The 144,179-nt window shown below is 28.0% G+C and overlaps 9 protein-coding genes, 1 long non-coding RNA gene and 1 other non-coding gene across 13 annotated transcripts in view; 6 read left to right on the top strand and 5 right to left on the bottom strand.

Moving 5' to 3' along the window:
• The window catches only part of LOC100199463 (E3 ubiquitin-protein ligase MARCHF8), a 35,300-nt gene extending 13,993 nt beyond the window's left edge, over positions 1 to 21,307 (top strand). Inside the window, exons 2-5 of the mRNA XM_065799165.1 lie at positions 10,090 to 10,204; positions 19,540 to 19,625; positions 19,879 to 20,038; positions 20,669 to 21,307. Coding sequence (XP_065655237.1) covers positions 10,090 to 10,204; positions 19,540 to 19,625; positions 19,879 to 20,038; positions 20,669 to 20,962 — 655 coding nt within the window. The 3' untranslated portion in view covers positions 20,963 to 21,307. The remainder of the gene's footprint in view (positions 1 to 10,089; positions 10,205 to 19,539; positions 19,626 to 19,878; positions 20,039 to 20,668) is intronic.
• A 5,949-nt stretch (positions 21,308 to 27,256) lies between these two features.
• Positions 27,257 to 29,756, bottom strand: LOC136081174 (E3 SUMO-protein ligase ZBED1-like). Its single transcript, XM_065798471.1, has 3 exons — positions 29,264 to 29,756; positions 28,347 to 29,093; positions 27,257 to 28,020 (listed from the first exon to the last, which is right to left on the bottom strand). Exons 1-3 carry the CDS (start codon positions 29,754 to 29,756, stop codon positions 27,257 to 27,259), a joined length of 2,004 nt encoding a protein of 667 aa, XP_065654543.1.
• Positions 29,757 to 44,092: 14,336 nt separating this feature from the next.
• Positions 44,093 to 45,989, bottom strand: LOC136081633 (uncharacterized). Its single transcript, XM_065799161.1, has 4 exons — positions 45,714 to 45,989; positions 45,394 to 45,552; positions 44,957 to 45,149; positions 44,093 to 44,516 (listed from the first exon to the last, which is right to left on the bottom strand). The coding sequence occupies exons 1-4, from the start codon at positions 45,987 to 45,989 to the stop codon at positions 44,167 to 44,169; spliced, it is 978 nt and encodes a 325-aa protein (XP_065655233.1). The 3' UTR covers positions 44,093 to 44,166.
• On the bottom strand, positions 45,786 to 47,630 carry LOC136081634 (uncharacterized). 2 transcript variants are annotated; one of them, XM_065799162.1, is made up of 3 exons: positions 47,434 to 47,630; positions 47,126 to 47,338; positions 46,783 to 47,026 (listed from the first exon to the last, which is right to left on the bottom strand). In XM_065799162.1, the coding sequence occupies exons 1-3, from the start codon at positions 47,628 to 47,630 to the stop codon at positions 46,783 to 46,785; spliced, it is 654 nt and encodes a 217-aa protein (XP_065655234.1). The 2 variants fall into 2 exon arrangements, with proteins under 2 accessions (XP_065655235.1, XP_065655234.1); XM_065799163.1 differs by having other exon boundaries at positions 45,786 to 47,338.
• A 22,324-nt stretch (positions 47,631 to 69,954) lies between these two features.
• On the top strand, positions 69,955 to 70,026 carry trnae-cuc (transfer RNA glutamic acid (anticodon CUC)). Its single transcript has one exon. It is a non-coding gene; the product is annotated as a tRNA-Glu (tRNA).
• Positions 70,027 to 77,148: 7,122 nt separating this feature from the next.
• Positions 77,149 to 77,481, top strand: LOC136081173 (uncharacterized). The gene has a single exon (XM_065798470.1). The coding sequence runs from the start codon at positions 77,149 to 77,151 to the stop codon at positions 77,479 to 77,481; it is 333 nt and encodes a 110-aa protein (XP_065654542.1).
• An 8,504-nt stretch (positions 77,482 to 85,985) lies between these two features.
• LOC100203050 (proto-oncogene Wnt-3-like) lies at positions 85,986 to 89,011 on the top strand. The gene is given in 5 exon segments (NM_001287363.1): positions 85,986 to 86,134; positions 87,146 to 87,396; positions 87,612 to 87,889; positions 88,021 to 88,119; positions 88,439 to 89,011. Coding segments are annotated over 5 exon segments (1,092 nt in total). The 5' UTR covers positions 85,986 to 86,057; the 3' UTR covers positions 88,826 to 89,011.
• Positions 89,012 to 94,238: 5,227 nt separating this feature from the next.
• LOC136081172 (histone-lysine N-methyltransferase SETMAR-like) lies at positions 94,239 to 95,267 on the top strand. The gene has a single exon (XM_065798469.1). The coding sequence runs from the start codon at positions 94,239 to 94,241 to the stop codon at positions 95,265 to 95,267; it is 1,029 nt and encodes a 342-aa protein (XP_065654541.1).
• Positions 95,268 to 96,912: 1,645 nt separating this feature from the next.
• On the bottom strand, positions 96,913 to 98,311 carry LOC136081632 (uncharacterized). 2 transcript variants are annotated; one of them, XR_010638965.1, is made up of 3 exons: positions 98,024 to 98,311; positions 97,347 to 97,442; positions 96,913 to 97,215 (listed from the first exon to the last, which is right to left on the bottom strand). It is a non-coding gene; the product is annotated as an uncharacterized LOC136081632 (long non-coding RNA). The 2 variants fall into 2 exon arrangements; XR_010638964.1 differs by lacking the exon at positions 98,024 to 98,311 and having other exon boundaries at positions 97,347 to 98,017.
• Positions 98,312 to 100,961: 2,650 nt separating this feature from the next.
• Positions 100,962 to 127,409, top strand: LOC100209510 (C-1-tetrahydrofolate synthase, cytoplasmic). The gene is made up of 13 exons (XM_065799160.1): positions 100,962 to 101,119; positions 110,183 to 110,264; positions 112,266 to 112,325; positions 112,407 to 112,460; positions 116,298 to 116,434; positions 116,772 to 116,872; positions 116,952 to 117,004; positions 117,341 to 117,424; positions 117,832 to 117,885; positions 117,965 to 118,022; positions 118,127 to 118,219; positions 118,730 to 118,815; positions 127,091 to 127,409. Exons 1-13 carry the CDS (start codon positions 101,085 to 101,087, stop codon positions 127,157 to 127,159), a joined length of 966 nt encoding a protein of 321 aa, XP_065655232.1. The 5' UTR covers positions 100,962 to 101,084; the 3' UTR covers positions 127,160 to 127,409.
• Positions 127,410 to 134,374: 6,965 nt separating this feature from the next.
• LOC100205962 (WD repeat-containing protein 43) overlaps positions 134,375 to 144,179 on the bottom strand; it is a 12,837-nt gene continuing 3,032 nt past the window's right edge. The window contains exons 3-17 of the mRNA XM_065799158.1: positions 143,141 to 143,262; positions 142,873 to 142,993; positions 140,137 to 140,273; positions 139,924 to 140,026; positions 139,195 to 139,259; positions 138,901 to 138,964; positions 138,673 to 138,783; positions 137,417 to 137,647; positions 137,265 to 137,317; positions 136,979 to 137,147; positions 136,702 to 136,733; positions 136,559 to 136,622; positions 135,744 to 135,857; positions 135,021 to 135,090; positions 134,375 to 134,746 (exon numbers count right to left, since the gene is read on the bottom strand). Of these exons, the coding sequence (XP_065655230.1) occupies positions 134,583 to 134,746; positions 135,021 to 135,090; positions 135,744 to 135,857; positions 136,559 to 136,622; positions 136,702 to 136,733; positions 136,979 to 137,147; positions 137,265 to 137,317; positions 137,417 to 137,647; positions 138,673 to 138,783; positions 138,901 to 138,964; positions 139,195 to 139,259; positions 139,924 to 140,026; positions 140,137 to 140,273; positions 142,873 to 142,993; positions 143,141 to 143,262 (1,620 nt within the window). The 3' untranslated portion in view covers positions 134,375 to 134,582. The remainder of the gene's footprint in view (positions 134,747 to 135,020; positions 135,091 to 135,743; positions 135,858 to 136,558; positions 136,623 to 136,701; positions 136,734 to 136,978; positions 137,148 to 137,264; positions 137,318 to 137,416; positions 137,648 to 138,672; positions 138,784 to 138,900; positions 138,965 to 139,194; positions 139,260 to 139,923; positions 140,027 to 140,136; positions 140,274 to 142,872; positions 142,994 to 143,140; positions 143,263 to 144,179) is intronic.

The raw sequence follows: 144,179 nt of genomic DNA, 5'->3' as shown, positions 1-144,179 counted from the left end.
TCCACAACCACCGTATTTGCCCGACTTAGCACCGTGTGACTTCTAGCTGTTCCCAAAGCTCAAGAGACCACTCCGGGGAAATCGTTTTGAGTCCATTGAAGAGATCCAACGTGAATCGGCACGCGCATTAAAGGCTATCCCTACCGAGGACTTTTCGGCATGCTTTGAAGACTGAAAAAAACGTTGGCAAAAGTGCATTGGGGCCGGGGGGGATTATTTTGAGGGGGGCGATACAGATTTGGAAGAATAAATAAAGATTTTTCATTTTATAAAAAAATTCACCTTACTTTTTGATCACAGTAGTATAGTATACATGTCATTGTAGTATATATGTCATTGTAATATACATGTTACTGTAGTATACATGTCAATGTATTATAAATGCCATTGTAGTATACATGTCAGGCCTTGTTTTAAATACAAACTTAGCTCATTAGCTCATCGTGATTTTGACGTCATAAAATTATCTTTATTTTTATTTATTTATCTAAGTACACTAACTTTTTTAATTACCACAATAAAATAAATTACCGCAAAACAAGTTTATTTTACTAATTAAGAAAAACAAATTTAGAAGTGTTATTTTTTAAATGTACGTATTTGTCTATTTTGTTTTAATTTTTTTTTCTTTTTAATATTAAATAATTAAATTTAATATTACATTTTTTATTATCATTAAACAAATTTAGAAGTGTTATTTTCTAAATGTACATATTTGTCTATTTTGTTTTAATTTTTTTTTTTTTTTTAATATTAATTAAATTTAATATTACATTTTTTATTATCATTTAACATAAGTTAATTGCTTTCTTTTCTCAACAGTTGTATAAATGAATTAAATATCTTAATATTTTTTTCATTATTTCTTAAAATTGCAATTTTGCAAGTAATGATTTTTTACTTTTAAAAATTATTAACAAAAAAAAGTATTACTTGTTGCAAAGAATAAAACTCAAGTTAACTTTACCAGCACTTTTTTTTGTGACAAACAAAGATTTAAGTTTCCAATTACTAATTATTAAAAAATATATACCGTTGTGCTTTCACTTGCCTTAAGGCAAAAAAGTTAGATGTATTTTTTATGAGTATTTTTGATGCAGTGTTATAAGTTGTAACACGTTTACAAGGAATTTTTTTTTGTTTTTAAAAAAATAGAAAAGGAGTAAGAAAAATCAAGAAAAAAAAAAACTAATTTTTTTTTATTTAAATAACTTTTTTATTCAAAATTCTTTCTAAATTATAAGAAAATTTCTGTTTTTACTTTTTTGATATCGCACAATCAGTTAATTATATAAAGATGATGTAACTTTCATAAAATATTATTTTTCTAAACTATTACTTTTTAAAAAATAAAACTTATAAATATAAATGAAGACATTGCAAGAGCTATATTGCTTCAAGCGTAAATTCAAACAAAACAAAAAAATAATAATAGAGTTTTTTTAATTATAAAAAAATAAACTCTCTGTGAGATGTCATTTAAAGTTTGTAATAGTTAATGCTTTTTCATTTTTTTGATAAAATCATTACAACAAAACAGACAAACACACAAAAAAATGATAAAAACCACTTATAAAGTTTGAATGATGATTACGTAAAAAGTTTTCATAAAAATTGCATTTGATATTCGCGTTATTTACAAACGTAATAAGTTAAAAAAAAGCGAAGAAAATTTTGATTTTATTGTTTTAACTTTTCCATCAAAAATGTTCAGCAAAAGAAAAAAAAAGATGTACGGCGCTTAAGAAAAGAAATCATAAAAGTTCATCATAAAAATCATTGAAAAAACTTTATAATGTTAATTACTTTTTTCTTGAACAATATCTTTAGACTTGTTTAAATATTAAAAAATGATAAAAAGTTGCTTACATGAAATGGCTTACTGCTTACATTAAATTCTTTTAAATACACAATTAGCATTTATAGTGGGTGTTCCAACTTTGTGTTTAATTTCCATGACCATGATCCTCAAGCTGTTTTTCATAATTTAATTAAGAGTTGCAAAACCTCAAATTCAGAAATAATTGACTTGAGTTTAACTAATAGTTTTTAACTAATAGTTTTTAGATAGACCTGCCCAAATCAAACCCTCAGTCGATGTAGCAGCGCTAATCAAATGTCTACCTATTTGTCAGTTGATGTAGCAGCACTCCTCTCATGTTTTACCTATTTGTCAGTCGATGTTGCAACACTTCTTGCATGTTTTACCTACTTGTCAGTCGATGTATGTAAATAGTAAAAAAGTATATATATTTAAAATATTAAGCATAAAACAACAGCTGCGTACAAACTAAATTTTTTTTCCTTCATAATATTTCTTCATAATTTTCTTCAAAATATAATATAAAGAACCAATACAAATATTACATAAAAACATCAAAGAAGACATTAAAAAGAAGACATGATTACATAACAACATAAATAATTAACAAATATTATTTAAATCTTTTTTTTTTTAATAATTTTTTTAAACAGAATTCTCTAACTGTTCGTAGAAATTTTAATGCCATTGTCATGGTTGAGAAGTATAGGAGCGTGTTTTATTTCCTGGTATATTGAAGTGTAGTTAATTTCAAGTGATTCTCTAACTTTACATTCCTCGTACTCTGATTTTATCACTAGAGTTTTCAGACATGACCAATCAAACATCTGTTACATTCTCTACCATGTTTGATTGCACCAGATGCATCCCATTTACTTTTTAAATAGTTTTTTTGATGTTCAATGCATCTTGTTAAAATTTTCTTTTTCGTTTTGCCAATGTATATACTGTCACAACAGCATGAGAAAATTTTAACGAGGTGCATTGAACATCAAAAAAACTATTTAAAAGGTAGAAATGACTCCTAACAACTATGTGACATACAAAGTAAAGTTTATGTCAAAACCATTAAATTTAATTAAGGAAACTAATTAAATTTGATTTGTTTTAAAAAACTGCAAAAGCATGAATAAAAAAATAGAATGTTGTTAAAAACATACAGATGTATGAATGTTTTCATTTTTTATTTTTTAAATAAAAACATTCTGAATATTTTTATTTTTATACTGTTTACATACATCAACAGGTAAATAGGTAAAAATTTAATATATATATAAACAACATGGGCACACATACTTGTAGGCAGAAAACATCAAAACTTTACGTTTACATTAACTCTAAGAATACATTCATAAGCTCATAATATAAATTCACTTTATAAGTGTTTTTTTGCATTTCTTTTACATCCTTAAAAAAAAAGTTTGTTTTTCTTTTTGAAAAATGATGGAAATAATTAGTTACTTAAAAAATGTAACTAATTACATAAATAATTAGTAATAATTAGTAACATTTTTTGTAAAAGTAGAAATTTCTATTATTTTTATAAACTTTTTATATTTTATGTTCTTCTGCAAATTTTATATTTAAATTCATCTCATAAAATAACAACAACAAATATTCTTATAAGCTTTTTCACTTCTTATTGTTTTTAAAAATCTTTTAAAATTTAATAAATAACAACATCATAATTGAATATTTTTAAGTTGTAGTAATTTAGCATCCGAGCTGCAGTGGTTAGAGACACCTAGTATTGCTAATTGTAACAAGAAGTAATCAACAGAAATGGTAGGAAAGTTAGCAGCAAATAATAAAGACCTAGTTTTGGAAAAATTATAGCATTGCAAAAAAATTAGGTAATTTCAAAAACTTTACACTTGTGTTGGAACAAAATGAGTTCAGTACAGTACAAAAGGAACTAAATGGTTATGCAAAGATTTTTAAACCAGACAATAGACAAATTAAAACAAATGCCTTCATTTTAAAAGTATTTAGTATTTATTAACATTCTTTAATATAAGTCTGAAAAAAAATATTTTGTTCGTCTGATGTTAGATTTTGGTATGGGATATGTTCACTTTGTTCAAGTAAAACTTTATTTAATTAAGTTTTGTGCTGCATTATTTGAAAGGAAAAAGTTTAAAATTCTGCTTTATAAATATTGTGTTGATAATATTTAGAAATAGTAGACTTATTGTTAGGTGGTTTGATATCATAATTTATTTTCTCAGTGTAGTTATCAAGATCTATATCGTAGATAATAGTATTGATAGACAAGTGGTTGTCATTTTTTTAATAAAGCTTCATAGGATACTTTTCTCTTCTCTTTTTTAGATCAAATTAGAAATTGAGGTTATGAAATCAGATGGATTAGGCTAATCCATTAACTTTAATCCAATTTCTACGTCTTTCTACTTTTAAAATCGTCATTTCTACTTTTAAAAATTTTTCTACGTCATTTCTACTTTTAAAAATTGATTTTCCAAAAGAAACTCTATAAACTTTAAATCCACATTAGTTTTTGAGTAACTAGCTACAGAACAACTTGTTTAAGTATTTTAATTCTTGTTAAAAATAAAACAATGAATAAATTACAGAAGATACACATATCGCTGTTTTTACTGGAAGTTTTCCAAATATTTGTTTTTTCTGTCTACAAGTATGCGCGCATATCTTTTTTTTGAAAACAAGAATGTAAGCATTCGCAAGTCATCTCTCTATATATATATATATATATATATATATATATATATATATATATATATATATATATATATATATAAAGTTAATTAAGTTAACAAAAATTTATATATATATATATATATATATATATATATATATATATATATATATATATATATATATATATATATAAAGTAACCTTATATAAAGCATGGAAAAAATTATATAAATGTAATAAAAGTAGTTGAAAAAAATGTTACAGGAATAAAGAAAACATGCCCTCGTAAACGCCAACTAGGAGTGTGTGTATGTATATATATATATATATATACATATATATATATATATACACATATATGTATATGTATGTATATATTATATATATATATTATATATATATCATATATATATATATATATATATATATATATATATATATATATATATATATATATATATATATATATATTTATATAAAGTAACCTTATATAAAGCATGGAAAAAATTATATAAATGTAATAAAAGTAGTTGAAAAAAATGTTACAGGAATAAAGAAAACATGCCCTCGTAAACGCCAACTAGGAGTGTGTGTATGTATATATATATATATATATATATATATATATATATATATATATATATATATATATACATATATATATATATACATATATGTATATGTATGTATATATTATATATATATATATATTATATATATATCATATATATATATATATATATATATATATATATATATATATATATATATATATATATATATATATATATATATAAAAGATGTGACTTAAAGCAGTATGCATACTCTTATGATTTTCTTAAAGAACATTTAAAAAAAAATATTTTTATCATATTTTAGGCTACCTGAATAAGTTAAATATATATTTTTATCATTTTATTTTTTTTGCGTGTTAATGTTGCAATAGTTTAAAAAAAGTTCAATAATTTTCAAAACACTGTAAAAATATACTATAGGCTAGAATTATTTGATGACTGCTGTTTCCCATCAAAAATATATTAAATATGAGTTATATAATATTTTACTTGAAATACTCGCAATTTATTTTCATAAAAAGAACTACATGCAAGCCTTCCCAGGAAACACATGTGGTTTTTCATCTTGTATGACCACATGTGAGTGTTTTAGACAACTTGGTCATGGCTGTTTTTAAATTTTATTATTGCGGCCGTTTGCAAGTTTTTAATAATCATTACAGAAAAAACAAAGGAAATGCTTGCAGTTTTTTTGTCTTGTATGACCACACAAAAGTATTTTATTTTAGACAACTTGGTCACAACTGTTTGCAAATTTTTTAATAACCTTGCGGTTGTTTGCAAGTTTTTAATAATCATTGCGAAAAAAAGTTTCAAAAACACTAAACTAACAAAGTAGGAAATAAAAAGAAATTAATTTAAATAATTTGTGTACTGTTTTTATTTTTGCTTCTTTTGAGTGGTTATTATTTTCAGCAACAAAATTAGATAAGTTAGGCGAAAAAAATTAGATAACAAAATTAGATAAGGCGAAGCAAAAAAAGAAAAGAGTTTTAAGTCTACATTAAAAATAATTATTTTTCTTTATTTTTTATTTAAAGAGGAAAGCGAAAGTATAAATTGCAATGTGTTTTTAAAATATATTTGTATAATTTTAATGTAACAAATATATTTTGTCCCTTTATGAAAATGTCTATGTAATGCGTGAGTATACTTTTATATAAAACGTTTTGTATTATATAAATATTTTTACTTGTTCCTATTTATACATATGTTGAGCTTATTTAAATAAGACGTTGACTCTGTAACTGGAATGTCCGTGGTTCGAAACCCCCATCTTCTTAAATTTTTTTTGTTTTTTTACATACATATACAGTCAAATATTAAAAAGAAATGTTTATCCGCTTAATGATTTGGGATAAAAAACTTAAAGGAAAAGAAAGGTATTATGAAATATTTAAGGCTATTTTTAGACCACTAGGCTTAATTAAAGCTTAAAAACTATGTATATATGTGCATGCACTATACTTAAAAAATACACTGAAAGGTTTAATCGGTACCATTTAGAAACACACAATAAAAAGATTGTTTATATAAAAATAAGAAAAGATAAATGGTTAAAAAGAAAACATATGGCCAGTAGTATTAAAAAAAAAAAATTAGAGAGTTGTAGAAATTAAACCACAGACTTTCTGCGTATGAAGTTTACACCTTATCCAAATATGTTAAACGTGCGTATATTTACGAAGTATTAATTATACATACACATGCTTTAAAAGTATACGCAGATATTTTCTAATTGGGACAATAAATACTTGTTACATTAAAATTATACAAATATATTTTACAAACAGATGGCAATTTATATTTTTGCTTTCCTCTTTAATAACAAAAGAAATAAAATATAGGAAAATCATTCTTTTTAACGTTTAAAACTGTTTTTTTTTTTTTGCTTTGACTTATCAAATTTTGTTGATGAAAATAAAAACCACTCTAAAGAAACTAAAATAAAAACAGTACACATATTATTTAAATTATTGTTATTTTTTTTTTATTTTAATTTCCTATTTTATAAATTTTGCTTTCTTTGTTCTAGAAACTTTTTTTCAGCAACACTTAATATAATAAAACTTCCAAAAGGCTGTTACCAAGTTGTCTAAAATAAAATGCTCTAGCGTGGACATACAAGTCAAATAACCGTGCGTATTTCCTGGGAAGGCTTGACATGAAAACAACAAATTCACAACTCCCATGCGCGATCATTCATAAACTGCATTTAAACAATTGCTGTGACTCTATGATGCATAATGCATACATAGTGTAACTTTTTGGAAATCTTTACTGATGTTTAAAAATATTGATGTGAAAAAAAAGTATATTGATGAAAACAGAATTCGATAAGTCAAAGCAAAAAAAAAACAACAGTTTTAAACATTAAAAAGTATGATTTTCTGAGGAATTAAAATTTATTTTTCTAGTAACTAATATTAGCGTTCCAACTGTGATTACGCTTTAAACTTAATTTATTCTTTGATAACATTACTAATGTATGCCATTTTTTGTTTACAAAATATTTATATAGATTATAATTAAATGATATTAAATTGGAGATTGCCAGTTTCATTTTTATGAAAATAATAGACAAAACATTCACGAGTTTCTGTGCATGCTTTTTTGGAAACATATATGTGTGTGTGTGTGTGTGTGTGTGTATATATATATACATATATATATATATATATATATATATATATATATATATATATATATATATATATATATAATATATATATATATATATATATGTATATATATATATATATATATATCAGCATTTGCTCACTTTTTTTGCTCACTTTATTCCATGAAGGATAAAAAAAAAATGATTTCAACTATAACTTGAGATGATGCTAATCTATTTAATAAAAGGAGTGAGATTATTTCTTAGTGTAAACATAGAAGCAGATTCCTTCTTTACCATTTTGAAATTATCAATTAAGCTCTTGGAATTTAAAAAAATAAGGTTGGCAAAAATTTGCTGACCTAAAGCTGTTTTAGGTCAGCATCTGGTTGGCACAAATTTTAGAATTCTTGGCAGATCAACAAACATGTGAACATTTGGCATTAAATTGACAGAAAAACAAATGCCGAGTTTTTCTATCATTTATTTTGTTCAGAATTTAAAAGTTAATTTTTCCAGTTCTTAATTATTTTATTTAGAATATAAATAAAGTGTTAGTTTTTTTGTTTCTAATTTAATAATTTTATTTAGAACTTAAATAAAGCGTTCGTTTTGTCATTTTTATTTTTATTAGTTAATTTAAAGTTTAAATAAACCATTTGCTTTTTTTTTTTTACTTTAAATGAAAAATTTCAAAAGTTGATTGTTCTTCTAAATTAAAAGTCCTAATTTTTTTTCTTGAAAGTACTCCATAAGCTTCTTTACATTTTTGGTGCTCCTAGATACCAAAAACCAGGAAGAAATAATATTTTTGTGAATCTCAAATCCGGAGACCTTTTTGGGACTGTGCATCCCTGATATTACATATAAAATAATCAAATTAAAACAAGCTTATTTAAAGTTTTTAGAAATGAGGTTTTAGCAAACAAGCAAATTAAATCTCATTTATCTGTATCACCTAATTTAATTTATGGTATATTTAAAGTCTTTTTATTACATGAGTATGTTCTCTAACAAATATTCAACAAGAAATAAAGTACATTAATTTTTATTGATAAACATATATTAAATAAAATAACTCAAACCATTTTTAGAGATGCATATAGACAAAAAAAATAACAGTATCAGTTATAACAAATTCATTACATAACATCTTAAGTCTATGTATGACATTGAAACAACCTTTTGCAAAGTTTGAAATCAAAGCAATTTTTACAGCTAATCCTAAACTCATCAGTTTAGGATTAGCTGTAAAAATTGGATCAGTTCTCTGCTCTTGTAACCAAGAGTAAGTAATGGTTGTAGTTGTTGTGCTCTTGCTTTGTATGCGAGAAGTTTCAAGTTCAATCTCCACCACATCCCTGGTACCACGCTCAACTTGTTTCTTCATGCAGCAGCCTTGTTAGTCAAGGCTCGTGTTTCGGAGTTAAAGATTTAAGAAAGGGTTGTAACCACAACTAAAAGTAACTTCCTCGACTGAAGTGGGGAGGTGAATTGAATTTTTTTTTTTTTAGATTAAAGTTGCAAAAAAATAATAATCTTTTAAGTGTTTATCTTCTTTCATGTAAATTAGGATCAAAATATATAGGTGAAACAAGAAATTTGATAAAACAGCAAAATGAAACACCAACGTTCAGTATTTTCCTTGAGTAGACTTAAGATTGGCTGAACATTGCAAAGCTTGCAAAGATAATATAGATTGGGAAAATGTAATTTCGCTAAAAACAGAAAGCAATTATTATAAAATAGCTATTCAGGATTCTTTAGAAATACACTGAAAATTGGGGTATGAATAAGGATGCTGGTAGGTATGTCAAAACTAGTCAATAGCAAGGTGTGTTTACTCATAGGAAATAAAGCCAACCTAATTTTAAAAAATTGAAAAATTTTTCTTATGCAACAAACTTTAGAAAATAAGCTAAAAATTATTTTATCTTTAGTAGCAGTATAATGATTTCTAATCACTCAGATTAAATAGCTCAACAATTGGATTTAAAAATGGTAAAGTTAGGAGTTAAAAAATTTCTGTTTTATTATTTCAAAAAATTTATTAATAAAACAAATGAATGCATACTTTGTCAACCTTATTATTGTTGTTATTGTTATTATTATTATTATTGTTATAATTATTATTGTTATTATTGTTGTTATAATTATTATTATTATTATTATTATCATTATTATTGTTATTGTTAAAATATTTATGTGTGTATGTTGTTGTGTGCACAAAATTCTTTGTACACTTAGTCTTGCATGAAACATTGCTAAACATATGTTAAAAATGCTTTTGTCAGGGCTTTAATACATTCATCAATTGAAGGTTTGGGCAGGCAGTATCTATGTATGAAGGAAATTTATTATGGCATAAAACCCCTTTTTTATTTTTATTTTTTAGTTGTGAAAGTCAATCGTGCAATAATTACAGTGAATTAAAAACCGAAAATATTAATGATATCAAAAAAGAATACAACAATATCATAGAAAACATACAAAGAAATCATGCATCTGAAGTTAGTGTTTTTTTTTTCATTGTTATATTTTTATCAAATGGAACTTTTTTTATGATAGGATAACATATTTTATTTGAGTTTATTTGTCTACTTACAATAAATTAAAAATAAACTAATTAAGACTTAAATACAACATGTTTCCAAGATGGATTTTATGGGTGTTGTTTAATTCTAACATTTTCCCCTATGATAAATCAAATCTATTTTGTACTTTGTAAAATATTTTTTCTTTTTTTTTTACTTTTGTTAATAACATTATCATTATCTTTGAGCAGGTCAAAAGTATTTTTTTTAAATTAGATAATATGAAAGATATTAAATAATAAAGAAGCTTGTTTATGTGATAAAATTCCTTATACAAGAACAAAATGTTTCTAGTACGCACCTCTAATGTTTGTGTTTCATGTGCACATTTCTAGATACTTGTTGCTAACGATATTTTTTATAGTTTTTATGATTAAATAGATCCATTAAATAAAACAGATTCAGCTAATTATAGACTGATCTCTCTAACATCGTTGACATAAGAGATAATAGAACACATCATAAAAGGTGCTATAATGAATCATCTATATGCAAATAATTTAATACATCCAAGACAACATGGTTTTGTTAACAAAACTTGTGTAACAAACCTCCTAGAAGCAATTGATTTTGCAATTGAATCAGTTGCAAACAAACATCCTGTCAATATAATCTTCCTTGACTTTGAAAAAGCTTTTGACAAAATCCCTCACAAAAGAGTTTTAGATAAAGTATTCAAAAATGGAATTCAAGGCGAAATTCACAAATGGCTAAACTCTTTTCTATCTAACCAAATACAACGTGTCATTCTTGATGAATCGATTTCAGAATGGGCTGACGTTGTGAGCGGATTTCCACAAGGCTCAGTTCTCGGTCCAGTATATTTGTTACCTAAAATGAATGCTGATGACACTAAATTACTTGCAAAAATAAATTTAAAAGATATCAAGAACAGTATAAGTATACTCCAAACTTATCTAGACAATGTTATTAATGGCTAATGCACCTAAATATAGATAAATGTAAAATTAATGTACTTATCTAGACAATGCTATTACATGGCTAATGCACCTAAATATAGATAAATGTAAAGTTATGCATGTTGGTAAAAACAATCTTATGTCAAACTATGTCAATCTACACTCTTACCGATTACAATACTAATATGAGATTTAATCTTGCAAAAACTACCTGCGAACAAGATCTTAGTGTTTTAATATCATATGATCTTAAATCTTCACAAGCATGTAAAGCTGCCTCATCAGCTGGTAAAATAATTAATCAACTAAAACATACTTTTGTCAGTTGTGGTTTTTATCTCTTCAAGAAGTTATATACTTGCTATGTTAATCCACACCTTAAATTTGCAGTGCAAGCATGGAATCCTCATCTCTAAAAAGATAGAAATTAGATCGTAGACATGAGCTTGGCGATATGATTCAGTAATATAAAATATCACATAACATCAATAAATATAAAATGGATCAAACCGCAAATAATTATTCCAGCCCATGCTAATCAAACTCAATCACAACTAAGATGGGAAATATTTAAAAATTATCAGCCTAGACATCACTTTTTTACTAATGGTATTGTCTCTAAATGGAATGACCTCCCCAAGCAGATAGCAAATGCCAAAGATGTAAAATTGTTCATGATATTGCTTGACAATTTGGACAATTAATCAGCAAAACTGCCACAGGGCGTCATGTACTGTTAACATGTTGCGCACAATTTAACCCTTATTTAAATGTGCTGCAGATTTTCATACTACTACTAGTTTTTTCCTTTCCAATTTATTTGCAGTTTAAATTTTAATTTTTTTGATCATTTTAAATAAATTTTGATAAAAGTTTAACTGAAGTAAATTTTAATGTTTTAAAGTTTATAAAAAAAGGTAGGGAAAATGATAAGCATATTGTTCTGATTTATAAACATTTTTAGGAATCACTCCTGATATGATTTCACTACCGTCCATAATTACTTGAATGGTTGTATTTTTTGGTATAAGATATCAAAGTTTTACTTACTATTGGGAGAGAAACTGAAAACATAGTCTACCTGAATTATATATTATCTTCCTATTTATTAGGTTTATAAATAAATTAATATAAAGTCTCATTAGATTAGTTCATAGTTTACTTGCCTTTTAATCAACCTACTTTATGACTTTTCGAAGTCAATTTTATGCCACTAATTAATAAATTTTTTCCACATCTTATGCATCATTAGGCATTAGTTTTTGACATTACTTTTAAGTCCTATCATAAAAATCCAATAGGAGAGAGATCTTGTGATTGGGGAGGCTAAATCTTCTGATCAAATATTTAATAAAAATCAATATTTGATTGTTCTCAAACTCAGTCAAATAACACAAACAATTTTTTGAAAAATATGTTTTTGATTTAAGCTATATGTCATTTTCTTCTGAAAAAATAAATGGCTTCCCCTTAACCTATTTTATTCTGAAGATGTAGCATGATTTTTTAAGCGTACGAGGAAACTACTTTTGTTATTACACCTTTTATTTTTACAAAGTCACCTGTGGCATTCCAACCAAAACAGTCCTACACCTTAACACTACATCTACCATGTTTTACAGTTGATAATACACTATTTTATCATACATTTAACAAGTTTTTTTTCTTGGCAAACAATCTTATCTTCAAGCCAAACATTTAAAACTTCGACATGTCAGTCCACTTTTACAGTCATTGATGGTTCATTTTTTATGTAGTTTTGATCACTTAAACATTTTTATTGTTCTTATGATTTTTATCAAAACAATTTAGTCAAAATACTTTTAAATTGTGTAATAGTGCAAAAATAAACATAAAAAATAAGTAAATAAAAAATAGCATTTTTAAAAAAAGTTAATATCATCTAAATAGCTATGAATGATAGTGTATAAACGTTTATAGGAGTCACCTCTCATATGATTTATTAGCATATATAGGAGTCACCCCTGATGTGATATGGTATATCAAGTCTAAAAAAAATAATAATCTCTCAATGTCTGCTGAGACCCGCTACATATGTTCTATGTAATAAAATAATACTTGATTTAAAAAATATTTTTAGGGGTGCCACAAAACCCTTAAACATTTAGCAAGTCCTTAATATTATCAAAAAAAAGTTTTTCAAAAGAATGTCATGTTGGGTCTCAAATAAAGTGAAATTATATAAATATTTCAAAATTATATAAATATTTCAAATTATATAAATATTTCAATCATTATTTTATAAAAAACATAAAGAAATTATAAAATTAGAAAAATTATAATTAAAAAATCTTGAATTCCTTTTTTTGGTTTTATGTTAAGAAATGTCATTTTCTATTTACTAAAATCTAAAATGATAATTTACTTATAAAATGATTCATATCATTTTATAAACATATTTATAATAAGAAAAACTTTTTTTTTGATAGTATTAGGGACCTGTTTGATGTTTAAAGGTCTTGTGGCACTCCTAATAATATATTTTATATTCAAATAAATCCAGTATTATTTTATTATACAGAACACATTTAGGGGGTGTCAGCAGACATTTTCAAAAAAAGTTGTTTTTACAATACAGATATATAATCACGATTCCGAAAAAATTAGCTAATTTGGACCAAAGGTAATTTTGGGAAATCATTTCAAAGTTTTCGACTTTTTGTCTGTTTTCTCAAAAAAATTATTATCCGGTTTTGTTTTTTTTTGTTTTTTTTTCCAAGATTATTTTTTATTTGAGAGTGTTTACAGAGAGTTCTGATTTTGATTTAATTTAGGTTAGTTTAATGGAAGCTAGAATTTTTATCTGACGCCTTTGTGCCCTGCATATGGTTTATCTAATTTTTAGTATTTATTACTGCAATACAAAAACTTTTTATTTTTCTCATATTGGAAGAAACAACAAACTGTATTTTAAAGAAATGTTTGTCATTTTCAATATATATTTGTAACATAAAAGATGAAAGTATGCAATGGTCGCATTTCTCTTGGTTTCCATTCTGCTCTGGTTTTTAACCAGCATGCAGTTATGCCTCTTCACCCTTCCATAAACTTTTTTTTAAGGCTTCAGATGAAAGTTTTACAGTTCTTTCCACCGATTGTGAGTTGTTCGGCAGATCAATGAGAGAAATTTTTCTAGCAGTTTGAATAGTTTGTTGTAACTTACATGAGATCATAAAAAATGAAGTAGGACGCTCGTATTATAATAAAGCAACATCAACACCAAGCAACATTAACATCAACAAACTCCAAACTTCAACTTTAAAGTTCAAAGGTATAGCTGCCTTTGCTTTGATTTTTGGCTTGAAATTCGGATTGATTTCCTTAAAATAGTTGCTCCAAACTTCAGCTTTAAAGTTCAAAGGTAAAGCTTTGATATTTTATTTGAAATCCCAATTGATTTTATTGAATAGCTTAATTTGAAGAATTTGATCAAGAGCACAGGCTCTTACAACTTTCTTATCGTCTTGCAGCATAGCATCTAGAATTTTTTTTTGAAAAAAGCAGCATAAGTGACCCTGAAGATTTTTAAACACAATTTTTGAATTAATAAAAGGTTATTTATACGTGAAAATTTCAAATATTTGTTTACCAGTAGGGCCTCTATAGTTTTTAGGATCATTTATTTTTCAATATCCAATATAACATGGCAAAGAGGTAACTCACTATGCTGAAGTAAACAACCCACTATATCAATGCTATGTTAAAAAATCTTATCTAATTGGACAACTAAACCATTGTTAACACGAGTATTGGAACTTGTATTATCAATAGCAAATGCTTTTAAGCATTCAATAGTATCATATTCAGTAAGAACATTTAGTGTTGCTGAAGCCATACTTTTACTGTACCATTTTCTACTTCAACATGTGTCAACATTTTTCATGTTTTTCCAGAAAGAAGTCTACTTTAATAAGTAAATTTGATGTGATGTTCATCTTGAGTTGTTCTATACAATACCCATTGCATTTCATCGCATAGAGTAACGAATTTTTGTCATTTTTGTCATCCACACCAATTAATTTTAGCTGTGAAACCTATGGACAATGCTTAGTTTCAATTGAACTAGCCACTTGCTTTTTAACAAAACACCTTATATTCTGTTATTATCAGAGATTTGTTATTCTTAGTTATTACTCCATTTTTGATTAAAGTAGCTGTTGCTATTGCAACTGTAGCAGCACCATCAATCTTAAATCTTATTGCAGCCTTAGCTAAATTAGTAATCATCATTATTATCATCATCATCATTATCATCATCGTCATCATCTTCATGATCATCATCATCATTGTTTTAGCTTCTTTGTTTCTGTGTTAGCACAAATTGGATTTTTCTCATAATGCCGTTTCTCTAACATACACGGTCTTGAACATCTCCTTTCCTTAAATGTAGCTTTTTCAAATCATCTGAAAGACATTCTTTTTCAAGTTTTTCTGCTTCTACCTCTAGTTTTTTATTCTGAAACTTCTAACTCTCTACATGCTGATAATGAGTCATCTGTATCTTAATGCTTTACATTCCCAAAACAATTTTCCCTGACGCACCCAATCAGACATACTCACAACGCCTAATTTTTCTCTTAAATCATCACTGCTTTTATTTTCTTTTAAAGTCACACCACATATCCATCTAATCATCATCTTTTCATTTCTTTCCAAAAGCTGGACATCATTAACCTATATTGCCCATGTTTCACTGCCATACATCATAACACTCTGGACATATGTGCTGTAGAACTTTTCTTTAATTATTAATGAAGCACCTCTTGCCGTTAAAAGTGGAGATAATTCTCGGAACTTGGCCCAAGCAGACCTTACTCTTGCCCTAGATGCTTTTTCTGCTCCAGCTACTAATCCAATTGTATCTCCAAGATAACAAAATTTACTAACACACTCTATCTTTTCTCTATTTTTTATTTCAATCTCTTTTTTAATCTTTAGAGAACATCTCTTCAATATCAACATCTCTTATGAAATCATTGCATAACATCTCTTATAAAATCATTGCATAACATCTCTTATGAAATCATTGCATAACACCTCTTATGAAATCATTGCATAACATCTCTTATGAAATCATTGCATAACATCTCTTATGAAATCATTGCATAACATCTCTTATGAAATCATTGCATACAAACTGTACAAACTATAGAGTTAGCTCTAACTCTCTTCCTACACACTCCACATGGCCACTTCCCAGTATTTTCTGCTTGCTTATTCTTAACTTTACAATGCATAACTTTTGTTACAATGCATAAATTTCTTAAACATTGTTTGACAATACTTGTATTACATTTTAAAAATGAAATTTATAAGATAAACAGAAAGCAACTTTTTACCGTTTGAAAAGTTTTGTTCTCAAACGTAAGGAGAATTTACTTTAAATTTGCCCATTTTTCTTTTATGTTTCCCAAAAAGATTGCAGTTTTTTTTTGCTTTTTTTTTTTTGTGGCAAATAATTTCTATATATAGAATGCATAAATCTCATGCTGAGCTAAGAGCTATCTGATGCATGGCAGTAGCTTAATATATATATATATATATATATATATATATATATATATATATATATATATATATATATATATATATATATATATATATATATATATATATATATATATATATATATATATATATATATATATATATAATACAGTTGTATATTTGGTAAAATGGTATTCTGCATTAATTTTTAGAAGTAGTTTTATAAATAAAAAATTTGTTAATAACAATACAGGTCACTAATAAAAATATTTATTTTAAGTAAAAATTTTAGAAAACATTACTAACCCTAATTTGTTGTATGACATTTTATCTATTTTATTTATTTTATATATTTATTTTATATACTTATTTTATGTATTTATTTTATATATTTATTTTATATATTTATTTTATATATTTATTTTATATATTTATTTTATATATTTATTTTATATATTTATTTTATATATTTATTTTATATATTTATTTTATATATTTATTTTATATATTTAGATATTTTATATATTATACTTCTTTTGAAAAAATAAATATTTTTAACAATACTTAAATAAATTTTAAATTTTAAAAAATAAAAAAAGCTAATTGAAAAAGGGTTTTAAACGAAAAACTCATATTCAAAAGTTTAGCTAGGTTTAATTTTATTACTATTTAATCATGGTGTTCTAGAAATACAGGCCTTGACAGTGAGATAAAATATTTTTTTACTAGAGACTGATTGTGTAAGGCTAGATTTACATTGTAATGAATTATTTTTGGTTTTTCAATGGTTCTACTCAACAGTAATTTAAACACAAATTTTAAGCAGCTGTGTACCATTTTTTACTTAGCAACAAAAAAAAATGGCAGTTTAAGGTTAATCTTTTTAAAGTACAACATGTTTATTTAACAAAAAGTTATCAAATGTCCCCCAAAAATATTTTGTTCCATGGTGTAATAGTGGTTATTCGTCATCAACTACAAAGCTGTCCAGTTATTGATTTCCTAATGATGAATACAAAAAAGAAAATTGGACAAAATTCCAAGAAACAATCTGATTGTAAATAAACTGTTGTGTGCCAACTTGTTGTGTGACCATGATTGAAATCTTTTACATTATATCGTGAAAAAGAACATCCTAAAGAACCACCAACTAAAGAACCACCAACTAAAGAACCACCAACTAAAGAACCACCAACTAAAGAACCACCAACTAAAGAACCACCAACTAAAGAACCACCAACTAAAGAACCACCAACTAAAGAACCACCAACTAAAGAACCACCAACTAAAGAACCACCAACTAAAGAACCACCAACTAAAGAACCACCAACTAAAGAACCACCAACTAAAGAACCACCAACCAAAGAACCACCAACCAAAGAACCACCAACCAAAGAACCACCAACCAAAGAACCACCAACTAAAGAACCACCAACTAAAGAACCACCAACTAAAGAACCACCAACTAAAGAACCACCAACTAAAGAACCACCAACTAAAGAACCACCAACTAAAGAACCACCAACTAAAGAACCACCAATTACCAAGTATTAGAACTTAGACAAGAATTATTATTATAACTTTGAATCCAACTTTAAATGTTGGATCACAAGATAGTATGAAATTTTTTAAAAATTTTTTGATGTGTAATTTTTTGAATGTAAATGTATATTACTGGTTGACAAAGTTTATATCAAATCCACATTAACTTATAATGAAGGTGTATTGTTCAGAAATTCTGTTGATTAACCTGGTGTCCTTGCCAAAACCAAATATACTATAATTAACTATAATGCTAAAATGTTCATTTGGTGAACTTGAGTTTCTAGTAAAAATGATTCCAATTAGTCTTTTAGATTCTAATTTTTTTTTAAACAATGCAAACCTATAATTGAAACAACTAACAATCAACCCAATGCAAAACTGTTATCAATTGTTGCTGATGGAAATAGAGTAAATCAAAAGCTTTTTAAAATGATGAATAAAATTAAAGAAAAACCTTGGTTCAGAGATAATGAGAACACATTTTTGTTGTTTGATTATGTTCATGTCATGAAGCATGTTCGTAATAATTAGTTAACTGAAGAAAATTTTGAATTTTTGAGTTTGATGGTAACAAACTTGTAGCAAAATATAGTAATTTTTATGAGTTGGAATCTGCCAATCTTTTGAAGCTTAGCAATTTAAATGAAGTTTCCATCTCACCAAAACCGAACAACAGAAAGTTGACATTTGTTTACAAGTTTTCTGTGATGAAACAGTAGGCTGCGTGAATAAAAATGAGCAATTGCTTTTACTCAGTAATTGGTCAGTTTAACGTGAATAAAAACTTTAGCTATTTTGCTTAAGTTTTTAATCACGTAAAGCTGAACAATTACTGAGTAAAAGCAATTGCTCATTTTTATTCACCCGGCCTAATTGCTGCACAAAAGAATCATTCATCCATCTTAATTTATAATCTCTAGGCAATTATCATCATTGTGTCATCATTATCATCACTATTATCATCAATATCATATTGATTCTTGATTGGTAATGTCTAGGCAAGAAACCCAGTTTTCAGCTGTTAAACTAGTATATGAGTTGGTTGGAAAAGTCAGAACTGATGTCTAACATCAAAATAATATCAACATTCTACAAGAGTAATATCAAAACAGTTATAAAATCAATAGTGGTCTTTAATAAATTTATTTATTTAATATATTTTTTTACTTTTATCAATAAAAGGCGTAAATATCATCATTGACATTAATATATATCATGCATATATGTAACCAAACATCATTAAACGAATGATATAATAATTGTTACCTTTTCTTTTAGCTCAATAGTAGCTGCATTGTTTTGTTTAAAACAAACTGTGAAACGTCTCAAAGTTCAGATAAAAATATATGTCGCATATGTCACAGGTTAGTCGTTTTAGCATAAATCCTCTGTTACCTTTTGTTTTATATTGTATTAAAGTTGTGTTAAATTTAAATTTATACATAGGAGCATATAGTAGAAAATAAATTAATAGATAGGAGTATATAGTAGAAAATAAATTAATACATGGGAGTATATATTAGAAAATAAATTAATACATAGGAGTATATAGTAGAAAATAAATTTAGATTTAATGAGGATGTAGAACGTTAAAAAAAAGATCATTTTTTTATTTAGCGACGATGATGAGTTGATTGCGCCATGTAATTGCTCTGGATCAGCACGATATGTTCATGCCAAATGTTTAGTCACGTGGTTTAAGAAATCTGTAAAAAATCAATGCGAACTTTGCATGGGTGATGTTAAGATTAGAAAAATAAATCATCGGTTTGTCTTGGTTGGTTGATTTTAAGTTTCTTTTTTTTTCCTGATTTTTAAGGATTCATTATCATTAAGTTTATGATTATATATAAATACGTAAGGTAAATATTTCTTAATGAATTGTTGTAATGTATGTTTTATATTGTTTTATTGTTTATTGTTTAATATTTACACGGGTTTGCTGAAATGCTTTCAAATATTAGTATTTATAGTTACCAATTTCTGTTACAAAGTTTTCCGTTTTAAAGTTAATTGTTAGTTTGTTAGGAAGTTGTTTTCTTCTCAGATTTCAGGAAGTTTTTCGTTAGGAAGTTAATTGTTACATGTATTAAGCCTAAAAATTCACTACATAAATATGTGTTAACAAATTATTTTAACTTTTTCCAAATATTTAAAATAGAAAAATAACTAGATATATATATATATATATACATATATATATATATATATATATATATATATATATATATATATATATATATATATATATATATATATATATATATATATATATATATATATATATATATATTTGTGTGTGTGCGTGTGTGTGTATATGTATGTATATATTGATTTTTACAGTTTTTTTTTTTTTTTTTTTTTTTTTTCCTGCATTCATTTAATTGTTTAATCTTTGTTTTTTAAGTGGAAGAAACCCGAAGATCGACCTGTACCATTAATATGGTTCTCAGTATTTTTTGTTGGTTTATTTCTTAACATTCTTTCAATTTACGTGAACGCTTCCGAACTTTGCAAATCTACCGCATGTCTCATTTTTTATGTTGTTAATGGATTCGGCATTCTCCTTGACGCTGCGTTTTTGTATTTTTGGTTTTTAAAATGTCGTCATTATTGGAAGAAATGGTGTGCTTTAAACCAAGACTGGTATATAGACGATTTAAAAGATGATGTCGATTATGTCAAAGACCATCCAGTGTAATAGATCCGTCCAGTGTAATAGATGTAAAGAGCTTATTTTAGTAAATATTGCCTAATTAAATAAATTTAATATTATATTTTAAATTTTTCTAATTTAATCTTTAGTTCTTTGCGTTTGTATTTTATTAGAGGTTATATTAAAGTTGTTTGTTGCGTTTTACTATTTTCTTTTTAAATTATTTTTCTATAAAGTTTTGTTGTTTATATCTAAATTCTTGTAAAAGCTTTTAAGATTGATAATACCCAGTAGTACACGAGATTTACTTTACAATTTAACTCTATACTTATAGATACATGACATTGTAAAGCTTCTTTTACATTAGTTAAAAAGATTTTTTCATGGTTATCAATATCGTTTTATGGGTTATAGTTTTGGCCCTGTTTTATAACTATGCTACAAAATTGTGAAATTTTACAAATTCAAACCACAGATACTGCTTATAACAGTTTTCTTCGGATATTCTAAAAACACTATGATAAAGCTTTCCCGGTGGTAACAAAAATTACTAAAACATTTATAAACCCTTGGATTACACCAAACATAATAAAATCATCTAAAAAAAAAAAAAAATGATTGTACAGGGTGATTTAATCAAAAGTATAAACTTTAAATTAACATAATTAATTTTTTGATTGCAAATACATTACATGCGATAGTACATTTTAAAGCTCATTAAAAAGGAAATTTAATGTTAATAATTTCAAAAAAATTAAAATAACAGCATAGCCATGAGATACGATATTCAAAAACGCATATTTTTAACAAAAAAATTGGTCGAGTTGAAGAGCGTAAGTCTGGTTCAGAGAGCTTATAGAAGTAAATTTAAGAACAGACCATGTCCAACGGAAACGGCTATCACAAAATTATCTAAAAAATTTGATACAACCGGAACAATACTTGATTTGCCACCAAAACCGAGGAATGAGCGAGACATTCGAATTAATGCCAGAAATAAGCTGAAAGTACTCTTCTTCGAAGATCCTACATTGTCGATCAGAAAAGCCTCAGTTGATGTTGAAATTTCATACAGCCTTTGCCGTGATATTCTTCTCAAAGATTTACAACTCAAACCGTGTAAATACCAGAGTGCTCATCAACTATTGCCACTTGATTATGAAAAAAGGGTCATTTTTGCTCAATGGTGGCTGGACTTGGAAAAGGATGTTCACAAAAGGTTGATCACTACAGATGAAGCCTATTTTTACCTTACTGAGTCGATCAACAAGCAAAATAACAGAATGTGGCTGAATGAGAGACCTGAGGATTGGATAGAGAAACCGTTGCACGATGCGAAAGTTTTGGTTTGGTGTGCCATTTTCTGCCGAAAAATCTACGGACCCTACTTTTTCGAAGGAACGGTAAATCAGCACAATTACCTCGATATGCTTAAAATTTTTTTCTGGCCTAAGCACTATAGAGTTGAGAGTCACAAAAAATACTACTTTCAACAAGGTGGGGCTACTCCGCATACGGCTAATATGGTTCAAGAGTGGTTACAAAGTAAATTTGGGGAGAAATTCATTACCAAACAACAATGGCCTCCACGATCACTAGACCTCAATCCATGTGATTATTTCCTATGGGGTTATCTTAAGTCTAAAGTTTATAAGCCATTACCGAAGACTTTGGATGATTTAAAAGAGAACATCACGAGAGAAATCCAAAAAATAAACACATCGGCTTTGGAATCAACGTTTTTTAAGTTTACAAAAAGATGTCATTTATTAATTGAAAAAAATGGAGGTCATATTCATAAAAAATAAAAAATAAATTTTTATCACTCAATTTCCTTTTAATTTATCTTTAAAATGGTGTATCGGACTTAATAATCCGATTTGATCTACAATTTTTATTCAATTTTAAAGTTTATACTTTTGATTAAATCACCCTGTATGTAGTGTTTCTGAAAAAAAGAACTTATAAAAATGAATTAAGGTATAAAAAATATAAAGGTCATTTTGAATCAATTATAAAACTTTCAAAGAAGTTATATTATTCAAATAAAATAAAAAAATTTAAAGGCGATACTCAAAAGACATGGCAAGTCATCAAATAAGTAATTGGAAAAAAAAACACTTAAGATAAATGGTCTTCTAAAAAAACTAAACTATCATCATTAAGATATTACAAAAGAATCTATAATTGCTTAAACATTTAATAAGGTGTTTGTCAATGCAGGTTTAAATTTAGCCTCAAAATTAAAATACAGTGAGTTTAACAAGGAGAAATACTTGACTCCTAGCAAATCAATAATGGAAAATTCTGAGTTAACTGAAAAAGAATTATTAGATTCTGTGAATTCATTAAAATTAAACAAAGCACAAGGACTTGATAATGTTTGTAGTAATGTTGTAATTAAATGTATTTTCTATTTAAAAAAAGTTCTTTTGCATATATTTAATCTTTCTTTTAAACAAGGAATCTTTCCAAAAAAACTTAAAATTCCAAGGGTAATACTAGTTTTTAAATCTTGAGATGACACTAATATTTCTAACTATAGACCTATTTCCATTCTTCCTTGCTTCTCGAAAATACTAGAACGCATTATGTATAACAAATTATACTCGTTTTTAGAAAAAAATGATATTCTTTATAACAAACAATTTAGCTTCAAAATAGGGCACTCTACTCATCATGCAATTCTTAATCTCATTCAGATTATTTTTCAAGGTTTTGACAAAAACAAGTTCACTTTAGGTGTTTTCAGTGTCGAACGTCTTACTAAGTAAGGAGTTCGACTCTGTTAATCATAGCATTTTAATTGAAAAATTAGAAAAATGCGGAATCAAAAACATAAACATAGCTTGGTTCAAAAGCTACTTATCTAATAGGAAACAATATATTTCATTCGGCAATAAAAAAACTAACAATATGTCAGTTACTTGCAGCGTTCCTCAAGGATCTATATTAAGACCACTTTAATTTTTAATCTATATTAATGATTTAAGCAAAGCTTCTAATATTCTAGATTCTATCTTATTTGCTGATGGCACATTTATTTTATTCTCACAGTGATATAACAACATTATTTAAAACTGTCAACATTGAACTTCTAAAACTAACCAAATGGTTAGTTTATAAAACCGAACTAGCTAAATATGAATAAACTTACAATTAATTTAACTAAAAATAATTATACTATTTTTCATCGCCTTCATAAAAAAGATAAATTTCCTCTTGCACTTCCAAAACCCATTATTGGAGAATACATCGTAAAAAGAGAATGTTCAATGAAATTTCTGGGTGTAATTCTAGATGAAAACAAAAATTGGAAAGACCGCATAAGCATGATTGAAAATAAAATTTCTAAAAAATATCGGATTACTCTATAAAGCAAAACCATACTTAGATCAATCATGTTTGAAATACATATATTACTCATTTATTCATTTTTATCTTAATTATGCAAACATTGTTTGGTGCAGCAGCAATAAAACGAAGACAAAAAAGCTGTTTAGCAAACACAAACATACAATTAGATTATTATCAAAGGCACACCGTCTCTCACATTCTAGACCATTGTTCAACAATCTAGAAATATTAAATTTGTACCAAATAAATATATATCACCTGCTAATTTTTATGTATAAAACTAATAATAATGCAATACCAAATATCTTCAAATCATTACTTAATAAAATTCAACACAAATACATAACTAAATATTAAAGTAACACTTTGTTCAACCCAAAACTATATATGAGTCCACCAAGTTCTCAATAACTATTAGTGGACCAAATGTATGGAATAAGATAATTAGTAATGATATTAAAACACAACTCTTGAACAGGTTAAAAGCTTAAATTGTTACTTTTAAATAATGAACAAACAGAGAATTATTTTTAAATCTATCTATAAAAATATTATATTTGAAAATGCATATTTTATTAGTCTGAAAAGATTTAAAGTCTTTAATTATATACATTATATTCAATTATATTATGAAAAAGTAATTATATAGATTTACAGCATTTATGTGCACGTGTGTGTATGTGTGTGTGCGTGTGTGTGTATGCGTGCATGAGTGTGTGTGTGTGTGTTTGTATATATATACGTATATATATATATATATATATATATATATATATATATATATATATATATATATATATATATATATATATATATATATATATATATATATATATATAATGTGTATGTATATATACATACGCACGCACGTGTGCATGCATGCATGGGCGCTTGAACGTGTGTGTACGCATACATGCGCATGTTTTTTTGTTTTTTTTTTGTTTTTTTTAGATTATTCACCTCCCCAAGGCCCGAGGGGGGCCACTACAGTCGAGGAGGCTACTCATTTTTTTGTGTTTTTTTTTAATTTTTTTTTAGTTGTTATTCGTGGTGCAACCCTCTCTCAACTCTTTAACTCAGAAACACGAACCTTGCCGACCAAGGCCGCTGCGCAGAGAAACTAAGTTGAGCGAGGTACTTCCAGGGACGTGGTGGGAGTCGAAGCCTTGTGCATACATCCCAGCCGGCAAATTTAGTTGTAAATGCGCATTAGAAACTCGTTTAAATACGTATCGATGTGGTATGTATGTATTTTATCGTGTAGTCATTTTATCGTGTATGTATTGTATGTGTATGTTTTATGTATGTATTTGTGTATGTATGTATGTTTTATGTATGTATTTTATCGTGTAGCCATTTTAACGTGTCAAATACGCATTAGATGCGTATAAAGACAGGTATACAATACGACGCCTACTGAGTATCAAACTCGCATTTGAAACTCTTGTAAACACGTATAAAACACGATAACCAGAGAATACTCAATACGGTATTTTCCTGGTATTACATGCGCATTTAAAACTTTCCAGAATACGCATTATTTACTAATATTTGTTAGCCATTTTATCGTGTCAAACGCGCATTAAAAATAGACACCAGATGCGTATAAAGACAGGTATACAATACAACGCCTACTGAGTATCAAACTCGCATTTAACCACGTATAAAACACGATAACCAGAGAATATTCAATACAATTTTATTAACTAATATGAATTCATAACATAATGATAATGACTAGCAGTAAGCAACCTGTAATACGGGTTATGAGTTATTAAATCATTAATAACAAAAAAAACACATTAATAACTTGATATATTATCTAAAAAATTAAATACAAATTTATCTGTAAATATTTTAACTTTGACTCCCTATCAGCAACACATTGATATTTAAGTTCTAAATATAATTTCAATTTTTACTTAGTTCTTGAAGCATTGATATAATTTCTAATTTTAATTTTACTTCTTTTGAATCAGTTCTGATTAAATTAATTTCAGTTCAGTTCTTATGATTTCAATCATTTTAATTCTTATTTCAGTTTCTAAATCAGTTCATATTTTACTTCTATCAAATTTCACAGCAATTAGTAGTCCTAACGACACATTTTTTTGAAAAAATTAAAGTGCAATCTTGAAGTTTATGAATTTGGGTAACTTGTACTTGTTGCATTCATTAAAAAAAAAAAATCTTATGACTCCTTCCGGGGCCTTAAAAAAAAAAAAAAATTACCCCACCCCGGGGTAAGTTGGCGCAAACTATAATAAAGATTACAAACGTATTAGTGAGTAAAAATTTATAAAATTTTTTTAATATTTCTATGAACTAGAAGCAGTTAGTAGTTCGAATATGAAGCCAAAACAACACATCACCTTTGTTCCTGGTAACAAAATCCCATAAAAAAATTTTTTTGTAAAAAATAAATTAAAAAATTTTTTTTTTGTTAAAACAAATTTTTTCAATATTGTTACAAATAATAATTAAAAAAAAAAAATTGATTTTATAAAAATATTTTTGTTTTTCAGCTTCCCCTGTGAAAATTTTACCAATAAACCCCAAAAGCTTTTCAATAAACTGCCCAAAGATCCTGAAAAACGACAACTACTAAAAAAACCTGACTGATAATAGTAAATCAGTTGTGACTGGAATATTTATAGTAGTTTTATTCATAGGACCCAAGATGAAATGATCAATTAGGAAAGTTCCCTAAGATTTCTGATACTTTTTGATAAAAAACTCTGCACATAAACGCAATTCGTCAACTTACCCCTGCTGACAACTAGCCCCGGTCTCCCCTATCATTATTTCAAGAAATAATGTAATACATAAGTTTCAAGAAAGAAATTTAAAAAATTTTTTAACTTAGTAATAAACATCCAAATAACCATACAAATAGTCATAAAATAGTCATTCAATGATTCAATTGAGTTATAATAAGATTTTTTTTTTGAAATTGAAAGAAAATATCTGGTTGAATTATAATTACAAGTTTTTATTCAGTTTCATAAAAACTCTCATCTCTAATGATTTTTTCATTCGATTGCGGCGACCAACAGTTAAAATTCCACAAAGTGAAAAAATCTTTTCTACAAACGCCTGTGATGCTGGGGCGGACAGTAAATCTTCAGCCAAAATTGCAATCTTACTATACTTGCTTTTGTTTTGTTTCCAAAAGAGCAGGCCGTTACTAGGCAGCGCTTTATCACCGCTTATGTCAACCAAATACCTTGACAGCTGACTTGCAACAGTGATATTGTCTTTGTTATAAATCTTTCCTTCTTTTGTAAAGATTTTATTTGACAAGAACTTAAAGCGCTTTATGGCAGCAAATTCACATTCAGATCCATTTGACTCAGCAGCAGCTTGTAATTCTTGTTCTACTCCACAAACTTTTATTATATACATCTTTGCTGCATGGAGCAAGGTGTCCATTTCCGGTGTGAGTATAAAGACAGCAACGGTTGGATCTAACAAACATGCTGCAGACGGAAGAGGATTAAACGTATCTGAGTCCGGCTGCAGAATTGATTGAAACCGTTGACGTAGATCTCCAAGAAGATTCGCTGTCAAAGACTTGTTGGTAAGATATTCTTGTAAATGGTATTCCAAATTGAGTATAGATGGTAGAACCTGGGAAAGAGACTGGGCATCGGTCTGAAGTATATCTGTTTGTACTGCAAATGGTTCCGAAAAGGAAGAAATGTTTTGAAGACGAACCCATTCACTTGCTTTGAATGTGTCGATTCCTAAATTTAAGTAAACTATCTGTAATTAAAGTTTACTAATAACAACTGTTATAACTAATAATTGTCATTGATATACGTCTCTTTTTTCCATGCTGTTGTGATGTGATTTAAAAGGCAGGGTAAAGTCTTTCCGTGTTATTAGTAAACCTAATTTAAAGACTATATGCCCTGTCTTGTTTTTTAATGATAATGACTAATGAACTTACAATTTATTAACATTTTCGTTTTTTTAGTTTAAATAAGGTAAGACACAATTTTGTAGATTTAATAAAATTCCGAAAACAATTTATGTACACTAATAACATAAATAATAAAATAATATGTACCAATTTCTGTAAGAACTTCATTCACCGATGTCTTTATTTTCAACAGCCGGTCAATCATCTCATATGTACTGTTCCTTCTTGAGGTGCAGTCAGTTATCACAGACTTCCCACACTTGTCAATAAGTTTCTCAATTGCCACACTCGATTTCCTAATTCTTGATACAATTTGTCTTGTTTCTAAGATGGTTGCACTATAATGTTCATAAACTGGTTTTATGAGAAGCTGGAGTGTGTGAGCCATACAGGGCATTCGACAATATGGAATATGATCTGATAGGAATAAATCAGTTTGTTCTGACTGAGACTGGATCTCTTCCTCATCAGTTTCATGTTCAGACTCGTCAGATTCAAACTCATAAGATTCAGATTCGTCAGATTTCTTAGCTGCATGCACTTCCTGTAAGAGCCTGATGGCTTTAACCATATTAGACCCGTTGTCTGAAACAATCAACATAACTTGATTTTCTCTAATACCCCACTGGTCAAGACATTTCTTTAAACATTCGGCAAGCATCTCACCCGTGTGGGGATGTTGGAGTTCCATCAAATTTAGGAAAGCATGTCGTGTTTTATTAATGGTGGTGTCATAGAAACAAGCAGATACTCCAAGGAACGATGCTGTGAGACCCTTCTTCGTCCAACCATCAAGACAAATTGTTACTTTGCGTGTATGATTTATCAAGTCTTTCAGTTGTGCAGATTGTCGAAGAAAACGCTCGTTTATCCGCTTGTTCAGTGTTGCAGACCCTGCAATATAAAATTTAAATCAGTTAAAATTTAATGCACATCAGTTTGTGTAGTTAGTTACTATAGTGTTACACTAATGATACGATAATTACAGGTAAACATTTAAAAATTGTTTAGCATTGAATGAATCCAAAACAATAATTTAAAAATTTAGTTGTGTTAATAATTACCTGGCAATTTAAATTTTGGGTCAAGCGTTTTTATCATATTTCGAAACGACGGCTGATCTAGCAATACCATTGGATAGCTGGTATTAACAATCATTTCAATCACGCTATCCTGACGCACTTGATATTCACTTGATTCCGTTGGCCACGCGGTGATTCGGTGTTCAAAGCTCTCTCTTATTGTCTGGGTTTTTGTCTTTCCACTATTTTGGGAAGATGTAGAATTAATTTCATCAATTTTACGTTTCAAAAACATTTTTTCTGCATTTCGTTTTTTCTTTTCATCCGTGTAACATTTGTGTGTCTCTTTATGTATTCTCTGAATGTGCGCTACTAAGTTACTGGAATTTTTTCCGGCAAGAAATGCGCCACACACGCCCTCATTATTTATGTCCTGTACTAGACACTTGGATTTGTCAGTTTTTTGATTGTATACGAAGAATTTCCATACAGGACTGTCACGCTTCCTACCAGCCAACAACCTTGATAAACTCATTATTCTGTTATTGATTGATTTGCAACTCTTAAGAATCTATAGATTTTTATTTTATTTTACAACAAAAGATTGGACGCATTGAATTTATACTTAACGTAATGACGTGACCAGTTTTGTGGTCCATTAATACATTCTATAATCATTTCAAATATCATCGTTATGGTCAAACATGTGCGCCAATTTCAAGCCAAGTATGTAAAATTTGTAAACTAATTGTCAAAAAAAAACTTATTATTGTATCAAAACTTTTTTAATATTCAATAATTTTCGTTCGTTAATAATTCTTAATTCTATTCCTATTTTCGTTTTTTGATGCGTATATTCAATTCTATTTCAGTTTTCGTTCTTCAGATATATCCTAATTTTAAGTTTTTATTCAAATTAACGAAATCAATTATTTTTACTTCAAATTTTACTTCACGTTAATGAAAATATCACTGCAGCAACATCATTGCTTATAGTTAAAGACGAAGACCGCAATTAACATCAGTTGCGTTCTTTTTAAAATCTGTCACAACACAGGTACTAGAAACGGAAAGTCAAGTAAAGCCTGCTAATACCTAAAAAAATAAAACTTAAAAAAAAAATTTAATTACAAAAGTACTATTTGCATTTTATTGTTAGTAGAATTAGGATAATAATAACAGAAAATATATACTCTGTGTCTACAGAATAATTAAAAAAAATTATAAAAAGGCTAGACAACACAATGTAGTAACATTGGGAAATAACACCACAACTTAATAAAATATTTTATTAACTTAAATACTTGGACTGAAAAGATTTTATTTATTACAATATTTGAACAATCGAGGGACAATTATAGTTAAACAATTTAAACAATTATACCATAAAATAGCAAGCAAATCGTAAAATATTTCTTAGAAATGATCTATATTTTTCATTTGACTACTATTTTCAAGTTGCCTATAAGCATTTACATTATAACTTCGTTGAGCCTAATACTATCTATTTCAATTTAACTATTATCATTAAACATATTACCAGTAATGTTATATTGCTGCAACTGAATAAATGAACGTAAAAGAATCTTACAAATTGCGATCTTTTCTAATCAAAGACTTTATTTAAACTTAAGATTTATTGAAATCCATATCTTTCTATATGTTTACATACATTAGTCGTTTATCAAAAATATTAAACAACATTTATTTACATCAATTATTTTTAATTAAAAAAGAATCTAGACTACAATGCACAAAATTATTTTTACCTTAATGCATAAAAATAATAAATGCACAATCTTGTATAAAAAAATGAAGCAATGTCAATCAGTATATTTTACTCTAAATTAATTATTTAAATGACGAATGGGGCAAGATGACGACCTACAGTTATCTCTTAAGCAAAACTAAATATAACAGTTGATTTTAGCTGAAAGGGAAGTAGATTAATTTTACTAGATTTATCAATGGTTTCTTTTTAAATATTATTTTTGTGAAGAAAGCTAAGTATTAAAAAAGTTTTTCCGACATTGAGAAAAAAACTTTTTATCCTCGTTTGACTTGATTTATTACATTGCTACATCACCAGCTAAAGGTAAGTTTTAATTTTTGGGACAGACTAAGATACAGGCGTTTTTTGAAACAGTCGTCATCTTGCCCCATGTTCCCTTATATATCTATTCACATACCTTTAAAAAGTAATATTACACTTTACACAATGAAATATGGAAATACATCATTTTTTTCAACTACTTTCAAAAGAAATTTATTTTTTCTAGTCTGTTATTTTTTCTAAGAAAGAATATTTATAAAGATACAGAGAAATATAAAATATACTGAAATATAGGCAGATTTATGTTTATAAACTTTTGTGTCAACAAATACAGTCAGTTTTCCATGTTAAATACATAAAATATATATCTAATATAACATATATCAAATATCAAATAAATCCCATATAAAATAAAACAAAATAGTAAACTTACTCAAACCAGTATCAGTTATACCGTGTGAAGTAATTAAAAAACACTATAATTCTTTTAATTGCTCTAAAAAATAACTTTCAGCTCTTTCCAATTGCACTAAAAAGAAAAAAAAAACTTACTTAGATAAGTTGCCAAGTTCTTAAGAATCTGAAAACAAATAAGTAAGAAAACAAAGAACAAACAAACATTTATTTGTTAAAACTACTATATTTAAACAAATTAAATTTAAAAGTGTAACACCAATTCTCCTTAAAGGCTAAAAAAAATTTTCAGCTCAAATTTGCTTGCATACCTTGCTTGTAAAACCATGTGAATAAGAAACACATTTAGAAAAGCCAAGAAACTACTTAAAGATGACATATGCAACATTGAAGTTTGAACGTTCACTGGACTAATTATTAGCAGATGTTTTTAAAAAATTCATAAAAATTTACATATATTCGTTCTTTTATATTGCATAAATCCATCATATGATAAATCTGAAATGAAAAAATGTAATGGATAAGTAAATACAAAGAAAACATCATATATGAATCACAAATCAATATATCAGATAGAAATAAGATGTCATGATAAGAGAGTAGTAGTTGTTAAATATTGTTATTTCATGTTAGCTTTTAGAAAACAATTCATGTTAATACGTAATGGTTCTAAAAATTCAAATATATAAAATTCAAAGATATAAACAAAATGTATATATGGCAAAATGATTTTTCTTGAGTGGCTTTTACTGAACGATTAAAAGCAGTGAGTTTCAATAATAAAACCACTTATAATTTTTAACAATAGACACCAACATAAAAGTAAGCCAAATGTAAAAACATTAGTAACATGAATAACAACTTTATGCAAAATCTTGCTCAACACGTTTGCCAAGTCACACACTTTGAAAACATGGTCCATAAATATTATAAGAAGTGTTTATATATGTTATATAAATTTAAATAAATATATTGTGTTTTATAGTTAGTATATATGTTTATATTATGTTGTTTCTATGTCATGGAAACAACATAATATAAACATATATACTGACTACAAAACACAATATATTTATTTAAATTTATATAACATATATAAACACTTCTTATAATATTTATATATACAATAGATTAATTTTACACTATTTTAAAAATGCATTTATAAAACAATTATATAACACATATTACCACATACATATATTTATCAAAAACATTTTAATTTTAAACATAATGTAAACATATATGCAAACTATAAACATATATAACTTGAATTGCGTGAACAAAAAGTTTAAAAATAACATGAAAAAATCTAAAAAGATTCATATATATATATATATATATATATATATATATATATATATATATATATATATATATATATATATATATATATATATATATATATATATATATATATATATTCATATATAAAGACATGTATCTCGTAATAAAATATCAAATTATAATCATATTTAATTTAAATCAAATACTTATTGAATAAAGAACAAAAAATAGATAAAAGAACTGCAATCCTAATAACAAAATATAACGCTTAGCAACAATTAAAATGTCAGTGCTGGCTCAAAACTTTAACTTATTTTTCTAAATTTTCTAAAACAGAACAAAAAAAGGTAATAGCATAACAGAAATGTCAATAAAATAGTAATCAACGGAATAAAATAAGCAAGGTATGAAATGATAGGATTTAACGTATATTTGAATTATATTAATTTAGGACTTCATAAAACTAAATTAATAAATTTAAAAGTAGTAATAAATATTTTTATGATAAAGTTTTAGTAACTCTTTTAGTGCAAAAAAGTACTGTAACTGTACTGGAGATAATTTACTAAATTTCTCAAGAAACCTTTTTAATTTAAATTTTATTTTCGCTATATCAGTTTAAGCATGCGCTTTAAAAGCAAAGAATCTCGTTTTTCCCTTATTTGTTAATATTTGATCAAAATCGGGTTCAATATCATTCCGATTTTGATCAAATATATTAAATACGTATTTTTGATAAATAAGAGGTTTTGAACTCGAATTCGAAACTTAAAACTAAATGCGTATTTTTCTGGTATTAATGGCGGTATGTTATACGTGATCAATACTCCGAGTATTTACAATACTAGATATGCCGACTGGGATGTGTACATAAATGCATTATATATATTATATTAATATAAAATGTATTATGTGTATATGTATGTGTGTATGTGTATGTTTGTATGTATATATGTATATGTGTATATGTATATACATATATATATATATGTGTGTGTGTGTGTGTGTGTGTGTGTGTGTGTGTGTGTGTGTGTGTGTGTGTGTGTATGTGTGTATATGTGTGTATTTGTTTATGTTTATGTTTTTTTATATATATATATATATATATATATATATATATATATATATATATATATATATATATATATATATATATATATATATATATATATATATATATATATATATATATATATATATATATATATGAAGGGTGCAAGGGAAAAACAGGGAGTGTCAGTTTTTAAAAATATTGAGATTTTTTTATTAACATGTTGTGCAAATCATAAACTACCTTCAATGTTAAATTTGAAGCAAATAAATAAAAATTAATGGTCTAATTTAGTGATAAGGAAAGAAAAAGCATAACGTACTTTGAAAACTAAATTTAATTTATCTCAAATTGCGAAAAACTGACAACCCCTATTCTTACCTTGCACCCTTCATATATATATATATATATATATATATATATATATATATATATATATATATATATATATATATATATATATATATATATATATATATATATATATATATATATATATATATATTAATATATATATATATTAATATATTATATATACATATATATAATACATATATATATTAAATATATATATATATATCTATTAATATATATATGTATATATATATATATATATATATATATATACATATATATATATATATATATATATATATATATATATATATATATATATATATATATATATACATATATATATATATACATATTTCTTTTAATAAATAACTTTGAAATTTTAATATGTATATAGCATTGCAATAGCATAAGTTAACCTTCATGTTATTGAGATTAAATTACTTCCTTAACTTTTGTTAAAATAACTTCAAAAGACTCTATTAAACTATTTTGCATTTTATATAAACTTCTTTGAAACATTTTGCCTTTTTATCTCATTTTTAATTTTTTTTTTTTGTTGCAACGTATTTATATAATTGTCTATAAAAAACAAGCGACTTGGTGATAAGGCAAACCTGTCTTCCTCTCGTCCTTGCCATTTATATATATATATATATATATATATATATATATATATATATATATATATATATATATATATATATATATATATATATATATATATATATATATATATATATATATATATATATGTATATATATATATATATATATATATATATATATATATATATATATATATATATATATATATATATATATATATATATATATTATAAAACACGGAACACGTAGACATATTAAAAAATATTTGACAATTTATTTCTCAGTGTCTTCATATATCAAACATTTGTTAATTTACAACTATAATTATACTCGAGGTCAGAAATTTGAGTTGCGTAAGTTATAATGTCAGCAAAATATAACAATACACTTAAATTTTTTATTTATTTATCGAATCTTGCTTGAGACAAATTTGGAGCAGTTTTGAATCAAGTATTTAAATCAAATTAGCAAAAGTTATTCAAGTTTGCTATTTTCTTGATAAACTGTCTTTGTATTTTTGACTGCGTTTATTAATTCAGCGTGGTGCGGTGACCAGACCGTGGAGCAATATTCTAAGATTAGTCATATGTTGGTAGTGAAGACTTTGAAACACTTAAGATTTGATATGATTGGATGGTTGCTACATATCCACATATTCAGAGACTAAGTTTTTTTTTGTATTTGTAGACCAAGATAAGTTATTAAGTTATGAACTATTAATTTATAATTGAAACCTTTATAAAATGAAGCAGATGCTATTCTAAGTGTACAATACTTATTGCCGGCAACGTTTAACTACCATTTTTCTTACCAGAGAAAACTTTTTTTACTGCAACGGTTGTTGCTATGATCAGTCTCCTTAAATTAACTACATAGCTTGATATCATTAACATATAGTATTAAAGATCAATCAAGATTTTGAATAACGCAAATCCTTAACATATAAAAAGAATAACGCTAGATCCTACAAACGAACCTGGAAAACTCCACTAATAACGCCAAAAACCGTTGATATCTCTTAGAAAGAAATGCTGAGATCCATTTAAGAAAGTTTATAAAATACATTGCAAGTTTTCTCAAAGATTTAGAATGAGATACGAGGCAAATGCCGTTCGGTAATCAATATACACCACCGAGGTAATTAAGTGATTGTCTAAAGCTTTATGCCAATCACTTCTAAAGCAAGCGCTCTAACCTAACTTCTAAAGCAAGCGCTTTAATCATTGCGGCCGTTGCGCAATGGTTAGAGCGCTTGCTTTAGAAGCAGAAGATCCAGGTTCGAAACGAACTCTGAATATATTTTCGCGTCACGGTAAGGAAGGAGGCGTGAACTTACTATTTAAATGCACTTCCGCAGTGCTCTGGCAAGACCTTTAGGTCTTCTTGGGGCACCTAAATAACAAAATTTAAAAAAATTTATTGACTCTTTGTCAAGAAAAGAAAATTCGTACACATAGATCTTTTGAATATAAAGCCGTGTTAATTAGGTGTTATCTGATTATCAGCATTTAAATAATCAGCTATTTTTGAACTTAAGTAAAATTACTAGAGATACTGTCTTTGTCTAGTTTAAATCCGAGGTTCTTTTCATAAGAACTGGTCTTAGTGATCAATTATCTTTTCCATAAAAATGTTTTACGAACTAACTTTTTAAACAATGATAAAAATGACTTTATATATATATATATATATATATATATATATATATATATATATATATATATATATATATATATATTTATATATATATATATATATATATATATATATATATATATATATATATATATATATATATATATATTAGGGTTATGACCTTTTTACTTTTTACTTTTTTTTAATAAATCAATGAACTTTTCATAAATCAATGAACTTTTGTTAGAAAACATTGAAAACAGGCTCAATTCCTCAAGGTTGTAAAAAAAGGTCACCCCGCAATTAAAGTTACGAATCGTCATTTATTCTTGTTACTGCTACTACTAATACGTGTGGCTTTGCTGAAAATCATTTAAAAGTTATTTAGATTAGATGTGTTTCGAACTTTAGAACATTTTGGAAAATTCCACAACATTTTAGACGACTTTAGAACATTCTGGAACAATTAAGAACTTCTGGAACAATTAAGAATATTCTAAAACAATTTAGAATATTCTAGAACAATTTACAACATTCTGGAACAATTTAGAATATTCTAGAACAATTTAGACAGTGTATATATAGCCTACAAGCCTAGCGATAGTAGCATTCAGAAGAACAAGGATGTCTGGACCAATAATCTGGTAAAATTTGAAGACTCTCATAAAAAAAGAAGAATAGTCCCTTTGGAAGAATATTCACTGGAAGAAAAGTGCAGAATGCCTCTCCAAAAGCAAATTATCGGACGCTACCATTTCCTTGGACCAAAAATCAAATGAAGAAAGGAGCAAATAGCCGAAATTTCCACAGAAGTCACCAAATTGTGGAAGAATAAACTGAATTATCCTCATGTACTGATCAAGTTATACAAGCAAAGCTCGATAAAATACTGAAATGTTATAATGAATGTGTCGAGCGGGGAAGCTACGAACCCCTTGATGAAATTTTTGATATTAATAAAGTGGATAGAACATGGTCATCTTCAGAGGACAAGCGATTGTACCATCTCCAAGTGGAAAGCAAAGGAACAGTTGGATACTCTACAGGCCAAGCGTCTTGAAAAGAAACGATCCATCCCTCTAAAAGACAAAAACTTTCTGGTAATCGTCCAACTCACTGTCTTACTATCCTGGTTTTAGTGATTCTTACTCAAAGGCTGACGACAGTGAATATAAAAAGAAAAAGAAGATGAAGATGAAGATGAAGAAAAAGAAGAAGAAGAAGAAGAAGAAGAAGAAGAAAAAGAAAAAGAAGAAGAAGAAGAAGAAGAAGAAGAAGAAGAAGAAGAAGAAGAAGAAGAAGAAGAAGAAGAAGAAGAAGAAGAAGAAGAAGAAGAAGAAGAAGAAGAAGAAGAAGAAGAAGAAGAAGAAGAAGACTAGTCCTACACTAAGCAGAAAATATCATAAAAACAAAATTGTTGTCAACTTGGTGACCTACACAAAAGTATCAACAAACAAAGCTGCTAACATATGCAAGCAATTGGCTCGTGAAGGCATTGACATCCCAACTCCATGTCAATCAGCTATTTATAAGTCAACAATCAAAGAGAAAATCAAGCTGAAAAAAGAAATGATTGAAAAGTTGCAAATGGAAAGTTGGTTCTTATACTTTGATGGCAAGCACACCAACGTAATCGATTATCAAGTGGTCATCCTTAAAAATAAAAGAAGAGAAATCAAATTGGATGTCCTGGGCTTGGTAGATGGTAGGGGAAAAACTATTGCTCAAGGAATTTCTAAAGTCCTTGATAAACTTCACCAATGGAATTTTAGCAGACGATTGTTGCAGATGCCACCAGCATTAACACTGGAAAATAGAATGGTGTTGTTGTAATATTGCAAAAAATGTTCCCAGAGAAACACATCAATAAACCTCATTTTATCAGTTGTCAATACCATATATTAGATAAAATCCTCCGTTTGGTGATGGATAAAGATTTGGTGATTGGAAGTAAAACACAATCGCTGAACATTGAATATCCGTTTGTATCTCAACTGTTGTAGGAGTACGTACAACTGAAAACACAGTTTGATAACGGAATAGAAGTAGTTCTCGAAACATCAGGCTGGAGAGATGATATGAAATTTTTATTAAATCTCACTCGAGTATTCCAATTTTTTTTTATGAAAAGGGACATTTTCCATTGATCATTTTAATTCCTTCAACAAGGACAGTTCTGCAGAGAGTCGATTTATATCGTATGGCTGGGTGACCATTGATTTACAGACCAACTGTACAACAAAAATGACTTGAATAACTTGGCTGAAGTACTAAATCCATGCAAAAAGGCTTTAAGCTCTTTGAAAAATCACTGGAAGCGAGAGCCATTTATACTACAGATCCCCAGAAGTAATCAATGCGCAGTGCGTGCAATCAAAGTAATGAAAGAAATGTATTCGTCATGCAAAAATAGAGACAAATTGCACCTTCTATTTCTTCTATGCAACAAGCGAGAGCAAGGTCAACGGTCTGAGTTATTGTTGGATTGAAAATTTATTGCATTACATGACATGACATTCTAAATACATTCGAATACATCGCTCGAGGTACATTTGTTGTACTTAGCGTAGACCAATAGTAGCGTTCTATTTGCTCACGTGACTCTAGATTTAACTATGTATATTCATTAACTTGTTTACTTTTTAACATGTTTTTTGTAATTAAAAAGTAATACATTCCATTTGTTTTTTAATATTGAATTGTTTTTTTTTCCTTTGAATTGAATTGAAATGTTCAGTAAATAAAAATTATTACTCGTAATGAAAAGAACTAAACAGTATTTATAAATGTATCATTTTTTTGAAAAGATAAATAACAAAAATGGAATATTTTATAACAAATATGGAGAATTTTATGGCTTCTGATGCTGATAATCCGATACCAATAGTATTGGAGCCTAACCACCAAATGGAGGAAGAAACTCATGGACATGTAGTAGAGGACCTTACTAATTCATCTTTTTCTTCTACTGTCATTTCTCCTAACAATGAAAAGTAAATATAAAATACTTGTGTTCAATTTGAAAAACAGTGCTCTTAGTTACGGGGGAAGTTTTTTTATTTGTTTTTTTAACAATTTAAACAAAAACTTATATTGATTTTAGTAAACTTTGTTAAATTTCAACATGTAATTAAATTTGCATAAAGAGGTTTTGTACTTTAAACTTTGAATGCAAATTTCTCAATTCCGGGCTGAAGTTATGTCAAAATTGGTTTTTCGATGGCGGGGTGAACTTTTTTCAAAAGATATGCAAATAATAGTTCATTTCGTGCTTTTTAGGTAAAAATTTATCAAACTACACACGGGAGTGTGGGGTTAAAAAAAAGTCATAACCTTATATATATATATATATATATATATATATATATATATATATATATATATATATATATATATATATATATATATCATATATATATATATATATATATATATATCATATATATATATATATATATATATATATATATCATATATATATATATATATATATATATATATATATATATATATATATATATATATATATATATAGATATATATATATACATATATATATATATATCGTATATATATATATATATATACATATATGTATATACATATATATATATATAAACATATATAAATACATGTATATATATACATATATCTATATATATACATATATAAATACATATATATATATATATATATATATATAAATATATATATATATATATATATATATATATATATATATATATATATATATATATATATATATATATATATATATATATATATATATATATATATATATATAGATTATTAGTTGTAGAATAGACATATAAGAGTTTGTGTTACTATATTAGTGGAATTCTGTTTAAATTTTCGAGATTATCTAGTTGCAATAAACTGTTATTTTAAAATACATGTTATTGGACTTCTAGTATTCACGTCTAACTTACGTTACAACAGTATGAATTACTTTCAACCAATTTTATACTTACAACTCATACCATCAAGACATTTTATTACAGTAGAGACACACAAGTACACAGCATTGACTATCTACATCACAAACACATCTACTAGACTCAAAACAGTTCACAACTCTTACTGATCCTCGTTATACTGCAACAAAGGACTGCACTTATCGACACTCATTTTAACAAAAGTGACTTACAATTGTATGCAAGTTGTACTGAGCCCCACTAAGTGCCCTCTGGTCACAGTGTCAATTCAGAAGTCTGTGGCAATCGTCCTGACAGGATACTCTGAGAATAGTCCTTTTGGGATAACACAATGGGATACCTTGACGAGATACCCTGGTGTATACCCAGAGTGGAACTTCTTTTGGGATGCCTGTCTCGGGCGAGAGTTGGAGGTCTTCTTGTGTTCATACTGTACCATAAGGCACGAATCCATACTGTACTCAAGACGCCCATGACACACTTAAATCAATAATGTATGTTTACCACCCTTATAATACAGACCACATGATAACTACTTATAAAACTAATAATTCTGCTCCATCACTGATACTCTCTACACATTACACTTACGTATCTCGACTATTGTTTATTGTTATTGTTTATTTTTACAACATTATACTTATCATTTTTTTAGTAATTTTCTACTTTGAGGCTCTTTGTTTTCCACTGGACATCTGTCCTGTTGTACTTTTATCTCACTCTGCTCAACTCTTTTTAACTTATTATTCATCCCTAAGGCGTTCACTGCTCGGTGCAGCTTCACTAAAATGCTTTGCATTTAAAACAAATATATATATCTTTGCCTAAAATTACATTATGTTTGTTAAGAATTTTGTATTTTTTACCAGGGTTTACCTATAATTCTTTATTGCCCTCTACGATAATGATTTTTTGATTTAATTTGCACTGTCTGGGTCAAATCTTAATAAAAATAAAAAAAAAAGTAAAAAATAAATTACGGCGTTCCGACCTGAAATATTGTAATTCCGGCCGGAACCGGTTGGATCTAAAATTCCGGCCGGAATTCCGGTACATCCCTAAGAAAGACTCAGAAATCTTATCGGCTGGTAGTTTATAAAAATGTTTATATGAGTTATGATCACTTGTATTAATAATATATGGATATTCAACAGAAATATTGCCTAATAAGGAAAAGTAGTTAGAAAAAAAGAAAATCAGGAAAATTATTTTTGCAGGTGGATTCCAGAACATATTAGTGCATTCCAAGATTGTTGACTAAAGTTAAAAAGTGATTATGGTATTTTTTTTATTAGGTGAAACGTAGTTTAGCTTATAAATTTTTTAAACTGATAAATTTTTTTGGCTAATAAATTTTCGTAGTTTATAAATTTTTGATAAATTCGAATCTCTAACATTAATAAGTTTCGTAACGGAATAACACAAATTATTAATAATTAATTTCATCCTTTTAAGATAAACATATAATAAAAAATAAAAAAGATAGATTATAGGGCCGTCAATACCGGTGTCAGCTTGAGTAATAAGTGCTTGGGTAGATTTAATGTCATTTCTGCAGTATATGGTTACACAGCTTCTAATTTGTATTTGATCCTTACAATAAATGGAGTAATTTTTAGGGCAAACCAAGGAATTTGGGAGTTTATTGTTGAAAAATAGTCGATTCAAACAATTGTTTGACTCGTCTATTTGTTAGACTCAATGTTTAGAAAAAAATAAAAGTTTGCTCGCAAGATCTCTCGCTTTAAAAAATTAACAGAAAATTTTTTTGAATTAAGTTGCGTTTGAGTAATTCGTTTTTTTTAATTTAATAAGCTTTGATCTGTTGGCATTTGTAATATTTTATTTGCTTGATACGATTAGACATTGTTTACCAGAAGTGTTAATGCTTGATTTATACGCAACAAACCAGCAAGTTCCAAAAAAAATGAACTCTGTCAGACATAATTTGGGTTCTTTTTTCGATTTCGACAATTTTTTGATTTGAAAGATTTTCGGGCCCTGATTTTTTTTTTCCCATTTTTTCTGAGTTTTTTTGTTTACATTCCTCGCATATCTTTGTATCACTCAGTTACAATTAAATGAAGAATAATGAACACTTTACAAAAAGTTGAATTTCTTAAACTTTTTTGCTGATTTAGGTATAGAAATTTTATCTTCTGTCGTTGAGAAAAATAATAAAAGCTTCTTTGTATCTTCACCTCTGGAGTTGATGGATTTTTTTATCTTCACTTCTTGCGTTTTCAAAATCTAAAGCTTTTGACAGTTTAAATTTAAACATTTTGTATCAATAAGTATTGCTGCAACAATGGTGCGATATTGGGTATCTTGGCAAATATCGGATAAGATTTGTAATATTACGCCAATAATGGTAAACAATACTGACAATATTAGCATACAAATATTGGCAAGTATTAGCATGCGGTATTGCTCCAATATTGTTCTTTCAATATTAGAATGCCAATATTGGGGCTGTATTGGCATGCCGATATTGATATACCAATATTGGCGCATTAGCTTTTCACATAGTTGCTTAACAAAATTTATTAGGAAAAAAAATTTTCTTAACAATTTTTGTTAATTATATAAGCTTTTATTATATAAATAATTATATAAGCTTTTACTGGATTTTTAACTGCGAAAAATTGTTTTATAGAATTTTAAAACAATTAACAAAACAATTAATTAAAACAATTAATTTAAACAATTAATTTAAACAACTAATTAAAAAAAAAATTATATAACCTATTTTTCATTTTTATACTAATCATAACTGAATTCGCAACTAAAAATTATGTACGTGTCTGTTTACAAAAGTATAATGTAAAAATTAACTAAGATTTATAATATTTAAAGTAATACAAGAGTCAAAAATACAAAAAATACAAATTTGCTGTTGTTGTTTAATTATTTTAATTTGAGATTGTTATTTTGTTTAGCAATCTCAAATTAAAATAGTTAAAGAACAATAACAAAAAATTAAACAACAAACGAAATGAAAAAACAAAAATATCAAAACAAAAAAAGTTGACAAAACACTTCAAGTTAGTGCGGTGCTTGTTTTTTTCTGGATTCACGGTGGTTTAGTAATGGACATTTATTAAGCGCATGCGTTATATTCTGGTCAAATGTTGATAAACAATAATGTCCGCAAGTAAACAAAGAATTACTAATAAAGTTGCTAAACTTCAAATTAGATTTATTTGTAGATATTTCTAAATAGTCTATAAGAAATGATATCAAAACAATACTTTAGGTATGGTCTGTGTCATCAAAGGTATCATTTAAATAATTTTACAAAGAGAATAGAAGTGGGACTAAAGTGAAACTAAGCTGTTTTTTAGGCGAAGTTTAACTTGTGCTTACATTGTAGTCTATATTCATAAGTTTTAAATTTTTTAGTGACTACCTTGATTTTTTTTTTTTAATATAAAAGTTCGTGAATTGTTTAAAGCAAAAATCAAAAACCGGTTACTTTTTTTTGTGATAATATAATGCTTTTAAAGATTAGTAAGTTTTCTTTTTATTTGAAAGGTTAAAAATACTGACAGAAATATTATATAGGCTTTAATACTGCCATTTATTTTCTTTAAATCATTTTGCAGTATTTTATCGTATTATTTTTAGTATCTACAATTTTTCTTTTTCTTGGCTGAGCTTTTTTTTGGTATTTTTTTACAGTTGGGTTGTTTTTTATGAAATGCCCATTCATCATGCTTTTTAATCTACGCACTCCTTTCATATGGCAGTAGGTACTCTTCATGCGGTTGATTTCAGCATGAAGACTTTCTCCACCTTGCTCTCCATAAGTACCTAGTCCTACTCCCCATTTTCTAATGAAAGGTAATGCATGGTACTCCAGCAAATGAAGCTTGGGTGTGATTGAAGCATTTGGCCAGTTTTCACGGAAGTACTTCATGAAATCTTTGATTCGATTTTCTGTAACCAATAATATGTATATATATATATATATATATATATATATATATATATATATATATATATATATATATATATATATATATATATATATATATATATATAGTATATATATATATATATATATATATATATATATATATATATATATATATATATATATATATATATATATATATTAGTAAAAAAATACTTATCTAACTTTTTTCTTCAATTTTAAGTTTTACCATTGCTGGATCATCATGAAGAGTCCTACTCTTCCTGATGATCAAGCAATGGTGAAACTTAAAGTTGAAGAAAAAAGATAGATAAGTGTTTCTTACTAATTTATTGTTCTGTTCTTTAAGAACATTAAGCACTCTTTTGGCAGAACACAATAAATAGAAAAAAATAATTTTCTCTATTTATTGTGTTCTGCCAAATTATAACATATGACATACCAAGGTCCTGTTTGTTATCTTCATTGAACTGATTGCAGGAGTTAATAAGCTTGTGACATATTCCAAACTTAGAGAAGAGTACCTTGAAGTTTTTACAAACTTCAATAGTTTCTCTGTGTATATCAGTGTCGTTGAACCCAAGTTCAACCACAAGGTTTGGTATAGAGTTGCAAAGTTCAAGGATACTTTTCTCCTAATTTAATATATAAAATAATTGTGAAATATGTATTATATATAGTAACTGTTGTTAATTATGTATCTAGTTATGTCTAATGATGTTAGTATTAGCCATCTATTCCACTTACACACACACAGAGACACACACACACGCACTCATATATTTATACTGTATTTTACATTTAAATTTACGTAGAGTTTGTTTTTAGTAAAAAGTAGATTTTATAAATGTAGGAAATATATATTAGATATTATTTTACCTTTAACATTTTGTTAACATGATTACCAACAAAACTTTTCCCGTGATATGCTTGTCTTTGTACTCCTAATGAGTTAAGTACCTTATCAAGTTTGTTTACAAGTGGCCCAAATGATTTCTTTATATGGTCTGCTTCAAGCAGTATTTTCAGTTCTGAGATCTATGATTAAATATGTTCTTAAGATAAATTCAAAAAAAACATAACCAATGAAACAAAACTTAGATATTCCAATGTATAAGATTCTCAGCTGTATTATTCCGGGTTTAATTACCAATCTAAATTAAATATTTTTAGTAAATAATAAAAATTAAAGTTGTTACCTGTTCTTTCTTTTTCTTTTCAAAGTGAATCAGATGACGTTCAAATACTAATTTAATTTTTTCTTCATTTTCAGGGTTAAAAATTATTTGCATTTCAAGTGCTTCTGTTATAACACGTGTTTTATCTTCAAGTGCTTGAATACTTATTTGAAGTTGATTTATTTGGCGCTGGTGCTCTATATATGCATTAAATTCCTCACAGTCAAGTGTTTGGTTGGTTACTGCCATTCGACCTGCAATTTTTATGTCAATTGTGTGACAAGAGTCTTCTAACATGTTGAAAAACTTTAAGTATATACCAAGTGAGATATGTAAAGCAGGAACTCCTATCTAATAGTACAAGAAAATTTATATTATTATTTACAATTGCATACACCACCATTTACATTTACCCCACCAATAACTTGTATTGTATTCTATTGAATAAACGATTATGTGAATTTGCGAAGAATTCCTAATAAATAAAATCAAAGTAATGTGAATAATAAATAAAAGCAAGGCACCTGATCAAGTGGCACATTGAACAACCGTTGGTCAATAACATTGTCACATAACTTGGCAAACTTGGGATCTGCACCATGGTTGTTAAATTTTGCTAGAGATAAATCTAGTATCTTTAGTGATCGCATTTCAATGTTATCGTTAATTGGATTTGACATTTCTTGACTTGTTATGTTGCAAAACAGGCATGAGTGTCTACCTAAAGTAATTGAACAAGTTTGTGTTAAGAAAGCAAAATAAATCATGTTGCATGTATTTGGCCCAGATGAGTTTTTTTAAAGAAATCTGTATTAAATATGTACTTACCATTTGCACCAGTTATTCCATAAATTGCACACAAGAATTCATAATCACCGAATACAAATACACGAATCTGCTTTTCTCTAAAATTGAACAGAATTAAATTATTATACATTTTTTTAAAAAGAAACTGTAATCTATCATAATCCTGACAATTGTGATAAGAAACCAAGAGTTGATGATTTTGTTTATGTCAAATATTGTTTGTATGTTTTTGAATTTTAGTGTGCTTGGATAATTGAATTATTTTGTTGTTTGTAATATGTTCTTACTTCCAGATCATTTTTTGCAAAAAATCGATTTCTGATGTAAATCTTGTCAATGAAATTTTCAAATTTGTGGTATAATCTTTTGCCTCAAATATATTAAATATTGTTGTATTTGTTTTGGCATTAGGCTTTTCCAAATTCGCTACTTGATAAAACATTTTGAACGAATCACCTCCATAGTCACCTCCTATTTTTATATGGATTTCGTTGTCTTTAATCTTGTTGTATAATAAGAGGTTGTTGCTAAAATTATAACAAGAAAAATTAATTTTTGTTTTTATAGTATTGCATTTAATTTATTGTAGTATGTTAAAGTATTTTTTTAAAAAGATTTGTTTGTACCTATCTAGTCTATCTAGTACATTTGTTATATGTCCTTGTAGATTTTCAATATATGCACATGGCAATTCCTTGATTTCATAAGAACCTTTTGAATCTTTTTTTTCAACCATAAATGGAGCGTTTTTAACAATAAGATCATCACATGACCATTTCTTAGCCACATTTCTTTGTTTTGCATTAGAAGCACAAATTACATTGTTGTTTTTCAACCACCTAAAATGATAATGTTTTTTTTATTATCAATAACTATTATAAGTATTGAATTTGTCTTTTCAAGATTTCTATATAATAATTGCAATCTTGTGTACCTAGATAATATTTTCATGTTGACATAAGTACTGCTCATGTTTGCTTTTAAACTGATCATTTCTTCAGCAGATATTTTGGCTTTTGAAATATTTGATTTGCTCAGAATATTTTCTTTTTCATTTTCATTAAAAGAATTCAAAAGAGTAGCAGTTTGCTTGATTGTAGAACTAATGCTTTCTCCACATGTTTTGCTCATATTATGTTTTAGATGTAATTGTCGTCTGCGAATTGTGCGTAAACATACATCTGAGCTTTCTTTGTAGGCTCTTGGTGTTGATGTGAAGCATAAGGGCTAAAATGTTGTGTAATTTGTTTAAAATATTCAAAAAATCATACTATAGTTTCCTTTTATAAAATTGAAAGCATTTTTGTTTTGTTATAGTAATTTTACAGTCTCCTTTTTTGTAAAGATAGTCTTACCCTTGGTCCTCCTGTCGGAAATTCAATTACATTTGATTTTGTTTGAGACATTTTTTGTTTTATTACATGCAGAGCAGCATCTTCAATATTTCTTGGTATAACACTTGTTGAATCCAATGCGAATATATCTGAAAAGTTTATTTGTGAAGTTGATGACGATGATATTGATAATGTTGTTGAACTTGATATTGGAGTTGTCTGACAAGTTTTTTGATGTTTCTTTCGTTCTGACAGTTGTTTGACTTTAAACAATCTACCACAACCTTGCTTGCATTCTTCTTGCAAATTTTCTAACATTTCAATGACATTGGTTGATGAAATTAACCCATCACTTGGAATTGAAAAGGAACATTTAAGGCACTTTGTTTTTGTTATTAGTTTGCCAATTATAAGTGGTAATAGTCATGGTGCACAGAATGAATGAAGACAGTTTTTTATAATAATTGGTTTATGCATAATTTCGTTGCAAATAGTGCACACACAAAGATGCACATGAGGGTTTAAAGTGAAGTTAATATCTTGCAGTTTAAGATTAAATTTTGTTTGAGGTAAAAGTTTAGATTGTATGTTATTTATTTTGTGTCTAGTCCAAATATTTTCACTATAACTAATACTTAAAGGTCTTCCACTTATCTTTTTCTTTTTTTTCTTCCTTTATTGGCTTTGAAGCAAACACATTCAGTTACATTGCAATTTTCAGGCCAAGATCGTAATTTTAATTCAGTGTTTGAACCTTTTTCAATATTTCTTAATATTGAAAAGCATCTATAACACATTTTTTGAGGATGCTTATTTGGGTGGTCCTTATCGATTCGGATAAAAAAACAAAATTCTATTCTGACAATATGTTTTGTTAAAAGAACACTATCATTATCTAGCCTTTCTCCACATATTCTGCATAATGTTTTTAGTTTTGTTTCATGTGACATTTTTATGTGTTTTTTTATTGCTAAAATATAAGATTTGATGTACAAAATTTTTAAACTTAAAAAAGTAACCGGACTCTGATTTTTTTTTTATTATAAAGTTAAAACCATCTTTTTTTAAAATATATATATCTTTAAAGCATAAAAATTCTAATAAATGCTTAATTATTAAGTTTTAGTAGTAAGGATGACCATAAAATAATTTTCGACTTTCCTGCGTATTTTATCACATAAAAATTAATAAATTAAGTATTTCAAATGAAATATGTTTTCCTTGGCCACACATTTTATCAGTTTATAGTTTATATCTGATTTATACATCTTCAAAGCAATGATATGACCTTTTTTATTAGGTTACGGTAAAAGACCATTACAAAAAAAAATCAAAATTACTATGTTGTTGTTGTTTTTAAAGTAACGCATGCGCATAATAAATGTCCGCAAGTGCTTAAAATTAAACCACCGTAGATTGTTTAGGTTATTATAATTATCTTAAATTAAAATATTATTGAAAGATTCTGTCAGTATGTAATCTATTAATAATTGATAAAAAAAAAATATTGAAATAAGTAAAACTAAATGCAATATAAAAGTGCTTTTTAAAATTATATACATTTCTACAAAATTTGTGCTTTCCACGTTACTTGTTCGTTAGTCAAACCAAGAAACGTTAGAACTATTTTAACTATTTAGCAATGTATAATTAACGATCATTTTTGCGGGTTATTTAGAAAAAATACGGTTTTCGTTTTTTTTCCAGAAAACTGAACGAAAAATCGGTTAACCGGTTGCGTTTTCCATCGGTCTAGGGTAGAGCGGGGCATATCGGGACAGCGGGGCATAACGGGAAAGTTATGCCTGAAGCCTTATATCTCAGCTAAAAAATTTTTTTTTTTTTAATTTTTTCTGATAAAACAATTTAAATTATTGTAATTCATTTTTGTAAAAAAAATTTACTTTTAGAAATACCAAAATGCATTAAAAGTAGCAAAATGCATTAGTAAGTTTGCGAAAAACAAAATTTGCCTTTTTTCTTAAGCAATACAGCGACAAAAGATATATCTTGAACTATTGCGAATTTGCTTTATTTATAAAAAGTTTATATTTTTCAGACAATATTTTTTATCCTCTTTTAGAATCTGGTTTTAAAAAAATATTTGGAACTGAACTTTTTGAATAGCATTATTTTCAGTAAAATGACTTTTGTGGGGCATATCGGGGCAACAAGTTATTTATACAATAGAGCTTTTTATAAAGTATTCCGTGAAAACGACCCAGTAGAAACAGATTGGTTTAGAATTGGTCAATAGTTAATCGAAAACGGTCGAAAAATAGATAAAACGTTTAGCGACCTATTATTGACTAAAAATTGACGCTTGATTTGAAACGTATATTTCAAACTTTTTTATATATTCGTTTACTAAACGTCGATCTAACGTTTCGTTATATCGACGTTTAGTAAACGTATATATAACGAATATGAATATCGACTTACATTAGTCAATATTGTAAACCTTTAATCGACCTTAATTAAACGTAAACATTTATAGATTTAAAATCTACGCTTTAATTTATACGTTTATTAAACGTCAATCAAACGTTTACATAATTTACTAATATAAATTGTTATTCAAAACGTTTTATCGACGTTTAATAAACGTTTATTATATTACAATATTGCAATATAGCCATAGGTCAGAAGACTTACATAACAGCCACGCGGTTTAAATAGGCATAATTAAAATGAAATAAAAAAAATTATTAAAAAATTACTTTTTAATGGCTAAATAGTTAATTTAAATGCGTTTACCAGATTCACTTCCTTACAACAACTGAAAGCAAAACGACTGATTAAAAAATAATAAACGAGTGTCGGAATCTAAAAAGTTACAAATCTCTTATCGCGACAATCTACCTTCCTAAATGCCAACAACTTAATGGATGTTTTAGAAATTATTGGTTGCAACATTGACACAGTTAAAAAATACGCGTTGCTGGTCTCTCGTTTTGAAAGTCCTGCTGCAAGAACTTTTTTCGTACGTTTTATAAACAGTTTAAATTCATTTTGTAAGCGCTAGTATGGTAGTGTAGCAGTAGGTATTCATCTTTGCATTAATCAAGAGGTTTAATAAATAATTTTTTTTACTTTTTTATTTTAGATACATTTTAGCTTAATTTAGTTACACTTGCTAAAGAAAATTGGTAGAACAGAGCTGGTAAAAGCCACTGCATATAACATGACGCAACTTTCAAAATTCTCCAAGTTTATTTTTGTCAAAAATAAATATTGATGGTACAGAAAATTTTGGAAACTTCCATTCAGAAAATCCTCTATATGTAAAGTTGTTCTGTGTAATTCCAATTTTATTTTATGAATGTACATTTAAATTATTTTAATTAAAATAGTTTTTTGCGGTTACAAACCAGGTTACGAAATCAGACGATCAGGATAAGAATGTAGAAGATGATGTCGCTCAAACAGGTGCATGATAAACAAGTGGTAGACGGTATTCTAGGAAGATTTTTGATAATGCATAAACCAGTGATCCAAAATATTTGTTTATGAGTTTATTAATTTTATAAGTAATCTTAATATTAATGTAAACTTTTATTTTCTGCTGAGATTATATTTAAAAAATATTTGATAGAAATTTTTTAATATAATACTTCCACTGCCAAAAGCTTGATCATATAATTTTTTTTAATTGGCGAAACATAAACAAGTTTCGTGCACAAACATTTTTTCTCTAAATCTCCACTATATGAAAATGTTTTATATAAGTTTATAACTTTATATATAGTTTTATAAAATAAAAGTATAGTATAAGTATACTTATACTATAGTTTATTCTATAGTATAGTATAAAAGTTTATAAACATATTATAATAGTTATAAAAAATATAAAAAATAAGACCAGGTCTTTTATAACTATATCTTATTTATAAATTTCATTACTTTTATAACTATATCCTATTTATAAATTTCACGACCTATATAGCTCTTATTACTTATGTTAAGTTAAAAAGTTATGACGTAATTTTAACTAATATGAGTTTTAAAACTTAAATAAATTAAATTTACGTTAACTAAATCAAAGAAACTAATAGACAAGTTTAATATACGTTTACTTAGACTAAATCTAAACGCTTTATATACGTTAATTAGACTAGATTTAAATGTAAATTAGACAAAATCTAAACGATATATACGTATAATAATCCTATAATAGACGTCTAAAATACGTTTGAATATAGACGTTTTCCGGACGTTTGTTCTAAACGTTAATCTGGATTTCATTCTAAACAGATAATTGACCAAATCTGAACGTTTTGTTGAAACGTTATTTTGACGTTTAATAGACGTTTGTGTGTTTACTGGGGAGGCAAAACAAATCAAAACAAATCAACGATGTTTAAAAATGGCGATATTATCTAGGTTGCAATTTGCTTCTTATGAATGTGTTTTCATATAGCTATGATCATGTAGATGGAATTAGAGTTCCAACAAATATTATATTTTTCTCATTTCTAACTGGAGAAAGGAATATTTCGTGTAACTTAAAAAAAAGATAAGAAAATAAAGATAACTTCAAGATAATAAATCTACTCGATTATCTCAAAAGCATTTCTTACAAGAAATGATCCATAGAACCCCATGTGGTACACAGATAAGGCTTATAAAAATTTTTAGAGCAATATTGCACTCATGAAATAGCTTTTCAGTGTCAGATACATTCAGAAAACAACAAAGTTTCTGACAATGTTTAAGGAAAATATGCAGGCCTCAACTTGAAAATGTCGATGACGATTCGTCTGCATCAACACCATTTTTACCTCCACAAAATGAAGTAGATTCCTCTTTATCAACGTCATTGTCAGCGCCACAAATAAAAGTAGACTTTAAAATAAATATTGCTGAATATGAATTAGTAGATGATGAAGAAAATTATTTAAAAAGCGTTAATAACATATTAAAGGTTGATTTAGAAAGAACTAATGAATTTCTAGGTGTACGTTGCATTTGCTTTATCATACTATAGTAAATGATGAAAATTGTAATCATAATATAATAGTATAATGATTTTGTTTGATGGAAATCCAGTATAATTTATACTTGATTTCCATCAATAAACAAGCTGTTTAAGAATTTTTAGATCCTGGAAAAAATTGAAAAAACATAATTATTTATAACAACCAAAAAACAAAAATAAGTTTATCCACCGGACGACCAAGAGTGTTAAAGCCACTTGATGCATTTGTTTTAATATTGACTTGTTTACACAGGAACTTTGATCTTCGTTATATACTTATTTTTATACAATGTTTCACAAGGAACAGTTTCAAATACTATAAATACATAGATAAATTTTATGTATAAGACTTGGATTCATCTGCATATGGCCTAGTATGGAGCAAGTTAGGAAAACAATTTGGCAATGAATGAAGTAAAAGTTCATAAATGTAAAATGTATCATTGATTGTGTTGAGTTTAAAGCTAATAAACTATCTGAATTATTTATGCACAAAATTATGTATTCAGATTATAAAAGTCGTACAATAGTTAAAGTTTTAGTATGAAATGCACCCGGGGGAGGATTTACGTTTATTACGTTAATCAAGATGAAAGTGTAATGAGTGACTGTGGCTTTACAATAGCAGAATAACCCAGAGCACTTAGTGTTAATATTGTTTTACCATTTTAAAGGGTAGTAAAAAATTTACTACTGAGGAAACAGTTTTAAGTCAACAAATTGCAAATCAAAGAATCCTTGTGGAAAAAATAATACAAAATTTTATAAAATTCAAATATTGTATAGGCCAAATATTATAGTTGGTGCATGGTAAAAATAGTATTTATACTAAATGTATATATGGTGCATTCCATATTTACTGATGTTACGTGTGTAAGTTTCGTACCTAATTTAAATACTTTCCATTTATATTAGATCCTCGTAATAAAAGTCAAAATGTATTTATATATAGAGTGATATTGGTGAATTTATAAAATTTTCAGACTATTCGTATTTATCTTCAAGTAGAAAAATATATGTTTGTTACTGACGTAACGCTGCGATCTGCTATTTTTCTAATATTAACATTTGACTTCAAGTTTCTCTGAAAATTAAAAAAAAAACAACTGAAAAATTACTTTGAATTAAATACTCATTTGTGTAGGTGATTTGTTGTTCATATAAGCTATATAGATTATTGCTCATATAAGCTATATAGATGTCGATTTGAAGCTGTCGCCGCAGTAAAAGAATTATTTTGCAATTATCTCTGCAATCCAAAAGTTCGGCGACACTACTAAAATTCCAGGTGTTAGATCGAAGTCAAGAGGTTTAATGATGCAATTACAAATATTTGATATCATTTTTGCACTTAATATGCTACATCCTCTTTTTTTTTTTTTTTTTAATTATTAAAGTTAATTTATGTCTCCGGGCTGAGGATTTAAACCTATAAAATTCTCTAAAAATGATCAAATCACTAAAACTGAGCATATCTCAATTAAGATCAAATGATAACTAATTTAAAAAAATTTATAATCAGACAGTTGAGTGTTGCACAGAAACTGGAGTGATCATTCCTCAAGTAAAAAAAAAAAAAATTCTTCAAAAATTGATCAAGCATCAGAAAATCAATATTTTTCATTTACGGAAGAAGTAGAAACGAAAGCTACGAATTTTAATGTTGTTTTAGATGACTTGTTAAATGGTTTAAATGATCGTTTCAATCAGAAAACATTAAAACTTATACTTGCTGTTACGAATATATTAAAACATGAGCCATCTCAAGAAGATTTATTGTATTTGAATAATGTATTTGGAATTGATAGTGAGCAAATTCAAGTTGAAATTATGTTACTTAAAAATATACCTAATATACCATCCAAAACCGCTTCTAAAACACTTCATCAATAGATTGATTTTCTAAATTTAAATATTAGAAATTTTCTTCACTTCTATAAAGTCATAGTACTTTTTATCACTATTCCGGTAACAACTTGTTCATGCGAACGTCCATTTTCTAAGCTGACGAAAGTAAAAACAAAACTCCGCAGCACTATGACTCAAGAAAGACTTGACACTTTAATGTTTCTATTCATAGAACAGCAGATAACAACAAATATTAATTATGACGAAGTTATCGAGGAATTTAAAGTGATGATACCAACAAAACGACGTTTAAAATTATAATATATATTAAGTTTTAGAATTATAATATATATTTAGTTTGTAATTATAAAAAATATTAAATTTGTAACAATTTGCAAATAAAAAAATTACAAATTATATTTTAAAATACTAAATACAATTTTATATCGCCAAGTTAATTATTTATCTAATAAAAGGAATATTGTTTTTTATTCCTAATAAAAAAAGTAAAACTGATTTAATCATTATTAGATAATAATGATAAAGCTTATTAAGAATTTTGATTGTCATATTCCTAAATCGAAACCCAATTTTATTTAGGAGGTGATGGGGGTGCAGGAATCTGCTCCCCTGAATATGCCTTTGTCATGCATGACCTGCAAATAAGGTCTGGACACGTCTATGGTATATGTTTATACCAAATAATGCTTGCCAAAAAATTTGCTGAGATTAGAACCTAGAAACAATGAATAATCTAAAACTTGTGTCCTCCAAACGCAAATATGAGGGCAAAAATTAAACAAGTTTTAATCCACAAAATGATAGGGAATAAAATTTACATGGTCATAACAGTCATAACAATTTTTTATTACTTGATGAAGTTTGGTAAAAAACTAAGACTCTCATTGACAAAACTTTTACTAATGTAACACAAAGGAAGGTAATAAGGAAGGAATAAACATAAGAAAAAGGAAGATATATTAAAATAGTATTAAAATTTTATAAAGTTATAAAAATTATGACCTGATGAAGTTTGAGCCTCCCCCCCCCCTCCCTAATTTGAGAGGGTTCACAAATTTTACATGGTGATAATATTTGAATGCTGAGAAACAGTGGCGGATCAAGCATTTTTTAGCTTTCGAGATTTGACTAATTTCCAGATATGGAGCAAACTCCAAACATTTATATGTTTATACTTATGTCAAATAAAGATGCATTGCAAAAATTGGAGTCTGGAACCGAAAAAACCCCAAAATTTTTGCTCATCCCCCCGCCCCAAACGTAGGAGTAACAAGTTGATAAAATATATTTTTTTACTATTCTCAATTAAACTTATATTCGTCGATAAATTTTAAATTTCTTAGTAAAATATTTTAGCGTTCGAAAATTATAACCATATAAAATTCAAATCCCCTTCAATTTGAGGAGGTTACAAATTTTATATAGTGTGTGTGTGCGTAGATAAATAAAGGACTTGGTGTTAAGACAAACGCGTCTTTTTCTTGTCCTTGCCATCATTATATATTTTAATACAGGAAACTTATAAGTGTTATGTTAACGGCTAAATGAAAAATTTATATATATAAACTTGGAATATTTATTGATCTGTCAGAGGCTTTTGATAGAGTGGATTACAAGATGCTTCTATATAAACATAGTTATAAAAAAAAAAAAATTGGTTTAGTTGTTATCTAAACAATTGGAAACAAGCCATATATTACATTAATAATTATACTTTCCTTAAAATCATTACTTGTAGCGTTCCCCCGGGATCCATTTTAGGACATTTGTTTGTTTTTTATCTACTTCAACAACATCATCTAATATACTCAGGGACAATTTTATGGGTGTGTATCAAACCCCCAAAGAAAGCTATTTTCAACTAATATTGATTTTTTAGGGAATATAGTCGGTTAGTCGGCATTGACACATTCCAGGCAAACTTTTAGTTTTAAGCACCGTTTTTTGAAAAAAAAAAAAAAAAAACCGGCAGTTTTTTTTTTTTTTTAATTTTATTATTTTTTTTTATACAACTTCAATATATTTACAAATCGTTACGTTACAATTACATAATATAATATAATGCAACGTAAAAAACGAAATTATATATAACATAATATTACCACGTATCATAATAAAAAGTGGTTTAACAAATATAACTAAGTATAACGTAAACTAATAATGTTTCTTATCATAAAAACATGTTGTTGTAAAGGAAAACTCGTAGAAGTCTGAGAAGACTTATCATCGAGTACCTCTTTAAGTGGTTAAATAAAGTCTATTTTATGTTTATATATAATCAGAAGTGGTTGAACAGTATACAGTCAATGATACACATAAATATTTTAGAATAAATTTTGTTGCTAAGTTTAATACATGTCAATATAATTGTTGATATTAAGTATGAGGTGTTTTAATTTATTTTTCAAATTGGCAGGATTATTTAATATTAAGTTCTATATTTTTTGATATTATTTTGTTATATAGGTAATGACCCAGGTAGGAAATAGAAAACCGTGAGAAATTTGTTGTTCTTTTAGGCAGTATGAAGTTGCCTGTTGCTCTTGTTATATATCTAATAGAGTTAACTTTCTAAAAATTATTTAAAAAATACGATGGGACTAGTCCAAGTTTGTATTATTGTAAGTTTGTGTCATCGGCAAACATAATGACATCAAGTTTATCCGAGACATTTGTAAGGTCGTTAATATATAGAAGAAATAGAAGAGGTCCAAGAAAGGAACCTTGGGGGACACCGCACTCAACTCATAGTAGTTTTGAGTGTTTATAATTATCTGAAAAAACACATTGTTGTCTGTTGCTTAGATAGTTTTTGAACCAGTCAAGGGTTATGTTTTTTATCCCATAGCTTTCCATTTTTTTAAGTAAGATACCATGATCTACAGTATCAAACGCTTTTGAAAGGTCTATAAAGATGCCTAGAACAAACTGTTTTTTATTAAAAGAATCACATATATTGTTAACTAGATCTAGAATTGCGTGTTCAGTTGAATATTGTTTTTGGAAACCGAATTGCTTTTTATTTAGAATTTTATTTTGGATTAAATATTCATACAATCTGTTATAGATTACTCTTTCGAGAAGCTTAGAAAAGGTAGGGAGTACTGAGATAGGTCTATAATTATTAACTAAGTATGTTTCACCTGTTTTAAATATTGGTACTACTTTAGCTACTTTAAGCTTGTGTGGTACAACTCCTGTTTTAATCGAAGACTTAAAAATTTCAAATATGGGTTTATTTATCGTTGTAAAGACATTTGCCACTACTCTACTACAGATATCACCGATACCTGGAGTTTTATTTAATTTTAAGGAATTTAGAGCAACATTAAGTTCTTGGTAGATCTTTGTATTTTATTTCGCTCTGGGTATCACTTAGGTATGATTTGAATGAGATGTTAGGAGACTTAATTTTTGAGGCGAGATTAGGGCCAATGTTAACAAAAAATTCGTTGATTTTTTCAGCAATCGTATTTTTGTCACTGTACTCTATATTATCTATGATTATTTGAGCAAGTAAACTATTTGATTTTACTTATTTGTTCCTAATTATTTCTTTTATAGTATTCCATGTTTTTTTAATGTCACCAGTTGCATTTTTTATTTGGTTTGAATAGTAATTTTTCTTCGAGCTTTTTTTTATTTTTTCAAATAGATTTTTGAATTGTTTGTAAGTATTTAGATTTTTTTCATTTCTATTTTTTAAATATTTGATGTAGAGTTTTTGTTTTTTTTTTGAAGATTTTTTTATACCTCTGGTAATCCATGGACATTGTAAGTATTTTATTTTTAATTCTTGTTCTATAATTGGAAAGTGATTATCATAGTGCTTTAAGAATATTTCTATAAATTCATTATAAGCGGAGTTGGTATACCCAAGGTTACATTCTTGGTAAATCCTATCCCACTTTACTGCCGATAGTGAGTCTTTAAACTGTTAAATAGTTAAATTATTAATTTTTCGTTTATAGACTTTGGTTTTAGAGTTATTTTTTTTTGTATCTTGAAAAAAGAAAAAGTAAATTGGAAAGTGATCGGATATTTCCATTTTAATCACACCTGCTTTTAATGAAGGATCATATAATGAATTGGTCAATATGTTGTCTATTGCAGTGATTGAATTAAATGTTACCCGGGTTGGTTTGTTTATTATAGGAAAGATGTAGTGTTGAAACATATCGTCAAAAAAAGTTTGGTAACGGCATCTTCATCGTACTTTAGACAGTTTATATTTATATCTCCAATACAGAATAATATCTTGTGCTCTTTGTTATTTTTAAGAAATATTTGTTTTAGGTGATTTGAAAAGTTTTTTATATCACCTTCAGGTGGTCTGTAACAGGTGGGCACCAGTATATTTTTTAATATTTTGTTTATTATTTCAATTGTAAAGACCTCACCATCGGCACCATCGGCATCATCACCTCACCATCGGCATCATCCTCACATCGGCAGTTATTAAGGAGATACCCCCTCCTCCCCCGATAATTTTATTATTAGTATATAAATACTATTTTTATGACAGTAAATCAGGAGCTTTAAAAGTTAAGCGATTGGCTGATGACCAACAAACTTTCCTCAAACATAAAATAACGTAAATATATTCTTTTTTACTAAACCATCTAAGTCAGCTACATTGATATTAAAATTTCCAGATATTTTAGTTGACAAAACTAAATTAAAAATTTTCTGTGAAGTAAGAGTAATGCTAGATCAGCTTACTAACTGGAACGAGCTCATTAAGTTGTTAGAAAATAAAATATCTTAAAGCATTGGGATAGTGCATAAAAACTAAATATACTTTAAATAAAGGATTTCTAAAAAGTTTATATTTGTTTTTATTTGCGTTATATTTGTTAATAGCTATATTAGCTACTGCTATTTTGTCTAGGAAAGTACTTACCAATCAAAACAAAAAGTACTTACCAATCAAAACAAAAAGTACTTACCAATCAAACAAAAAGTACTTACCAATCAAAACAAAAAGTACTTACCAATCAAAATTTTAGCCTATGTAAAAAGCAAGCATTCCGTATAATAACAAATGCCAGTTTCTTTTCTAGCACTAAAAAAATAATTAGAGAACTGATAGTTTCTAATATTTAAGAGCAAAATATCTACAGCATCCTTCAGTTTAAACTTAATTATTTTCTAAAAAAATTCTATCCAGAACTATTATATTCAAAAAACTTTTTTGAGACGGTTCTAATTCTCAATATGTAGAAGAAGACCACAACTGCTAAACTCATTTCTCATAAACGACATTAAAACAATAGTCTCAATCCAACATTTAAAATGCGTGGTTAAACAACAGTTGACCTAACCATTACATAATCAATCTCTTATTTTTAGAACTTATAAATAAAATGTAAATAAATATGAAAATATAAAAATATAAAAAAAAAAAATATTTTATAGTTTTTTATTTATTTTTATTTTATTGACTATTTTAATAATACTGAATACAAAATTTAAAAGTTTAGTTTTATAGCTGAAATTAACTGAGCAAGAGGATAACACCATCGTCTTCTGCTTGCTCCAATTAATTTTTAGCCAATTTACTACTACAGTTTACCACTACACTCACTTTCCTACCAAAAAAGGAGTCTTTTCCAATATATAAAGTTTATATAGTTTACAGAAAATAAAAATTACATTTTGCCGCAAAATATACTTTTCATATTATAGAAACTATATATATTTAAACTATATAAAACTTTTCATATAATAGAAGCTATATATCTTATTTTATTAACAATTTTTTTTTTTTTTAACATTTTTGCTTCCGACAAGGCTACAACCAACCACTAATAGAGTTGGAAGTTACTGGCAGAGAAAAAATGAAATTTATAGAGCAAGATAACAATTGACCGACGACTTAAAAGGTTCCAAATTATATAAATCAGGAAAGCAAGATAAAGAAAGCGAATTCCAAAAAACTGATGTTCGAGGAAAAAAACTAGACGAATAAGATTTTTTGGAGCACTTAGGAATAGTCACAGAAAAAGGATGAGACTTAAGTGAATGGGCGAGTAACACGAGAATGAATTTTAGTAGGTGGCACAAGAGACGTTAGCTCTTTAGAGCAGTGCCCATAATAGTATTTGTAGAAAAGAGAAAGAGAAGCAAGATTACGACGATGTGATAATGGTTAAAGGTTGGCTGCAAGTGCAGGTCCAGCTATGTTTACAATCCGTTTTTACATCTTGTCTAAAAGAGAAAAAGCACCATTGGAAGATTGGCCCTAGATATGGCAACCCTATTTCATACAAATACAGATTTGAGATTTATAGAGATAGAGAATAGAATCCGTGAGAAAGTGTCGAGTACGATAAAGAGATGCAACCTCAGCAGATGCTAATTTTGCAATGGATTTGATATATGTTTTCCAAGACAGATTGAAAGTAAGGGTTGATCCTAGAAGATGAAGGGTAGATGACTCATTGAGTATATTACCGTTCATAAATAAGGGAAGATCTAAATTATTGAGGTAACGGTAGGCTGCAAAAATTCCGTTTTATCTGAATTAAGCTTCACCAGCCACAGTCAGCCCCATGCTGCAGTAGAAGTAAGATTCTTTTCAAGCTCAAATTCCCACTTCAAGCAATCAGAGAGTGTTGGCTTCTTATCATGACAAGAATAAATTGTAGTATCATCAGCAAAAAATGCCACCTTAGATGTGAGAATATCTGGAAGATTGTTAATGTAAATTAAAAATAGTATAGGGCCAAGGATAGAACCTTGAGGAACCTCTGAAGTTACAGGATATGAAAAAGAGTGCTGTCCATCGAGAACAACTTTTATATTTAGATTGGAAAAGAAGGATTTAATAAAATTCTTAAAGATAATACCTGGTACTATGTAAGAAGAAAGCTTTGGAGAAGACCAGCATGCCAAAATTTATCGATAACTTTTGAAATGACAAGAGCAATAGCGTTTAACCTCTCCACCTCTATCTATCGTTTAACGTCTCCACCTCTATCACATGGATCAGAAAGTACGTTATTAGATTCGAGATTCGAGATTAAGTGTTTGTTAATTAAAGATTCAAAAACCTTGCTTATGATAGAAAGAAGACTAATGGGACGGTAGTTAGACGAGTCAGATCGCTCTCCGGAGTTTTTGAAAATAGGGATAACAGATGCCGCTTTCCAGCATGCTGGAAAACAAGACTCCAATAAGCACTTGTTAAATAGTTTTGAAAGAGTGACGACAGCTCTGGGTAACTTATTTGCAAGACTATAACAGGTATGTTTACCGGACCACAAGTTGTAGAAGAATCAAAGCAAGAAATCACTTTAGATACATAAGCTGGAGTAATACGAATGTCAAGCAATGGATCAAGCTGTTTGTCGACAATATTAGGTAGAACGCAACTAGTGGAATCAAGAGATGATATTGATGAAAAGCTCTCATCTAAAGTGGGCTTTAGCGTTAGAGAAAACTTTTTTACAATGACTTCTAGCAATAATAAGCAGACTTTTGTTTTCTGGAGAATTGTTTTGCTGATAGATATGGTAGTAATTGCTTCAATTGGAAATTGCAGCAGCACGATGTGAGGTAAACCAAGGAGAAGAGTGAGACTTGACTTGGTTTTGTCGAGAAGGAATAAAAGATTCCATCTTGCCTGTAACCAACAAGTTATATAAGACGCACATTTATCGAGAGGAAGACAAAAGATTTCTACCTAAGGCCGTCACGAAGAAAATCCCAGAAAGAGTCCCAGTCAGCAAAAAGTAGTTTAATCAGCAAGAGGTACAATAATAGGGGATTCTGATAATGAAGAAGAATAAGATAATAAGTTTAAAGAGATCTTGATCAGAAGCACCTTAGGGTGAATGTAGAGAAACTGAGCACTGACTAGGATCAGAAACAAGACATATGTTGAGTAGAGTAGGTAAATGGTTCGGATTGTCTGGAAAATGAGTTGGAAAGTTGTCTATTTGAGTTAGGGATTGAAAAAGGCAAAAGTTGTGGACCTTAACGCCTGCAGAGTCACTGACACTCGAACCAAGCCATTCAGTGTGATGAGCATTAATGTCACCAACAACAACGATATAGGCTGATGGATAAAGTGAGAGGATTTTATCAATTTGTTTTGAAATAACATCAAGTGCAGTCTTGAGATGAAGGAGAGCGATATAGAACAAAGAGAAAGGCAATAGAGTGAAGTGGTGCTAAATGAAAGCACATGAAAGAATAGTCTGTGGATTCAAACCTAGTTTTACGACAAATGGGTGAACACTAAGATTGCAAGATGAGACAGCTGAACTTAAATTAGTCTCACAAAGAGCAAGTAGGTCTGGTCAACTTTGCCAGAGATAAGACTAAACAGAAGAAGACCACGAATATTAGTGAATGATTAGTTTAGAGAACTTGGTGATGACAATGGTTTTTTGTGTTTTATATTTTTTGGTACTTTAATCATTTTAAATTTTTTAAGAACTTGACTCAAAGCATAGATAGTACTTAGTACATTATTTAATAGTCCAAGCAATTGTCTCATTACTATTAATAAACTCTAGACCGTAACAAAGGGCTCCAAATGTGGCCTCGACAATGCAGACCAAAATTACGAACAGTGGTATCATCCATGCGCAACATAGTACTGTTAGTACTCTGATATTTTACAGCTGTTGATGGAATCAGTCTCTCTGAGAGCTATCACAGAGTTCGGGAAACCTGACTACCAGCCGGACTCAGAACCATAAAAATGAGTTTTAGAGCTGTACCCTCATTAGGAGATAATAGAATGAGATACCTAGTCATAAAAACAGAGACACAAGCAAAACCCATGCATTGAGTCAAGAAGATCCAGCATTCAACATCCTAAACTGGAAACAATATATTATAAATATATCTGCATCAACCTAATAGATGAAGAAGGGGTGCAAGGCTGGTCAACAGATAGCAGCTGTTTACCCCTTTATTTGAAAGGTAATTCTCAAAAAGTATGATGACCAGAAAAATAATTTAATGATCACTCTAAAGTATTTGTTTTCTTAACACTTAAATCATTTCAAACAATAAGTCTTTCTTCTAAATAAAAAGCATTAATGATATTTAGAAGAAAGATTTATTTCTTAAAATAATTTGAGTGTTGAGAAAACAATTAATAAAATTTAAATTGGTGTCCTTTTTATTATTTACTCAACTCTTTAATAAAAGGGGGAATGGATAAAAAGATTTTGTTTTCTTATCCTTTAAAAGAGATTTACCCTCTCTCCCCCCCTCCTCTCCTCAGACTAGGCGCACCTCTGCCTGTGGCTATCACAGGGATCTTTGCGCCGTACAAAATAAATAAATATTTTAAATATTGAAAAACTATATATATATATATGATATATATATATATGAAGACTCCACGGAATGAAACGTCGGGATCACATTTATTAATTTTGAGATAATTCGTTATTATATATATATATATATATATATATATATAATATATATATATATATATATATATATATATATATATAATAACGAATTATCTCAAAATGAAAAAATGTGACCCTGACGTTTCATTCCGTGGAGTCTTCATATATATATATATCATCTTCAGTATAAATTCGTATTACAAGTAAATCTAAATCTTTATTATAAAAATAGTAAGATTTTTTACGTGTGGAGACTCGTAGAAGACTAGTAACTAGGTCTTGTCATTTCTTTTAAAATAAAAATATCAAAATATTTAAAAAACCGACTAAAAGCAAATATTGAAAAATATTGAAAAAGGTAATCTATCGAAAAAATGATTTCCTTTAGTTTCCTTTTAAAGGAAAAATAACACAATTCACGAAAAAAATCAAAATTTTCAAAACTTTTTTTTTTGTTTCATAAAAATGGTATTTATATCCCAGTTAGCCTTAACTAAATTTAGGTTTTCTGAATTGTGTCCAAATTAATTTCAACGTTTTCTGAAAGAGTATTGTTTACTGATCACTATGTATATAGTCCACCAAATCAGAAAACTCCTATTAAGTAATTATGGCATTTTAAAGATTTTTTCGCGTCTTTTATTTTGCGCCTTTTTTTGCAAGTGTTTTGCGCCGTTTTTTGGTCCGCCATGTTTTCATTCAAAATTTTATTGTAAAAGTTACAGACAATTTATTGGAAATGAATAATACATATGGTATTGTGTTATATTACATAGTTTAAGAGTTAATCACATTATCGGAATGTTTTAAATCATCAAAATATTTACAAACATAAAATTAAAAGCTATTTCTTCTTGAATTAAATCACTAAAAAATATCAACATTTAGATCAACATGTCCAAGAGAAACAAGATGTTTTCCATTATAAGAACTTAATGCCCTTACTAAAGTATGCCCATAATTAGAATTATTTGCGGACACCTTGTACCGGTTCCACGAGGCAGTTTTGAAGAGGTAGTGAACACTTTCTCTTGATTGCTCCGAATAAACTCCAAGGCCCATTTTTTTTGTTTTACAGAATTCAGACACATGATTTAACAGGATATGAAATTTTGGTGTTAAAGTAATACCATGTTTCAACATCAAATTTTTATAGCAGGCTTTTAAATTTTCGATATTAGTTTGAAAGTTTTCATCAAGTACGGATCCAAAGCAAGACTCAACAAATAAATTTAACAACCTTAAGCATTCTCCAAAAGACTTTAGTTTAATTGGCAGCTTATCATTAAAGACTTCACACTTACCAGAATTTTTCGAGAAGACTTTCCATTAAATTTTCCAGTATACTGACGAGTCTTAATAATTTGCAACTGTTCGTAAATCTTCTTCATTTTCGTTTCCGACCAAATCCGCTCCATGTTATCCGTTTCATGGTTGACAGTTCCCTCCATTATATGAAGCTCCGATAAAACAAGTTTATCTACAAGAAATTCAGAGGGTTTTTTTTTTTTTTTTTTTTTTTTTAAATTTTTATTTTAGGTGCCCCAAGAAGTCCTAACGGTCTTGTCACAGAGCACCGCGGAAGTGCATTTAACCAGGAAGTTCACGCCTCCTTCCTTACCGTGACGCGAAAATTTGTCCAGAGCTCGTTTCGAACCTGGATCTCCTGCTTATTAAGCAAGCGCTCTAACCACTGCGCCACGGCCGCATATGGTTTTCCATGTACTAATACAGGGTTTATACAATTCTTAAAATGTTGTGCACACTTAGGTTTTGAACCAGATTCTTTGAATTTTGTATAGTTGCTTTGACAGCTCTCGAAAGTTCTGTATGGAGCATTTGTCCAAGTTTTTCTTCTATCCCACTTACATACATAACATGGATGAATTGAACTGCTACTTGGAGATATACCTGTCAGAATTTTACTAAGTTTTATGTCGCTCACCCCAATGTGCTCAACTTTTTCTAGATTTAATTTTCAAATAATATTTTTATGTTTAAATATCTTTCTGGGATTTCTGGAGCTACCAGAAGAAGAAATGAAGCATTTACTGACGAATCTTTAAATATTTTTTTTTAGACCATCTTTATATAAAGACCTGCAAGTGTTATCGGTTTTGTCTTAAGGTAATCTATTTCAGCTTTGCCGTAATTTTTAAAAATTTCATTGAGATTAACTATATTTAAACAAAATTTGATAAAACCACTACCCCCGTCAACAGCAATTTTTAGCAACTGATTCTTAGAATCAACGCATTTAAGATCCAGGAGTAGTTTAAAAAAAAGAGTAACATCATTGCAGTACGCTACTGTAATATTTTTATATTCCAAATTTTTATCTTTGTTTTTAAATTAAAATAAAATATTTTCTTCGGTAAATAATGGGAGAAGATAACTGTTCAAATCAGAGACGTAGTCTTTCAGTCCAGGTTCTACAGCGTTTCTTCTTTTTTCAACAACTCTGTAATTATTAATTTTTTTATATAATAAGTTTTACTCCAAATATTGCATCATTTTATTGTGCGGAATTAAATTTGTATTAGTATTGTGATTTTACCATATTTATACTTATCATATTAGGAAGTTCTATCATTTGATGGTTACTTAAGGAAAGAGAATTCTGAATATAAAGAAGATTTTTGTGAGTAAAATTGGTTGTTTTTAGAGTATTCTCAGATCTAATAGATAGTTTAAGTTTACAACCTCCTGTCTTGAACGAAATGGTGTTACCACTTTCACTACATAGCTTTTCTTTAACAACGTGAGAAACCATTTGTTCCTTGACATCTAGATAAGTTACAAAAGTATGGAGACTGTATGAAAAAGGTTTCGACAACTTTACATTGTTAAAAAGGTTATAGGTTCAAAAGCTTACAAATGTTTTTTTAAGTAAAATTATCATTTTTGATTTATTATGCTTGACATTTCTTTCACTTATCTCTCTATTAGTAAAGCAAATTAATACGGTTTTTCTAATAACTTGATATCCGGATGCAGCTGATATGTTATTTCTGAAAAAAAAATTACATTTATGAACTTGTTTTCTATAGAGCATGGTATACAACCTTTCACAGTCAAATAATCAAAGTTATAAAAACGTTTTCTACATGAGCATTGTTGCATTGCATTTATGATGCAATCCTCTTTTAACTTTAGTCAGACAAGAACTACACCGCGGGCTAATAGCTGCCGTTTTAAAACTCTTTATACCAGATTTTTTCTTGGGTATCCTTCCCTGCGTTCTTGCGATTTTACATATTTCACAACCGCAAGTTTTTAGTTTCCTAAAATTATATAAAAAATTATAATTTTATATTTCTTTACAACAGATATACAAATAAAATAACATTTTACCCATTTCGTGTTTTAGCCGGGATAGTCATCTCTGACCAGTCAATGTCAAAATTAATTTTCTGCCCGAGATTAACAACATTTGTTCTTTCAACTATACCTCTACACCTTAAAAAGATAAAGATATGCTAGTACCAAGCAAAATGAGATTTGATTCATTTATCAAATCTTATTTCTTTGAGTTCAACAAGGTATCCAATTTTTCAGTTATGAGAAGGGCTTTACGTTTATGACATATATACTTTTTATATATGTTTATTTAGTTAAAAATCATTAAGTATACCAACTTTTGACACAATCTAGTAGGGTATCGATCATCAGCAATGTTATAATCCGAAAAACAGCTCTAAAATTTAGAAATTATATGGCTTTGGCTGTTTATTTTCATACGACATTTGCGACCACAGAAAAGACAAACTTTTTCTCTGTTCTTTTGATAATCTAAAATAGTCTGAGGATGTGATTTACCGATTCTTAACATTTTTTTAAACAAAATTTTTTTTATGATTGTCTTTTGCAATTAAGTTTGTGGCAGAAAAAAATGGTGGATTAAAGATGGTCGTAAAAGACAAAAAAGGCGCGAAAAATCTTAAGAATGCCATAATTACTTAATAGGAGTTTTCTGGTTTGGTGGACTATATACATAGTGATCAGTAAAATATACTCTTTCAGAAAACGTTGAAATTAATTTGGACACAATTCAGAAAACCTAAATTTAGTTAAGGCTAACCGTGATATGGAACAAAAATTTTTACATGAATATATATCACCAAAGCAAACTGGAAAAAACGTTTAAAATATTTATCTCATAAATATTAAGAATGTTCATGTTAAATAAGAGAGGCTTTGCATGAGTAAAACAATTTTTTAAATTAATAGCACGTGCTATATGCTTCTGCTGACAATGTAGAGTCTTTAACTTACTTTTGTGGGTACTTTCCTCAGGCAACATTGCCATAACTAATATGACAAGGAATCAAAGAATAATATAGTTGAATTAAAGTATGTCTCGTTAAAATGCTATTTGATTTATAAAGAATTCCAAAACTTTTGGAAATTTTATTGCATAAGGTACAAATGTGGTATTACCATGAAAGATTTTCATCTAATATAACACCTAAAAAATGTCTATACATGACTCTTTTTAAATGAATGTATCAATAATAAGTACAAAGATTTTACATGGTAGTATATGTTATTTTGAAGCGGGATGAAAGAGAATCCATTTTATTTTTTTGATGTTCATCGAAAGTTTATTTAATTTGGTCTTTAGTTCAATATTCGAATCATGAATTAATTTGTTGATGTTATCGTTGGATAAAAAAGATTGTATAATCCACAAACATTATTGTCATTAAGTTAACTTATGCAGATCATTAGTATAAATAAGAAATAATTGTGGTCCAAATATGGAACCAAGTATGATATTTCTAAAACATTGATATTTCTAAAACACTGATATTTCTAAAACATTTAAAAAAGAAAATATGTCAATGTTAACATATTGTTTACGATTTTTAAGCATTTTTTTTAATATTGTTAAGACTTTGCCGGTGATACCATAATGTTTCAATTTTTTATGAAATTGTTATGATCGATAATATCTTAAGTTTTAGATAAGTCTATAAAAATGCGTAAAGTAAATTGGGATTTTTCAAAGGAATCAGTAATGCGTGTAGAGTTATTTTTTTAAAGCCGCACTGATTATTATAGAGTATATTAATTACAGAAAGATAATTAAATATTGGGTTGAATAAAATTCTTTCTAAAATTTTTTAAAAATTAGAGAGGACTGAGATTGGACGATAATTACCAACATTTGTTAGTTCATATCCTTCAAATATTGGTGTAACTTTAGTTACCTTCAGTTATTCTGAAAAAAATTCCTTGATTTATTGAACAATTAAAATCTTAAGTATAATATCTTTTATGTGATTGTATAATATAATAACTTTGTTTTTATTTTATATCGTCTGGACCTATCGCTTTGCTAGATTGAGGCATCTTAAAAGCGCTTTCAAATTTTGTAAATGGTAGTTCAAAAGCATTTAAACTGGTTGTTAGTGGAAATACAAAATTATTTATAGTATAAATAATTATGTATTTCCACAAACAACCAGTTTAAATGCTTTTGAAGTAAAATTTGCAGCATTTGAACGTGCCTTTAAAATGCTTAAATCTAATAAAGCAATAGATCTAAACGATATAAATGGAAACATAGTTATTATAGTATATAATTAACCTATAAATAAACATAAGTTATATAAATATATATATATATTATAAAATTAACCTACAAATATACCTATAAATTATGAGGTTTAACGTGTCTGTAACTATTCAATAGAATGAATATATAATTACACTAAAATATTAATATACTTTCATACATATATTTTATACATTATTAATAATATGCATCAATAATCATAATTATTATGGAAACAATAAAACTTTATTTTTAATCATTAAAATTAAATAGTTAAATTTTTATACCTACAAAAAAGTTATTTATATTAATTAAAATTTGCTATCACGTAAGATCCCGTGTGGTCTAGTGGCTAGGATCCGGCGCTCTCACCGCCGTGGCCGGGGTTCGATTCCCCGCACGGGAGTTAATTTTTAGCTCACCTTTTTTGTTGTTGCTGCAGTTACACTTTTTCATTTATTCTTTTATATATTTTCCACGTTTAACTGCCAATCTAAAACTAAGATTAAATTAAATCTTTTAGGATTCAAAAATTGTAACAAAGTAAAGTTTAAACCCCTGATGCGCGGTTTACAAACTTTATAAGGAGCTGTTCATTAATTAAGTTAACAATTTTTTAGCAATTTTTACCTCCCCCTCCCTCTCACTTATCAACAACTTGTCAAACTTAAAGAGATCCCCCTATAGAATTACAACAACATTCGATGACCCTTGCTGAATAAATCAATTTAGATGATTGTGTTAAATACGCTGCATAACAATTTTTAACTTTTTGAAAAAAACAAGAACCAAATTAGGTTATCTTTATTAATTCAGACGTGCTGATTCCAAATATGTAATCAGTTATGCTGTAGCACGTCACCATTTTTTGTAATAACGATTTAAAGATGTAACGTAAGATGCATTTTTCTATACATATGAATAAGTGTATGAACATGTTTATTATCACTTTTAACGCAAATCGTTTACTTGTATTTAATTGTATTTAGCCTGGCGTTTGAATGCTGCATCGGGTTCATCGCGCTGCAAATTCCAGCAGTAATCTGCAAGCATGGCGGGGCTCCACTTTCCTTTGTATCTGCTTTCCATTGTGGCAATACTCTGATGAAAGCGCTCGCCATTTTCATCATATACATCTCCATTGACAGAGAAGAAGGAAAGATGGGAATGAAGAAAGTGGAGCTTCAGCGACATGTTACAACCCAGTTGTTGATAAGATGCAATTAATCTGTCTACCAAATCAGCGTAATTAAGGTGCAATATGTTTTCCAAGAAATCCCTGGCACACCCACTTGAATGCATCCCATGCTGCAAGTTCATATTGATCCATCGTTCCCGAAAACGTTTCATCCAGCATCAGTTTTCGTATTTGGGGCCCCACAAAAATGCCCTCATTAATTTTGGCGTCACTGATTTTAGGAAATTTGGTCTGCAAATACTGAAATGCTGGTTTGTCGTGATCTAACGCCTTTACAAACTGTTTCATGATTCCAAGCTTGATGTGAAGATTGGGCAAGATGATCTTCTCTTTATCCACAAGAGGTTCATGAATGATGTTATGGGAACCAACCTCAAATGTTTCTCGTTGTGGCCAACATTTCCTCGTATAATGTTCTGATTTCATCCTGCTATCCCATTTGCAGAGGAAACACATGTACTTAGTAAAAACAGCCTGCAATCCATTTAGTATAGCAACAACTTTCAAATCTGCTCATATGGACCATCTGTGATCTTTGTATTTAATTCTATCCAGAATAAGTGATATATTCACATAGCTTTCCCTCAGGGTTACCGAATGTGCTATGGGAATAGAAGGCAGCACATTTCCAGTATGCAGTAATACTGCCTTAATACTATAAAGTGATGCGTCAATAAACAAATTCCACATAGATGAATCGTATTGTATTCCTAGATCATCAAACAATCCACTGATGTCATTACAGAAGCAAAGTTCTTCATCCATAGAGAAGTATTGCTGCAGTTCCCGTGATCGCTTTCTAAATGACGACACTCTTGCATCACCAGCTAACAGATGCCACTCCTGGAGACGTAAAGCCAGCAATTCACTCTGTTGCTTTGTTAAATACAAATCTCGAACGAGATCTTTCAGGTCAGATCATGTTATGAAGTGGGGTTTACGCTCTGTATCTTCTGGCAACTCGTAACTATCATCGTCATCAGTATCCTCGTCTGAATCAGAACTGTCCGTGTTTGGGATTTCCGATGGAGGTTCAGGAACAGGGAGTTTAGCCGAATGAGGAACAGGACGAATAGCTGAAGGTAGATCTGGGTACACTATAGCTTTCTTACCCTTAAAATTGCGACCTGATATGTTAACAGAACAAAAATAGCAAGCTGAGCTATGATTTTGGGGTTCACGCCACACCATTGGCACCCCAAATATTGGTCCTCCACCAGTCCTGTTCGCCCACGACGATAGTGAACTAGCGCACCTCACACAGCATGCATGAGGCGCCCAGTTCTTATCCTGGTCGCCGACTTTGCAACCAAAGTATAGTTCATACAGTTTTTTCACATGTGGTGTCAATCTTCGTCTGCATCTCTTTAAAGTCAGTTCGCCTAAAAATGTAGCAAAAGTTGTCGGCTTGATTTTTACAAGTTCTGGGCATTTCTTGTTTCAATATACACTGTATTATATCTATATATTACTTGGCTAACTGTAGTTTATCTAAAATAAAACAGACTTACATTTAGTCTAATACAAGGTTAAACAAATGCAAATAGGTATATGATAAAGAAATGCTAATAAATAAATCATAAACAACTGCTAATAAATATATTAAAAATCACATTGACAACTTTCATAGTGAAAATTGAAAATTTGAAAATGTGAATTTAACCAAAATTGGTTAGTCACACAACAAAACGGACATCATTTTCGTAATCTCCAAATCAAAATACATAAGGTAGTGTCAATGGCATTTCCGGGTTTTTTTTCGTTGTTGTACAGTGTAATTTAACGCAAGTTAAAAAAATTAACGCAGATCAAATTTTCTAACTCATGAGTTTTTTTGGCCATAAGATTAGATCATAAATTTTTTTGGCAATGCTAATTTTGGTTAGCATCAAAAAATAATTTTTGAGCAATAAAGAAATTTCTACACCACTTTCTTATTTCTAATCAATGTTTACTCCTGTGATGACGCCATTTTGTTTTATTTGTCTCAATTATGTTTCTCTTACCTTATACTTTTTGTTTTCGAAATTGTTTTGATCGCCTTGTTGCATTGTCAATAAATTTATTAAATTTCCAAATTTTTATAATCTTATCCTGATGAACTTTATTTGTTAATAATTTAAATTATGGGTTCAAACGACAATCAATCTATCCTCAACGGAGCCTTTATTTTTAAGGACGAGTCAAAAAAATTGGTTATCTGTAAATATTGTTCCAAAGAATTTGCATATCACCGAAGTCTTACAACGCTTCAGTATCATTTGAACAGTAAACACGTGTTCTTCGCAACTACTAGTAAAAATCAAAGCAAGATTGCGAGTTCGTCAAAACAACTTACAATTGTTAAAATCAGTTAAAATATTTCTAAAATATTTGGGTTTCCAAGTTTAAAATATCTGGGTTTTTAGTTGTTTTCACATGGTTTTTCAGAAAGTTTTATGCAAATGATTAATGTTAGAAAATCATATTGGGTGTTTCTAAGTAATGTGTCCTGATGTTGTTTCACATTGGAAGTGTGTTGAGTTTTATGATTCACTCTTTTATAGTTTACATAAAAATGATGCGCCAATGTTAGTGCCTAGAGTTGCCCATGAAATTGATTGTGATTTTTTCTTAAAATAAGATGCAACAGCTTTGTGTAGGTATCAACCTAAATTTAATTATATAAAAAGATAATGTCATAGAAAGTGTTCCTTTATTACTATCATTGTTGTGAATGTATCCTATTATTTCTTTTGTTTTTGTTTTTATGACTTATTTGAATATTTAAATTCAATCAGTATACATAAATAGTTTTTTTGTTTTTTATTGTTGGTTTGTTTATGTACCTTATGTTTTAGTTAATATTTAAAAAGTTTATTACCTATTTTATTTTTGTAAGTGTCTTATAGATGACTAAAGTTATACAATTGGCTAATTTAGGTCAACTATTGTTTGTTCTTTATTTTGTTATTGGCATGATGATTTGTTTTGCTCACTTTGTAGTTGTTTTTTTCTTACTGTCATCAGTTATTCAACTAGGGTTATTGATATAAGATATAGTTAATAGGCACAGTTATTAAAGTCAGTTCTTTATTTACATACATAGAATATTGTTAAAGTATAGACTATTCTGGCATGTTGATACCATAGCTGTTTTAACATTTTTGAAATTTATATGATTTAAAAATTTAAATCCTTCTGGCACACAATTAGAGTTCATTTTTTAAATCAATTTATTGGCATATATTGATCAATGCATTTATTAAGTACTCTTCTGGCACAAAAGCAGGTATTTTTATTATTATATTTTTTTATTCATTACGATTTTATGATACTATTTATATTATACTATATTTCTATTCTAAATAGGCTTGTAATTCCATGTGGAAAAATCAAATTTCTGCCGAAAATGTTGAAGTTTCAACCAAGTTAAATTTTTTCAAAAGGACTGTCAGGTCAAGAATGTCATGTCAGGTTATCCTGCTACTGGTAACAAGTAACCCAGTACAATCTGCTTCATGTCCTGCTGCCTTGTAGGATACACCTTTTTAGGCAAAGGCTAGGAGATGTCAACTCCGAATTAAAACACCTCCTGCCTTGGGGCTCTTGGTTGAGTAAAGGCTAGAAATGGTGTCTCGATAAAAATACTCATCTTGGGCAGATATTAAATGCATCCGGCTACTGTCTTGTAGAAGGCCTTCTAGGCAAAGACTTAAAGGGTAAACAAGTTCTATCTGTTGACCAGCCTCGCACCCCTTCTTCATCTATTAGGCTGACACAGATGTATTTTTAATACATTGTTTCCAGTTTAGGATGTTGATTGTTGGATCTTCTTGACTCAATGTGTGGGTTTTGCTTGTCTCTCTGTTTTTATGACTAGGCAACTCATTCTATTATCTCCTAATGAGAGTACAGCTCTAAAACTCAGTTTTATGGTCGGCTGGTAGTCAGGTTTCCCGAACTCTGTAGTAGCTCTCAGAGAGGCTGATTCCATCAACAGCTGAAAAATATCAAAGTATTAACAGTGCCGTGTTGCGCATGAATGGTGTCCCTGTTTGTACTTTTGGTGTGCATTACAAAGGCCACATTTGGAGCCCTTTGTTACGGCTTAGGGTTTTTTAATAGTAATGAGGCAATTGCTTAGGCTATTAAACAGTGTTCTGAGTACTACCTATGCTTTGAGTCAAGTTCTTCAATCTAATTTTAAAATAAATAAAGTACCAAAAACTATAAAACACAAAAAACCATTGTCATCACCAAGTTCTCTAAACCTATCATTCACTAATATTCGTGGTTTTCAAAGTAACTTTTCGTTTGTTGAGTCTCATCTCTTGCAAAGTTGACCAGACCTACTTGCTCTTTGTGAGACTAATTTAAGTTCAGCTGTCTCATCTTGCAATCTTAGTGTTCACCCATTTGTCGTAAAACTAGGTTTGAATCCATAGACTATTCTTTCATGTGCTTTCATTTAGCACCACTTCACTCTATTGCCTTTCTCTTTGTTTTATATCGCTCTCCTTCATCTCAGGACCGCACTTTTTTTGAAGTTATTTCTGATCAAATTGACCAAGCCCTCTCTCTTTATCCATCAGCTAATATAGTTGTTGTCGGTGACTTTAATGCTCACCACTCTGAATGGCTTGGCTCTAGTGTCAGTGATTCTGCAGACATTAAAGCCCACAACTTTTGCCTTTCTCAATCCCTAACTCAAATAGTCAAATCTCCAACTTGCTTTCCAGACAACCCGAATTATTTATCTTCTCTACTCGACCTATGTCTTGTTTCTGATCCTAGCCAGTACTCAGTTTCTCCACATTCACCCTTAGGTGCTTCAGATCACAGTTTGATCTCTCTTAAACTAACATCTCATTGTTCTTCATCACCTGAATCCCTCTATCATCGTACCTCTTACAACTACCTCAAAGCTGACTGGGACTCTTTCTGTGATTTTCTTCGTGATGGCCCTTGGGTAGAAATCTTTCGTCTTCCTGTCGACAAATGTGCTTCTTACATAACTTCGTGGAGTCAGGTTGGCATGGAATCTTATGTTCCCTCTAGACGAATTCAGGTCAAGCATCACTCTCCTCCATGGTTTTCCTCACATTGTGCTGCTTCGATTGCCAATCGAAACCGTTACTTCTATATCTATCAGCAAAACAATGCTCTAGTAAACAAAAATCTGTTTATTACTGCTAGAAACCATTATTAAAAGGTTTTGTCTAATGCGAAAGCCTGCTATTCTCAGGTCATGAAATCTCATCTCAAAAATTAGGCTCCACGACTTCTGGAGAATCTTTAATACTATTAGAAATAAGGGCAAATCTATAATTCCACCTCTCTTGTATGGTTCAGACTTTGTCACCTCACCTAACAACAAAGCTGAATTGTTTGCTAAAAACTTTTCATCAATACCATCTCTTGATTCCACTAGTTGCGTTCTACCTGATATTGCCAACAAACAGGTTGGTCCATTGCTTGACATTATTATTACTCCAGCTTCTGTATCTAAGGTGATTTTCTGCCTTGACTCTTCTACTGCGGTGGCCCGGACAATATACCTGTTAATGTCTTGCAGAAGTGTTCTCCGGAGCTGTCGTCCATACTCTCAAAATTATTCAACAAGTGCTTATCAGAGTCTTGTTTTCCAGCCTGCTGAAAGGTGGTATCTGTTATCCCTATTTTCAAAAATTCTGGAGAGCGATCTGACTCGTCTAACTACCGTCCCATTATTTTTCTTCCCATCATAAGCAAGATTTTTGAATCTTTAATTAACAAACACTTAATTTCTAATTTTGAATCTGATAACTTACTTCCTGACCATCAATATAGATTTAGATCTTCTCATTTTATAACTGATTTGCTAACAGTAATAACCGATAGGTTTTATCGTGCATTAGATAAAGGTGGTGAGGTTAAGACCATCGCTCTTGACATTTCAAAAGCTTTTGATAAAGTTTGGCATGCTGGTCTTCTTCATAAGCTTTCTTCTTATGGTGTATCTGGCAACATCTTTAAGATTATTGAATCCTTCCTTTCCAATCGTAGAATAAAAGTTGTCCTCAATGTCCCCTTATTCTGTAACTTCAGGGGTTCCTCAAGGTTCTATCCTTGGCCCTATACTATTTTTAATTTACATTAACAATCTTCCAGATATTCTCACATCTAAGGTGGCATTGTTTGCTGATGATACTACCATTTATTCTTGTCGTGATAAGAAACCAACACCCTCTGATTGCTTGGAGGGGGCATTTGAGGCTGAAAAGGATCTCACTTCTGCTATAGCATGGGGTTCACAGTGGCTGGTGTTTAGCCAATCGTTATCGCAATAAGTTAGATCTTCCTTCATCTATGAACGGTGATGTACTCAATGTGTCATCTACTCTTCATTTTCTAGGATTAACTCTTACTTCCGATCTTTCTTGGAAACCATGTATCAAATCAGTTGTAAAATTAGCATCTGCTAAGGTTGCATCACTTTATCCAGCTCACTTTCTTACATCGGATTCTATTTTCTATCTCTATAAATCTCAAATCCGGCTTTGTATGGAACACTATTACCATATCTGGGGTGGATCTTCTAATGATGCCCTTTCTCTTTTAGACAAGGTGCAAAAATGCATTGTAAACATAGTTGGACCTGCTCTTGCAGCTAACCTCCAACCGTCGTACACATCGTCGTAATCTAGCTTCTCTTTTCTACAAATACTATAATGAGCACTGCTCTAAAGAGCTAGCGTCTTTTGTGCCATCTACTAAAATTCATTCTCGTGTTACTCTTCATTCAATTTAGAGGCTTCTTTAGTTGTAACAACAACTAAAGCAGCCTTCTCGACTGTAGTGGTTTGTAGTGACCAACTCCTCGACTGTAGTGGACTGTAGTGACCAACTGTAGTGGTTTTTTCGGCCTTGAGGAGGTAAATTAACACACAAAAAAAGGCTAGACACAAATTAATGAATTCTCTTCTTTTCTTTTTTCTGTGATAACATCAGAATACTATCCTTACTATTTATCTGTGTAGTATCAAGTAACAATTACAGATTTAACGACTGTTAAGTTTAAGGGTTAAAGATAAATAATGTAACGTGAAACATTTTGCTAAAGTGCACGGTTAAATTCTTTAGGAATAGGGGAGAACGGGGTGAGATGGGACATGGGGTGAGATGGGACTTGGCAATATCTCAGTGAAAAATTTAATAAAGCAAAAGTTTTGTATATATGTTATAAGTTTGCAACAGCTTCTTCATATTATTGTGTTTTTTAAGTTTCAGAAGTTGTTTTTTTTTTCGGATTATTTGCGAATATGTAATAATCTAACAATTTTCCTGGATTTTGAAGACATCATTAATATTAAATATTTATGTGTTGTTTGCATATATTTTTATGTTTATGGTTTTTAATTATTCACTATTGTTTTATTTAACTACTGAAGAAATATGATTAGCATATGGCTACGAGAACTATATAAAATAAAGGTTTTCTTACACCTACTAGTATTGGGGTGACTTGGGACAGGAGAAGTGGGGTGAAATGGGACACTGTTCAATTTTATCATTCTTTTAATTTACTGTACTTTAACTTTTATAATCAACATTTTTGTAAAAAAGCGAGTGATTAGAAAATTATGTTTATGATAAGATTTCAATGTTTACTTTATAGTAAAGTGTTTTTTATCATAGAAAATAATAATTATTATATTGGATTTCTTTGTTATTTTGTCCTGAAGACATCTTTCACAGTAAGTATTGTTTTAATGCCAATCATTTTTGTATTTTAAATTCGGTTTAAATAAAGTTCTTCACTATTAGCCTTATTAAATTTAATCACATTATAAGTTTTATAGGGTTTTGATACTATTTTATTTTCATTAAAATAAATTTAAAATTTATAGCCTAATCTGGATTTTAATTAATGCAATTAAAAAGAGCATAATTTTTTTTAATAATGGAGTGAGTAATATGAGTAATAATTTTTCAGATGACAAGAAAGTACAAACGAGTGACAAGTCGGTTAAAGCCTGATGCTCATACAATAAAAGCTGCTGTGATGGCTGTCGAATCTGGCAGTTTATCACTACAAGCAGCTGCACAAGACTATACAATTTCAAAATCAAGTTTACAGCGGAAAATAAAGATTAATAAAGAAACTTCTTACAGTAACTTATACTTTGATGAACAACATAATTATATTTTTAATAAGACACAAGAAGATGAACTTTCAATATATCTTCGTCAAGCATCTATGCATTATGGACTTGATGTTAGAGAAACAAAGCAACTTGCATATCAATATGCAATTAAAAATGACATTAAAATACCAGAAAACTGGAAAAAGAATGAAACAGCTGGAACTGAATGGTTTTATTTATTCTTAAATCGTACAAAATTATCTATTCGTACGCCAGAAGATACCAGCCTCAGTCGAACAACTAGTTTCAATCGCACAAATGTAGATACTTTCTTCAAAAACCTTCAACCACAGAACTCATATTGATTGAGCCGATGGATAAAGCTAAGGAAAGCAATGTTGTGCTTTTGTCATTGTCACCCCATTGCAGCCACAAACTCCAACCACTTGACAAATCAGTATTTGGGCCATTAAAGAAATTTTACAATTCAGCATGTGATTCATGGTTAAAGGCACATCCAAATACTCCTATGACGATATATGACATTTCTGAAAATTTAGGAATAGCTTATACGAGAGCCTTTACTTCCCAAAACATTCAAAATGGTTTTAAAGCAGCTGGCATTTTCCCGTACGATCCATATGTTTTTGGTGATGTCGAATTTTTATGTTCTTATGTATCTGATTGGCCAATTCCAGCAAATGACAATTCCAACAAACAAACAATCCCCACATCACTGTGTATTGTATCTGAAGTTATTAATGAAAAGAAACAGCAAATCAGCACTTCTGCCTACCATTGGACAGCAGAAGATATAAGGCTATTTCCAAAAGCGGGTGAAAGGGTGGCAAAGAGAAAAAGTGCAGAAAGAAAATGTTATAGGTCTCTGGTATTGACTGACACACCAACAAGAAATGAACTAGTTGAAAGCTTATCTGAATGTAAAAGAAAAAAAGAAGATAAAGATAAGAAAAAGAAAAAAAGTTACCCCATCCTCCTCCATGCATCAACGTAATTTTGACTCAATTTAAACATCAAGCAACCTGTTGAACAAAGTTACAAATGCATTTAGAATGGTATTTTATTTTTGTTTAAAATAAATAAATTTTGTGTATTGTTATGTTTTATAAGGAGTAGAATAAACAATAAAATAATGCTTAAAATTATTTGTTTCTATTTTTGTCCCATTTCACCCCAACCATTGTCCCATTTCACCCCAACATGGGGTGACATACGACAAAAATTGTCACTTTAAAAAACCAAGTCCTTGAACTTAATTTGATGGTTAAATAATGGGTTTTGCAATAATTTAACATGAAAATTCATTGGACTATAGTTTTAAACCGATTTGTATGGTTTTTGTGGAAAATTTAAAGCGCAACACGCAAGCAAATTTTTTTGTCCCATCTCACCCCGTTCTCCCCTACAATAAACTTCCTTGTGAGATGACTATTTTATTTAATATCATTAATACGCGTGAATGACCAAAAAAAAAGCTTCTCTTAAAAATATCTTTCTTGTCTTACTATACTATAAAGTTATAAATTGCGACTAGAATATACGTTGTGAGTTAAATATTATTAAAAGTAGTAAATTATCACTATAAAAATGCCGTAAAATATTAACAACTGCATGACAAAGTAAATGCTTTAAGTTCGGTTAGCGAATGTTTTTTTTAATTTGTTCGTCTGGGTTAACAAAAAATGCTTTGATTGTTCAATTTGTCTACTTATTTAACGTGACTTAACTGACCTAATACGTTAATTAAGTATCCGTAAACTAACGCATGCGCAGAATATCATTTTGTCTAATTTAACAATCTACTCATTTAACGCGACACCGGCTAACGAAAAACAATTTTTCGGAAGAACTCAAGCGCCTTTATTTTCTTACTAAGAAAATAAAGGCGCTTGAGTTATTTAAATATAAGTGGGCACAAAAAGAATGGGAAATAAGTACAACCACAAGGCAAAAAACATCCTAGCCACGGGCTTCGAGAGTTGACGACGCACGAGTTTGTAATAAAAATATACTACTATAAGAAAAACCATAATATAGTCAGCTTATACCATAAAATCAGATTGTTTAGGGCTTAGCCACAAACCGATATGCAATGACCGATCTCTATTTTTATTCCGTTTTTATTTAGCTTTAAGTAATCGCTTCTAAAGTCAATTTTACACAGCAAATAAAAATAAACTTGTCTTAATTATTTATAGTATTTTTACTTTAAAAATAAGTTGGAGTATTATATTATTTTTTATTTCGTTTATTATTTTGAGGTGTAGCCTTAGCCACAAAGGCTATACCCTAGATCCGCGCCTATATCTCTCTCTCTCTCTCTCTCTCTCTCTCTATATATATATATATATATATATATATATATATATATATATATATATATATATATATATATATATATTGATTGGTTCAAGACAATATATATATATATATATATATATATATATATATATATATATATATATATATATATATATATATATATATATATATATGATTGGTTCAAGACAATATATATATATATATATATATATATATATATATATATATATATATATATATATATATATATATTCAAGACAATATATATGTATATATATATATATATATATATATATATATATATATATATATATATATATATATATATATATATATATATATATATATATATATATATGTATATATATATATATTGATTGGTTCAAGACAACCAATCAAGTGCTGTGCGACTTTGTCTCGTTTTTTTTACTAAAACTGACTACTAAAAGTTTTTAAGAGCGTGCTGTTTCAGTGTACGATCTTTTTATGGGGAATAAACAGGCATAATGGCAGCCTTTGTAGGGCTGTTTTTAGCCCATTTTTTGTTATTTTGATACTTGTAGATGACTTAACTAGCCAAATTACAAATTTTTTTAAATTGAAATAACAGAACTAAAAAGTAGGTAATACCATAGATTGGTTTTTCTTTGTGTTTATGCAACAATAACGTTGATACAAAAAATGATGGTTCATTATTTGTGTCAGCGTAAAATAACGTAAAACAATTTATGTAAAGTAAATTTAAATTTGTTTTAGTAGGAAATAAATCTATATAATAAAGTATTATTTTCTACTAAAAAAAATATCTTCAAGCCATTAACAAACGATACTAAAAACTGAAAGGCATAAATTGTCTAAGCGGACTTATTTATTGTGAAAATTAGAGTTAATGTTGGAGCTAATTCTGTTGTCCAATTGTTCCAGTACGCAATTCATAAAATGAAATATGTCATAAAATGAATAATATTAATATTTTATTTCATTCAACGAATTAATGAACGAACTCCTTCTAATAGACAAAAATTGAGTTCACATAAAAGAAAGCTGGAGATTGGTAATAACTAAAATTGCCATTAAAATCCTTCTATAATTGTATTTTTCTTTACAGTCTCCTACTAAAAGAAAGATTTCAAAACAATTTCCCAGAGTTTAACATTTTATTTCAAAAATACAGTTAACATCTTATAAGATGTTAACTGTAACATTGTTAAATAACATCTTATAAGATGTTATGCAAACAAGATGACTATAGTTGTCTTGTTTGTTTTTTAAAAATAAGTCATTAAATAAACAAAGTAAAGAATGGAGAAATCAAAAGAAAATGAAAATCCTAAGAATAACTTTGCTGTAAAAATTTAACCTGTAAATGTAACTTTGTAGCAAAAATTTAAAAATAATTTATTCCAAGAAGTTAATAGTTACAAAAAAATATTATCATTATCAACAAAATTATTCTTCATCATTTCATATTTTTTGTTTGTTTATTCAAAATTTTAATGTTTTATTCAATGTTACAAGTCCATATTTTCGTGGAATTGAGTACCATGATTGTAAATCAAAGATTGTATACAGTTTTACATCAAGATTATAAAGATACCTGTTATAATGCCTTTATTATCTTATAAAAATTATAATTAAATTTTAGTTATCGAGTTCTATGAAAATGAATGCCAGTAATGTTTATTATGACTTGGTCTGACTAATTATGGTGCAGAATTTAAATTTAAACATGTTGCTTTGATTTAAAACATTTTTTGTTCACTCATTAAAAAATAAACAAAATCAGGAAAAGAATTATTTGGTAATTTAGAACATGTACGTTTTGTAATAGAGACTTGTAGACTAATAGACCGCAATAGAGGTACATTCTTAACGCAGTTTGGCCTATGAAAAAACTATACTTACATATTGCTCTTCATATTGCGAATTTAACAATTGATCTTGTTGTTAGTGTATTTTTAAGTATTTAAAAATCAATTTCAAACTATAATAGTATAAACGTAAAAATTATATTTCATGTTAATTTTAAAATTTGTAGATCAATTTATGTTTTTGCAAAACACGACTTTGTTAATTATAGAGTAATATAAAATTATTTGTTTTATTTGTACGACTATTTTTTTTTATTACTTGTTCGCGCAGCAACTAATTTTTGTAAAATTTCAGCGAAAGACTATTAAAAATTATCTTTGGTCGAGATTTTAACACATCTTAGGAAGTCGTTAAATTTGAGCAAATAAAGTTAATTAGCATTTATATATATATTGAAATCCTTTATTAAATTTTCTTTCAGAACAATCATAAAAGTTGTCACGAATTTTTTTTTCTGAAGCAACAAACATTTTAAACAACAATATATATATATATATATATATATATATATATATATATATATATATATATATATATATATATATATATATATATATATATATATATATATATATATGTGTGTGTGTGTGTGTGTGTGTGTATGTGTGAGTGTGTGTGTGTGTGTGTGTATGTGGTATGTGTGAGTTCGTGTGCTTGTGTATGTGTGTGTATGTGTGTTTAATCTTATTTGATATCTGTAATTTGCTATGTTCTTATAAGAACATTTACTCTCAACAAGGTTGCAAGTATCAAATGACTAAGTTGAGAAGATTAACATTTATTAGAAAACAAAAAAGAGAGTTGCAGAGCAAGAAAACGATTGACTGTACATGTCGACTGTAAAAATTGACTTTGAATGATAAATAAAACTGCAAATTTGAAGATGTTCACTTAAAAAACCCAGAAACGATTTTAAGTAAGAGGAGCAGGTAAAGGATGCAACTAAATGATGAGTAACGCGAATTAGAGTTCTGGTTGATGGAACAAATATCGATAGGTAATTTGAGCAGCAACCATGTAGTTTTTGTTGCTACTGGTTACCAAACTATGGTAACAACGTAATGTTGCCATTATCCTTTTTTTAATTTTAATTTTAACTATTTTTTAAAATTTTAATCCCTCGCTCTCCATCGGTAAAAAAGAAGACAATGGCAACCCTATATTTAAGTATAATGATGTAAAAGATTATCATATATTAACATATTAAACTAACATATTATTGTTGTTTTAATACTATTTCTCAGATTTTTTAATTTTCATAATGACTTTTTTTTATAGATTTTTATTACTTTTATTTTCATATTATTTTTATGTTTCATTTTTATGTTTTTATTACTAATATATCTATTATCAATCTAAAACAGCGGAACAAACATCTAGATAATTGTTGACCTCATATTCGCCTAAAAAGCATATGTTTATAAAGTAGTTATCTTTGTTTTGCATTTAATAATTTTAATAAATATTCGTAACCAAAACTCTGCTTTTTCAAATTTACAAATTTATGTAAACGTTAAAACAATTGAACGTTGTTTTAATGGAAAAATTAACAACTTTACTATCTTTATAAGTTTGTTTAGTTTCAAATTTTGTATAATGTAGCTTGAGTCTAACAATATTAATAAATCTAAAATAACTTTTTATTGATGCTAGCTTTTATACATCTTTAACAGCTATGGCGCCAATAGAGACAGCGGGTGTTTTATTGAGCTACGCAGTTATTGTTTTTTTTTAAATCACTCTTTATCAAATGTTAACAAATAAAGATCCTGATTGCATCCCAATCAGCTCATTTGGAATATGTTATGACCAACCAAATAGTTGGCAAAGTAGTTGTAAATTATGATGTCATCTTCTTATAGGAAAATGACATCAGTAAATAATCGTCAGAAAAAAACGTCAGAAAATAAGTGACGTGTTATAATTTTGTTTATAATATATATATATATATATATAAAACTCATCGATGACAGTACAATGACCAATAAAATGTTCCTTTGATAGAGTCTCCTAATATAGTTATATATATGTTATCTTGGTAAATTGTACAATTGTTTTATTAAATATTTATCAATTAATGAAAAATTTAAATTTATAGAGGTTATGCAATGTTGATTAAAAAGATGTCGATAACATATTAACGAATAGTATATGAATATATATATATATATATATATATATATATATATATATATATATATATATATATATATATATATATTATGCGCATCAAGTTTTATGTTTACTGACGTTTCCGTGCCTTCTAACTTCTACCTACTCAAAAAGCTTGAACTTTTATATTTTTTAATTAGTATATGCAAATAGACGTCTTAAAGTTAAATCGATACTTCTTTAAAATCTTTACAAACATTATCATGTGAAATATTTGGCTTAATATATCAGAACAGCTATATCAATTTCACTGTAATTTTATCGCACTGTGCATATTATTAGATATTCAATAACCCATTGTGAAAAGGCTTAAACCCGTTTTTACTTTGTTGCTTTAAAAGTTTGATTTAACTAACCGCTAATCATTATAAAATGTTATTAATTTATAAAAATTTATCTCTGCAAAAAAAGATTCAATATTAACACAACTACTACAAATATCTGTCTCAGGATGCTGTCAAAAAGTTAAACAGGTCATTGGAGTTAACTTTTGTCAAAGCGGTATCCCTATTCCAAAAGTTTCAACGTAACCGTGTCAATTCTTTACATAGCAAATAGAAAGGGTCACCGATTAAAGAAAATAACAAAAGGATTCACACGTGCTAATCGTGCGCTTTAAAGATGACTGATTGTTTCTAACTTTATTTGAAATTTCACAAGAAAAGTTTTCACATTATTTTTTAAAAACAATGCAAAAATAAACGCTAAGAATATGCAGTTTTAAAATATGCATTTTTAAAGAAAATGGGCACGACGCGTTATAAAGAAACTCTGTTTTGTTTGTTATTAATTTTTATGGAAACTCAAGCACAACTCTGGATGTAAGTAGTTTGCTGCTTAATAATTTTTACAATCAGTTTTAAAGTAGTTATATCAGTTATTGATTGAAATTGATTTACATCGGAGATGTTTACTTCACACTTGTTTACTTTAATAATGCTTATGGGTTAAATAATTTACGGTTGTTTTATCTGCTCGTGGTTATTTCGTTCATCGAGGTTTTTGATATTAAGATTGATTTTAACATGGTAACTTGAATATTTTTGAAATATACATTTTTTCGGTGAAAGTATCAGTTTAAATAAAAGAGTGAATGGCTCAAAAAAAAATCAACTAATAAGCGAGCAAGTAGTGAAGAGAGTAAGGAGTAAAGTAAGCAAGTAACGAGTTACGGAATTATATAATAATAATAATAAGTATAAATACTTTTCAAACAAAATTTTTTGAAAATAAAAGCACTTCAAACAAACAAAAAAAACTGCAATGTTTTATTTTTTCGGCAAAAAAGTTTATTTAGGGTAAAATTTATTTGGTTTAGACTTGAGTAAAGTTCAGGCTATGGTACGTGTGGGAAAATGTTCAGGTTTTTATTGCTTATAAATTAATGTATGATATTGTATACAGAAATTTTACTTAACTTACGATTGATAATTTAACTTACATTATCAAGTGCATAAAAAATCTATTTTATAAAAAGATTTTATAAAACATAATAAAAACATAAACTAATTAAAAACTAAAACAAGAATCAAATCAAGCAAAAGTATAAAAATTTGTAAATTTGTCTAGACATAACTTGATTGTTTCGAGTATTTTTATTTACATGATATAAAACAAAATGTTTTAAAATTATTGAGAAACTACCACTGGTAAAAACTAATTAAATGGCAATGATGTCTATCTAACCCTAAGCGCCCATCTGACCCTAACAGACAGTTCGAATTAAAATAAAACTAAAGAAAAAAACTATCATAAAGTAAATAATTTTTATTGAAATTCTTGAAATAATACCCATGTTGTTGAAAATTTCACCTAATGTGTTTATACATAAGGGCACTTGGGACACAAACTTCAGCAATTGAATCCAGACCACGTTCATCAATCAATAAAAATTTATGTCGAGCGCTTTATCTTCATCACTACCAAAGAACAGTATGTTTAAATTATACCGATCTAATGTTAAGCGTTGCAGAAGGAATACGACTGGGAATTGACGAATGTCAGGTTCAATTTAAGCAACGTAAGTGGAACTGTACGATAAACGAACATGGAACATCCGTTTTTGGCCCAATTATAACAACAGGTTTTTAATTTTAATTATTATAATAACAGGTCTTCAATTTTATACGACTAGTTATATATATATATATATATATATATATATATATATATATATATATATATATATATATATATATATATATATATATATATATATATATATAAATATATATATATGTTAACTATTTTTGGCTTGTACTGTAGAACATACATATTTAGTTCTCAACTTATTTTTAGCCAGCAGAGAAAGTGCATTTATAAGCGGGATTATATCTGCAGGAGTTGCGTTTTCTGTAACAGAGTCATGTGCAGAAGGAAAATCTGTCCACTGTCGTTGCGATAACAGTGTACGAGGTCAAACGGACGAAGGTTGGCGCTGGGGAGGTTGTAACAGACCAATCACATATGGCATATGGTTTTCGCAGTTATTTATTGATCAAGTAGAAAAAATTGTAAAAAAAAGAAAAGATCCACGGAAAATAATGAATCTTCATAACAACAAGGCTGGACGAGAGGTTTTTAAAATTATTTATTTAGAAAGCATTATTAAAATGAAATTTTATGGTCCTATTTAAGGACCAAAAACTAGAATCAGTTATAGCAATAATAGATATTTAATAAATATTTAACTTGAAATTATATTTAGGTAATAAAAAACCTTTTACAGACCGAGTGTAAATGTCACGGAACATCAGGAAACTGCAACTTAAAAACATGCTGGCGTTCACAGCCCCACTTCAGAGAGGTAATTTTTCTTAAAAAAAAATTATATGCAAAAAATGAAATTTTTTATTCAAAAAAAAATTGCCTGAAACGTTATTCTTTGTTTTATGGAAACCAAATCTTTTAAAAGCCGAATTTTCAGGTTCTTTAAGTCTAAACTAAACTTCTCCAGTTTCAAAAATAACAAAAAAAGATAATTAAAATATTAAAGTTTTTATGAAAGATTTATTCTTATCATAAAAATTATGATAGAGGTAGATCAAATAATTAAATACATTTATATATACTTAAATTCTGTAAGTAGATAATTTTAAGCAATATTAAGCATGTGTTTTATTCAGATTGGAAAATTACTTAAAGAAAAGTACGATTCAGCTCATGAAATGGAGTTTCTATACAAAGTTAAAGCTAACGGTGAAAGAAAAATAAAAGATCTTATTCCAAAATATAAAGAATATCTTCCCCCCTCTTCACTGGACTTTATTTACTATGAGGAATCTCCAAACTACTGCGTAAAAAATGAAACGTTGGGAATAGCAGGAACTCAAGGTCGTTCATGTAACATAACTTCTTCCGGAGTTGACGGTTGCGAACTTATGTGTTGCCAAAGAGGCTATAACGTAAATATTGTACAAAAAACACATTCTTGTGAATGCAAATTTGTATGGTGTTGCAAGGTTTCGTGTAATAGCTGCATTAAAATGACGCCTGAATACACCTGTAAATAGTCTCAAAAAAATAAAATTTTAATTCAAATTGAAAAAAGTAATTTCATGATGTTAACACAATTTTAAAGTGTAAGCTCTTTTTTTTAAGCGTATGTTTATTTATTTCGGTTGTAAAAATAATTTCATAAAAACGTATATTTATTTAAGTATTGTATAAAATGCATGAATACTTCTAAAAAATACATTCAATTTTGTTGCTTGTCCTTTTTTATACCCACTCCAATTAAATTCAAAAAGATTTTGTCAATCCATGATTTTAAGTTTTTCAAATTTTTGTAGTAAAGATTTTCCTGCTAGTGTATATTAATCTTTCGTGCTGTTCTACAAATCTGTATTATTATTCAAATCTTTCCTGTTTTATCGATAGGTTTCAAGAAAACACGTAATACAATTTTAAAAATTTCGTTCCTTTGGTATTGAAATAATACTACAAAAATAACTTTATGATACTGTTGTGATGCCAGTGGTGTTAGCTACTTAGTTACCACTACTTGTAGATTTACTAGTTATATGTATATATATATATATATATATATATATATATATATATATATATACACGTTAATATATGTATACATATCTATATATATATATATATATCTATATATATATATATATATATATATATATATATATATATATATATATATATATATATATATATATATATATATACATATATATACATATATATACATATATATACATATATATATATTTATATATATATATATATATATATATATATATACATATATATATATATATATATACATGTTAATATATGTATATATATCTATATCTATATCTATATATATATATATATATATATATATATATATATATATATATATATATATATATATATATATATATATATATATATATATATATACATATATATATATATTTAATTTTTTGAAAAAACCCTGAAAAGTTCTGTAAGCTTAGTTAATTTTATGACATGATCTAGACTGTAAAACAGCTTATTAGGCCAATTAAAATTTCTGTTTTACAACTTATGACGACGTTAGACCATCTACGAAGTTTCCAGCTTTATGAATTATCAGCAAAAAATAAAAAAGAACTTTGAGCTTAGTGTTTGGATACTACCCAAACTGAAAACTAGTCAGCTTTGTTAGCAGGAAGACACCTATGTGAACTTTTTATCTTTGCATCGCACGTTAGACTGGCTTGAACATGTTATCACCTGAGATGAAAAATGGGTAATCTATGTTAACCACACCAAGTAGCACTACTGGCTAGGGGCGGGAAAACCGCTAAGTTTAACTCTAAAAGTTAACATACACCCTAAATCAGTGTGCATTTATAAATTAAAAAACTATGGTTTGATTGGACGTGCGTGGCATTGTGTCGTAAAACTGCTTTTAGCAAACGTCACAATTACTGGAGCAATATACTGTGTTTATCTCAACAAACTTCAAGCAATCTCTTAAAAAATTCCTTTTGGTACAACAAAGTTTTTTTCTTCATAAAAACGCTATACCAAAACGCATTATGATGGCAATATATTGCAGCTTTGTAGCTAGCGATATTACTACCATACAACGATAACTATATATCGTAGCTTTATAGCCAGCAACTACATAGCTGCTACATAGCTAAAAGGATTTTCTGAAAAAAAAAAAAAATAATAAAACGCATTGTGTCAAGTTGTGTACACACTGTCCGCGACTAAAGCATTATATGTAATAAATTGTTATAAATTTCATTATATGTAATAAATTTCCAAACAAAAAAATATATACATATTTTTTATAACAATATTTACATGTCTCCAATATAAATATGTATACAAAAGCACACAAAAAAGTTATTAAACATATTTACAATACCTAAAGAAAGTTTAAAATGCTATTATGCGCATGCTTGACAATTGGATGAAAAGTCTTCTCTTAGTCTTTTCATCGGGAACCTTTAAAATATACCCAATATGATTTTCGATTAACAATTATATTCAACCAAAAAAAAACTATTATGCTTCTAAATTCTCGATTTAGAGAACCTAAATTATGGAACACACTAATGAACAACGAGTTAAAAACTATTTCTTCTCTTGATCGATTAAAAAATAAACTTTTAAAACTTTTGATAATTGACCTAGAACCTAGATAATTGAACTAGAGTTCTTCTAAAACTTTAAAATAGGAGTAATTGCTTTTTACTTGTTTTTTTTTTACTAGATTCTTTATCATATTTATTTTTGATCTTGATCTGAACCTTTATAAATCTGAAATATAAACAATTGTAACAGTAATATGTTTTATAAAATGTGTGCTAAGAAATGTATAAATAAGTGAGTGATAACTAAAAAAGGAGAATTTTCCTATCGGGCTATAATAAAAACAAATGCTTAGAAAATGAAAATTATACTTATTTTAAATTAAAGGTACATTACTTATCTTTAAGAAAAAATTAATGAACATTCGAATATGGTCCATCATCAGCAGTTCGACGTAGTTTTGTCATGATGTTGGAACAGGAGCATTGTACAGCATTTATATTGATTTGACGAACGCATCTTTTAAATCGGGTAAACAATTGTTTGCAATTCTTAGCTCTACAGTTGTTTTTGTATACTGACGAACTCAAATATCCAAAGAAATATTCAATTAGGCGACACTGAGGCAAGTTTGTCGGATTGCGGTTTTTTGAGACATATTAGATGTTTTCACTTTCCAAGAAGACTTGTGTTTTTTTGGCATAATGCGATAATGCTTTATCCGGCCAAATCAAGTAATTGCCATCTGAATGATATTTTTGAAGAAAGGGAATCAATATTTTCTTTAAACATTGACTTTGGTATACTTCTTGATTAATAGCCAAACCACTTAACTTAAACAATGGCTTGGAAATTCCCCTCTCAGATATGGCAATGTACAGCATCACTTTATGCTTAAACTTGTGTTTATATTTGTATTTTACTTTTGTAGGTGTTTGTAGAACTTTCATCTGCATAACATCAATCATTTCCTGGAACTTGCGTTTTGGAGAGGGGGAAGTAACTTTCGTCATCTAAAACAAAACATTTTCCACAGTAATTTCAGGTCATCCAGCTGCATTGATATTTGTTGCTCAGTGTATACCGGTGGTCTTTTTTTTTTTCGGCAGACTATTCCTTGTTTTTTCAAAGATTTGCAGATATAAGGCTGCGTACACTTAAACTTTTCTGCAGCATCTCGTTGACTTATTGAATCATTGTTGTTGAAAGCACCGTGAAGCAAACGAAGTCCCTTCTTGTTCATTGTTTTAGCTGGTCTTTTGCTACGTTTACGATTGGTTGTTAAGGATGCCAAAAAACGGTAAATAGTTGAAACTGGAACATTTTTGGTTTTAAAATGATTCACAGTAAACTTTTTTCCGAGATTTTCGTGCATTTGATAGAACTGTACAATGCGCTCGCGTAGTACTTCTTGTTTTGACGGCATTTTAAACACAACTAAATTAGCTGATGCAAAAGAAAACATATGATAAGTTTTTAAAAAGAGAGAGAATATAGTTTCACATACTTTTCTTTTTTGATTTAGGCGGTTTGACTTCAGAGGGTTAGAATTATTCTCATTTTTTAGTTACCACCCGTCATATATTTCTTGTATATTATATTCAATTTTTATACTATAATTTTGTGTTTTGTATAATAGAGTTACAAAAAAATTTAATTTATATGAAGTATACATTATAATGTATAAATATTGTTCATAATACTAGCTGCAAACTTCCCTTCTTTTGTTGTTCACGTGTTATCTCCTTTTTATTTATTTGAATTTTGAAATCTTAATGAATAAAAATTAAAGATAATAATAATTATAATAATAATAAAAAAGTCTTTTTACATTTGTATCTATATATCTATCAATAAATATATTTTAATTAAACTTTTAATTAAAAAAATATATTGATAAATGTATATTTTTAATTAAAATAAGTAAATTTTAATTAAAATTTACTTATTTTTCTAATACCTTTTTTTTTTAAAAAAGGTATTAGAAATAAGTATGTGTGTGAGCGCGGGCACTTGTGTGTATTTTGATATTATCCTAATTTGATATGAGTTATAAAACTTTAGACAACAAATTGGACATTATAAACTGTTTAATAATAAAAAGATAGGTTAATTAATTATTTATTTGAGCTTAGCTCCTGGCTGTGGCTTATTTGTTTCATGGCTTGCTACAACATTTTTGCCGGTTAGGGGCCATTCATGAATGATGTCAGTAAACAGGGAGGGGGTACTAAAAAGTTTGATAATAATTGACAATGGGGAGGGGGGCTTTGAAACCAAAATGATGTCAATTCAAACAAGTATAAAAATTTTAAGTTTAAACGAGCAGATTTTAAAGGTATTTACATCTTCAATGTGGTATAGAAATGGTATATTTGCTTTGTGGGGAATTCGATACAAGTTTCCAAAGGATATTAAATATGTCCTTGGGAAACTTATATCGAACGAAGTGTGTTATTATAAATAGAAAAAAGCAACTCAAATTTACTAAAAACAAAATCTACCAACAATTAATATAGAAAATATAACCATCATAAGAGCTCTGAATACAAAGTTTTTAGATGTTCAAATTGACGAACGCATCTCTTGGAAACCCTACATAAACTACATAAACACAAAAATATCAAAAGACATAGGTTTAATCTAGAAGGCAAGACCATTTTTGTCACAAAAGAGTCTAAAACTTGTTTACTTTTTCATTCATACATAGCTATCGTATCTATGCTAATATAGCATGGGGCAGTACCCACGAATCTAAAGTAGAACCACTTTACTTACGTCAAAAACACGGTTCAAGACTAGTGTACAACAAAAACAAATTTACTCACGCTATTTACACCCTTACTAGAGCAAATGAACACACTAAATATATTTCAAATAAATATTTATCAAAATATACATTTCATGTTTAAATATAAACTAAGCCTGGTTCCAGAACATTTAACAGCACACTTTTTAAAAATAATATAAATAAATACAATACAAGAGAACTTTAAGATACCGTTTTAAACAACAAGACTCTCAAAAGTCTCAATTACATATCGTGGTCCCTATTTATTTAACAAAATAATTTCCAGAAACGAATCACTAATAAATTTAAATGACGAACACTCTCTGAAAATAAAGCTAAAATCTACAATATTCAAATTAAACACCTATAAGAAATTTTTTTAAATTCTAACTTTTTTTTTTTTTTTAATTTTATTAGGTAACCAAAAAAGTTCGTGCGGTTTTTGGTAATTGAATTATTTTTAGCATTTTTTACAACACCCACATCGCACAAGGCAAGTAGCTTTGTTGCGTAATAGAACGCGTGTGTCACGCGCAGTTGCTGCATATATAGTGTAGGCTTGTAACGAGCTTACAGGAAAGGTTTTGTGTAAAGAAAGGATGGCAACCCAACCAACGATTATTCGATCTTGCTTACTTTACGAGTTCAAACTTGGAAGGAATGCAACACAAGCGGCCAAAAACATCTGCACAGCATTTGGAGAAGGTACAGTAAGTGAACGCACAGAACAGAAGTGGTTTCAGCGATTCTCTTCGGGAGATGAGTCCATCGAAGACCTGCCTCGTTCTGGACGCCCGTTGTTGGTTGATGAGGATGAACTGAAGGACGCTGTCGAGTCTGACTCCAGCCAAACTTGCCAAGAACTTGCAGTGAGGTTTGCTGTGAGTGTTGAAACCATCCGCCTGCATCTGCATGCGATTGGGAAAGCGTGGAAACTGAGTCGGTGGGTTCCGCACAAATTGTCGATCGACAACAAGAAGCAACGGCTTACGATCTGCACATCACTCTTATCACGCCACAATGTTGAGCCTTTTCTTGATCGTTTATTGACATGCGACAAAAAATGGATTGTGTACAACAATACCAAGCGTTGCTACCATTGGTTGTCCCCCGATGACCCCATCCCAAAGACACCCAAGCCCAATCTCCACGAGCGGAAGGTTTTGCTATGCATTTGGTGGACTACAGCTGGTGTGGTGCATTACGAGCTGCTCCCAACAGGTCAAACCATTACTGGACTGGTCTACTCAGCACAGCTGCAACGAGTTCACAACCTGTTGCTTGTAAAGCAGCCTGCACTGGTGCATAGGAGAGGAGTTCTGCTTCTCCACGACAACGCGAGACCGCACACCGCTCGCGTGACTCAGGACAAGCTCCAAAGCCTTGGTTGGGAGAGTTTGCCTCATCCACCATACTCGCCAGACCTCTCCCCTACTGATTTCCATTTTTTCCTTTCCCTGGGAAATCATTTAAAAGGACAGCAGTTCCGAGACCAGGACGCGGTTGAAATGGAGTTGAAAGCTTTTATAGACTCAAAGGACCGAGAATTTTTTAGAAGTGGAATAAATAAGCTTGTTTTACGTTGGGAAAAGGTTTTAGATGCTAAAGGTGACTATTTTGATGAATAAATGTACTTACTTTTGTCGTTTTGTGTGTTTTTATTATATACGGAAAAACCGCACGAACTTTTTTGGTTACTTGATATTTAGGTGCTCTAAGAAGTCCTTACGGACTTATCACAGACCACCGCGGATGAGCATTTAGTTGGAAATTCACGTCTCCTTCCTAACCGATGTCGCAAAGCTTGCCCAGAGGTGGATTTTGAACCACGGATCCTTTGTTTCTGAGGCAAGTACGCTACCACTGCGTCAAGGCTACTCTTAATATTTAAATATAAAATAATTATAATCAATAAATATTAATAATTTAAATATAAAAATAACAAAAACAAATCCTAATGAAAAAAAAAAAAATGTAATTTAACTTTTAATAGAAATTGATAGAAAAAATAATAATACTAATAATAAGGTATATATGTTACACATACATATAAACCACGTATAAAACTGGTTTTTATATGTATACACGTCTCGAAAAAAAGATACTCGATGACAAGACTGACTTCAGTCTTCTGCGAGCTTCCTATAACCACCAACAAGTAACTCTTTTTATCAATCTTACACAAATTTCGTTTTTATCGTATTAATACACAAACATTTTTTTGAAATGTGGCTAATAAACATATAGTGAAACATCTTATCATACCTCCAAAAAGTAGCCTTTCATTTTTATTTATTATATTTTTTATTTTAATTGGAAAAGTATAGATATATTTCTAGGATTATTTTTCACGTTCACATTATTATATTGTTGTATTTGATATTTATTTTAATCATGTCTTGGAAATGTATGCAACTATATTTATTTCCTACGTATATTTTGAACTTTATGTTTATGATATTTATATTTGTATATCTCACGGCTGTTTCAAACCGAGCTTAATGGCTTCTTGTTATTTTTTGAAAATATTGACTTAAGGGGTTTTACTAAAACTTCTATAACTTTTAAAATATTGAAGATAATTTTGTTTTGTAAAAAGAATAAAAACACTAATTAAATGTTTCATCTTACGACATTTAATGCATTAGTAAAAAAACTTCTTTAAGTTTAAAAAAAACGCGACAAATGATAAAATTAGCTGAATTCAAGTAATTTGATGTTACTTTTTAAAAAAAAAAATCAGAAAAATTTATTTCTGATAGTTATTCTCAAATATACCCATTGTTTTACCATTATAAAAACAAACAAAATCTTACTTAATTGTTTAAGGATAGCTAAAACAGACTTTATTGAGGTCTGAAAGCAAACCGCACTTTTCGCAAAGTTATGAAAAATGTAGTTAAAAGGGGGATTAGCTGTTAAAAGAGTACATTTTTAAATCTAGGAGTTCTTGTTTTAGAAACTTATTTACTAGGCCAATAAATTCATTGCATTGCAAAATAAAGCCAGATTTCAATTTTGGAATATTTAGTCAAAACATTTAAAGCTTAAGCATTTTTTTTTTTTTTTTGTGCATACGGTTCTAATAATATGGTGTTAAGTTGTTAATAAATAAACACTCACCAAGTCTAATAAAATAATTCATAACCAAATTTGAGTTTAAGTTTTTGAATTAACCTCGCTTTTGGTAGTAAAATTATTTTATAGCACTTGAATCTATAGTCTCTTCTCTCAGTAAATAAAGTGTTTGAATATACAAATAGCTAATTGAAATCTTTTGAAAATTTGTTTTTATTCCCATTAAAAACTGTTTTATAATCAGTTGGTTTACTGATAGGTTCTTTAAGTAGTAAACTATCTTTGTACATCCAATTGATATCAGATTCATACTCATGCTAAACCAGAAAAACAATTGCTCCACTCAAAATTTTGATAACGTTTACAAATTCCTAATTGATTGAACTAAATTTTTACACCAACTTGATATGAGAACCAGCGAGGAGGTATGTAGAGCAGAGGTACTGCAAAGGTAGAACTAACTTCTGGTGATAAACATCGAATGGATATGTAATATATCTATAAAAAAATGTTACATATAATGAAGGACAATACATAAATTAAATACACAAACATACAAGATCATACCCAAACAACATACCAGTTGCTCTGATCACAAGTTAATATATAAAAGCTAGATTTTTACATACATTTGATGCAAGACTAGTATTCCATTCTTTAATCTGAGCGAAGGTATTGCATAGGTATAAATAACTTCTGAAGATAGGAACAGAATGGGCACCTACCTAATATATAAAATCAATATATTAAAAAATAATATTTTAAACTAACATTACACAAATATTAGAACAGAATAAAATTATCTTATATATAAATTAAAGATCTCATATAATTTATCTTACTTGTAAATAGTTTTTTTTTGTTGTTGTTGTTTTTAATTTTTTAAATACTTTAACTAAATTTGATGACCACAAACAAGACAAAGACCTTGTCTATAAAGTGAATTTTCGCCACGCTCAGAACTCACAACACACTTTCTCACCTTAGAGGCTTGAAGCTTCCTATCAGCTTTGCTGTGCAATTCAAAGCGTTTTAAAACAAGATGCAGCTTCTGCTTCTGATTTCTTACTGAATGCAACTGTCTTAATTCCTTATTTACGCTATTATGCAAACACTCTTCCTCCTCTTCTCTTAGCAACCCAATAGTTTTATGGAATTTTACAAATAGTGGCACATTAAAAATAAGTTCATGCATTTCAAACCCACAAAATAATTCAGAGGAACCAATGTTGTCGTAGTCTAAATAAGAATCAACCACAACTAAATCCTTATCGCTACTAGCAAAAAATTTGCAAATTTAAATCACCTCTTATTTTAAAGACTGTCATTAAAATGGAAATGACATTGTTACTGATCTTATCTGTCCTAATTAATCGCTTAACAAAAGGAAAGTTACACCTATCTTCCCAACCATTTTTCCATCCAATATGTTGTTTTAGAATTTCCCTCTCAGTTGAATACATTGTTATCAAAATAATATTGACTTATTAATAAATATAATAAAAACAAATAAAATAATATTAATTAACAAATATATGCACTAGATAAAAGTGGATTTAACAACTTATCTGATATTAATTTGATAATCCAAAGAGAAAAATTCCGCGTAACTTTGTTTACTTTTATACTTCAAAAATTGACTCACCGAAACAGTTGTTTGGAGAATATTCGTTAATAAATAGTTTGGGACGTAACGCATAAAGGTTACGTCATCGCAAAAAACGTCAACACAAATGTACGCCAAAAACTTACACGATTAGTTGTAAAACATGATATTTTTGAAAACATATTTCATAACATAGCTCAAGGCACGTAAAATAATTTTTTTATTTTCATTTGCATAAAAGGTTGAAATTTCATTAACTTACGTCATCCATCAAAATAGTTACGTCTTGCATTTAAAAACGATCAATTAAAAAATATAAATGCTTTAAAAACAGTCTTTTTGTAAAAAATTCTCTAGGATGACGCAGGAATCTGATAGAATGGACATTTAGGGTTAAGTGTATTATTTCAAATATCAAGCACAAAGCTATGTTATGAAATCTTAGTTGGCCCAACTAATGTTTTCCGGAAAATATGCGAAAATTAGAAAAGTGGTTCTAAATTATTAAAATTTATTTTGGCAATATTTATTTTTGTACCAATTAATGTAAATATTTATTTAACAAGGAAAGATAGATCTTATAAATTTTTTTAATTGCAAGATGAAAGTATTTATATAAAAAAGTTACTATTAATTAAAAGTTTGTGAATTTTTATACTTTTTATGCGGAAATACTTCTTTTTTTGATAAACTCATGACGTCACGCTCGTTTTTATATTGAGTGAAACAGCCGTGATCTTTACAGCCAATCTGTGGTTTGTTACTTGTAAACACTTTGTAATTGTAAAATAAACATTTATAAAATGCTGTTACTTATTCTAGACCTACCTACATTGCTGTTCGATCAGGAAAACACGCATCCTCAACCGCTTTTGCTCATGGATTTGACTTTAAGCGGCTCTTGGATATGAATGAATTCGACTCAATTACCAGAGTTTGTCAAACTGATATGGTTAAGTTTATCGTTGTGTTTAGTATTGATGGGGGACACGACGAAAATCCCAGATATCAGAAAGTAATTAAAATCGGAATTCACCATTTCTTGAAGAATAACCTCGACGCTCTTTTCATCATGAAAAACGCTCCTGGATGCAGTGCATTCAACCAAGCTGAGCTACGAATGAACCTCTAATTAAAGAATTATCTGGGTTGATTCTTCCCACGAGCATTACGGAACTCATCTTGCTTCTTAAGGTAATTACAAATATTCATTGACAAAAGTTAATTCGCAATATGTTAAATAATTTTTAACCTATAGTAACCAATATATATTTTTAAATCAGGCAGTACAATAGATGAAGATTTAGCAAAAAAGAACTTTGATTTTGCCGGACCGGCTTTAACAGATATTTGGTCTGACCTAAAAATTGACGGTTATTCAACCGTTGCAGAGTATATTAATCCAGAGCAATCAGAGCTGGAGCCAAAGAAACTTTTATTACAAGATCAACTTTGGATTGTCCATCATCTTTGTCCAAACCGATTTTACTTAAATTGTGAAATGCCAAAATCTTTCTTGTTATCGGACTATAAGAAGCTCTTACTTTACTCTGATTAGAGCACGATTTCTTCCACCACCTGTTCCAGTAAGCCAAAAGATAGATGGTCTCAAAGCAGTAGATGTCTCAGATGAAGCAAGAGAGTTGTTTCCATTATCCATGTTTATGCCCATTGCATCAAACATTGAAAGGATTCTTCCTCAACCTGTCAAAAGATTTCTTATTCTTACGTATGATGCATTTTATCCATCAATTTAGTCTAGCTTAGCTGATAGAATATGTAAAAAGTGCAATTTCTACTTTGCCTTTCAAACTATTCACATCGCTGCCAAGGTGTCAGACAGAATTTATGGCAGTTATCGCCCTGCAGAAGAATTCGGAAACTGCTGAATGGTTAAATGAAAATGAAGTTGACGCAACGGATCTGATTATATCTCAAGAGGATGATAACCTTTTAGTTTAGATCAATGGCGTTTACGCATATTTTTAATGTTATTTTAGGGGGAGGGGGATACAAAAACTGACATTATATATAAGAGGGGTCGGCCAAAAAATGATAGAGTTTCACAAAGGGGGGAGGAGAAAAATCGAGAAAAACTTCTGATATCATTTATGGACAGCCCCTTAATTATAAATTAAGCTGGTTAAAGCCTGCGGTTAGCATCTGACAAATCATCTGGACTTTGACGGAATCGAATTGGCGTTTTCCTTGAAAAGAATTTACCATTTTATATATTGTTGCAAACACAAACGATTAAATTTACCAGCAAAGTTTTTTTTTTTTGAAAGGTTAAATTATACACATTGTCTGCATGTCCGGCAGCCGGGTAGTAAAAACGTAAAGCCTACATGCCCGGCAGTTCAATTACGCATGCGCGTATTATCGCTACACTTTTTAAATAAGAAAAATATAAAGTTAATAAAAATACCGGGCATGCAGTTTCTGCATATATAATCCACTCGGCAATTTTAACATAAAAAGATATATTAGTTTATTCTACTGCCAGGTAGATAGAATATTCAAATGCAGTTGCAGATATTTAAATCTGCCCGGCATTTTCAATTATAAAAAGAAGCGCATGCGTACTTGAACTGCCGGGCATGTAGGCTTTACGTTTTTACTACCCGGCTGCCGGGGATGCAGACACGGCGTAAATGTTTGGTGGCGGTAAACATACTTGAATAATACTCAAATAGAGCTTCGAAAAATTTCTGGAAGTAAATAACTTGATAGTATATAACTAATTATAAGCTTTATAGTTATGGCAAATATCCTTGATGGAAAAGAGTTGGCTAGGTTTGCTTTTTAATTTTGAAATTAATATTTATTATGCATTGGTTAATTATTATCCAGCTATCACTTGATGTGATCGTTCAAAGCAATTAGTTTAATAATCGTTATAGTATAACGCTTGTTTAACAGATCACTTTGAATAATCACATGAAGAAGTAACTAAATAATTGATAAATCCTATAATTTTTTAACATTTTAGAATGAACACATAAAACAGGTCTTAAAATATACGGAAAAGAGTTTGTACTTTTTTAGTCTAATCTTTTTAACACTCAAGTTTCTTTCAAAAAAAAAAAAAGAATTGTTTATATAAATTTCTGTAGAATTTGTTCAATTGTAAATAAATTTTTATATTGAAAAAGTACAATAACAACAACGATAATAGTATATTTACCAGAAATTAAAATATAATACAAAGATTTTTTTTTCTAAATAAATAAATATTGTAAACTTTTGTTTGTTTGTCCGTGGTCGCTCTCCGCGATATAGTTTATATTAAAGTGAACCATTCAGAATATTGAGTACCTTATGGTTTTAATCTATTTCAACAAAACCAATGTATATATCTATATTTCTGGTAAATTTATTGTTGTTGTTCACTCTCTTATAGTAGATCTAAATCATGAAGAGCAACTATAGATAAACAAATATTTTTTTTTTAAATTTCTCCACTTCCAAAAAGTCTGCAAGAAACCACTGTTAGAGTTGGAAGTTGCTGGAAGATAAAACATAAAGTTTACAGAGCAAGATAACAATAAACAGACAACTTAAAAGATTACAAATTATATAAATCAGGAAAACAAGATGAAGGGAGTAAATTCCAAAGAACTGATGTTTGAGGAAAAAACTAGAACAGTTGCAGTAGGAACAGTCACAGTAAAAAGATAAGACTAAGTTGAATGACGAGTATCATAAGAATGAATTTTAGTAGATGGCATAAGAGACTCTTTAGAGCAGTACCCATTATAGTATTTATAGAAAAGAGAAAGAGAAGCAACATTATGACGATATAATAATGGTTGAAGGTTGGCTGTAAAAACAGGTATAACTATGTCTACATTGTGTTTTTGCACCTTGTCTAAATTTGCACCTTTTTAGCAAATTAATTTTGTTAAGATTGTTTAAATTATGTTTTTGTATGATTCTAAATCAGTATAATTGTTTTTTTACTATATTTGTCATAAAACAGAGGGGGGAGGTATAGTTACATAGTGAAATAAAATGTTTGAATAGCTTATGAGATAAAGAACTAGAGAGCAGAACAAAAGACTCTAAATTGTATGATTTAGTATAGCATAAAGATAGGAAAGAATTCTGATGCAATATTTGAGGGAAAAAACTAAGTGAATTAAAGTTTTTTGAGCAGGAAGGTCCAGTTGAAGTAAATTTGTGCAACTTTGCTGAATGACAAGTAATGCAACAATGAGTTTTGGTTGATAGATCAAGTAAAGCTTGCTTGAGAAGCAACTATAATAGTACTTGTAGAAAGAAAAAAAAAGATGTAAGACAGCATTAGCACATTGAAGACAGCATTAGCACATTAAGGCAACCTTAGTAGATTGTAACTTTGCAATGGGTCATTTATATGTTTTCAATAAGTCATTAGTGAAGAATAATCCAAGAAAACATTTAGTAGAGGACTCAATAAGAGTGTTTCGGCTTATCAATATAAAAATGATAAGTAAAGTGAATAAAACAATGTTGTGATAGTGATATAGCATTAAAAAACTGATTTCTGATTGGGTTAAAATTCATCAGATACTGAAAGCCCCAAACCTAGGCTTTTAAACCAAAGGTTTTGTGGCAAAGAAGAAAGCTATTTATCAGTTATCACAATATTACTGATATGTATTATATCCTAATATTGTTGATATTCCTATATATTTATCCCAAGGTCAGGTTTAAGGTAATCACAATTACCCTGCTACTGGTGTCATGTAACCCAGTACTACCTGCCCCATTTCCTTCTGCCTTGTAGAGTTTGCTTTTTCAGGCAAAGGCTAGGAGAAATAAACTCTGTTTTAAAATTTCCCAGTTGTGGGGCTCTTGGTTGAATAAAGACTAGAGATGGTGTCTTGATAAAAATACTCATCTTGAGCAGATGCTAACTGCATCCAATTATGATCTTGTAGAAGGCCTCCAAAGCAAAGGCTTAAGGGGTAGGTAGCAAAGTTCTGTTGACCAGCCTCACACCCTTTCTTCATCTATTAGGGCAGGGCTTGAAATAGCCAATGGACATCAGGCATTGTCTGGCACTTGTCTGGTAAAAAATAACATCTATCAGTCATATTGTCCGACCCATTTTGTGTGCATTTATTTTATAATCATTTTAGTTGTTCTGAATTATTAACAATTTCGGTAGTGTATATAAACTTCATTTTTTTGAACTTTTTATTTTTTATACAAAACAGAAAATGAAGTTGTACATACAGCTACATTAGTAAAATACATCTTTTTTTTTTGAGCTAATTCATTTTTTAAAAGATGCCTAAGCATTATATTTTTTTGAATTAAGCAGCCCGGTTTTTACCATTTATATTAAAATGTTGCAATTAATTATTGATTTAAAATTATATTTAATATTTGTCTTATTTTTTGTCCAGTTTATACAAATTTCAAAGGAATATTTTTGCTTTTAAAACCCCTTTTAAATTTATTTTATAAAAACTTTAATGCAATTTAATGCTTACATAAACCAGTACTTTTTATTACTATTACTACTATTAAATTGGACTTATGTTATATAACATTTGCTTTCGCGCAAAAGTTTTTCGCTATTAAAAGTATTTATAAAAGAAATCATAGAAAAAGTTTGAAAATTTTATCAAAAATATATACATATATATATATATATATATATATATATATATATATATATATATATATATATATATATATATATATATATATATATATATATATATATTAATGTAATTATGTATAATATTCTTTAATAATTTAAATAAAATGGGTTTATTGTAAATAATCTTGAGAATTAGTTAGTTACTTTATTTAATAAAGTAGTAAGTAAGCATAATAATTTATGTATTTAATATATTTATAATAGTTTACATAGCATTTCATTTGGAGCTCTATGTTACAAATTTAGGCTAGTTAGCAGGACCAAGACAACTGCATAGCTCATTGCTTAGAATGCCATTTTCATCTTGTACTTCTTCTTTGGACTCACCCTATTACTGTACTATTTACTGCTAATCTAAATTTGACTGGAATTTTATTTTTTGTGATTTTTTTCATGACAGTCTTTGGGCTGATATCTTTTCTCTCTCTGCTGATAATTGTGCCTCCTATGTAACCTTCTGGATTCCGCCAGGTATGGAAGCTTTTATTCTTTCTTGTCAATTTTAAGTCAAGCCTCATTCTACCCCATAGTTTTTACCTTGTGCAGCTGTCCTATCTAATTGTAAGCATTTTTTTCATCTTTTTCAAAAGAACAACTTTTTTGAGAACAAATGCTTTTTTATTATTGCAAGAAATCGATGTAAAAAGGTGCTGTCTGATGCTAAGCTCCATTATTCCCATTAAGTCTCTTATCTTCTCTCAGTTAAGATCTAGAGAATTTTGGAAAATCTTTAACAGTGTCATAACGAAGGTAAGCTGAACTTTCCATGTCTAATTCATGGGTCTTATTACCAATCCTAAGGATAAGGCAGATCTATTTGCAAAGAACTTTTTTTATTTGTAAAGAACTCTTCTTCTAATTCAACTCATGAATCTAATGACCATACTTTTCCTGCCATTCCAGTTAAACTAATTAATTCATTGTAAGACATCCAAATGACTCTACAGCTTCGTTGCTAAAGTCATTCCTCAATTAAACTCTTCTACTGCTTGTGGTTCATACAATATTCCTGTCAGAGTCTTACAAAAGTATTCTCTTCAATTCTCTATTATATAACTTTTTAATAAGTGCTTGATTGAATTTTGTTTTCCTGCTTGCTAGGAAATGGTATTTGTTGTTCCAATTTTTAAAAATTCTAGAGAACATTCAGACTATTCCAACTATTGTCAGATCAGTCTTCCCTGTATTATTAGCAAGGTCTTTGAGTCTTTGATCAACAAATTTCTAACATCCCATATTGGGTCCAATAACTTACTGTTAGATAATCAATACAGTTTTCAATCTTCTCATTCTATGACTGACTTGGTAGCTTCTGTTACTAAAAGATTTTATCATGTAATAGATAGGGGCAGCGAAGCAAAGATGATTGATCTTGACATATCTAAAATATCTAATAAAGTTTGGTATGCTAGTCTTCTCCAATAGTTTGCTTCATATGGTGTATCTGAGAAAATTTTTGAGATTATCAAACTATTTCTTTCTAACCGTTTTATTAAAGTCATCCTCAAAGGCCAATACTCTTTATTTCCAGTAACTTCTGGGGTACCCCAAGGTTCTATTCTTGGTCCTGTTTTATTTCTAATCAACATTAATGATCTTCCTGACAATCATACATCTAAAGTGATTCTATTCGCTTATGACTCATAATTACACTCCTGTCTTGACAAAAAGTCATCTCCTTTTGATTGCTTATAACAGGCAACTGATCTTGAATCTGATCTCACTTCTGTAACAGCTTGGGGCTTTTAGTGGCTTGTGAATTTTAATTCTAACAAAACTCAGTTATTTAATGCAAACAACTATTGCAATACTGTTGACATTTGATTCTGTTGACTTAATGATGGCAATGCTCTCACTAATTCTCTACTTTACGTCTTCTTGGATTATCATTCAGTACTGACCTCTCATGGAAACCATATATACAATTGGTTGCAAAGTAAGCATATGCTAAGGTTGCTTTCTTTACTGTTCTTGCTTTTACCTTGCACTTCAATCCTTAGTAACTCTCTCCTGTTTTCATGTTTTCCTGAGACATACAACCTACAACTTTTTAAGTCTTTTTTTAACCATTTCCTTGCTCTTTAACTATATTCTTTGTTTTTTAGTAACTCCCAAGTTAATAGTGGTTGCTTGCAGTCTTGTTGGAAGTGAATTAGTTTTAAAGAAATTTTTTTATTTTGATGAATGTTGACACTCTTACTGAGTTCTTTACTTTATGTCTTCTCAGATCATCATTCACCACTGATTTCTCATGGAAACCATATATATGCAATCCATTGCAAGTTAAAGCATCTGTTGATGTTGCTTCTCTATGACACTTTCCAATTTTTTACTCCTGATTTATTTATAAATCTCAAATAAAATTTTTGATTAACTGGTTCTTTAACACAAGCATTGGTGCTTTGGAATCCTTCTTGTTTTCCTAGCTCATACATTCTATGGTTTTTTAAGTCTTCTGTCAATTGCTTTCCCTTTTGCTCTCTTATTTTTTTCTGTCTCCCACTTGATTAGTGGTTGCTTGCCACTGTTGAGAGTGAATTAGTTAAAAAAAAGTTACTATCCACTGGTAAACTTCTTTAAATTTACATGTAATTGCTATACATTTAGTTCAATTTTATAAACTTTTAAAGTTAAAAAAAATATTATCTACTATTTTAAACAAAGATTTTAACCAGGCTTTTGCTTTTGACACCATTAAGCCATAATTTAAAGTGTTAAAAACAAACAATTTCCTATATAGCACTAAATTGAGCTTGAACTCATGTTTTTTTTGTGTTGATAAAGGGAACCCTTTAAGTTCATAGTTTTTGATGCAAAGTAATTAATTTATTGTTCAAAAGCATAGTGTATGTAATTAATAAATATCCCATAAACATCAATTTTTCTTCTCCTATAAAGTCTAGATATTGGGCAAGAGGGGTCATTACTTTGCAGTATTTTTGAATTAATTAATTTCTTGTAAATCTTTGCATTTCTCTGAAGTTCATTATGGTGCTTATTTTGTTATGTCTATTAGATTTCAAAACAACATTAATTTGTAATGATCATAGGTACAGTCCTATCTTTTTAGTTTTCAAGAAAATTTGGAACAATGCAAAAAAATTTGGTTTACTTACTGTTAGTAATAACAAAATTGTACACAAACTAAAATGCTTCATTATCTTATATTATTAAAGCACTAATGGCAAATTAAAAAAACAAACCTCAACTTGTTTTAAACGGTTAGCACCTCTAAAACGTTGTGACGGCTAAACAAACAAGCCAGCCCTTTCTTATTCACAACTATTACATATACAAAAATTTTAACAAGTTTATAATCTTATTATATAAATTATCATTGTCATTATCTTCATTATCTCAAAGGCTAAATCAACTTAAATTTGTTAATTACGAGTTGTTTTTTAAAAAAAAAAGAGATAAGGACGCCCTTATGTTTTTTACCATCCTTTTCTTCCTAAATTTTTTGTATGATTGATTATGATATAAAAAAAAAGTTAATGCTGATTTAGAATCATAATCGTATACATAAAAATGTAGATATAGAATTGATGGAAAATACTTTACTTCAAAGTTTATGACTAAAAACATCTTTAAAATTTTAATTTTATGTAGCCTAGTGTAAGCTAATTAACTTCACATTGCATGATAAATCATTTTTATTGGCATTAACATTATTGCTTTAAATTGTTATAATATTGATTCCAAATGAAGATTAAATTTAGAACCTGAGAATGTAGAAAAATAAATGGATAATTTTTATTGCATGGTGGTTATTTATTAAGACAATGTCTTGTGTTATGTTAAATAGTTTAATGTTTTTTACTAAACAGTTGATAAATTCAGGCATTATAAATACTTAATTAAAATAACAATTAATGCATGACAAACTTTATATGAAATAAAAATGAGCCTAAAGCTGCTTCATTATTTTTCAAATAATCTTTCTTGAACAGTTGCTGATGTTCTGAAAAATATGTCCATTACTTTTTTTACAAATCAAACAATAAAAATTATACCAGTGATATTAAAGGATATTTGCATTCATACAAGACACTTAATGAATACTCAAGCTTCTCAACAGCGCTAGAATGTTTATATTTTTTAATGCATAATGTAATAAAAGTATTACAAAAAATGATTTTTTTCCAGACTTGAAGAATCCCAGTCGATTCAGCTTGTTTTAAAAGCTAAGAATCTGTTTGATTGAGAGACTCTGTATAAGAATTATACTTACCATATTTGACTAAAGCAAGTGTCTTTGCGTTCCATTCTGTTTAAACCAATGGTACAGTACAATTTTGCAGGCTTTTAAACTGATTTTTTTCAAGCTACTGTTATAAGTTTTAATTCTCTAAAAATTATTATGAGAATGTTCATAAAGAAAATTTATTTTAGCAAGTTTTTGAAATTTCCAAACGCTACAATTTTTTCAAATGCATTTTTAAAGACAAGCTTAAAGGAATGGTTAAGATATGTAAATTAAAAAACATTTTTATTAAAAATTAACTGTTTATTTAATAGTGAAATTGTTTGTTTTTATCGTAATTGGTATCATTTGTATTTTGATCTAAAAAAAATGTGGTTTTGAAAAGCATTTTAAATTGAAAAGAAAATGTAATTCAAAATGCAACCATAGCATTTTAAAAAACTTTATACTTTGAAACATTTTGAATAGTGTGCGTGTCCAACTCTATTCAAATAAGCTTCTTTTTATTACACAAGGTAAAATTATTTATTACAACACATTGAATAACTACTTTAAATCTTTTTTAAAAGTTTCTTCAAAATAACCACAAGAAATAAAATCTCTTCAAGGTTCGAAATATTTTATTATGGTTTTATAAACTACTAGCTTTACAATTATCTTTTAACTTAAAAGTTTACCATGCAGACTACCCTCAGACAAAAGCAATACATAACTCTTCAATATTAACACTATTGTAACTGCTTTCACTTAAAACAGAATAACACTTTGCTTTTGTGACATGATTTTCAGCACTTTAATCAATGTAAGTTCCAAAACCTGTTAGATTTTATACAGATCTGAAACTTTAATTCACTCACCCAACAAAAAAACTCACAAAAAAAAAGTTTCCCTCAATATTTTTAAGACATTTTTAATTAGCATACATTTGAATACTATTTTACAATAATTAAATGTTTCAGTTGAATGCTATTTTAAATTTTTAAAATTTTACATGGTTTTTACTTAATTTTTACTTGTTTATGAACCAATTTGTTTTTTTTTTGTTTTTATTTATAAAATAATATATTATCATTTTATGTGAATGAATACACTTTAGATTGTTTTTCATTTTATTGCAGCATTAATTCCTCCTGCTTTGTTTTTCCAGAAAAAATATAACAGGCACATGGAATGAACGAGAATGCTATTTTGGCCTCCAAAAAGTTAATTTTTGCTGGCAAATAAAATGAATTTATGTTGTTTCATATCCTATTACACTCATGCATTACATATTTTGTGTTCATAACAAGGCCTGTAATAGATGCTGTCTTTTGTAGATAATGTTTGTACCTTTATTTGTCATTTGGTGGACAGATACTTGACCTATACTTATTTTTTTTTTTAAATACTTTTTGCTCAGACAAATTTAAAAAGTTTTTTAAGCCTTAAAAAAAATTATTAAACCTTTTGATTATATTGGTTTTTCCTTTAAATAAATGAATAAGTTAAATAAATGGGTAAGTTAGATTTTATTAAATCTACTTAATTTTAACTTTTACTGTTTTAGTTGTTAAAATAGTTAATCTTGATGAAAAAAAAAAATTTAATTATTTTTTATTGATTAAACAAAACTTTTAATTGATCATAATGAATACAAAACAAAAAAAATTATTTGAGAATTTAAAAATTATTAAAAAAAAATGTTTTAATGAAAAATTTAAATTTTGAAATTAAGTTTTTTATGTCATCATTTATATTCTTTCTTTTTTTTTTTTTTTTTTTTTCATTGTTTAATTTATTTGTGAAAGTTGATTGCTTTTTGTTCTTCTTCTTTTTTTTCTCTTTGTTTTTTCTTGTCTTTGCACAAATTTTGTTGTGAAACTATTTATTGAAATATATTATTTTGCTATTATATCATATTGTTTATTGATGTGTTGACTTGGTTGAATGATTGTTATTGAATTCAATTGTTGATAAGTTTTAGTTATAAAGTTTGTATAAATTTAAAACATTTCAGGAAAATTCGAAGTAACATCAAGTTAGATGTAGAGAAACTTATTTCTGAAAAAGGCGTTACTCCAGGATTACGTATAGTACAGGTATAGATGAAAAACTATTAATTTAAATATTTAAACAATATATATATATATCAAAAGTATAAAATTTATTATAAAGTTGAAAATAAAGAACACTAACACTATAGCATAACCAGAAGTTATTTGGGAACACCAGTGTTTATATATTATAACATTTTAAAATAAGTTAGTGATTTTTTTATTATGGCAACTAAAAATATATTAACTGAGTTTAATTTTATGGCTTTATGCACAGGGTCATTGTTAAACAAAAAGGCCTAGCGTCATGGTTTATTAACATATGTTTAAACCGTGCTGTAAGTGTATTATTTGAGAAAATAATGATTTAAAAGCATGAAAACCTTAACTAGGCATAACTTACATAGCAAGGTTGTTGAAAATACTTCCTTCATCTTCATTTAGTTCATAATTGGGTTACTTGTAAAACTTATTTATAAAATGACACATTTGGAGTTGATATATTCACACAATGTTAATTTAATACAAAAAATACAAGACATTTTTTTCAAATTACAAATATTTAAAAATCTTACTATACCAAGTATGCATTTTTATGAAATTATGTGCCTATGAAAATAGTCGTTTTGAATATATTATTTCATTTCTTTCATCTATTAATATGTTTTTCTGTGCTGCAGCCATTTTTGTTAAGGTTTATGTTTTGGAGTTAAGTAGTCTCAGAAAGTTGAGGGTTGGCAATCAGAGAGGGTTGGTAACAGCACTTTATAACACTGTTAAAAAAATATCTATAATAAAATTATGGTTAATTTTGTTTATATAGTTGAGAGATTTTTTATCAATTAAAATTTGATGAATTGTATACAAAACTTTCACAAAAGTTTGAATAAACAAGATCTTCAAAAAAAAGTTAAAAACCTACTAAATTAAAAAAAAATTAGGGTAACAGTTTAAACAGAAAAAAAGTCAAGTAAAACTTTATCTGCTACAAGTTAAAAAAATGACAGTACTATAGTTTGGTGGTAACAAAACTTTATATACGCTCACTTAAAATATTAAAGATCACTTGATCAACAATGCTTTTAAAAATGTTTTTTAAAAATGTATGGTATTGTAAAATAATAAAATTGCTAACTATTTGAAAATATTTTCTAAAAACTTGACATGCTTGAAATAATAACTATTGTGATTTCTAACTTTATAATTTTTTAATGTCTACATCTTTATCTTCAAAAAAACAAACAACTCATTTGAGTGAAATCAAACAATTTTCGTACTTTTAATTTATGAACATACTGCTTAAGAGAATAATAGTAGTTAAAGCCTGCTTGTCAATCTAAATCTGTTTTAATCCTTTCTAAATTTTATTTTGAGAAAAATTTACATATTTAAATTATTTTAACATGGTATAACATTGTTTAGAAGTATTGTATAAAAACTTTTTAAAAACAATGGTTTTAGAAAAGGAAAGCCTATTTTAGAAAAGGAAATTTTATTTTAGAAAAGGTAATTTTATTTTAGAAAAGGAAAGCCTATTTTATTTGATTATCTTGGTTTTAGAAAAGGAAAGCATATTTTAGAAAAGGAAAGCCTATTTTTGAATAAAAACTTGCACATTGTATAGAGTTTCAATTTTTATATATATATATATATAGTTTATTTTTTTGTTGTATAGACTTTAATTTCATTTGTTAAGAATAATGTAGATATATAATAATAGATTGTAGACTTTCATTTTAGTTTTCGTTTAGTTTATCAAGAATAATGTACACAAACATAGTTTTATAACTTTCAAATTAAAACAAGGGTCATTCTATCAAATCCCCTAATGAACAATATGATGAATATTTATTGATAATAAATAAACAAAATACAAAACTTGGACATACAGCCTTTTGGTTCTCAACTGACAATATATTAAATTATTTGGTTTATACTAAATCAATATTTATTAGAAATTATTTCTCTTCGTATGCAAAGAAAGTGTCCATGATGATGATAATGATAGCTGTTTACTTGTTTATATTTTCAAGATTTTTAATTTAGGTTGGAAATAGAGAAGACTCAAATGTGTATGTGCGAACCAAGCTAAAATTTGCACAAGAGGTGTTGTCAAAGTTTCTCCAAATTTAAAGTCATTTTTTGCAGAAGATCTGGTTACTTATATACTTGTTGTTCTTTTAATAGCTAGGGATGAATGCAAGTATTATTAAGCTTCCAGATACAGTCACTGAATCTGAGGTAAAGTTATCAATAATATATAGCTCTTACAAGTTTGATTAATAATCTACAGGTTTTGACCTTTTAGTTAACAAATACACTTATTTATAACAATAATTTTTAGTTAACATATGTGAAATTACTTATTTATAAACGTTATAATGCGTCAGTCTATGTGTCAGAATATCTTTAATTAATCTTTTTTTTTTTTTTTTTTTTTTTTTGTGAAGGAAAACCATCCGATTTTGAACTAATTAGTTTTTCAAAACTTAAATATAAAATATCTGGAAATGACAAAAAACTACTTTTGTTTTTTAGTTTATAACAAACTATTTTATTATCTTAATTACCAACTACACAGCCTTTGAAATCCAGGTCGGCATTTGGCAATACCAATGCAAAAATCAAACTATTTTTGCTATACTATGGCATATTCCTAATACCTGAATCTGTAGAAGTATTGGCAGGCAAATATAAATAAATTTAAAAAAGGTCATTCATTCAAAAGTTAATAAAACTCCATTTTTAAATTGTCTGTTGTTCTTATGCGTTATTTAATCAAAGTTTTAGCGCAGTTGTTAAAATCTTTTATTTTATTACTTAAAACAGTTTACAGCTATTTTTATTATAGTCTAAGCTGCCAAGACTAGACTTTCCTATTTTAACTTCCAATGGTAAGCATAGTTAACTTCCAATGGTAAGCATAGTTAACTTCCAATGGTAAACATAGTTAAGTTACGACAAAAGATGTGGAGAAGACATAAATGTCATTATATATAAACAAATAAATATAAAATAATATAACTAATAAACATAAAAAATAATTGTCACCACCTAATTGCTTCATCTCTTTTATGAATATTTATGGTCTTCAAAGTAACTTTTCATCAGTTAAATCTTACCCCTCAAAATTCACCAGTATTATTTTCTCTTTGTAAGACTAATTTGAATTCAGTGTTTTATCTTCAGATCTCAATGCTGGTGGTTATTATTCTTTAATACACAAAGACTTCAATAATTACATGTTTGGCCTGGGCATATATTTAAGCGCTAATTCATCTATTTGTTTTGTAATCAGGTTTGAATCCTCAAACCATTCTTTTACGTACTTCTGTTTAGTTCTTCATTCAATCACCTTTATCTTTGTTCTTTATTGTTATATTATTGTTATAATTAAGGCTGCATCCTTTTTAGTATCATTTCTAATCAAGTTGACCTAGCCCTTTCTCTTTCTCCATCAGCCATTTTTTTTGTTGGTGACTTAAATGCGCATTACACTGAATCGGCTGTAGCACCACTAATCCTGCTGGCACAGTAAGCTTATAACATTTGTATTTCTTAATCTCCTACTCAGACTTGCAACTTGCTTTCCAATCAACTTTCCAACAATCCTAGTCACTTACCTTCACTTCCTGATTTTTGTCTTTTCTCTGACCCTAGCTTGTGTTCAATTTCTTGTTTTTCTTTAGGTAGTTCAGACCATGCTATAATCTTTATAAATTTTTTATTTTATAGTTCTTCTTCAGACCATTACACTAGTTATTACTATGATAAAGCTGACTATGATTTCTTTGTAACCGGGCTGATGTCTTGCTAATAATTGCATATGTAATCTGGATCCAGGCAGGTACACAAATTTTTATTGTATCTCATCAGTTTTAGTTCAAGCAGCTACTAATTCTAATTGTAATTTTTTTTCTTTTTTATCTTTTACAAGAACAACTCGCTTGAGAACAAATAAGAATTTTATTTTTATAAGAAATCAATGTAGAAAGTCTGACTCTATGTTCCAATAATCTAATTATTCATCTTTCTATTATTAGGAAGATCTTTTGGTCTTTAATTTACAAATTTCTAATGCCTCACTGCTTTTTATGATGTATCGTGGAATGTTTTTGAGATAATTAAATCGTTTCTTTCTAACCGCAGTACTTAAGTTGTCCTGAAAGGCTAAATCTATTCTTCATTTCCACTAATTTCTGGAGTACCACAAGATTCTATCTTAAGTCCTGTATTGTTACTTATCTACATTACATTAATGATCTTCCTGACACTCTTACATCTAAAGTAGCTCTATTGCCGATGACACAACTATATACTACTGCCAAAACTCATTCTCACTTGACTCAATGTTTAGCAAAGTTACATCCTTTTACTGTATCTCTCCCTTTATGCTAAAAAACTTTCATTTATCTAGTTTTTTCTGTGTACATCAATGCTTTGGAACTCCCCTATCTTCATGTTTTTGTCATCTTTATGTATCATGGTCTTCACGTTTTTCCAACTCATACAGTTTTTTAATGTCAACTTTTTAAAATTTTAAAATTTCTTTCTCCTTAACTCATTGTTTACTGGTAACTTCCAACTTAAATAGTGGTTGCTATGATAAAGTTTTTCTACTCAAAAACTTCTTAACAGGGTTTTTTTTAAAGCATTATAGAAATAATGCATAAATAAATATTTGCACTGTTCTTTATATATTACGTACACATATATACTTGTTTGAAACATCTACATCTATATTCTTTCTTTTTATAAAATCTAATTTTATAAAAAAGTAGCAAATCGTTTTTAAACCATTTTTGTTGTTGTTGTTGTTGCATATATTCCATTCCAACAGCAAAAAATGTTAAGGTGTGTGTATATCTTTCATAATGTCATTAAATATGACATGGAAGATATGAAGGATTTTTTTACAATTGGATGCCCTTTCTGGAATGACCTATTTTACAGATAAGAACTGAGTATTTTTATTTTGACCTACAAAAAGATTACTATACAAAGTCATTCAGTTCCTCCCCTTTCTCCCATTTAAATTAAAGAATTATATGAGTTTTCTTTCAAGAAATTGATTTCATGCTAAGGAACCTCTCCTGCCTCTACTTTTCTCACTATCAGTGCAAGTTTTACCATTTGTAGGTTCTTCTGAATGAAACAAGATTAATAAGTGCATTTATATAAAATATATAGATATAGTTATAATTTTAAATATAATTGCTTGTTTTACTTTCTCATTTCAAATTTATTCTTAATTTGGTTTAAATCTTTCTTTTTTAAACTGTTTGAACCAAAAAAATTTAATTAATAAATTTAAAGAGCTACAAAGCAAGGTTTTTATGCCAAACCAAAATTATTTAATAGTTTGTATTGCATGGTACAAAAATTTTTTTTGTCTGTAAAGCACCACAGTGACACAATAAGTGTCTACTTTGTACCCAAGCAATAACCATTAAAGATAAAATTTATAAAATCTATTTATTATATTTCTAATACAAATCTAAAACATTAAGTTTTAAATGGTTTTCAAGTTCAACAGTGCGTTTTACAGAAAGATTTTACAAATTTAAAGCATCTTTTAAATCAAAGCAGATTATTTTTCAGCAGTGTATTTTACAGTATTAAAGTATGATGGATGCTGATCACAATATGATGATTGATGATGAGGCTATGATGATGCTGATTACAATAGGTCAACAAAATATCAAAAATATTTAATTAAACTTTAAATATTTTTAAAGTTATGTGATTTGAAACCTCTAAGTAAGCATTGTGATTCTGAGGGGACAAGAGGGGCTTGGCCAATATCTGCTAAAAGTAAAAGGATCATATTTCAGGATCTTCTTGCAGCTAGAGGCTAATATTTTCATGGAATTTTTTTACTACATGTTCTCAACTGTATAAAAATCAGTAAAGTCTGAGATATGTGGTGACATTTTTAAAATTTTCTGGGTCACCTGACATGGAATTGCCCCATTACAAAGTATAATTAGAAGCTGTTAATCGAGTTTCTAAAAAAGTATAATTTCAAGAAAGATCTAAATAATTTTTATATTTTTGTACATATTGATATATTTTTAGTTGATTCACAAAATTCATGAGTTAAATGATGATCCACTTGCTCATGGTATAATTGTGCAGCTCCCTCTGGATTGTAAAACAAAGATTACAACATTTAATGTAACAAATGCTGTCATCCCTGAGAAAGATGTTGATGGGTATGGTTAACGTTAAACAATTTTTTTAACAAGTTTATTATTATAATTATTACAATATTATTGTTATTTAATATTTCATTTTAATTTTATTGGTTTATACATTAATTTATGATCTAATTACATTTTTTGTTTTATTTTAAAAAAATTTAACAATGAAATAATAGAAACTTAATTACAGTAATTTAATTATTCAAAGAATTATTTTTTTTAATTTAAAAGGTTAATAAATTCAGGAGTTTTAATTAAAAGATTTTTTTACCAAAATTGAAATGCTCAATTTATTTCATGAAATGTTTGCATTTTTTTTTTTTTTTTGATAAACAAATTTTTAATTCAGCATCAATGACGTAAATGCTGGTCGCTTGGCTCGAGGTCAATTTAAAAAATGTTTTGTTTCTTGTACACCTGCAGGTTGCATGGAGCTTATAAAGTCTACAGGTTTACTACCTTATCAGTTTTTTTTTTGTTTTTTTTTAATATTCAGTTTTTTTTAATTTTAACTTTTTTTTTTATTAAGGTATAAACATTACTGGTCTTGATGCTGTTGTGTTAGGTAGAAGTACAATTGTGGTATGTAAAAAAGACACATAGAGAAACCTTATTAAATGAAAAATACCAGCACATATTTATTTATAAGCAATTATGTGCTGGTATTTTATAAAAAAATAGTGGGAATAAAAAATAATATCAAATATGAACAACAACATTATTAAACAATAATATAACTCAAAATGTGATGAAAACAATAAAACTCAATAATTAATCTTATATAATTTTATCATGTACAAATAATACAACAACAAAAATAAAAAATTTTATTATATTGATTTAATAAATTTTAATGTAGAAATTTTAAAACTATTTAATATCAGTTTTATTATAAAACAATATCATTGATAATTGCAGGGTTCCCCAATGGCTAATTTATTGACTTGGCATGATGCCACAGTAACCATATGCCATTCTCGAACTAGATCACTAAAAGAAAAGGTAAAAGATGGTTTATTTTATTGTATTTAGTAAGTTTTTTACAACAAATATTTTCATCTTATTATATTAATGAACCTCAGAAAAAATTATCTAGATTATTTGATCACATTGAATCTGATAAGTAATCAAGATTATTTAATCTCACTGAATTTGATAAGTAATCAAGATTATTTGATCTCATTGAATTTGATGAGTAATTGAGATTATTTGATCTCATTGAATCTGATAAGTAATCAAGATTATTTGATCTTATTGAATATGATAAGTAATCAAGGTTATTTGACTGGTTGATATGAAGGTTATCTGAAAGCTGATGTGATTTGATGTTTAAAGAAGGTGAGAAAAAAAAGTAGGATTCAGACCCTCTGACCCTGGGTGGAAAAAATATATCTTTTTAACTGTTTTAGATTTTACTGGCCGACATTTTAGTTGCAGCTGTGGGTGTTCCTGAGCTTGTTAAGGTTTTTTGTTTTACTTTTTTTATTCTTTTATTTTATTTACTTTTTTAAAAGCCTAATTTTGTATTGTTAAAATTTACAGGGTGATTGGTTGAAACCAGGTGCAATTGTAATTGATGTCGGCATATCTGCTGTACCAGGTTTCATAAATTATGATATTAAAAAAATCTAGCTGTTTTTGAATTTGCAAAAAGTATTTTTATTTGCTGTAACTAATTTTTTGTGTATTCTTTAATCTCTTTAGACGCGACAAAGAAAAAAGGACAACGCCTAGTCGGAGATGTTGACTACCTTGATTGTGCTAAAAAAGCAAGCTGGATAACCCCTGTACCTGGAGGTAAGTTGCTCATCGTTTTTTATTAAATTTTAAGTATTTCTTTTAATCGCAACTTTTTGTCGTATTTTTTCTTGATTATTTATTCTTGTTATGTCTTTTTTTATTTATCTTTTTTATTGGGTCTTCTCTTGATTATATCATTATTCTCGATACATTCAAGTTACATACAATTTATTTTCAATTTTCAAGTTATTAAAAAAGATTTTATGTTAGAATATTTTCTGAATCTTTTTAAAACTTTTTTATTTACCTGTCAGAATCTTATCAGCTTAAAGTTATTTTAAACATAAATTTTTTAAATACTGTTTTTCAAAGAATAATAAATCATTTTTCTATTTAAGTTAAAAACTCAGAGTAAAGTTAAATCTAATTCCAACTTTTCTCTAGATTCTTACACCTTAATTGATACAGATTTTAGTTAAAATCTGTATCAATTAAGGTGTAAGAATCGTTAGATAGGTAAAATTTTAGGTTGATAAATACTCTTGAATATATATATACTTTTTGAAGGAGTTGGACCAATGACTGTTGCAATGCTTCTATCCAATACAGTAGAAAGTTGCAAACAATTTTCAAACAATAATCACCATCTGCAGGTAATCTTCTTATAAACTAGAAGCAAGGGTTTTCACATAAATAAAGATCAAATGAGTTAATTGGCTTCATTTATTTATAACAATATTTTGGATATTATTATCAGCTATAATTGATTCCTATTAATAATAGTTACAAACATGTGTTGTTATTATTTTAAAAAATTTTAAAGCTTTGCTTAATTTTCATAAAAATTATTAGTATATTGTATTATATATAGCCACAATAATTAAGTGTATGTAAATGTGTAATTAAATATTTCTTGAACGTCGTAATAGCATAAAATAAGTAATTATTTATAAAAATAACACAATGTTTTTTATTCTTGACATGTTTCATAAAATTTATTTACATTTTCAAAAGATTATTTTACAATAATAAAAAACTCTGAAATAAATATTAAAAAATAGAAGTCTTTACAGAGAAATATTAACAGACAAAAAATTATGCATAATAAACCAATATATTTATTACAAAATAACTTGGTAAATAACCAATTAAAATAACCAACTGTCAAAAAAATAATAATAAACTGACAGTAAATTAAATAGATAAGTTTATAGCATAATGTAAAGTTTGTTTATTTAGTGAGGGACTTTCCCATTAAATGTGGAGGGCTTCTTTTATCTTTAATTTGTGTTTGGTTCTCTTCACAAGCAGGTTTAACTTTGCATATTTTACGAAAACTTGAAAAACTTCATATTAAAAACAACAAAGCTCACTTAAGGCGGCTTTCCACGGATTGAATTAATTCGCGCGAAGCGAATATTTTTGCCAAGAATAACTCTGCGCATGCGCACAAAGATTTTTTTTATCGCTAGACGAAAAATGTCTCTTCGCAAAATAGTTGGATCGACTTCTACTTTTTTTGTAGCAAATTTTTTCGCTTGAAGAAAGGGCCAATCAGAACCTTTGAAATAAGCAAAAATGGCACATTCGGCATGTAAAAAAACAAACACAACAAAATTATAATGGCCGACAATAGTAACGCGTTTATTCAGTGGTTTAAAGAAAGAAATGTAAATGTTGATTTATTGGAAACTTTATTAAATGCTTCTCAAAATGAAGCTGCAATCATGAATGAAGAAGTAGTTGGTGAAGTAGACGAAAATAAAGAGAATGAAAGCGATAATTGTATGGCTGTTGAATTCGATATAGATAATTTTCTAGAAGCTGTTCGTGAGCTTCCAAGCTTATGGGATGTTAATCATTGCACATACAAAGACAGATTAGTGAAATTAAATTCGTGGAAAAAACTTGCATTGAAATTTTGTAAAGATGAGGACTTCCTTCATAAAAAGTTATTTATTCCAATGATGAAAGAACTCCCAATAAAAGAAAACAGACGGGCCATGATAAAGATAAGAACGCTTCTTTTCAACATGAAGTATGGCGAGCATGAAGAAATTTAGAGTAAATTATAATATAAGTTATATAAATATACATATATATATATATATATATATATATATATATATATATATATATATATATATATATATATATATATATATACATGTATGTATATATATACACACTTACAATAAAGTGTTTAGGTATATATTATTATATATATATAGGTTTATATTAGGTATATATTATTATTTTATATATATATATAATAAATATATACATAAATGTATAAATATATTATTTATATATATATATATATATATATATATATATATATATATATATACATATATATATATATATATATATATGTATATTGTATTATATTATAACTTACTCTAAAAATCTTTTTATCATATCAGTTGTTAACATTACTAACTTTGTCTTAATAAAATATCAGAATATAAAGTGTCGTAATGTTTTGACAAATAGTTGATAGCAACTACCCTTAAACTACATGGTTTACTATGGAGACTTTTTACCTTAAATTTATTTTTTTAAATCTACTTATGTATTTTATATTTGCTTTTCACCTAAATGTTTTTAAATCTACTTTTATATATTTTATATTTGCTAATGCCTTATTTTTATCTGTGTTACAGATACAAATAAAATAAATTATACGTAATAACATTCAAATGAATTTCTAAATGTTTATCAAGAGTATTAACATATATATTTAAATCCAGAAACTTTATGGAAATTATAGAAATTTACAGAAATTCTAGAACGCTTTAGAACTTTTTAAAAAAAAATAAGAATTGACGTGTTAACAGTTTTTTAAAGCGATTTCTTTATGATTTTCTATTTACTAAGTCTAATTGCCATTCGAGTTCACCTTCTGGTGAATTGAAGTATTCTTTAAAGTCATCTCTAACTTGCTTTGCATCTTTTGAGTAGTTGTTAGAACCTGATGACAGTGGTTGCAGTGCAGCAGAACATGAACTATCTTGCCTCCAATCACCTGGTCTAAACCCAGCAGGATCGTCGATATCAGTGTAATTTGTGGGGCAGTAGAGATAATTGTTTGCTGACCTTTTTTTCATTAGAAAGTTGTGTAAGGCTACAATCGCTTGTGTAATTAAAATAACTTTTTCGAGATAAGCAATAATTGGTCTGCAAAAAATTCGAAAACGTGATGTAGCAATACCAAATGTATTTTCTATAACCCTTCTGGCTCTTGAAAGTCTGTAATTAAATATTTTTTGTTTTAAAAGAATGTTTTGATTGGGATATGGTTTCATCATGTGCCTTTTTAAACCAAAAGCATCGTCAGCAACTAAAACGTACGGTAGTATTTTATCTGAGTTACCAATTTTTTCTGGATCAGGAATATTCAATTTATTATTTTCAATTGCATAACCAAGACTGCAATTATTAAAAACACTACCATCACTCTGCCTTCCAGAGTCACCAATGTCTACCATAGTAAATTCGTATTTAGCATTACAAACAGCTAGAAGAACTATGCTATGCGTTTTCTTATAGTTAAAATACTCTGATCCGCTATTATGAGGAGCTTGCATAACAATGTGCTTGCCATCTATTGCACCTATAGCATGCGGAAAATTCCACATATTTTCAAATTCTTTTGCAATTGTTTTCCATTCTTGTTTTTCTGATGGAAGGTGTAGATAGTTTCTCTCTTTCAATGAACTCCAAATAGCAGCACACGTTTCACTAATAATCCTACTGATAGTAGAAGCGCTGATTCTGTAACTTGCAGCAATAGTACACTGAGCATCACCTGTTACAAGGAATCTAAGTGTTACGGCCAACCTTTCACTAGGACTAACAGGGTCTCTCATGGTAGTTCTCTGTTTTACAATGACAGGTGCTACGAACGAAAGCAACTCTTCGTAAGTTGTTGGAGACATGCGAAAATACTTAAAAAAATATTCCTGGTCGTGTAAACGTAAATCCTGTACTAACAAATGAAACTCTCCTTTCTGTAGGCGTTCGGCATAAACTTTTCTTACCCAAAATCGTTTTTTATTCTTTTCTTTTTCTCTTTTCATTTGCATCATATTTAAAATAATTAATTTTCTTCGAACTAACAACAATCTTCTTTTCATCAACATGTTTTCCAAAAAGCGCGCTAAAAGTTACGCTAAATTTATGTGGAAATTAAAACTCTGGTTCAGCGAAAAATTAGACACGAATTAATTCGCTTCGCGCGAATTAATTCGCTCCGTGGAAAGCCGCCTTTAGACATAAACTTTTTAAAAAATTGCAAACTATTTAAAGTCTATCCGAAAATCTTGGTTTCAACATACCACATGCAAATTATAATGATATAATCTCGATTAAAAAGCGATTGCTTAAAAGTGCTTTACATAAAAAAATAAACGAAAAGAAATCCCTCGCAAAATCAGCAATTCTTCCTTTTAAACACCAAAATGTTATTCAAAATCTATCCTCATATATATTACAACATGATGAACTCGATTTAGTAAACAATGGTCTTGGTTTCACTTTGCCACCAGCATTTATAAAAAAGACGGATGTATTCGCTCAATTTGATTGTATTTCGCAATTTCTAAATAATCAACTGAAAAACAATGATTCAAAACCTCAACTTAAAAGTGAACTTTTCCATTTGGCTAACAACTACATATACAAATACACTCCATCTTAAAATTGTCTAAGAGAACATAAAATCCTAAAAAGACTTCGCAATAATGAGAACATTGTTATTACACAACCAGACGAAGGAAATGGTATAATTATTTTCAATAATGTTGATTATATAAATTCATTACATAATATTATAAGTAATAAGACTAAGTTTAAAGAATTAAAAGAGGATCCAACTATAAAAAGAGAAATATCTTTACAAGGGTATCTTAGAAAACTTTATAAGCTTAAATGTTTTGAAAAAGACATTAATACTAAAATCTATCCTGAAGGATCTCAACCTGCAAGAATTTACACGCTAATTAAGATGCATAAAGTTAGTAAAGATAGTTCTCTTCCAACATTTTGACCTATCATCTCAACAATTGGAGCATATAACTACAACCTTGCCAAACATCTTTCTCATTTATTGTCTCAATATATACCTAAACAATTTTGCACTTTAGATTCATTTTCTTTTGTTGAAGAATTAAAACAAATTAATATAACTAATAAATTTATCGTTTCATATGATGTTGAAAGTTTGTTCACAAATATTCCACTTAAGGAAACCATCAACATTGCAACTGATTTATTTTTTTAAAATAAAACAAACTCAAAAAGTTTTTCAAAAATTCACTTCAAAAAATTACTTCAGATTTCCACATCCGGTTCACATTTTCTATTTGGCGGAAAATATTACGATCAAACAGATGGTGTTGCTATGGGTTCTCCTTAAGCACCCATCTTAGCTAATATTTTAGTTGGATATCATAAACAAATATGGGTCAATAACTGCTCCTTTATAGCACCATTTTTTTATAAACGGTATGTGGATAACATAATTGCTGTTTTTAATTCTGAATATGAAGCTCAAGAATTTTTCAAACACCTCAATAAACAACAACAATAAACACCTCAATAAACAACATAAAAATTTGAAATTTACTATGGAAAGAGAACAAGATAACCAGATTGCTTTTTTAGATGTACTTATCCAATTCTTTTCGACTTCAGTTTATCACAAAAAAATGTATACAGGTCTTTTACAAAATTTTTTTAGTTTTGTTCCCTCTTGCTACAAATTTGGACTTGTTCGTTATTTGATTGATTGTACATTTAAAATTAATAATTCTTGGATTGGTTTTGATAAAGATATTAAGAATCTATCATTAGTTTTACAAAATAATAAATTTCCACTAAAATTTATTGACTATGAAATTAAATCCTATATTGATAAGAAAATAAACCCATCTGTTTCTAACATTGTTAATAGCTTAAATATAAGATACTTTAAGCTTCCATACATTGAAATGTACTCTAATTACACTAAAATAAAAATTTGAAAAATTGTTCATAAATTCTGCAAGGATGTTCCTTATAAATAAAATTAATTTTCACTACTAATAAAATACAAGATTGTTTTTGCTTAAAACAGTCACTTCCTAAACTGCTTAAATCTCATGTTATCTATAAATTTTCTTGCACCTTAAAAGTGATAAACAATCTCATATATTTAAACACTTAAATTTATCTCTTAATTGCAAAAATTTGGCTAACTGTGATTCTTTTGAGATTTTGGATAATGCCCCAACCAAACACAAATTAAAGATAAAAGAAGCCCTCCACATTTAATCGGAAAGTCCCTCACTTAATAAACAAACTTTACATTATGCTAAAAACTTATCTATTCAATTTTACTGTCAGTTTATTTATATATATATATTTTTTTTTGACAGTTGGTTATTTTGTTTGGTTATTTACCGAGTTATTTTGTAATAAATATATTGGTTTATTATGTATAATTTTTTGTCCGTTAATATTTCTCTGTAAAGACTTATTTTTTAATATTTATTTCAGAGTTTTTTATTATTGTAAAATAATCTTTTGAAAATGTAAATAAATTTTACAAAACATATCAAGAATAAAAATCATCGTGTTATTTTTAAAAATAATTAAATATTTCTTTAAAAAAAAAAAGATGATAGTTTTTTAGTGTAGTTAAAAAGTTACTGTATTAAAAATTTCTGTTTACTGTAAATATGCTGTAAATATACTGTAAATTTTGCATAGTTATGGAGAACAGTAATTTTTAAAATACTTAGGGTATGTGGTATATATTTAATATTTGCAATATACAGTGTTAATATTAGTTAATATATTATAATTATTCAATATATAAAGTAAAATAATTTTTGTACATTTAAAACCATATTTTGTTTTAAAAAAATAAGATTAAAGCATTTAATATTTTTATTATACACAAAAAGTGTCATATTGTATTGAGAACCTATGAGAATCTATATTTAGTTCTTCAAAATGTCTACATCCTACTACAATTTCCATTTTTGGATAATTGACTATCCTATCTGAAGGATCGTGTTTTTTAGTTACTTTAACAAAAATTCTTTTGTATTCAATTTAATTCTCACAAATTACTCAATAATTTGTGTTTTATTTTTTGGTTTTTTTTAGTAGTTAATATAAAAATTTATTCATGCATAATGCAAAATAAACTAATTTCTCAAGATACATTATTCTTTTTATGGCTGTTCGGTAAAAGTTGCGAAAATTTGCTGAATTTTTAAACTTACCTACAATAGATTACTCCAAAAGGGAATATTTTCAGTAAATACATTTACCTTATGCTATTTTAAAAATATTAATTTAATCCTGAATTTCCTCATGCAGCATAACTAAAGGAATGGCTAAGGAATGACAATGACTAAATAAATTACTGAAATAAAAAAAAAGTTAAACCTGCTAGAAGTATTCACTTATTGAAGGCATAGCTTTAATTGTTGATGGCGCTATATCAATAAACGCACCAGTTTTTTAACGAACAGCGTTGAAGAAAAATGGTGCAAAATGTTTGTTTTTTTATAGGCTTTGTGAAAACTTTTTGATTTTTAGGCTTTTTGTGTCCAGTGTCCTGGTATCCAGTTTCTTTAAGAAAATTAAGTAACAAAATAAGTGTGCATAAATGTCATAAAAAATCTGATAGAATCATCATTTTCATCCCCATCATAAGCAGCTTTATATCCCTAACATAAACAGATTTGTGTAATAAAAATTAGCCCAAACATTGTTTTCTTATCTCTGCGTTATTTGTTAACATAATTTTTGTTATTTAAGTTGTATAACTTCCAAATATTAAGTAAATTTCAAACTATTTTCTCTACTGCTGTCAAATAACGATCTTTATCTATTCAAATAGAGGCAAATACATAAAAGCAGCCGTGGCGCAGTGGTAACGCACTTGCCTCAGAAACAAAGGATCCGTGGTCCAAACCCCACCTCTGGGCAAGTTTTGCGACATCGGTTAGGAAGGAGGCGTGAACTTCCAATTAAATGCTCATCCGCGGTGCTATGTGATTAGTCCCTGTCGGGACTTCTTGGGGCACCTAAATAAAATTAAAAAAAAAGTTGAAAAATTGTTGTCACCACCCAGAATATTCAAAAATTGGTGACACCACCCAAAATACGAAAAAATAAATTTAAAAAACATATATTCGCTACTTTAAACTAGCTTAAAATATAATTAATAACTTCAAATTTTATCATAAGATATTATTTTGTTTAAAAGTTATGGTTATGTAACATGTATAACCCCTCCATTTTTGGATTAACTTTACGTCGTTATAATTTTTGGGCGCTCGATGACTTGTTGATCAAATTTAATGATAAATTAATGTTATTAGTAAGTTAGTTCACAATTTTGTTTTCAAAGTTTATTCCAACAGAATAGGTTTGATAATATTAAATTGTGTTATTTTTGCTCCGGGATTCACCACGATTTTTCACAAAAAAAAGTTTGACGCCAGTATAAACTTAACAAAATTTCAAAAAGTTGACTAATTTAAATTTAAAATTTTTAAAAAGTAAAAACTAATTTGATTTCTCAAAGCTATTTATAGTTATTTATAATATATAAATTATTTTTAAACTAAATAATTTTATAAAAGTTATTTATAAATTTTGTTAATTTATTTCCACTGTTTGCACTTTTAACTAAAATATATAATAAAAGTTAATCACAAAAGAGATTGTTTATTGAAATTTTTAGGTTTACTTAATCCGTTTAAATGTTTAAAAAATGTGTTTAGTAAATAGTATAGAAACGTTTATCAAAATAATTTTGTCACCATTTCTTCCACTATCTGGCCCACCGTGCAGTTGATTGATCAATCTTTTATCGTTGACATCTCTAAATATAGCATGCAATAAATTATTTACATTTTTATTTAGTCTGGTTTCGGATTAAGCTATAGCACATTGATGTCAATAAAGAATCTAGCAAAAAAAATTCGTTTTTAACGATATTTTAAGATATTGTTTGTGGAATCAAATAAACAAGAGTTTTTCATATATAAAGCATTTCTCTGATTAAATATTTTTATTTGTGCAGTGTTGTAATATCAATATATTTTCAATGTGTTTTGTAAATTTTTATAGTTTGTACAAGTAAATCAAATAATTTTGTAACTAAATGATATAAATTAATTGTAAAGTGTTTTTAATGTTGTAGGATTTAATATAGAACTTCTTTAATAGAATGAATTGTCGACCTTTTTATTATGATGACATGTCTAAGAATTAGGGTTATATAATGACCTTAATTTTAGGCCATCTAACGCTTGCTTTGTGGGCAAGTACTTTCAATTATGAAGCACATTTTAGTTTGAAGTACTTTTCATTTTGAAGTTATATACACTATGAAGATATATTCATTCAACTTTTTGTTCAAAGTTATGTTTCTTGTAACAAAGTAAACGTGAAAAAATAAAATCCTTTTTCTTTAGATATTTTAAACTAGATTATCTTTTGTTCTTATTTAATTCATTGTAAATAATTTAAAATAACATTATTTTGAGTTAAGATTTTCGGAACAAAATATTTTCATTATGTGAAATATATGGTCTGCAATTGATAATCTGCAATTGACCTGCAATTAAATTCTTATTTTTAAAGATAAAACTTTATAAGGTTTGCTTTTTAAATTCAATAAAGTATTGAAAGTTTTTAAAAAAGACAAACCTCTTACTTTATTTATTAATTATTAATCATTTAAAGGTCAAAAAATGGGGTAAAAGACGACAATTTTTCAGAAGATTTTTCAGCAATCGTTCATAATTTATGATTGAAACTTCGGCTGGTGATATACTATGTGTTATTTTGTCGGGGAATAAAAGATTTAAGTTAGGTCTAAAACTCGATAAAATATTACCATTTTGCAAATTAAGGGCACAAATTTTTTTTAAAATAGCGAGATAAGCAGTAAACATTCTAGTGTATGTTGTAAATACTAATATTATAAATAAGTGGGCAAAATTTTAAATCAATTTGATAATTAGTTTTGAAAAAATTATTTGCGTAACTTTACATATGAAAAATGCGCTGCAAAGACTTCTAGTTATTAGGTTTTTTTAATAATTTAAAAAATATAAGTAAAAAAAAAATAGCATAAACTGACTTGTTTTTTAAACTTTTTGAACTTTTAAAAAAAAATTAGTTAAGAATAACTGGTTAAACAAAAAAGTATAAAAATTTGGATCCCCACCTCCTAATATAAGTTACAAATTAGTATGACAAAAACATGGTGTTAGTTTTGCGTTAAAATTTTTTTATCAATAATCAAAAGTAACATGTCTCCCGGAAAATTTTGCAAAAGTTTTGCTCCCATAATGGATTTTCGTAACTTTTTATATAATCAATAACAAAGCTTTTTTTTAAAAAAACATTACAGCATATAATTTTTGGAATGATATGTAAAAAACGTTGCATGCTGTCCAATAAAAAACTTTTATTTATACTACTTCACTGAGACAAATATAGGGTGAAGGGCTTTAAGGGCGTTTAAAAAATTTAAAGAATGTAGTATTTTCAGAGTAGTTTCCTATACTAAATACATGTATTAGGAATAGAATGTATTAAGAAAGTCTCAATTTTTCATATTTTAAACTAGATTATTTAATAACTAAATATTAGTATTTTTGAAGAGAATTTTTGAGTATGGCTCAATTCAGGCCCTTTCAGAGGTTTGGAGAGGCCTGGGGCAGTCATAAATCGGAGGCCCCAAAAGGAAGACTTGCACAAAATGCAACGCAAGTTAACGCAAAGCCATTTAAGTCTTCAGATAGATCGGGACCAAATAAATGTGTAATTTTCAGAATAAATGCAATTAATTAGGCAGACCGTCACTCACAGATTTAGCGCTTTTTGTGCGTTTTTCAAACCAACTAGCTAAGAAATGTGTCTACTAATGTCTACTATTTACACATTTCGTAGGGATGCCTGGGAATCGGGATGGTACGAGTGGAGTGTTACACTTACGTTATTGTGAATGTTACAATTCAGATCTCACAAATGTCTGATTTCCTACATAAATAATTATTCATTGATTTTTAATTATTGGCTTTTTTTCAATAGGTAATTATTTGCAAATCACTATAAATGAATAACTATATTATGGTCACATTTTGAAAATGAAATTTAAAGAAATTCACTAAATGTATATAAAACAGAATGAATTACTTTTATTTAATTATCACAAATGCCTTCCTTGCTTTTTGTTTTAAAAATGCGCCAATTATATTTGAAAAATCTAGTTTTCTTGCAATATCATAATTTATATTCAGCATAGCATATCCATTAAACCGTTCTTACCCCATAGTTGAACAATGATAAATTTTTATCTGCTTTAAAACATTAAACGTACGTTCGCCCGAAGTTTTCGATGCGGGCAAACTGATAAAAATGCGTAATGCAATTGTAATGTTTGGAAGGATACCTGAATGATCAAGTTCAAGAAAAGTTTGCAAATTTCTTGTAACAACTGAAATCGTTGCGTGAGGCCAGAATGAATTGAGTCAATGATGACAAAATATACATTGATTTTAAATTACAGCTCAGCATCATCTTGACTTGACAAATGACAATTATTTAAAGCACTTCTAATTTAAGCACTTCTTATTGAATTCAAATGTTGCGCAACTGGTTTAACACCATCAATCTATGCTGACCATCTTGTTTTAGACATTCCATGCTACGAAACAGGAAGATGTTGTTTTAGAACTTTTCACCTTTGAGGACTGCTACTGAATAAATTGTACATTTGCTGAATTGTTTCGAAATACGTTACTGCTTCTTTGCATGATTGTGCAACCGACAACTAAATTTAATGTGTGATTTCCGCAGCTAGAAAACATACAGTTTGAATTTTTTTTTAACAAAACCGCTTGCACACCGTTATACTTTCCAGCCATATTAGCACCGTTGTCGTAAGCTTGACCTATGCAGGCTTCGAAATCCAGCTTCAAAGTTTTCAATATTTCTAGTGTTCGAGCAGCAATTTCTCTTCCAGTTGTTTTTGAAAAATTTTCAAATAAAATAAATCTTTCTTTAACTGAAAAGTTTGAATTGTCTAAAATAACGTATAACCAGAGTAGTTTGCTCCTTGTACGAGCAATCTGCAGTAGCATCAACTATTATTGAAAAATATTTTCACAATTTCACAATTTCATGGAAGATTGCTGTTTGAACATGTGAACCACAAATATCAATAAATTCGTTCTGAATTCGTGTTGAAAGATAATAAGCTTGCATTCGCTGCTTGCACTGTTGTGATTCTCGAACACTTTTAACATGCTCAGCTAAAAGTGGGTCATATTTGCTGAGAAGTTCAATAATACCTAAAAAGTTCCCATTCGCTCGATCACCTATTTGTTGGTTTGAACCAAAAAGTGCTAATCCACGTTCAGAAAGAAAAAGAATAACGTCTAGAATACGTTGGAATAATTTTTTCCAATTTTCAGTTTCATTCATGAGTTCAGATAAAAGTAAATTATCAACTGAAGTTTCACATAATGCTGCTCTAGTAGCAGATTTCCATACAACATAGTTTTCTTTATGGTAAATTGAATTTTCGTGCGACGGTATACGATCTTTCAATCTTCTCCAACCTCTACTAATGCCCCATCCAGCAGAACCAGAGAAAAATGACTTCTTTTGTCTGTACCTTGTCTTCTTTTGAACAAAAATGCAGCATTTTTGTTCAAAAGAAGACAAGGTACACAATACAAAGATTGTTTTTCAATACTTCAGCACAACTAGTCTCATGTTTCTCCATTTGCAAGAGTTTGTTTAATAAACAATAGGGAAATGCATGATCACAAAACTTAACGTACAAAGGCGCAATATATCAGTTTGAACAAAAGGATAAGAAACAGTTCAAAACAAATTGATTTAATCCCGTTTGATGGAATACAACTAAAAAAGAAGAGAAAAAATGAAGCTACTAAAAAGCAGAACAATAAGTCATAACGCAAAAACTCGTACGAGATAAAAATAATTGACTTGTATCAATTTGATCAAGCGCGCCCGACGGATGGTTAATTGCATCATTACACAACGTAATCTTTATCATGTCCAATTTAGGTTTAGAAATTTGTAATTATGTAAAAGAAATTAATTTATTAACTTAATTTAACTTTAAGTTAAATTATTTAGAGTAATTAGAAATTTAGAATTATTATTTTGATGTTTATTTTGGTGTTTAAAAAATGTATTTTAAAAATGTGAGGCCCCAACAAAAGCAGAGACCCAGGTCATATGGCCAATGTGGCCATATGACCTGGGTCTGGGCCATATGACCTGATGATGAATTTTTTAAAATTATTTTAGTCATTTATTTAAAATAATCCATATACAAACTAATCTTTAGGTTATGTATAAAGAAAAGGATTTTCTCTAAATCAAACATGCATTCTGGCTTTTGTGATCAACCATCAACCATTCATTATTTTGTTGAAAAAAGTTATATTGAAATGTTACTGCTGTTTGTTAAAAATATTTTTTATTTTCACTTTTTTCCCCTCTAAACTGCAACAGTACGGTTTGAACAATTAATTATGTTGTTCTGTTTCATGCGGAAGAAATTTTCAAGGATTATTTAAGTTGGTTATGTGATTCTTTCTATGGAAGTAAAAGATCCTTAACATTCATTTATTAAACAAGAATTAAAAACAGATATACAAAAGACAAAAATGGTATCAACTGATGCAATCTAGCTATGTACAAAATTTTTACCTGCCTTTTTATTTTCTTATACCATCAATGTATCATTCCGATATTTGACCACATAAACCTGTTACAGACGAAAAAAGCTGTCACTGTTTACATCTACTACAATCTGAGCTATAATCAAGTTTGTTCCAATTATATAATGTGTTCAGAATAAATATCTGATAGAAGTTATTTTTTTATAATGAAGTCTGTGTTTAAACAGAATTTCAGCTTAATTAATCTTTATTAGAAAGTAAAAAAAGATTATTCAAGATTAAAGCTCAATGAGTAACTTGATTTGAAAAAGCTTCGTAAATGGCTTCATAATGAAAAAATGGCTTCGTAAAAAGCTATTATTTTAATAGCCTCAAATTTTAATAAATTATGATATCAGAACATTTACCCAGTTTAAAGAGAAAAAATATCCCAAAAATGAATGTAATTCTTAAAAATTTAGTTAAGTATATTTTTACGTAATTTTTATTAAATTAAAACTTATTTGTTAAACATCAAAAAAACAGAAAAAATTATTCTCACATAAAAAAATATTTACCTCAATATCCACATTCTTATATAAACAAGTTGATATAGCTATTTAGAATTATTAAACTCTTTGTTGGAAAGATATTGAGGAAGAGTATTAACATCAAAACCTTTAGCAGTATATCTTTTAGTAAATGACATCTGGCAGTTTGGGGAGCATTACAATCTAAAATTCTTTTTAACAGCTATCGGGGGGGGGGGGGGGGCGAAGGGGTCAGGGCTGGAAGTGAACATGGCTCTACTAATGTGAGACTTTTTCAACAAATAAAAAACCTTAACGCTTGTGACATCAAAAAACTTATTGAAGGAAAAAATAAAATCATCATCACTTAACTAGTTTTCACTGCAAACTTGTTATTCCATTTCAATGCATTGAAAGTTAAAATTGTGCGAGAGCAGTGAAGTTAGTTACTGAAGCAGTAGAATCGTCTGCGGTTGGGTTAAAAGAGATGGATTTACGAATACAAATGAGAAATTGAAAAATGTCTCTTTTTTTTGAAGTTGATCCTCGTTTCATCTCTCTATTTTCTGTTTTTCACATATCTTTTTCTTCAGAAAAATCATTAAAAAAAATTTATTTCTCAATAATAACTTAAAATGCTTAAAAATTGCTATCACTTGTTTTATTAATTACTTTTTCCACTATGACTTTAACTTCCACTATAACCCACTTTTAGGTTTCGAGGTTGTTGTTTTTTTTTAAAAAAAAAAAACTTGATCCTATAATTCAAACAAAATTATCAAATATTGACAGAGTGGGGAAGGGTTCTAGCGGTCTTTTTACATTTCTGGCTTAGTAATCTTGGGGTGGGATTCTTATTACTCGTAGATTGCTTATATTGTAACTTTAATTTATAGGATGAAACCTTTACGAAATAAAACCTTGATCCCGGCTCAAGACATACCAAGCATACGATCAGTAAAAAACCATATTACAACATTTGTTTACATAAGTATGTTACCCAATGGATTTACAGGAAACAAAATTAAAATGGTTACTTTTAATTTTTTTTTTGACTTGATACGAACTTTCCCCCAACTTTCTTTGTCGTCCCTAGAGCATAAAAAACTAACCTTTTATATAGAAATTAATTACTATATTGCTTGCGGGTTTTCTTTTTAAAAGTAAATTTAATTCATTAGCAAATCTTTCCATTTTTAAAATAGGCTTAATATCGCTTGTGGGTTTGTAGTTTTTTTTTAATAATATAGTTGCAAATCATTTTATTTTAAAAATGGCTAAGATTGCTTGTGAGCTAGTATTTTTTAAGAAATAAAATTGAAAAAATAACATAATTGTGTTTAATGTTAACATAAAAATATACTACATAGTTGGGAGGACGAGGGTGGCAATGCAAATGAAATATTTGTACTTAGTTAATTTTATATAAAAATATTTTATCCTTTAAAAAAAATATTCCGCATCCTTTAATCAGGAAATACTACGTTTCTTTAAGAAAGTTAAAAAGCTCGATTTAATTACTGTCTTGACAAACGCATTGCTAAATATTGTAACTGTCTTTGATTAAAAAGTAGAAGAAAAAAAATATAGCAAAAACATATCTTTTTTGTACTAAAAAGTAGAAAACTTTTAAATTAAAAATTTCAGTTAACTCAAGACACGTTTCTATATATACCTTCTGCAGACCTTTTAGCAATATTTCTTAGCAAATGTTTTTGCTATATTTTATAGAGCGATACTTCTGAAAAATAATTTCGAGGTCATCTGAGAAATCTTTAATTTTCAAGTCAAAAATGACTGATAATTTTAAGGTAGAGATTAGTAACGTTTAAAAATCTATTATTTACAACTATCCAAACCTTATACACTAAAAACAATGCTAAAGTTGGAATCAAAATATAGAATAAAGGTATTTCTAAGACCGCCTTAATAAGAGAACTTGTTTTAAAAACAAATACCAACAATTTCAAAGTTTACCATTCTTAAAACAGATAACACGGATAAAATTGATTGTCATAAATAAAACATAAAACTTTTTTTCAATTTTATTTAACAAAATAATTTAAAATCTCACTGAATTGCATTTTTTTTAATGGATCAACTCTATCCACATTTATTTATAAAAAGTTGAGGATTCAGGGTAAAATATATAAAAAAAAAAGCAATCGAAATTCAGTATTGGTCGCTTTCACTACCATTTTCGTCGCTATCTTCGCTACCTGAATCATTATTATCAGACGATTCTTCACCCTCGTTTTGTAAACTTTCCCCGGCATCTCCTTCCGGATCTGACTCCAAAAGTTTATCGACTAAAGTTTCTGCCTCATCATCAGAATCTAAAAGAATCAGTATAATTTTAAGTCACAACTTCTGATAAACGTCTCGTTGTGCTGAAAAAAAAAAAAAAAAAAAAAAAAAAAAAAAAAAAAAAAAAAGGAAAATTAGAATTTTTTTTTTGCAAACCACCAAATAATTTAAATTTTATTTATTCAAGAAATATATACTAAGTATAAAGTACTAAAACTTAACTGAGAAGGGTTAACTTACATAATAGATGATATCAAATTAATAAAAAAAAAAGCAAGATTTTATTAGCTTTAAAAAACTAACCATCATTAAAAACAATAGGATTATCATTCACGTCTTCAATTTCTTCAACTAACGATCGTTTATTGACAGCCTACAAATAATAATTTATTAGAATTTTAAGTGCTAATTAAATTTCTATTTGGAAACTCTAAACATTAAGAAAAAGTTGTAAAGGCCTTAAGGTATTAATGTTCAAAAATGCAAAAAAGACTTAAATACTTTATATTATCTGTAAAAAGTTGCACTAAAACAGAAAAAGGAAGAAGATTTATATCCAATTAAATATATACAAAAGAAATTATGTTAATATAAGATTACTTGAAAAAAAAATGTTATAGGAGTTTACTACATCCAAAGACATTTTGTAAGTCTAAAAATGCGAAAAGACCTATTTTTGTGTACCCTTCATTCTGAAAGTATCTTCATATGTAAGTAACTTTGAAAAAAGAATGAAGGGATAATTATGCAATACCTCATATCACATAAGACAAATTTGAAGAAATTACTTGTAAAAATTATAAAATATAATAGGTGTTTACTACATCAAAAGACATTTTTCAAGTCTAAAAATGCGAAAAGACCTTTGTTTATTTACCCTTCCTTTAAAAAATAATCTGAAAAGAAAATTAAAAAAAAAAGGCAAGGGGTACATGTAAAAAACATAAAAAGAAATTCACTTAAACATCAAGTGTAATACAAATAAATTTAAACTAAGAAGTAAACTGAAAAAACAAACAAACATACATGCGAAATAAGAAGGTCAATTTTCCCTTGAATGTTTAGTAGCAGAGGATGCACTTCCTGTTGTACTTTTAATAAATTGTACAAAGTTGCCAAAGCAGTTGAAATACTTTCATTCTAGATAAAATTTTTTAAAAAAGCTAACATTTAAATAAGGGTTAAAAAAAACTCCCAAGGTAAAAAAATTAACTCAAATTTACCAAATCACTAAATTTTTTTTGCATATAAACAAATTTAACACAACAAAAATAGCAGAACCTTTTCATAAGACTCTCACAACTTTTGTTTTAAATATTCTTTGTATAAAACAGATGCTAATTCAGGTAGTACAAATACAAGATAAAGTACTTATTGTTTTATGCGAAAATTAAAAAAAAAGAAGATTTTATCCACATTGTCAAATATAAAAATCAGCAATTGCTTCAATTAATATAATTAGGTCGCTAAATGGCTTTAGCTCATCACAATTTGCGATCACATAAATTTATCCCTCAGAACTCCATAATAAACTTAAGGATCGCTTTATCCTAAATGCTATTAAGATTATATTATCATAAAAGGTCAATACAATTTGGAAATTCAAGTATAATAATAAATTTAAGTGATCTATAGAAATATAACCAAGTTCTAAAATAATACATTATTTAAGACTCAGTATGTGCTTTTTAATAACCAAGAAAAGAAAAAAAGATTACCACATGCAAACTTTATTCTTTTAAATGGCTATCCACACATACATGTTTGTGTGTTCAATACCCCTGCACAACTCATCATTGTCTTTCAAGTGTTTTAAAATTCAAAATACAAAAATAACTTACAGTCATTACATGTGTTAAATGTACACCCATTATGACTCTTAACCAGGAAACTAAGACTTTTGATCTAAAATTGTAACACAATAAAAACACACTGAAAAAGCTACAAAAATTTTATTAGTTATAAAATCTAAACCAACACAAACCTGTTAGGGTTTTGCTGGAGCTTATCGACAATCTAAAATAATATAAACCATTATAAAATTTTAATCAAATGAATTATACTTTAAATTGAAAAAAAGTGAACATTTAAAGTACTTTACATTCACTCTCAAAACCTGAAGATATATCTTTTATCTTATGATATGCATGAAAGTATGTTATGTTACCATATATAGCAAGTAAATTCTTAATAAATCTTAATAAACTTATCTTAAAAAAAATAAATATATATATAGCTAACTATTACACCAAAAAACTTACATTTATTATTAAAGGGCCTATTAGTTTTACAGGAACTCTTCTGATAGTATTTTGCAAAACCGTATCAGGAAAAGTCTTAAACAAAATTTCGTTTAATAGCACTTCATCAGAACTATGAATAGCCTGAATAAGCATTTGAGAAAACGAGCCAGCATTAGGTACATTTGATCTGCAACAAACATTAAAATTGACATAATATAAACCAAAAACAAACAATAAAAAAGTTACTTAATCAACTACAATTAAAAAAACCTTTATCACAAAACAAGTATAAAAAACAATTTACTTGTCATAATGTATATCTGGAGTAATATTTTTCATTCGTTCTTCCATAGATCTCTAAAAATTTGATTACAAAACAAATTTGATTTGAAATAAACATTAAAAAAAAAAAGAGAAAAAAAAAAAGAGATTAAAAAAAAGAAAGATAATATCTACCATGTCTTGCTCAGTATCTGTTTTCTGCCTATCTTCTTCATTACCATTAACATCAATAACAATATCTGTTTTTTTTTTTAAATTAACATGAAGTTGACCAAGATACTTTGTAGATTTATTTGTAACAGGATAATCAATAACATTTTCTTCTGCTATTTTTCTTTGTTTGAGTAAAATATTTTTGGAGAAATCTACAACAACTTTACCACTATCTTCTAAACTTGAATATATCTAAAAAATAATAACGATTGAATGGGTAATAATATATAACAACTCAATTTAATATATATGAAATTAATGTAGTAACAGTAATATATATGTTGCATTAAAAAAAAGAAAAAGTAATAAATTAAGTTTGGTAATAAACACAATTTGTCTAAGTTTTATAATTTAATTTTTTTTTTACATGTAAAAATATAAAAACGTCGCAATCGACACTACTAATATGTCCAGAAAAAGATTTAAGAGATATTTAGCTTAAAAAAGAAAACTTACTAACTAATCTCAAAGTCTAGGCTCATTTTTTAAAAACGCTCAAATATGAGAAAAAGTATTTGAAAAAAGTTTTAAAAGCACTACCAAATTCAAAGAAAAAACAAGCTGAAATGCTTTCTTTCAAGTAGCTCTGCTTGTAAAAAGAAAGTCCAGATCTACCTCCAGCATGTTCAAAGCTGTATGGTCTTTCTGAAAGTGGTTTTAGCAGTTTTATAAACTTATATAATGAAGATAAAGTTTCCCAAACATCACCAAACAAAAGATACCACTCCGATTCAATTATCTAAGGGAAAAACAAACAATATTCTGATATGTCATTTAGATTATACACAAAAAGCTTGAGTTGATTAAAGATAAGCATCAGCGCATCAAAATTGGACTCAGAAAACTTTGCAACCTACATCCACACAATGTAAAATCAGTAACAAACTAGATAGTACCACATTAACACCTACCACAAAGTTAATGTTTGTACTTTGCAGATGACTATTTCAGTATAAAATTATCAGTGTACATTCATGTTTGATTTGATTTTTACTATTTGTAAAAATATTAAAACCTTGTAAGCAATGCACATTAACATTAAACTTTTGTACAGCATTATTTTGAACAATGATATTTTTGCCTGAAACATTAAACATAAGTGAGATTATACTGCACACACATTCTTATAAATCTAGGATTTATACTAATTTTGGTTTGAAACACTTTTGATATAAAACTTGCTCAAAAACAGAATGTTTAGAACACTTTAAACTTACATAATTTTGAAAAGACGGATTAACAGTTCCTCCGAAAACAATTCTTAATGATAACTCAGTGCCATATTCGAAACCCCCATTAAGTAAGGCAACAGGAGTTGAGCATGACTTCTAAAAAAAATAAAAAAATAAATATAAATGTATAAAACACAGAAAGAACAACAACAAAAAAAACATTAATAAAAAATTTACATTAAGAAAAAAAATGTAATTAATTATATTGCTTACATTTCCCCCTTCTTTATGAATAAGATCCAAAGTTTTTTTGGCTTCTATAGGCCGAATTGCTTTTCTTTAAACAAAACATAACTATTTTTATATACTGCAATATTTTAATCAAAAAACTTGAAATTACTTGAATTTTAAACTTAAAATATATTGAATTTTTAAGTAGCCACAATAACTAAGTTGTTTTAAACTTTTGAATCAACAAATTAATAGTATAAATAGTGAAGATTCTCTAAAAGTACATTACCTAATAATAAACTAAAATAATCAAAAAGGTAATATAAAATAATTTACCCATTTAATGTATTTTCAAAAAAGTGAATTCTGCCATCTTGACAACCAACACAAACTTTTAAGGGCTAAAAATAAAATTAAAAAACAAACAACAATTAATTATTTTAATACAAAACATTGTTTAAGAAAAATAGAAATGAAAACTATCAAGAACATCAAAGATTTGTGAATACCAAATAGTAAAACCTCTTAAATAAAAAAACCTTAAATTCAATAAAGTTGAAAATTATGATTCATCTAATAACCTAATTATGGTTATTAGATAAATTATTATGTTTAATGATAATTCATTGACTTAAATGATAAATCACTGTTACACTTTAGTTTGTTTTTGTCAAACCTGAAAAAACAAATTAAAGTATAACCATGAAATTATAACTAAATCATTTTCAAACTTCTTAACTTCACAATAAAGTCCCCGATTTAGCTTTGTATTACCAACTTTTTGAAAAAATTTAATTTGAAATAGTCTCTTTTGCTATATGCAATTTTTTTTATAGATACAAGGCTCAAATTAAGTAATTGTGTATTAATTAATAATATCCAGAAATGCTTCTGGTTTTTAAATTTTTAGTTGAAAAACCAACCTCTGTTTTAATTGGCCCTATTATTAAAATAGTGTTCAGTTATAAATAAACTAAGATTTTAAAAACCTGAAGTACTACCAAATTTCACAATCTGTGATTCACTTAATTTGTGACTTGAGATAAAAATTTAGGTTATAATTACCTGGTCATCATCTTCAACAACCATGGTATCAAGAAAAATAGGAAAGTCTGACACTCTATATGACACAATAGCTTCTTTATTTGGTTTTGAACAATTGATATGCCTAAAAAACAATATCACTCAAAATCCAATCAAATTTCTATTATTATTAAAATAATTTCAAACTCTGAAACAGAAAATCAAGTTAAAAATCAAAAAGTAAACAAAGCATACCATGCATTAACAACTCTATCATTAGTAGAGCCTGATAAAAAATAAAAACCATCAGAACTAATTACTGGATCATTTTGCACTGAACAGAATGCTGAAAATTGTAATAAGGAGACAGAAGAAGAATGCCCATTAAATTCCTAAATACAAATTATTTTTTTTAATATTATGAACATACATGTAAAAACTAATGCTATGCAATTTAGTATCATGATTCATAATTGTATTTAATTTTTCATAATTCATATCACATAAATGTATTTAATTTTTCCGTAAATAAAATTTTTTGTTAGTTATACAAATAAAATTATTTATAAACACAAGTTTAAAACATAAATTTAAAACAAAATAAAATATAAATTTACGAATGAATTACAAGTATTGTTATACAGATAAAGCATTAAAAGATTTGAAAAGTAACTAAAACCCTAGTCAATTAATAACTCAGGTTTAGACTCATTCTTTAAACTTGTTTGTTTCGCTTTTATTTATGTTATAAAAAAAATATAATAAAGAAATATAATATTTATAAATATTAAACTTTATTTACAACTTTAATTAAACTATAGCTATATTAAAAATTACTAAATTATTATAAGTACACTAGAGGCCATAGCAATGGACACCCCTTCAAAATATATGAAAACTTCACTTTGGTGTGTTTTTTAAAAGAAAATAACCATATTTATGCGGTTTTTATTGATTATCATTTTTTGATGTGTTTAAATCAAAAGAAACTAAAATTTTGATAAAAATTCACAATTTCAATATAAAAATTCACAATTTAATATAAAAACTCACAATTTTAATATAAAAATATAACAATTTAATGACAAAGTGGTAAATTATGGTAAATTTACGTTTTACAGCTTACAAAACATGTTATTAAAAAAATGATTTATATATATATATATATATATAAAACAACTTAATATTTTGGATATCCATTATTTTTTATTACTGCGGCAATCCGAGGCATTGAGTCCATTAAATTGCCAAATCATCAGTGCTGATCATGTGAAACCAGGACTTGATTATGGCCTTTATTAATTGTCACTTGTTCCCAGGTTTTTCTTTCCGTACAAGTTTTTTCAGTCAAGACCACAGGTTTTCTATCGAATCCAGGTCTGGACTGTTTCCAGGCTACTTTAAAACGTTTATCCTTTTGGCTTCAAACCAATTTTTGACAGTTTTTGCGGTGTGGCATGTAGCACTGTCCTGCTGGAACACACAGGTTTCTGTTTTGCCCTCAAACAAATCATCAATTGATGGGAGTAATTTGGCTTCTAGTATGTTTTCTTGGTATTTTTTGGTGCTTAAAATACCACCCACAATGTGGATACGACCCACAGCATCTCTGGTCATGCATCCCCACACCATTACAATTATGGGATGCTTCATTGTAACTAATGTGCACTCAGGTAAAAGATCTTCACCGGACCTTCTTCTCACATAAATGATTCCATCACTTCCAAAAATAGAAATCTTGCTTTCATCACTTTAAATAACTCTTGCCCAGTCTTCCTTTGCCCACTCCTTGTGTTCTTTTGCCCAAATCAAACAATTCTTTTGTTGTTTTTTTGTTTAAATATGGTTTTTTTCGGGGTCTTCTTGCTTTTAAACCATTTTTAAAAGGCCTTTTGCAAATTGTTCTTGGACTAACTGAAACTCTGACAGCCTTTAAATCGTTTTTAATTTCAGCTGAAGTTGCTCTTTGGTTCTTAAGCACAAGCCTCATTATCATCTTGTCATCGCTGGCAGTTGTCTTCTTAATTTTTCCATTTTTTGGCATATTTTTGAAGGTATTGGTTGCCTTAAACTTTTCGCACACCTTTATCACTCCAGATTTTTGTTGCTCCATTTCACAACTTTTTGGCGATTTCCATGTACGAATAAAATTCTCCATGTAATGTAACAGCTTTGCATCGCTTTGTAGGTGACCAATATCCTTTTGCCATTGTTAATAAAAGTACAATTTTAAAAAACACACTAAATCTTCAAGAGCACAGTCGACTTTTCACCAGCAATTGTTGAAACCCAACTAAATGACTACAAAACATTGATCTTGTATTTATAGCTTAAAAGATTTATGGATAAAAATGTTAACTAATAACGTAATTAACTATTAGTCATCACAATAAATAGACTAATTTTCACAAAAGCACAAAAATAATGACATTCACCTTTTACTAGAGAAACCCATTAGCAGAGCAATGAGTCATTTTTGACACCAATTAACAATAATAATCCATAATTATGTTTAAAATTGATATAAACGATTAAAATTTGCAATTTCCTACAAGCCAAATAATAGATGACGTGGTTTAAATATAAAAATAAATAGTTAAATCCACGAAATGCATGTCAACTTTTCTATGAAAAATGGTAAAAATTAGAGGGGTGTCCATTCCTATAGCCACTAGTACAGATTAGTGTTAAGCATTTGAACAGAGTTTTAATCTTGTTTGTTTAAAATATACTTGTAAAACAATTTATCCTTTAAAAATAAAATAAGTTAATGTTAAAATAAGTTGCGCTATGCATTTTTTTTATGGAGAAAAAAAAAAAAAAAAAAAAAAACATTTTCAACAAGACCATCAAAGTTATTAATTTTTTTTATATCATTATTTAATTAAACAACTACTCTTAGAAATAGTATTTAAAAAACCAAGACTTATTTTATTATATGCCTGAAATGTTGGGTAAAAAATGTCACTTACAGATATCAGATACACTCACCATTAAAAGTTCTTTAGTATTAATGTTCCACAGCTTAATGGAATTACTTGCTGACAGTAAAGCTTCCCCTTTAGGATCAACACAAACAATATGGATAGGTAATTTACCAGCTTTCCATTTGCTAAAAAATAGAATAGAAAAAGCAACTTTAAATATCATTAAAAAAAAAAAAAAAAAGCATAAACAATTATTTATGTACTATTGTAACAATACCAAAAATACTCTTAATTATTAAAATATTTTTGTGTAAATATCAAATATAGTTTACCTTGTTGCTTTACCTGATCGATTAGACCACTCCATTATAAAGCCATCATCAGAGCATGTATAACTTAAGTCTGCTCCTTCAAAATAGGACACACAATTCACTTGATCAGTATGATGCTCTTTCTTAAAGAAAAAGATTAAAAAGACGAATAAAAATACTTTTTTAAATAGTTAATACTACAAAATTTAAATAACCTTATAAAAAACAAACAACAATAAAATTTAAATAATATTATATAAGAAAAGATATTTTAAATAGATTATAAGATCAATGTAAAATTACATAAAGGTGCTTAAAACAAATGAGAGCACTTATTAGTTTTGTCTTTTTATGACATAACTAAAGTTTATTAGTTTTCAAGAAGAATGATCTAAAAATTCCTCACCCCTCCAATCTTGATAGTTGATATATAATAGTGACTGTACAAGGGTCGATATAGGTGTTTAACACCGGCATACTGTTTTAGAGACCTGTTTAAGGGGGCAACTAACCATTAAACTCATACTGACAAAAATGAAAAATAGTGGTTGCCCTCCTCTAACAGTTTTCAAAAATGGTCCAAGAAACAAAAATGCCAGAAACCTATTTTGACCCTTGCTGTATACTAACTGTAACATCAAATCAAGTCTTGCTACCTAGATCTTATATGCATCAACTAAAATTACAAAAAGAACGTTTCAAGCCTTAAAGTAACCTTAGATTTTAATCAACATTTAGTTTTGCTTGACTTGCTTGAAATGTAATTAAAATGCAGTGGACTAATAACCATGTCAAGTATAAAAACTTTTATGAAAATTTGGTTTTGTGCACCACAGATAATCTTCGATCAGTTGTATTTTAATGAGTATTGCTTAACTTGAAATTAGAATGCAATTAAATGCGCTGGATGCATGTTTAACTTGTACAAAAATTTGATTTTCACCACAAATGTTCTTTGCTGAATTTATAGTCTGCAACTATTTTTAAAGTGATAGTAAACTTTATGCAGAAAACTACAAACACACATACCAATAGAATTTATAATCTATTCAAATCACGA

This window comes from Hydra vulgaris, chromosome 06 (genome assembly GCF_038396675.1).
Source record: "Hydra vulgaris chromosome 06, alternate assembly HydraT2T_AEP".
Lineage (NCBI taxonomy): Eukaryota > Metazoa > Cnidaria > Hydrozoa > Anthoathecata > Hydridae > Hydra > Hydra vulgaris.
The sequence above is the reverse complement of the archived record's forward strand: the minus strand, read 5'-3'. Positions and strand labels throughout refer to the sequence as shown.

Coding starts and splice junctions, on each gene's coding strand:
- LOC136081174 (XM_065798471.1), bottom strand. CDS start 29,756: ATGAGTTTATCAAGGTTGTTGGCTGGTAGGAAGCGTGACAGTCCTGTA. Junction 29,094..29,263: donor CCCAAAATTTAAATTGCCAG/GTAATTATTAAC, acceptor TTTATATTGCAG/GGTCTGCAACACTGAACAAG. Junction 28,021..28,346: donor TGAAGTTCTTACAGAAATTG/GTACATATTATT, acceptor ACTTAAATTTAG/GAATCGACACATTCAAAGCA.
- LOC136081172 (XM_065798469.1), top strand. CDS start 94,239: ATGGCAACCCAACCAACGATTATTCGATCTTGCTTACTTTACGAGTTC.
- LOC100209510 (XM_065799160.1), top strand. CDS start 101,085: ATGGCAAATATCCTTGATGGAAAAGAGTTGGCTAG. Junction 110,265..112,265: donor CAGGATTACGTATAGTACAG/GTATAGATGAAA, acceptor TTTTTAATTTAG/GTTGGAAATAGAGAAGACTC. Junction 117,886..117,964: donor GTGTTCCTGAGCTTGTTAAG/GTTTTTTGTTTT, acceptor TAAAATTTACAG/GGTGATTGGTTGAAACCAGG.
- LOC136081633 (XM_065799161.1), bottom strand. CDS start 45,989: ATGTTAGAAGACTCTTGTCACACAATTGACATAAAAATTGCAGGTCGA. Junction 45,553..45,713: donor AAAAGAAAAAGAAAGAACAG/GTAACAACTTTA, acceptor ATTTAATCATAG/ATCTCAGAACTGAAAATACT. Junction 44,517..44,956: donor AGATAACAAACAGGACCTTG/GTATGTCATATG, acceptor TATTGGTTACAG/AAAATCGAATCAAAGATTTC.
- LOC136081173 (XM_065798470.1), top strand. CDS start 77,149: ATGAACGGTGATGTACTCAATGTGTCATCTACTCTTCATTTTCTAGGA.
- LOC136081634 (XM_065799162.1), bottom strand. CDS start 47,630: ATGAGCAAAACATGTGGAGAAAGCATTAGTTCTACAATCAAGCAAACT. Junction 47,339..47,433: donor AACATGAAAATATTATCTAG/GTACACAAGATT, acceptor TTATCATTTTAG/GTGGTTGAAAAACAACAATG. Junction 47,027..47,125: donor GTACTAGATAGACTAGATAG/GTACAAACAAAT, acceptor TTATAATTTTAG/CAACAACCTCTTATTATACA.